At 35.2% G+C, this 134,474-nt stretch overlaps 21 protein-coding genes and 2 non-coding genes across 32 annotated transcripts; 10 read left to right on the top strand and 13 right to left on the bottom strand.

Annotated features, from left to right (window-relative positions):
- Nucleotides 1-21,826: 21,826 nt before the first annotated feature.
- On the top strand, nt 21,827-24,989 carry LOC116025660. Its single transcript, XM_031266978.1, has 2 exons — nt 21,827-22,519; nt 23,367-24,989. Exons 1-2 carry the CDS (start codon nt 22,424-22,426, stop codon nt 24,462-24,464), a joined length of 1,194 nt encoding a protein of 397 aa, XP_031122838.1. The 5' UTR covers nt 21,827-22,423; the 3' UTR covers nt 24,465-24,989.
- A 6,056-nt stretch (nt 24,990-31,045) lies between these two features.
- LOC116025925 (probable E3 ubiquitin-protein ligase XERICO) lies at nt 31,046-31,771 on the bottom strand. Its single transcript, XM_031267304.1, has one exon. It carries the CDS (start codon nt 31,727-31,729, stop codon nt 31,307-31,309), a length of 423 nt encoding a protein of 140 aa, XP_031123164.1. The 5' UTR covers nt 31,730-31,771; the 3' UTR covers nt 31,046-31,306.
- Nucleotides 31,772-32,930: 1,159 nt separating this feature from the next.
- On the bottom strand, nt 32,931-35,558 carry LOC116025439. The gene is made up of 14 exons (XM_031266668.1): nt 35,521-35,558; nt 35,321-35,432; nt 35,149-35,232; nt 34,953-35,057; nt 34,700-34,783; nt 34,504-34,619; nt 34,307-34,408; nt 34,097-34,213; nt 33,924-33,983; nt 33,765-33,831; nt 33,621-33,674; nt 33,296-33,379; nt 33,143-33,208; nt 32,931-33,062 (listed from the first exon to the last, which is right to left on the bottom strand). Exons 1-14 carry the CDS (start codon nt 35,556-35,558, stop codon nt 32,931-32,933), a joined length of 1,221 nt encoding a protein of 406 aa, XP_031122528.1.
- Nucleotides 35,559-38,897: 3,339 nt separating this feature from the next.
- On the bottom strand, nt 38,898-42,158 carry LOC116026283. Of its 2 annotated transcripts, none has more exons than XM_031267764.1 (14): nt 41,957-42,158; nt 41,750-41,867; nt 41,483-41,569; nt 41,290-41,394; nt 41,024-41,107; nt 40,823-40,938; nt 40,653-40,754; nt 40,455-40,574; nt 40,174-40,230; nt 39,951-40,017; nt 39,749-39,802; nt 39,463-39,537; nt 39,303-39,338; nt 38,898-39,065 (listed from the first exon to the last, which is right to left on the bottom strand). In XM_031267764.1, the coding sequence occupies exons 1-14, from the start codon at nt 41,974-41,976 to the stop codon at nt 38,949-38,951; spliced, it is 1,158 nt and encodes a 385-aa protein (XP_031123624.1). In that variant the 5' UTR covers nt 41,977-42,158; the 3' UTR covers nt 38,898-38,948. The 2 variants fall into 2 exon arrangements, with proteins under 2 accessions (XP_031123624.1, XP_031123623.1); XM_031267763.1 differs by having other exon boundaries at nt 41,483-41,593; nt 41,957-42,157.
- Nucleotides 42,159-44,442: 2,284 nt separating this feature from the next.
- On the bottom strand, nt 44,443-48,755 carry LOC116026284. Its single transcript, XM_031267766.1, has 15 exons — nt 48,458-48,755; nt 47,532-47,639; nt 47,330-47,429; nt 47,096-47,200; nt 46,540-46,644; nt 46,330-46,413; nt 46,124-46,239; nt 45,943-46,044; nt 45,739-45,852; nt 45,582-45,638; nt 45,421-45,487; nt 45,289-45,342; nt 45,122-45,196; nt 45,009-45,044; nt 44,443-44,885 (listed from the first exon to the last, which is right to left on the bottom strand). Exons 2-15 carry the CDS (start codon nt 47,573-47,575, stop codon nt 44,772-44,774), a joined length of 1,173 nt encoding a protein of 390 aa, XP_031123626.1. The 5' UTR covers nt 47,576-47,639; nt 48,458-48,755; the 3' UTR covers nt 44,443-44,771.
- A 2,026-nt stretch (nt 48,756-50,781) lies between these two features.
- Nucleotides 50,782-57,401, bottom strand: LOC116026281 (chloroplast sensor kinase, chloroplastic). Of its 7 annotated transcripts, none has more exons than XR_004099812.1 (12): nt 56,899-57,401; nt 56,555-56,716; nt 56,153-56,449; nt 55,942-56,007; nt 55,763-55,831; nt 55,550-55,642; nt 54,990-55,168; nt 54,196-54,469; nt 53,387-53,630; nt 52,872-52,920; nt 51,914-52,494; nt 50,782-51,783 (listed from the first exon to the last, which is right to left on the bottom strand). XR_004099812.1 is itself a non-coding variant. In XM_031267761.1 (9 exons), the coding sequence occupies exons 1-9, from the start codon at nt 57,379-57,381 to the stop codon at nt 53,412-53,414; spliced, it is 1,842 nt and encodes a 613-aa protein (XP_031123621.1). In that variant the 5' UTR covers nt 57,382-57,401; the 3' UTR covers nt 53,046-53,411. The 7 variants fall into 7 exon arrangements, 2 of the variants coding, with proteins under 2 accessions (XP_031123621.1, XP_031123622.1); XR_004099811.1 differs by having other exon boundaries at nt 50,796-51,783; nt 51,914-51,947; XR_004099810.1 differs by having other exon boundaries at nt 50,782-52,494.
- Nucleotides 51,078-52,376, bottom strand: LOC116025438 (protein CANDIDATE G-PROTEIN COUPLED RECEPTOR 7-like). Its single transcript, XM_031266667.1, has one exon. The coding sequence runs from the start codon at nt 52,374-52,376 to the stop codon at nt 51,078-51,080; it is 1,299 nt and encodes a 432-aa protein (XP_031122527.1).
- Nucleotides 57,402-59,250: 1,849 nt separating the features above from the next.
- Nucleotides 59,251-61,889, top strand: LOC116024546 (probable protein phosphatase 2C 14). Its single transcript, XM_031265459.1, has 5 exons — nt 59,251-59,592; nt 59,749-59,919; nt 60,548-60,718; nt 60,807-60,986; nt 61,111-61,889. The coding sequence occupies exons 1-5, from the start codon at nt 59,371-59,373 to the stop codon at nt 61,774-61,776; spliced, it is 1,410 nt and encodes a 469-aa protein (XP_031121319.1). The 5' UTR covers nt 59,251-59,370; the 3' UTR covers nt 61,777-61,889.
- On the bottom strand, nt 61,152-64,557 carry LOC116024547 (GDSL esterase/lipase At3g27950-like). Of its 2 annotated transcripts, XR_004099497.1 has the most exons (6): nt 64,232-64,557; nt 63,325-63,534; nt 62,896-63,071; nt 62,545-62,815; nt 62,145-62,475; nt 61,152-61,511 (listed from the first exon to the last, which is right to left on the bottom strand). XR_004099497.1 is itself a non-coding variant. In XM_031265460.1 (5 exons), the coding sequence occupies exons 1-5, from the start codon at nt 64,500-64,502 to the stop codon at nt 62,210-62,212; spliced, it is 1,194 nt and encodes a 397-aa protein (XP_031121320.1). In that variant the 5' UTR covers nt 64,503-64,557; the 3' UTR covers nt 62,077-62,209. The 2 variants fall into 2 exon arrangements, 1 of the variants encoding a protein (XP_031121320.1); XM_031265460.1 differs by lacking the exon at nt 61,152-61,511 and having other exon boundaries at nt 62,077-62,475.
- Nucleotides 61,898-61,970, top strand: TRNAR-ACG. Its single transcript has one exon. It is a non-coding gene; the product is annotated as a tRNA-Arg (tRNA).
- A 5,239-nt stretch (nt 64,558-69,796) lies between the features above and the next one.
- On the bottom strand, nt 69,797-71,894 carry LOC116025828 (GDSL esterase/lipase At5g14450-like). The gene is made up of 5 exons (XM_031267185.1): nt 71,389-71,894; nt 70,860-71,069; nt 70,599-70,774; nt 70,257-70,524; nt 69,797-70,163 (listed from the first exon to the last, which is right to left on the bottom strand). The coding sequence occupies exons 1-5, from the start codon at nt 71,720-71,722 to the stop codon at nt 69,904-69,906; spliced, it is 1,248 nt and encodes a 415-aa protein (XP_031123045.1). The 5' UTR covers nt 71,723-71,894; the 3' UTR covers nt 69,797-69,903.
- Nucleotides 69,806-69,878, top strand: TRNAR-ACG. Its single transcript has one exon. It is a non-coding gene; the product is annotated as a tRNA-Arg (tRNA).
- A 122-nt stretch (nt 71,895-72,016) lies between the features above and the next one.
- Nucleotides 72,017-74,630, bottom strand: LOC116025829 (sufE-like protein 2, chloroplastic). Its single transcript, XM_031267186.1, has 2 exons — nt 73,688-74,630; nt 72,017-72,440 (listed from the first exon to the last, which is right to left on the bottom strand). Exons 1-2 carry the CDS (start codon nt 74,435-74,437, stop codon nt 72,414-72,416), a joined length of 777 nt encoding a protein of 258 aa, XP_031123046.1. The 5' UTR covers nt 74,438-74,630; the 3' UTR covers nt 72,017-72,413.
- A 2,251-nt stretch (nt 74,631-76,881) lies between these two features.
- On the bottom strand, nt 76,882-81,825 carry LOC116025593 (probable alpha-galactosidase B). Its single transcript, XM_031266864.1, has 14 exons — nt 81,613-81,825; nt 80,942-81,101; nt 80,522-80,779; nt 80,178-80,352; nt 79,820-79,881; nt 79,442-79,605; nt 79,179-79,276; nt 78,879-78,937; nt 78,659-78,793; nt 78,332-78,585; nt 78,071-78,230; nt 77,480-77,555; nt 77,338-77,382; nt 76,882-77,251 (listed from the first exon to the last, which is right to left on the bottom strand). Exons 1-14 carry the CDS (start codon nt 81,687-81,689, stop codon nt 77,034-77,036), a joined length of 1,941 nt encoding a protein of 646 aa, XP_031122724.1. The 5' UTR covers nt 81,690-81,825; the 3' UTR covers nt 76,882-77,033.
- Nucleotides 81,826-85,930: 4,105 nt separating this feature from the next.
- Nucleotides 85,931-89,914, top strand: LOC116025904 (protein PECTIC ARABINOGALACTAN SYNTHESIS-RELATED-like). Its single transcript, XM_031267279.1, has 11 exons — nt 85,931-86,167; nt 87,035-87,088; nt 87,171-87,261; nt 87,537-87,613; nt 87,767-87,855; nt 87,972-88,091; nt 88,427-88,543; nt 88,636-88,779; nt 88,940-89,063; nt 89,155-89,346; nt 89,426-89,914. Exons 1-11 carry the CDS (start codon nt 85,946-85,948, stop codon nt 89,783-89,785), a joined length of 1,590 nt encoding a protein of 529 aa, XP_031123139.1. The 5' UTR covers nt 85,931-85,945; the 3' UTR covers nt 89,786-89,914.
- A 1,418-nt stretch (nt 89,915-91,332) lies between these two features.
- LOC116025240 (NDR1/HIN1-like protein 13) lies at nt 91,333-92,572 on the top strand. The gene has a single exon (XM_031266399.1). It carries the CDS (start codon nt 91,453-91,455, stop codon nt 92,359-92,361), a length of 909 nt encoding a protein of 302 aa, XP_031122259.1. The 5' UTR covers nt 91,333-91,452; the 3' UTR covers nt 92,362-92,572.
- Nucleotides 92,573-92,754: 182 nt separating this feature from the next.
- LOC116025239 (rootletin) lies at nt 92,755-97,389 on the bottom strand. The gene is made up of 5 exons (XM_031266398.1): nt 95,607-97,389; nt 95,459-95,535; nt 94,760-94,871; nt 94,492-94,608; nt 92,755-93,396 (listed from the first exon to the last, which is right to left on the bottom strand). The coding sequence occupies exons 1-5, from the start codon at nt 97,023-97,025 to the stop codon at nt 93,040-93,042; spliced, it is 2,082 nt and encodes a 693-aa protein (XP_031122258.1). The 5' UTR covers nt 97,026-97,389; the 3' UTR covers nt 92,755-93,039.
- Nucleotides 97,390-104,016: 6,627 nt separating this feature from the next.
- LOC116025263 (glycosyl hydrolase 5 family protein-like) lies at nt 104,017-106,490 on the top strand. The gene is made up of 4 exons (XM_031266430.1): nt 104,017-104,442; nt 104,891-105,138; nt 105,228-105,748; nt 105,869-106,490. Exons 1-4 carry the CDS (start codon nt 104,041-104,043, stop codon nt 106,363-106,365), a joined length of 1,668 nt encoding a protein of 555 aa, XP_031122290.1. The 5' UTR covers nt 104,017-104,040; the 3' UTR covers nt 106,366-106,490.
- On the bottom strand, nt 106,305-108,812 carry LOC116025264 (proteasome subunit beta type-7-B-like). 2 transcript variants are annotated; one of them, XM_031266431.1, is made up of 9 exons: nt 108,725-108,812; nt 108,390-108,556; nt 107,724-107,865; nt 107,502-107,598; nt 107,327-107,396; nt 107,143-107,247; nt 106,963-107,061; nt 106,690-106,774; nt 106,305-106,571 (listed from the first exon to the last, which is right to left on the bottom strand). In XM_031266431.1, the coding sequence occupies exons 2-9, from the start codon at nt 108,531-108,533 to the stop codon at nt 106,495-106,497; spliced, it is 819 nt and encodes a 272-aa protein (XP_031122291.1). In that variant the 5' UTR covers nt 108,534-108,556; nt 108,725-108,812; the 3' UTR covers nt 106,305-106,494. The 2 variants fall into 2 exon arrangements, with proteins under 2 accessions (XP_031122291.1, XP_031122292.1); XM_031266432.1 differs by having other exon boundaries at nt 108,673-108,775.
- Nucleotides 108,813-111,091: 2,279 nt separating this feature from the next.
- Nucleotides 111,092-115,658, top strand: LOC116025570 (protein SIEVE ELEMENT OCCLUSION B-like). The gene is made up of 7 exons (XM_031266836.1): nt 111,092-111,649; nt 111,750-111,869; nt 112,354-112,856; nt 113,314-113,423; nt 113,499-113,647; nt 113,772-114,263; nt 114,754-115,658. The coding sequence occupies exons 1-7, from the start codon at nt 111,155-111,157 to the stop codon at nt 115,420-115,422; spliced, it is 2,538 nt and encodes an 845-aa protein (XP_031122696.1). The 5' UTR covers nt 111,092-111,154; the 3' UTR covers nt 115,423-115,658.
- Nucleotides 115,659-118,735: 3,077 nt separating this feature from the next.
- Nucleotides 118,736-122,106, top strand: LOC116026183 (protein SIEVE ELEMENT OCCLUSION B-like). Its single transcript, XM_031267650.1, has 7 exons — nt 118,736-119,249; nt 119,330-119,446; nt 119,567-120,069; nt 120,167-120,276; nt 120,374-120,522; nt 120,619-121,110; nt 121,240-122,106. Exons 1-7 carry the CDS (start codon nt 118,782-118,784, stop codon nt 121,906-121,908), a joined length of 2,508 nt encoding a protein of 835 aa, XP_031123510.1. The 5' UTR covers nt 118,736-118,781; the 3' UTR covers nt 121,909-122,106.
- A 1,628-nt stretch (nt 122,107-123,734) lies between these two features.
- On the bottom strand, nt 123,735-127,192 carry LOC116024798 (protein SIEVE ELEMENT OCCLUSION B-like). Its single transcript, XM_031265798.1, has 7 exons — nt 126,668-127,192; nt 126,449-126,571; nt 125,827-126,329; nt 125,619-125,728; nt 125,374-125,522; nt 124,777-125,268; nt 123,735-124,659 (listed from the first exon to the last, which is right to left on the bottom strand). Exons 1-7 carry the CDS (start codon nt 127,130-127,132, stop codon nt 123,991-123,993), a joined length of 2,511 nt encoding a protein of 836 aa, XP_031121658.1. The 5' UTR covers nt 127,133-127,192; the 3' UTR covers nt 123,735-123,990.
- Nucleotides 127,193-130,275: 3,083 nt separating this feature from the next.
- On the top strand, nt 130,276-133,974 carry LOC116024625 (protein SIEVE ELEMENT OCCLUSION B-like). The gene is made up of 7 exons (XM_031265568.1): nt 130,276-130,791; nt 131,096-131,194; nt 131,275-131,777; nt 131,933-132,042; nt 132,117-132,265; nt 132,364-132,855; nt 133,062-133,974. Exons 1-7 carry the CDS (start codon nt 130,324-130,326, stop codon nt 133,728-133,730), a joined length of 2,490 nt encoding a protein of 829 aa, XP_031121428.1. The 5' UTR covers nt 130,276-130,323; the 3' UTR covers nt 133,731-133,974.
- The last annotated feature ends 500 nt before the right edge of the window (nt 133,975-134,474 follow it).

Here is a 134,474-nt window from a genome sequence, read left to right as displayed (position 1 = left end):
ATATATATATATATATATATATATATATATATATATATATATATATATATATATATATATATATATACATCATTAAAAGATTAATTAATTGATAAAAGATGAACCAATTTGTCATGGCTGGTGAGAGTAATTGATATTTGTGGGGTCCGGTTATTGATGGATGAACAAACCTGGGAGTGATAAAAAATGTTTGTGTGTACATACATATGTGTGGTTCCTAAGTTTTTCTTATCCTACCAAGATAATATATATTGAGGAAAATCCTTAATTAATTTCTTCTTTTATTAAGACAAGTTCCACTCTTTGCTCCAACATATATAACAAGATTCAGATTAATTAAGACATTCTACAATACAAAATTAATTACTACATTAATAAAAATAAAAATATTAATATTATATGACATTCATTGTAATTTTAATACATGTAATTTAGTGATATTTGTTTGTGATTCTACGTAAGAGACCACAATTTAGTCACCAATCCCTTTAATTATACAAAAAAAAAAACTAAATATATATAATACATTAATAAAGTAGGACTTAATACCATTAAAAGAAAACATAAATGAAACTTCAATTTAATTAATTTTAAAATCGGGTCGAAGAATTTATATCTATCCACTAATTTAAGTGATGATTGGCCACTCACTTGAGGTACATACCTAGACACAAAAAAGTTGTAGAACATGTTATGTTGATACTAATTCCACTTTGTTAATGTTGTCTATGGAAATAAAGTTGTCTATACATTTTCATCTCCAAATCTTACATGTTGCATGCTAGAATCTTCTATATAGTCAGTCCAACTTTCAATCATAAAATGCATGGCCAAATACCATTACCTATTCTCTAGAATGTATTTTTAATTAATTTTTATTTCTGATTTTCAGTTTTAAAACTAGCCATCATTTCCTCAGCTTAGCTTCCACTTCACAAAATTATTTATTTATTTATCATTTGATAAGCCCTTGTGAGCATAAATATAATATGTGCAGTCCAACTATCAGCTTAGGCTTTTAGTTGGATGGAGCACATGCTTTAATTTGATATCAGAGCAATGCACCACATAAAGAGACTTCCACGTGTTGCGCTCGGAAATCCACCGCACATGTTGAGGGGGCGTGTGAGCATAAATATAATATGTGCAGTCCAACTATCAGCTTAGGCTTTTAGTTGAGATGCTGATGGAGCACATGCTTTAATTGCCCTAACCAAGTTGGTCGAACAGTTGTGGAAAAGATTTGAACCAATCAGTTATGGATAATTTAAGTTGGTTAAAGATTTGAACCAATCAGTTATGGATAATTTAAGTTGGTTACCTAACCAAGTTGGTCGAACAGTTGTGGGAAAGATTTGAACCAATCAGTTATGGATAATTTAAGTTGGTTACCTCTTTACAATTTTGTTGGTTAAGATCACAAGATGAGTTTCACTCTGAATACGATGCACCTTCAAATAACGGTTATGTGCTTTTTCACAAATAAAAAAATTATTATGGTAGTCTACTAGGTGCAATTATTGTAGTGTACGCACCATGCTTTTGTATAGTGTATTTATTATATCTTCCGACCACACTACCTATTCTATGATCATAATCATTTGACAAAAAATGTACCCCTGACGAAAATGGAATACAATTATTCATAATCTCCTATTAATTATGATTTTTTTTTTGTTGAAATTAAAAACATTTTCTTGTTTTTTTAATGCATGTATTGGATATCCCAATCTTAAATTCATATAATAATTAATATAGATATATGTCAAATCCCATTCAACAAATGTTTAGATGCATAAATCAACAACCCATAGTAAATGGCGTCTAACTTTTTTTTTTTTTTTTTCATATTGCATTGATATTTTCATTCCATTAAATAAGATTAATCTAGCTTACAAGACTCGATTAATCCAGTGGATCTACGAACATACTGATATGTTTGTAAATTGAATTTCATTGAATAGTAAGATACTAACTAGACTGTTATTAAAAAAAAAAAAAATACTAACTAGACTTGATTCTCTATGCTTTAGTACAACAACTTACAACATTGAATTGATTTTACCTCGTATATAGACGCTACGAAGAACTAATAGCATTGCTATTATTATATGCAAATATCAACGTTTCATTACAACATTAACATTTACACAAGTCACATGGGCATAACCCCTTGAAATATGGAACTATAATTAAGTTGGTTTTATTTGCAAAGTCGTGTTGATTTTAAGTTAGTTTTCATTTTATTTACTAAGGCGTTCAATAAATATGAACATTAAATCTATAATCTTTTACATCGAATTATATTTAAATTTAGACATAAACCAACCAATTCACATGTATTATAGATGTGATGTAATACAAATATTCTAATTAACCTTATAGAAGATGTGATAGGATTAAGGATACCTCCAACCATAATTGATTATATTACCATTGTTATATTGCTCAAAGAATTTTGTGTAATGCATGGAAAGATGACTGTGCTTAAATACCATATGTACGATCATATAATTTTTTATAATGAAAACTGTTATTTCCATTACAAACTTAATTTACCACTTAATAAGCATAAAGGCCCCAATTACTTGTGACACATTAATTTGCATGTCTTTATGGAAAGTGTTACAAAATTTACCCTAGGTACGACGAGTTGATTAGTGAGGACCCATTGAGTTCATGTTGAGCATAAATAATATATAAACATAAATATGCAATCCAAATATTAACTTAAGCTTTTAGTTGAGATGGAGCACATGCTTCAATTTGGTATCAGGAACAAAAAAACTATGGTCCACACACATGAGGGGCGTGTTGAGCATAAATAATATATAAAAATAAATGTGCAGTCCAACTATCAACAACCGATTAGTCTTTCAGTTAGGACTTGTTTAGGCTGATTTATATCATCAAAAAATGTAATAGGTACCCTTAGATTACGGTGACATATTTTCCTATAAAACAAAAAAATGTGGGTTTCATTGGAGTGGACCTAAGTGTGGCATGCTAGCCAACAATGGTGTGACCCAACCCTCGTCTTGGCTCAATCAATATCGTCCAAAACACAACAAAACTAAAGCTGTATTGGTCCAATCAATGTCCGGCAGGGATGAGGACCCAGCCAAGGCCATGAGCTGGCTCAATCTTCCACCAACTTTCAGTGGCAATCTCGGGATTTCCCCCCCAAGCCAAGGGCAATCCGGTGAAGAAGTGGGATAAAGGGCTGTGGTGGTGTGTAAGCATTGCGTCGCCGTCCACTATCCGCCACCGTGTGCGGTGTCGCCATCCCTGTTACCCAATGGGGTTACCACCCGACATGTGGGCCCTGTTATCGTTACCCATTTTTCCTAGGTTGGCCCCCTCGTACGTGGTGGTGCTACCCACACTACGCTTCTTGTGAAAATGGGAATCGAATTAATGCCCTCGATGTAATGACACCTTTCTTTTTTGGATGAAATAATTCATCCAAATTTTGTTTAGACAGTAACGTTATTTCACGTTTTCATAGTCTTAAATATTGCTCTTATGGATAACTCAGTTAGTCACAAGAATGAATTTTAGAAAATATATTAGACATTGAGTCTCACTAACAATAATGTGAGAGGAACCTTTCAAAGTGAGGAATTCCTTGTGGACAGTAAACAATATGAGTGACCGGACTGATTTATTGCTATATAGGATGGAGATGAACAAAAAGGTGGATGCATGTGTCATTCATGTAAGACTTGACCAAGCCCTATATACCTAAGGGATCAAGTGAGACCCAAATTAATTAACATCCATGCATGTGTCATTCATGTGCTATGCATTCTGGTGATATAACATACATTTATATGGTTTTTGTCATATAAATGTGAATTATTGAAAATCATATACCTTATAAAGATACAATGATTTATTTTGACTAACTTACACTTAAATGACTCAAACGCGTTCCACTTAAGTCGACGCCTTTTGATTGCTTAAATTAAATAAATTCATCAATAAATGATGATTCAATGATAAGTCATTAATTATGTCAGGATCAAATGCTTATCACTAATAGGATGCTAGACTCGTCTCTCCAAATCGTTGCCCAAAACATTATTGGCAAGATGCATATGGAAATAATGTAGTTAAAGACACTGAACTAAGCCAAGTTAAAGGTCTGCCTTATCTGAATAGCTAGCACGGAAACTTTGAGGTCAGAACTCGTTGGTTGTGGCCTGCCTTGTGGGTTTGAAATAGAACAATCAGTAGTAACCGACAATAGACATATAAATATATATTATTTAGAATTTATTTGAACATGCATGTATGTATAACTTTATGCCTTAAAGTTTTGTACGCATTAGTGGCAGAAGCAGATGAGAAAGAGAGATGTGATTGTGATGATGCTAAGGTTGTGCTGTGGTTATCGTTCTACTGGAAAAGAGTTATATATGGACCAGTAATATTCACTCATCCATATATATATATATATATATGTTTATATCTTCACTACCTGCCGCTCAAACTGGCTTTCCAGATGAAACAAAAACCATGCAAAAGTCATTCTCAACTTTTTGGCAAATAAAGCTGAATTGAAGAAGGCAAAGGGGCCGGGTATATGGTGGGGTGCATGCACTGAATGCACTGCATTAATCTGCTCCATTCCTTCAATTCACTCGATCTGTCCTCTCCTGCATGCATGAATGTAATGGGAATGAATGCCCAAACTTGCCAAGCCACACACCTGGCAAGTTCGATAGGGTCTGGAATTTATCACTAAGTCAAAAGTTTGAGCTAGTAACTAGCCAATTAGAACATCTGTGACAGAACGTGAAGCTAGTTGTCCAGCCTTAGCTTTCTCACTCCCGATTGTCCTTTCTCAATATCAAAAGCTTATCATTATACACCAAAAGTTATAGCTAGTAATAACACTGGTGCAGATATATTTCCTTATACTTATAACATCTAACATAGGACTCCGCTCTAATAATAACCGTCGTCTAATAATATATGTTTGAGCATGAGATATACAAATAATAAATGTATACTCACTATCAATGTGTTAGGATTAAGCGCTTATAATATAATAAAATCAAAAGTCATAACTAGTACTGAATACATAACTATATTTCATTACACTTGCTAACAGCTAATGTCGCATCCCCTCTGAGTACTAATACTGGTCAAACACTTACCATTATGCTAATTATTATAACTACTACTGTGTATGCAACTATATATGGAGTATATTTTTTTTTATTCTTACATAGTAATTAATATCGTTCACGTTTCGATAATAAGATACTATACTAAACTCAGTCCTCTCAACCGATCCTCTCAACCGCTCCCAATAGTGTGTGAGCATGAGATGATATACCTACTTTAATTATATTTAGTATATAGAGTGGGATGAGTGATACGTAATCTTATACAATGCCACTATATGAATTGGTGTGCCAAAGTGATAAGTATTGCCTTTGGTTCCAAGCTTTACAATGGGATAACGCCCGCCGGATTGGTAATATAATCATATCCCATCATGATTTTGGTGGAGATCAGATTAAGATTGTAATTATCCAGAATTATTTGCTATTTTTCTTCTGCCTGTAATGGAGTGCAGTTAACGATAGATGAACATTAGTAGATGTACTATAATGAATTTCTTTCGCCACTCAAATGGAGAGCATTAAATTGAGCGTTGATTTTTTTTGTCCGATAGGACAAACATCATTTTCCATATTTAATTCTCTAATTTTTCTCTGTCATGAAAATTCTTGTTATTTTTTAATCCTAACCCTCGTACACTAATTACAGACCATATATTATTTTTCTCCGATAAAGTGGAAGGAAATTACGCAATAAAAACACTAGTGAATAGTGATGACAAACAACTCTCGACTTGGTTGCACCTATACAATCCTCTAACCTAAAACTCTGTAGAGAGACTTGAAGACAATTAGCGATGACCCACAAATTTTAATCTAAGTATGACAAAAAAAGGTAGTCTTGACAAAGAATATGTGCAATCTTAATTTCTCATACCTGCTTAATTTAAATCTTACACACTTTAATTTTTTTTTTTTTTTACTTGACATGATGATTACAGTTACTAATTGCATATACCATGAATAATTTCAAATATAACATATAATTATATGAAGTAATAACTTTTTAAACAATGAGGAATAGATCACTTACAAATAATGCAACTAATTATGATACTTTCAAAAAGAAATTCTCAAAGAAGCTCCTAGATGGCTAGATGGTACTTCCAATCTTTTGGACACCTAGCTAAGCTACTAGAGTATTTTAAATATTATTCTACAGGCCAGTTGTTATTTGGTTATTATGCATACAACTTTCCAAGACACCAAGACACAACATATTGTGCAGAACTAAAGATAATTTTGGAGCTTATATGGAGCTTTTGGGCATTTGATATTTCATATTATAGTTCATAGAATAAAAAGGAAAAGAAACAATTTTAAAGACAAGAAATGATTGTGGGCTCTGACAATTGCAAAGGATTCAACTCTCAAGTCAATCAATGGCCTAAAAAACTTGAAATTCACAGTTGTGGCTGTAGGGGAGCAGTTGGCTGGTAGATGATGATGATGAGATGGAGATTGACAACTCCTTAATTAATTATTTTTTAATTTAGTTTCAAACCTAATTACCAAATTAATCCACCCCCTCCATTATTTCACAAAACTCTGCATAAAATCAATTCACGTTACAGTTGTAATACTTTATTTTTTATTATATAAATTCATAAAAATTAGGGTGGATGAAATATGACTCTAATCTCGTACTTAAAAGTTATGAGTTATATTCTTATCGACACTTTTTCAGTCGAGCCCGTCACACATGGGGCATTTCTATAACGGTTTATCTCTTATGTGTAATTTGCTGGTTATTAAAAAAAAGCGGGACTTACTCAATTTACACTCTTGAATAGTGATTGTGGGTTTGTCTAGTCATTGAAGTTTGACAAATACAAATGAATTATATTATTCGAGAAAAACATATACGTACCATACATGTATCCAATCAATAATAAAAGTTAACTAATCACATCGATATTCTTGTTTATAATCAAAGGTTGGCGTGATGCGCATGGAGCGACTAGATGAGTGTTGCATCACCAAATTTCCTATTCGCTTTCATTTCTTTTTTGACCATAAAATATCAAAGTTGAGTCTACCATACATCTAGTGGGAAGTTGGGATCGATTCCAAAAATCACAGTAACGTACATATTTTGGGTGAGTAAATAGTACTACAAATCATATCAAATAGGTAAATGTATTACTTTGTATGTTTTGATTAATTGATTATCAAATTAAATAGAAGAGTTTCGTGATAATATAGAAAATTCTATGATGAAAAAAAAAATTATGACGGCTGGTATGAATTAATTAACCCGAAATAGAAATTGAAAATGAATCATGGTAAAGAAAGGTTTAAATTCGTTATTAATTGTGTTGTAATAATTGTGTGTTTCGTTAGAGATAAGGAGTGTCCTTTTTCGGACAAGGCTTCGACTATTTATACAAGACTTCCTAACAACATCTCTGTGTGATTCATCAGGCACCTCCAATGTGTGGCCATGGACATGGTCAAGCCCGACTAGTCGTGCTCATGATGTCACCGACCTCAAGGTCGGCCCTCAAGCTCGTCTTCGATCGCTCCCTTGACCTTCATTTTGGGCTTCTCTTGTTGGACTTTCCTCCTTCGACTAGGTCCCTTCAATACTATTATTACATTTTTTTTTGGTTTGATAGGCCAACTGAAATCTCACATATTGTTTTATGTTAGAGCCATAGCGTTCACATTTACACTAACACCCATCTAAACATGCAAATATAGAGAATTCATATCCTTATTTGGAAGAATCTAAATCCACCCAAATTGGACTAAAATCATATCATTAATAAACCCCACTCATAAATCATACGTAAAATAAAAATAACTACTCAAAACACAATTTTATCAAAACTTTCAATAATTAATTAAAACACACTATATATATTTCAAACGAAATTTGTCTCGTCGGGACTTGGAAATATTGCGAACATTTTTCGTGTTAGATTATGCTTGCCATTATTTAATCTATCATCATTAGGTTGGTTTGACGTGAATAGATAATCATTTTTATTCTGGTAATTACTACAACATCAATATGATTTTACACTCCTCCTACTTCTTCTTCTTCTTTTTGTTTTTACTTTTTTATCCGCAAAAAAAAAAAAAAAATCCTTTCTTTTACTATTTTGGTTGGCCGAAAGTAAAAAATTATACCCAAAAAAATCTAGTACCGATGTTCTTTTGTCCCCATCCAGCATGTAGATTCTCCTCGTGCTAATCTTATTCATAATCAGGGCTTAATGGCCCCTTCTTAATTAAACTTTAAAGGAGATAGATTATGCTAATCAAAGTCCAATATAGGATTTAATGGCTTTGTCGGGTTGTTGGAGGAAAAAACATATGTACATCGACAACATTAGATTTTCCAATTCTCAGATTCTGCCGTGCTAACTTTTTATTAGTGATGAAGATAATATTTGTACCGAATTTTGTATTATTTATATAAATTAAATTGTGATGTATATCGTTACTTTTTTTGTATTTATTGAATTAAAATTATAATTTAGTTTATTTAATAAAAAATTAGTCAAAAGGAAATCTTATTAGATGGTGTGCAAGTAGTGCAATCCATTGTAAAAAATATTTAGTTTCCAAGAGCAGCAACACTAATGCAAGTATATCAAATATGAAGAATCAATAGAGTGATGTGACAAACACACAATTTTTTTAAAATATATTATAATAAAGCTTAAATAAGTCATTGACCTATACATAAAATGGCAATTGAGTTTTGTTGAGAGCCATCCAACTCAAAAAATTATAATTAAGTCTAATAAAATCATACAACTAAATTGAAAGTGACATGTTGTCCCGATCGTGCTAATGTGGCGATTAAATCAATTAAAAGATTAATTTGATAATAAATTTATTTTAATAATTTTAAATAAATTAATTTTTTAAAAAGAAAAAAACTCACCCCTTGCTTTCATATATGGGCAAAAACGATGGGAGGTGGGGTTCTTTTCTCTTTTAAAAAAAATCTTATTTTATTTAATCATTGTTAGCAAGAACCTAGACAATAAGTCATTTAATTTTTTGTTCAATTGCATAATCTTGATATTGTAATTTTGGATTTGATTCTCCAATTGCAGTTTCGCGTATAATTTAATGACCTATGTATGTGATCTTTATTCCAAATAGATTTCCTTCCCTCCTTAATGTGTCACTTGCCAGTTGCCACACGCTAGAAAAGGCGATCAAGTAGATTGAACATGACTTTGTACCTATATAGTCATGAGATCAATTTTTATCAATATCTTCTAAGTTGAGTCTGTCATACAATGTATTCGTTGGAAAGTCTGAATTTTCAAATTATGATGAATTCCAACCACGAGTAAATTTTATCACTTTGATTTCGATTAAAAGTCGTGTATTAAATTTAAAATTCCTATTCAAATCCACTCTTTCCACAATGGGATTTCCATAAGGTGCATTATAGATTCCAAAAGTGTGAAGTTAAAGCTCAGGATACTATACACTTATCATCACATATGTTCGGGATATATATCCAAAGTGAAATGTGAGAAATATTCCATGCAAGTCTAATACCCAAAAAAAAAATAATAATAATAATAAAGTAACTGTAATTTTACTCTAGTACAGTATAGCCATTATTCCCAAGCAATAAATTAAATAGAGAAGCTAAGCTAAGCTAGCAAACCGATCGAGCTGATATTGATGACTCTTGTTTTAGAATATAATTGGGACAACATCCTACCATCTTTATTAAAGCTAAAACATAAAGTTATTCCCTAATAGTACTATGTTAAGATAAGACTAAACTATGCTAATCCCATCTTAGGAACCCCAGAAAAATCCTACTTAAATACTGCGTGTCGTGTGAGTGGCATGGCCTTGGCTTTTGGGTTTCAAACCCGCCCTGTTCTCAATCATTATTCTGTTGATTTGTTTTTGATTTGGAAAGTTAATTGAGGAATGAACACAAGGAATTACCAGTCAAAAGCTTTTGTGTTTTCACATTAGAATTGGGGGATGGATTATTTGATGAGAATGACAAATTCTCTTTATAGGAGAATGAAGGCGGCTGAGGTTCTGTCTTTCATTGACAATGAGATAAACGTTAGAATATAGTATTTAGTAATCTCCGACTTTGGTCTGTCATCAAAGTTTTGAAGGCCAAATTAAAGCCAACAATGTGGATTTTGTAAAAGTTCTAAGATTCAATCATCCAGATAAGATTTTGTGATCATTGAGCTATAAGCACAGAATAGTCTGTAAATTACACATGTAAAATATTATGTGACAAGTTTAATTAATAGAATGTTCATTGATACCGTGATATCCACCTGACATGTCATGTTACTCCGGTTTCAAAGAAATATTTGGGATAATTGAAAAAAAAATAAGAGATTGTTCACTTTGCATTTTTTTTAACATTTATAAACGTTGGGTTGAATTAAAAGATTTACTTATTTCTATTATCAATGTCTGATTGAGATTGACAAAGAAGGAATGCATATAATTACTTAAGAGTATATACAATTTCAACCATGATAATCGTCTCTTCGTATAATGATGATTTGAATATTTGATTAAGAGTTTATTCATTGGTTTTAAGCACCAAAGAAAACCAAAATTGTGCACTTCTTGCATACCCATCACAAGTTTAAGGTTTATACGGCCAAAACAAAAAAAAAAATCTAAGGTTGTAATGCAATCAAGAATTAGTAGAAAGGAATAATTACTTGAAACACAAATAATTGCAGATGAAGATGATGGAGTACGTGTATGGAAAATGGAAATCTCCATTTTGCTTTACATAGTGGACTTGGCCAACTAGGCTTATATGTGGGCCATTCTTTAATTATTACTTTGGAGATTTTTTATTATATTCCATTCTCTTTTATTTTATTTTCTTTTTCTTTTTCTTCCTACACTAACCTTTTTCGCCCACTTTTGTTTTTTTTTTTTTTAAAGAAAATTTACATTCCATTGATGATATATATTAACAGATTATTAGTGTTTTATTTTTGTTTAAAGGAGAGACAAAAAGAGAAAAGGCAATAGTAAAAATAATGATTTTTCCACCAAATTAAATTTCTTTGCATTTAAAGTTTAACCCCACAATTATTTCGATGGACCAACTACTCAAAACTTTTTTTTTTAAACTTAATTAAACGTCTATTTGGGTAATTAAAATAGAATAGATTATGCTTGCATAGGGAGTTTATTTGGGAAGAAAGACCATAGATCGAGTCTTACTAGCGGCAGTGAGAAGGCTCCTTTTGCACAGTAAACATATGTCTAAATTTTATATGATAATTAAGGACATAGCGTCTAGCTAGACTCATATTATAGCAGTTTGACGGTCTATTGACTTTCTTAATTTGAACAGGTCAGCTAGGGTCACAAGGTGGGTTCGGTTTACCTTGTACACACTCTCAGATAGTGGATACAGATTTCTCTCGTCACCACTAAAAAAAAAAAAAATTTTTATAGATGACTCTTCAATTCATATACATACAGAGAGATAGCTAGCAAATGGGATAAATATAACAGAGAACACATGAGCACCAAATTGTGCCCAAAAAGGTGGAGTCACCATAGCCTTCATTCATTCATTGCTATTAGTGGCTTTGGGCGTTGGCGGTTCTACATCTACCCTGCAGCTTGCTGTGCACAGACAAGACTCCAGGAAAGGACATGTCTTAAAACATGCATTTTCCCTTCAACCTCATCACCTTAATTAGGGTTTCCCATGGAGAAATTAAAAAAAAAAAAAAAAAAAAAAAAAAGAAGAAGAACAAACACAACATAAGACATGTGAGTGTGTACATTAGTTGGGATTAAGGAAGGAGCCAAGGCGCCGGTTGGTAAGGGAACATTGGATCAAATCATATCTTATATGCCTATCTATCGTATTTATTTTGTTGTGAGAGGTCGCACGTGCGCCACTTTTACTTGCTTATGAACCACTGATCAGAATATATAGCTTGTAGGACTGGCACCTGCCATGTCAGCTGCCACATGTACACACAGCAGCATGTGTGTGGCATGCATGCACGCACACTAACAAACGACCAAGCACATATATCTGATCTGATTGAACATTAGGGTCCATGGTTATTGAATTAAGTCGTTATTATGTGGTATAAATATATGTGAGGTCCACTTCTGATTTTGGTCAAGTCAAAATAGATTTGGGTTCTTCGTAGTGAGATTCAATTTAGGGTTAACGATGATTATCGGTCGAATCAACTGAGCTAGCTTTGCGGGTAAACATATTTCTATTCCTACTAAAAGCTTACCATTATTGTCTATTATATAATTTTTAGATTTATATTAACATTAATTTGAAAAAAAAAAATCTCTTAAAATGTGTTTTTAAAGTTAAAGACTCACAAATATATAGGTAGAACTTAAAACTTTTTAATTGGGCCAGTGATAGTTCATAGTTGGTCCATGCTAACTTGAACAAATACATGTAGTTTAATTTTAATTGGATTGGATCAAAAGGCCCATAATCCTAACAAGTAGGCTAAAAGAGTAAAAGGGACCAATGATGGTTCCTTTTTGTAGGAGTGAATTCTGATTACAAAAGCCCACAATTTTGTACTAGTCCTGTTAGATAGGCCTTATTGTTTTAGGCCCATAACACTAACCCACAACAGAAATAGGCCTGATATGATTTCATTCCGGCCCATTTAGTTTGGTTTCGCTTTCAGCTTTTTACTCGTGGCCACAAATCCTTCGGTGGACTAACGTTAATATTGACTTTTTGTCTTTTGAGTATTGTGGAGAGGAATGGCTGTTGGGAGGATTCTTTTTATTGTTATGTCATTTTTGTTCTTTGAAGATGACACCTCTGAGGATCTTTATTTTTTTAAAATAATAATACGTTAATTTTTTTTTTAAATTACTCCGTAATAATGTCATTTCATATAATTAATTTATGATAAAATCGATTAATTCATAGATATTATAACAAGTCTAACTAATTTGTTTTTATCTCAAATTTTTTTATTAATTGTACAAGATTTTGATGTTGAATCAAGATGATATTATTTAAAAGTTAGTTTTTGTAAAATCAATTAATGTGACATATGTAAAGTCCATTTACTAATAGGAAAATTTCTCGAGTTCACTAAAAAGTATTACATATTTAAGATATGTTTGGTTATGAGTTTACACAGTTTTCTTTGTATATTTAATGGGTGGTTTGTTTCTGTAAATGTTGAATTTGGCAATGCAATAGAAAAGGTTGGTTGGCAAGCTGTTCAACACTTCAACGTTGGGTCTAAACAAACTACCTTCTTAATTTATTGTCAGTACAAGAAATAAATAAAATAACGTTGACGTGAGTCAAAAATCCAAATTTCAAGTCCACCATACAAATAAGAACACAAATAGGTTTCAAAAAAAAAAAAAGAACACAAATAATTTTATATATTCTTTACAAATAATAAGAAATGGGTCACACTTGTGTCTACCCACGTTCACTCCTGGAGGCACGGGAGCTGGCCGAGGGGGAATTGAACCCGGGTTCTCCCGAAATTCCTCCCCACAAAAAGAGCTCACTTGCCACTTGAGCTACCCCACTGGATTCAATCTCATGCTTATATGCTCAAATATAACACTAATCAAAAATACAATTTTTGTTACTTATAAGAGAAAAAGTAATACATTTTTCATAATAAGTAATGTTGACAAGTGTCTCTCACTTATAAGGGCAAATATAATACTTTTGAGAAAAAATGTAATACTTTTAAATCGAAATGTAAAAAGTATTGTATTTTCCCTTAAAAGTATTACATTTATCCTAATAAGTAACAAAAATTTTATTCCTGATTATTATTACATTTGAGCATATATAAGTATGACATTTGTGCCTATAAATGTTACATTTGCATATTGACCCGACCCGACCCGTCCCATGGTGAGACGGTCTCACACAAGTTTTTGCCATAATAAATATATATTCACATACGGTATTGTAATTAGTAATTAAAGGAATGTAAAATAATTAGAGAAATCATGAAATTCGTAAAATTTAAGTGAATAAACGTATAAGAGTCATCCGTATTTTAGAATTTTTCATATGTATAATATAATTTTATCTTTTATTCGTTCATTTTTTGTGGATGTCTTTTAAAGTTGTGAGATGACAAATGGTGAGCACGACTTTGAAGTCAAGCATTTGCTTACTTTTCCCACCCTATCAATCTTCCATTAAAATTGACTAGCATTTTCATTTTTGTGCATAAAAAATGACTACCATGATGGAGATATGTGTATGGAAGTTACACAGAAATTTGCATTGAACATTCCAAAATACACTAATTATAATATGTCAAACATGATAGATAAGTTGATTGTAATTGTATGTATCTTTTCATCTTATCTCACCCAATAATTCGTATACATATGTTGATGTCATTATATATGAACGGTGATATTTTATCAAGATTTTTTTTCTAAAGATAATGAATTTATGGTATACAATTTATTATAACTTCACCCAATACAGATTCCTAATCTCATGGCAACAAAAACCATATCTTTATTTATTTATTTATTCATATACATAATAAGGAGAGAGGCTAAATAAGCCCCCCAAATTATTTAGCAAAAATCATTTACACAATCGAAATGCAAAAATCATTTACGTGTTATTGCATGTTATGTTAACATGACTTTCACGTTTAATTTTCTTTGTATACATAGATGCCACATGGAAGTCACGCCAATCTAACTAGTATTTTTTTTTAAATTTTATTTTAAAAAAAGCACAATATTATTATTATTAGTGAATTAAAGTATCATAGTTTTATATCTTTCTTTTCCAACTATTTTCTAAGAATATATTTTAATTTCTTAAATTCTTTACTGCATAAGAGAGTTATAACGTAATTATATATATTGGCATGAAAAACTCCCTTCACCATTCCACTTATTTTCAGGTCAAAAGCAATTTAAATCGGAAGATCAAGCTTCCTATTGAAATTCAAGTTTAAAAAATATTATATAATTGACAAGATAGAAATTAAATGAGAATTACCATAATTTCATTCCATCATACATATCAACAAAATTGACTTTTACAAGGACAATACTCGCAAAATCCAAAACCAATAATTGAATGTTTGGTACACTTATGAGGTTTGAAATCATATACATATAATAACCTATTAACGGCTAATTGGTAGAAAATTTTATCTTAATTAAAATAATGCAATTAACTGCGGATAAAAAAAATTATTTTGTGTGGTGACAACGGCAAAGTAGTTGTCACTCGGATAATATGATAAACTTCAACCGAATCCAAACATGACTTCTCATATTTTGTGTGATGACAACGGCACAAAGAGCTAACGCATGTTTGATAAGATTAACTGTACTTTGTTTGAATTGTACAAAAATTGAATCGTCTAAATCTAAATTACGCTAAATGTTGATAAATAATTATTTAAATTGAGTCAAATATAATTGCCTCGCACTATTATAATAAAATCTTAATCAAAGTACACCAAACACCACCAATATTTCATCCTTTTTAAGTCCTATAACTATAATTTGCCAAACAAGATAGATAAGTTGATTGTAAGTGTATGCATCTTCTCATCTTATCTCACTCAATAATCTGTATACATATGTTGATGTCATTTTATATGAACAGTGATATTTTACCAAGTGACTGTTTTTTTTTTAATTAATGAATATATAGTATGCAATTTAATGATTTATTATACCTTCCCACAATACAGATTTCCTAAAACAATAAAACATATATTCTATTTTTTTTTTAAATACATAGTCATATAGTAGGGAGCAAGATATGCCACATTTGAACTATTTATTATAAAAGTCATTTGTACTATCGAATTATAAAAAGTTTCATATTAGCCATCGAACTCTTAAAAAAAGAGCAATTAAAACCTTTTTACCTATAAGTTACCTGTTATTGCATGTTATGTTGATGTGACTTCCACGTTTAATTTTTTTTTTTTTTTGTATACATAAATACCATGTGGAAGTCACTTTAACACAAATAGTATTTTTCTTTAATTTTGTTTAAATAAAAAAATGTATTTTCAAAATTAAAACGGTCTACAATATGTGGCATCGTGAATATATTCAAATAAAATTACATATGGAAGCCACATCAATTGAACCTACAATAGCATGTAATTTACATGTAAAATGGTTCTAATTAATTGCAATTTTTTTGGTAATATAAGATCGAGTTCGAGGGTTCATATGAATCCTTTTGTTATTCGAAGATATAACTAACTTTTTTCTAAATAACTAACAACGCAGAATAAATACCCTCTTCAAACACTTGCATACTCGTAGTATACTAAAGAGACATATATAGCAGCAAGACAAAAGTGTAAGGAAAGAAGAATGAAATTGTGTAGCATTTTGGCAATGCAAATTGCACTTAGGAAGCTGTTCTTTTCAACGCGTGCATGTAAGAAGCAAGATAACATGTAGAAAAGACAATATATATGGTTATTGATAGTGAACCTTATGGATGGGAATCAAAGTATCCTAGTTTTCATGTCTTTCTTTCCAATCATTTTTAAGAATATCTTAATTTCTTCAATACTTTACTGCATAAGAGAGTTAGTCGAACATTATAAAGGAATCATATTGGCATGAAGAACTCCCTCACCATTCCATTTCCCCTATTTTCCGGTCAAAAGAAATTTGAATCAAATTCGGACGAAAACAATCAAGAGATTGAGCTTTAATTTCTATAATGAGTTTGAAGAATATATATTATTATAGTTGAAGTGGAAAAAATTAAATTAATGAGAATAACCCTAATTTCTCCATCATACAAAGCAAAAAAAAAAAAAATTACTTTTTTGAAAAATGTTGGGTACCTCCACCCAAATCAAATATATGTTTACTAATACGTCAAAAGAAAGCACAACTTTCTTTTCTTATACTTGCAGCAATCATGTCATGTTTCAATTGTGAGATGTTAGACTTGATGTTTTAAGCTTCCATCCAACCGAATAAAATTATGAAGTTTGAAATGAGATGCAATTCACTCTAACTTTGAATTCTAGTGATGGATATATTGGAAGTGAAATCGAGACAAACAGACCCGGGAAGGCGAGCAAAGTGACCCGGGCCAAGCCCGTAGTTAGCCCCGGGACCTTAAGGCTACTCGGAGCCAGACCAAAGCTAGGCCTCGAGGTCGACCCCAGCACCCAGCCTTGACCTCGACGCCCGGGCTCGGGCTCGGGCTCGACCTTGACGCCCAGGCTCGCCCTCGACCTCGACACCTGGCCTCGCCCTGGTGACGCGGTCAAACCTTAGCCGCCCACCCTCTTCGCGTGGGGCAATTACATGGGAGCTTTTTGGTATAAATACTTTCGTTTGGCATGTTATTGGGGGATTATGTTGTCTTGGCATTACATATCATGTATTCTCACAAATCATTAATACAAAGCTTTGTTTTTCCTACTCAATATATTGTCCTATTTATTTATCTCTTTAATTATTGGTTTAATTAATTCAGGCCACCCAAATTAATTTATTCAATCATCTGGTAACTTTCTCTCATATGAAATTTTACTTCGTAAATATTAAAAGAAAAAAAAAAGAATAAAATCATGTGAACAATTAAACACTATAATTGCAGAACGATAATATATAAAGAGAATTGAAATGAAATTTCACAATGATTGAAATTTAGAAGGTATTAAAAAGCAATAGAATATATTTTTTGGATTACATAAGAAAGAATATAAGAATAATATTTTATATTGAAATTTCATTATTTTTATTTTTATTTTTAGTTTTGGGACAAAGAATGATATTTTTGGGGTCAATTCCTAAGGGATTGCAATTTCAAAAGTGTGGTCCAAATTAAATTTGCGATTCTTGTTTTGGAGACATTTGGCAATTTTACAGATTTTAAAATGAATTCATTTATAAATTTGGAAATTTTCATGTTATTAAAAAATCCATAAAATATTTGCATATTATATTCCTCTAGTACATTATTATTAAAATTATTATTATTATTATCATTATTATCATCATCATCATCTTCGAAATGAAGTTGTAGAATGTGATAAAAAAATTGTGATTCTTATTAATGTAGTATTTGACACAAAGTTAGATTCCTACTCCTATTACTCTATTTGGATAATTTTTATATTACACAGTCTTTTAGTAAATAAGAAGATTCAGCAAAATATACAAAAATAATAGCAATTGTCGTCGGACTTACCAACAACAAGGTATTACGTAATAATTTTAGTATTATTCAATATTTAAAAGAGGGGTAACAAGGTTATTATTATTATTTTAAAGAGTTTGGGAAGTTTGGGTGTAATTTCATGAATACAAAATACAGAGTAATGACTAATTGATAGAAACTTTAATCCTAAAATAGTAACAAGAAACTACTATTTATATCAAAAAAATCATAAAAATGTAATTGTCACGTATAATTAATTTCAACAGAGTCAAAGTGTGACTTCTCAAATTTCTTGTGACACCAACTAACGATCCTCGGGATATGTTCGATAACATTAACTTTGTTTAAATTGTCCAAAAATTAGATTGTCTGAATTGTGCTGAATGTTGACGAATAATTATTTACATTGGGCTAGATATAATTAGCGTTATAGTAATAAAATCTCAATCAACAGACAACAAACAACACTAAAAGTGTTTTTTTTTGGGGTTCGGCCAATTAAAAAAAGAGAGGGAAAATTTAAAAATAACTGTGCAATAGTTATCACGTGCCCTTTGGGCGTGCCGTTCGTGCGCTAAACGTGACTTTTGGTGAGTTTTTCTTAAAATATTTTTAAATTTCAAAAATCATGCATGAACTCAAATTTTGGGAAGATGTTGATTTTTTTCCCTCTAATCTTTCATGCCTTCTCTCTTTCACATTAAATGACTTTTTTTTTCTTCAAAAACTAGGCAAAAAACTCACTGATAAAAATGCCCTAAGGAATTGCAATTTCAAAAGTGTGGTCCAAATTAGAGATTCTTGTTTTGGAGAGATTTGAAGTTACGCAGAATTCATTTATGCAAAATGAAGTTGTAGAATGTGATAGACAATTGAGATTCTAAGTAGTGTATTTGACACAAAGTAACATTCCTATTCCTATTAGAATAATTTTTCATATTATATTATTTTTAAAAATTTCTTTTTTAGTACATGAAGATTCAACAAAATAAACAAAAATAATAGCAATTGATGAACTTATCAACCCCAAGGTACTAATTTTAGTATGTACGAAGTAATAATATTTCAAAATAATATTATTTTTTAAAAGTGTTCGGGGAGTTTGGGTATATTTTCCTACATAAAAAATAACAAAGTAGTTGATAGAGAATAAGATCGTAAAATAGTACACTAAACTACTATTTATACAAAAAAATCATAGAAAATGTAGTCGTCACTTGGATAGTATGATTAATTTCAACATATTCAAAGTGGGACTTCTTGTGTTTCGTGTAATGGTAATGTCACAATGCGCTAACACATGTTCGATAATATTAACTTTATCTGGATAATTGTCTAAAAATATGTCTATCTGAGTGTAAAATGTGCTAAATGTTTATGAATAATTATTTAAATTGATCTAGATATAATTATCGCTATAGTAATAAAATCTCAATCAAATGACACCAAACATCACTAACACTTCATCGATCCTTTAAGTCTTAACCCTTGCAACATCCAAAACCAATAAGAAAAATACTCATAAGTCTTAACCCTTGCAACATCCAAAACCAATAAGAAAAATACTCATAATATGTAATATAGTATGATTTAATAAAACTTAATTGAGATTAAAATAAATCATATGTAAATATTTATTTATCAAAATTTATAATTGTTGTTGAGAAAGTAGTACTTTTATCATTCAATTATATATGTTGTTAGGTTTCGTCAATTGATTGCAAAGTGATTTTTCTTATTCATGAGATCTACTAGGGCATCCAAAATAGTGAATTGTAAGTGATTTTTGCATGCCTAAAAACTTGAAGATGGGGTTCTTTGGTGGTATTTCATTAGATAATAAGTACATGATTTTTGTTTCCATAGTGGGGCCCACCGATAAAAAAAAAAAAAGATAGCCAATGTCGTGTGAGGCGCAAAACTAGCGCCCAGTCGAACGCGTTTAACTGAAGTTTTTTATTTTCTCTTTTAAATTTTTTTTTCCAATTTCTTTTTTTCACATTTTGTTTTGGTTGTTTTCTTTTATTTTTTCCCTTCTCTCTCACCCTCTCTTTTCTAGTCACACTTGTAAAAACTCCTCAAAATCTATGCCTATTGGGGATGCTCTAGCATCCTTAATAGTGAAATTTTTTTAATGGTTTTTTTGAAGTTTTTGTAAGTGTAATTAGAAAAGAAAATATGAGAGGGGGAGGAAAAAAATTGATTTAAAAAAATACAATTGCAGCACATGTAACACGCCCCGAGGGTGCATCAATGGCTCTCACGCGAGAGAAGGCAACTAACATTTATTGTTGGTGGGTCCCACTTTCTATATAAAAAAAAACTCAAATTTGCAGGAGTAATTTTATCTTCTCTCACTTGCCTCTCTATCTTCTAACATGACATAAATTTTCTTTAAAACTGTGAAAAGACCATTAGTGTAGATGCTCTTAAGGTTGGGTTAAAATAACCACTTCGTATATGATTATGGGACGAGAAGTGATCATGGTATATAGGCTGTGTTTGGCAGAGCTTATTTAGGAGCTTATAGCTTATTTTAAGCTACTAATAAGCTATAAGCTTTGTTTGGTAATGCTCTCAAAATAAGCTAGTTGCTTAAAATAAGAGCTTATTTTGAAACGCTACTTCAGGTAGCTTTTCAAAAATAAGCTAGTAGCTTCTTAATTTTTTTCCATCTTTATCTTTATTATTTTAAATAAATGACATCATTTATCCCTCCCAATTAAAACTCTTTTGGCATTTTTTCTTCAATATGTTTCGTTGTAATTTTAATTTGATATTTGTGTTTGAACAATAATTTTTGTATGAACTAATTTTATAAATTATAAACATTTTGTTTTACTTTATATTTTATTAAATTATATTGATTTCATTATTTTATATTTTAATATGTAAACAAACCTATTTAAATTTAAAATTATTTAACTTTTTTGTAGATGTCCTTTTTAGTCGTTTTACATTTATCAACTTATCAAAAAGTTAATTTTACCAAACACTTTTAAGCATAACAACTCTTCAAATTTCAGCTTCGAGCTTATAGCTTTTCAGCTTTCAGCTACCATTTCAGCTAGGTTTCCAAACATAGCCATAATTAAGAAACAAAAAAAGTTAAATCTCTATAATTTAGAGATAAACATGTATTTTTTCTCAAAAATTTAAAAGTAAAATTTTTGTTTTGTTTTTTATTTTTATTTTTATTTTTTGTTTCTACAAACTTGAAATCCTTAATTCGGAGAGGGGAAAAAAATTGTAAGGGCCACAAGTGAGAGAGAAATGCTCAAATGTCCCCACAAACTCAGAGTCGGATGTTCAATGTGTTTATCTTTTTTATTAAATGATCTAAAAATTGGGTTACCTATATGTTGGCTAGGGAGTTCGTTTCTATGTTAGGTTGCGAGTACCGGAGTGGCTTATATGTCCTCATCCTTTCCTTTATATTGTTGGTTTGGATGATCTGAATTAATAGATGTGGTTGGTTGTTTTTGAAAAATTGAGAAAATCACTTTATCTCAGGGGCAAAACCGTCAATTACAAAAGCATATTATTCCCCCCAAAAAACAAATAATTAAATCGGACAAATTATTATAAAAAGCATATTTGTAGCCTGCAGAAGTGGGGCTTGAAGGAGAGTGAAACGGCTTCCTTGTAATCATCACCGGCAAACGTTGTTGTAAACACACAACACCTCTCTCTCTCTCTCTCTCTCTCTCTCTCTCTCTCTATCTATCTGTCATTTTTCTTTTCTCTTCATTCTTTGCGAACTTTTCTCTTCGTTTTTCTCTTTTCATTTCTTTACCGTTTTCCCCTTCCTTCTTTTTTGATTTTTTGATATAATTTTTGGTTCTGGGCCGTGTTTAAATTTGAAGGCTTGGAATTTCATCCTCGTTGAAGCTTGATTTCTTCCTCTCTCTCTCTCTCTCTCTCTCACACGCGAACACTGGTTTCTATGAGTCTTGGGTGCCTTTTCTTGAAGTGGGCTGTCTCCATTTTCGCCGATTGATTTGTGCATTTGATTACAACTGAGATCCCTTGTAATTCTTTCCTCCTTCTGCTTTGATCTGTGAAATCAACCCAGGGTCGCAAAAGTATCTATACATTACGTATAGAGAGAGAGGGAGAGAGAAAGATGTGGAGTGTGGCGAAGTTTTGGGAGAAAGCTTACAATATGGCAGAAGGGGGATCTCGCTACTGCTCCAAGAAGAAGGATGATGTCTGTTATGAGGTAAAGTTTTGATTTTTTTTAATTAAGGATTTTGTGATGTCTGTTTCTTGAACCAAAAACTTAAAAAGCATATAACTTTTTGTTTGGTTTTGTTTATTTTTTTGAATTTAGTATAGCATTTGTTGGGCAATGAGCAGAGGATTGTTACTTTTGTTGTTTGATATCTGCTCTGTTGGTTTCTTGGTTGGTGAACTTTTGAGTTTTGACAGCAAATGAAGCAGTAAAAGGTGGAAATTATAGTTCTGGATTTGAATTTCTAGGTTCCCTGTTCAAAATATAATTATTGTTTTTTTTTTTTGTGTGGTGAAAGAATCCACACAACCATTCTTGCCTGATTAAAAGAATCCACTTTTGGTAGCTCTGTTGTTTTCAGTTGAAGGCAAAAAACCATCTTGCTTTATTTAATTTGTTCTCAGAACCTAAGGGGGGAATTAATTGCTGAATTAGTTATCTTTACATCTAAGTAGTATAAGTCCAAAGGTTGGCTCTTTATCTTGTCCCTTTTAAGTGTAGCTTTTCAGCCAATAGCACTTTCCAGTTTAGCTTCACAATGAAGTATTGTATTGATATATGCCTACCATCAATAATTGGCAGATGTCAATTGCTATCCACATTTCCCAGTCTGTATGGATGCGTTGTTTAGAAAGGGCATAAAGTGTTAAGCTAATTAGATTTGTTCGGTCATCTTTATATAAGATTTTATTGGCATATTTGTTTCCTCCTTTTGGTTCTAGAGGTAGGTATGTAGTTCCAAGAGTGATTAATCGAGGTCTCCATGTGCTTATGCTGAATTCATAGTCTTTGTTTGGGGTTGAGATTTAACGCATTTTGTTATTATTATGTGCAGGACTCTAATCGAGCATTAAGCATGTCGAGATTAAAATGTATTCTGAGAGGGCTGGACTTTAAAGTTTATGTCTTTCTTTTTGTTCTGGTACCAACTTGTGTGTTTGGTATCTATGTTCATGGGCAGAAAATCACTTACTTTCTGCGACCTTTATGGGAAAAGCCACCGAAGCCCTTTCATGAGATCCCTCACTATTATCATGAAAATGTGTCGATGGAGAATCTCTGTAAACTTCATGGCTGGAAAATTCGGGAGTTCCCAAGGCGTGTCTATGATGCGGTGTTGTTCAGTAATGAGGTGGAGATTCTTACGATAAGATGGAAGGAGTTGCACCCGTATGTGACGGAGTTTGTTTTGCTTGAATCGAATTCGACTTTCACTGGATTGCCGAAGCCCCTGCATTTTGCTATCAATAGGAAGGGTTTTGATTTTGTTGAATCGCGGTTAACTTATGGGCAAGCTCCGGGGAGATTCCGAAGGGGAGAGAATCCGTTCATCGAGGAGGCTTATCAGCGATTGGCGTTGGACTATCTTCTCAAACAAGCTGGCATTCAAGATGACGACTTGTTGATAATGTCGGATATTGATGAGATACCGAGTAGACACACGATAAATCTCTTGAGGTGGTGCGAGGACATCCCGCCAGTTCTGCATCTTAGGTTGAAGAACTACCTCTATTCGTTCGAGTTCCTCGTTGATAATAATAGCTGGAGAGCTTCAGTCCATAGATATAAATCCGGTAAAACGAGGTATGCACATTACCGACAATCGGACGACATCTTGGCCGATGCGGGATGGCATTGCAGCTTTTGCTTCCGCCACATCAGCGAGTTCATATTCAAGATGAAAGCCTACAGCCACTTTGACCGAGTGAGATTTTCTCATTTTCTGAACCCGAAAAGAGTCCAAAGAGTAATATGCAAAGGGGCTGATTTATTCGATATGCTACCTGAGGAGTACACGTTCAAGGAAATCATCGGGAAGATGGGACCGATTCCCCACTCCTACTCGGCCGTTCATCTTCCGGCCTATCTTTTGGAGAACGCTGACAACTATAAATTTCTCTTGCCCGGGAACTGTTTGAGAGAGAGTGGCTGATCCGAGTGAGTGGACTATAATTTATTTATTTTTCTTTCTAAAAAGATCCCTAGGTGCCCCTGCTTGCTGGTCTTCGTGAAACTTCTCCATGCCATGATGACTGTGAGTCACGTCTGTCACTGTTATATGATTCTTTAGAAACGAGTCTGAAAGATTGTTCGGATGAATTAAGAATATGTGTATATAACTCAGAGCATTGACATGATCAAGCATGATAATCGAACAAGTAGGGGAGTTTACCATGGCCGAACTGCTCTTTAGGTTCACGGATAGCTTTTGCATATTACTGTATCTCACTAGTCTTAGCGACTCCATATTCTGTGCCAAGAATACCGTTTAGTTTCTCTAGCTTGCGGCTTGGGCTTTCCTCATGTGACGAAATTTTGGTCGTTACTAATGTATTTCTGTTATTTCTCTTTTAGCATCATCTTTGGGTTGTTGCGGTTCTCATCATCTCTAATGACATTACTTTTCTTGATCTTATTATTGAATTGGCTAGTAAAATTTCAATCTTTTTCTTGTGAATCCCTTTTCTCTCTTTATTTAGTGACTTATGGTCCATGAATTTGAATTTTGAAACTTGTTGAGTTGTCATGGATGTCACCTACTTTGAGCAAATGTTGGCAAGTTCTATTGTCAATGTTTGGAGGGTGAATGATAAGTATTCTCAATTATTGTATGGTGTTTGTTTGAGTTATCTGTCTGGCAATGTCTTCTTTAATTTGCTATATTCTTTGAGCAAGTTGCAGGATGCAGCACATTATATAGCCTCAAATATTCCTTCACCCAATCACTACTTAGATTTTTAGGAAATCTATAACCAATGCCTCGATTGGGATAAATCATGTTTTTGAATAATAGCTCACGAAGTACAACGGATTCAGATAAATCATGTTTTTGAATAATAGCTCATGAAGTGCAACGGATTCAATTGTAGGTGTTGACAAGAATTGAAATCATAATATTCTAATATGAAATTCATGTTTCAATTGAGAGAAGAATTGAAAACAACTTGTGTATACACTTTAGATTATAAAATCTTTAATCATTAAACAACAAACCTCTACTTTTCCAGTTTTGGATGAGTCCCCAAAACTTAAACCATTCTTTTTATCCTTTCTCAAAATATCTAAGAGATATATACAAACATGACTTTTTTAAAATAATAAATTTTAATATATTTAAACAACTTTCATGCCAAGCACATTGTGTTTATATGACATGTAGTGACTCGGTCATGAGATTGAGTATCGGTGGAGGTGATATTACTACAATGTAATAGAATCAATTGTATTAAAAAAAAAACAACTTTCATAAAATCTTTTAAAACATTTGTAAATTTTGCAAAAGTTTATAAAAATCTTATATCTTTTTATATCACAAATATTTATAAACTTTAATTAACTTTTATAAATTTATTTTTAATTTTAAAAAGTCTACAAAAGCCATTAAAATTTTAAATTGAGTAATTTTTACTGACTTATATTATTACTTACTATTTATAATTTTATCACAAACATATATAGTATATCACTGACCTTAAATAAATTTATGTATTGTAATTCAAAATTAAATAAATAATAAAATTTAATAGCCACAAAAATAGAGTATATTATAAATTTAAAGACAATAAAAATAATTTTAGAGTACAAATTAAAACGTAACATTCCTTGATTGGTAGGCATTACTCCATAAGTGTTTATTATCCTAGACTATAGATCAGGGCATAAATCTATGTTTGTGTTACATCATGATTATCATGAGGACTGAATGTATAGTAGTGAGAGAAAATGCTTGAATCCTTGGCCACGTGGGTTGCCTACTTACCTATGAATGAATTCTATATCTATGGATAAAAAGTTTAGATCCTTTTAGATTTCATTTCTACTAGCTAGCTTGTATTTATACGTGAAGAGGGCATCTATTTTATAGTTCTGTTTGGATGAGAATTTAAGGGAGTTGTAACAGATTGCCTAAGTACTGACCAACAATGATAATTGTTTGGCTTGTCCTCTATCAAACTCATTCGAAAAATGGCATAGATTCTGAATGAGTTATCATGGTTGAACATGTATATTTTAAATTATGATATGATTATCATGAGGATAAAATGGAGTGAGAGAAAGTGCTTGAAACTTTGACTTCTCACGGTGACCTGAGAATGAATTTAAAGTTCAAATTTTTTTCCTGTCCTTTTACATTATATTTGTATGTGAAGAGGACATCTATTTAGTTATACTCTAGCAAATACAATATAAACATGTGCATAAGAGTCCCAATTTGGGCTGGCCTACAAAACTCCTATACGAAATTTCTTTAGCCCTTAGTCTGATATTTTCTTTCTTGTAGATATATGTCACAAACTATGAACCAAAAATACCCTAAATCGTGAGTTTTTCATATGATACCTAAAGACCAAAAACGTTACTTCCACGTCTAAGACCAAACGCGGAGACGCCAAGATTGAGTCAATATACCATATACCAAATACCATATCCCATATCCCATATCCCATATGGAGCGATGACAATGAAGCAAAATAAAGACTAAACTCTATTACTCTAACCAAAATAGAACCATCTGCCAGCAAAAAAAACCCATTACCCACGTGCCACAAAATCGAATATATGTACCTTTTGACATTCAAAAACATTACGTGAAAATCTTCGAACAAAAAAGCTAATAACCTAAGACTTCTTCGCAATTGTTAGGCCAACGCAATGCGTCGTCAAAAGTTAACAAGAATCAGATTCCATCTTATCGTTAACTCCGGTAGAATCTAAGACAACTAACCCCTTCTCTACACCTATATATATTCACTTCAGGAAGCCACATTACATTCAAACATCTCAAACTACATACATACATTCCTTAACCTAGAAAAGAGGGAAAAAGATGAAGCACAAAACCTCATCATCAGACATGAACAACAATCCCCACCATCGTTATCAATATCCGAATGATTTTGAGCTTACTGTGACGGAGAGGAAGGCGATACACAAGCTCATAGATGTTCCTCCATATCCCAGCATTCGCTTCACGCCTCGCGGTTTCGAGGCCTTTAGATCCAAAGATGAGGAGGAAGAAGAACATGCCGCAGGTACGAGGATGATGATGAAGAAGTATCCTTTGCCACATCCTAGTCGTGGTGAAGAGGATGTGGATTCTGAAGCCGAGCAGTTCATAAGAAAGGAGCACAGCAAGTTTGAACGTGCGAAATCCAGTTTTATAAAGTACTAGGCTAGCTGGTTAAGAGAAGAGCTACGTACTAAGATAATAAGCATGCATGTTCATCATGCATTGTATGAATAATTGTAGTGTGTTGAAAATATTTGATTTTTGCATTATATGTATATGTTGATTGGTAATCTTGCTAGCTTGTAAGATCACTCGTTTTTATGTGTATTGTTATTTGATGAAATTAATTACATATTATACTAGCTTTACAAGTCCGACTCTTTGAGGAAGTAAGCTATGGTCTTTGTTTAGTTTGAACTGGTTAGCTATTGGTAACCTAGTTTATCTCGTAGTGTTTTGTTATTGTTGGGCAGAGGTGGTAAAGGGCTCAGTTCAACAATTGGTGGCTCAATCCTTATACCATGGACGGACCAGGGGTAACACTGCACTACGAACCCTAGTTCATGGTATGAATTTTGTACCTAAATCAATTTAATAATTGTGTCTTATGTTATTATGAATTTTTGTGTCTTGTGTTGAGAAATTTTTTGTCTATGAATACTAATTATATAATACCTAAATCAAATTTGATCAAAATAAACAATTATATAACATGTGTATGTGTCTTGTTATGAAATTATGTACCTTACGAGTATGGATTCTGTACATTGTCTTTTCAATCCAATTAGGTCCATAATGCTATGCTATGTGTCTTGTGTTGCGATTTTTTGTGTTTTATGTTATGAAATTCTGTACCTTAAGAGATGAATTTTGTACATTGTTGTTTCAATTCAGGGTCCATAATGTTATGTGGGCTCTGGTCCTTGATATAAAATTATAAATTACCTTGGTGGCTAGGGGATTGTTGTGCGGAGGCCGGTAAAGGACCAAATTAAGTCTAGTACTTACCTCTCGAAAGTGTGGTGGCAATATATAAGGAAATAAAGTTGCACTTTCGCTTTCATATATAACTCTTGGCAACTAATTATAGGGTCATAATGTATGATTTTCTCAGTACAAACCTTCGAATAACAGTTGTGAATTTTTCTCATCAAAAAAAAAAAAAAATGTAACACTATAATATACTGCATCTATGTTATATATAACTTATAAGTGCACATTCATGATGATTTATACCGCTGAGGCGCTGACAGGTTATAAGTCCCCTTATAGTCTTTAATGATTACGTCGGTTGTACTCTTTTTCCCTTAGCTAGGTTTTTTCCCATAGGGTTTTTCTTAGTCTAAGGTTTTTAACGAGACAACCAGCGTAAATCACGCCTCTCATGCTCAACTCAGACTTGAGGGGTTCATCACAGACTATTAAGGCATTCAGATCGGGGAGACTTTGCTTATAACAAGTTGGTCGCCCGGAGCACATTTTACTTCTCGAACCTGACGACTTTCGCAGATTCAAGAAGTGGGGGACTTGTGATGGGTAAATACCCTCAGGGACTACTGTAGAAATACAATGTGTATAGTCCGTGTATTATTGTACCCCTAAAAGGTCGAGTGTCCTTAGAAATTATTAAGGGGCAAGTGACCTTTGGGGAATATTATATTCCTGAAGGGTCAGGTCCTATTCCTATATAAAGGACCTGACCCCTGTTGTAAAGGGGAGACTCTCTCATCCCTTGCCTCTGGGGATCCTGAATCCATTCATTCTTTCGCCCCTTCTCGGAAGGAAGCCATGGCTTCCTTTCCCTTTCTTCTTACATTCATGTATACACACGCTATACACTAAAAACACACAATCAAACACAAGTGGTGTAAATCCGTACCCCCGTTTACATTTACACCATCACCTATATATATATTAATGTGATCGAATCACATGCATCTACAAACTCATTTCTAATCAACTTTCAAACTTTCTCGTTCAAAGACTATTTTAATCCTCTCTCCCTTATGTTCTTCCCTATATCATATATTTATATGTAAATCTTGAATGGTTATATCACACGTAGGATGAGCAATGGATGGTTTAAGAGGAAACAAGAATCTTCCCGAGGCTTCGTTCCTAGGTAATGGACAAGATTGAATATTGAAATATCTATGGTCGTGACCAGACATTATTATAAATATATGAATCCGCATACCGTACCAAATCCTTTCTTTCATATTTCACATGTTGTACTATACGCAAATTGTTAAGAAACTAAAATGGGGAGAAAAGCTTAATGTGGGCAGTAGCTAAAATATATTTCTGTGTTTTCTGTTTTTTCTTCACTGCATAAACTGATACACATATATAGGAGAGAAGGAGAGACAAGACTCCCTAAATCCTGCCCTAATACATGCTAGTGCTCCACTAGCCTTAATATAAGGATTCCACTACTAATAGTTTATACACTATACTTTAACACAAATTGATTAAGATGAATTCGAGGTCATTTTCTCAATATTTATCGACAAATAAATTTTTATACTGATTGGTTAGGGTTGGCTATGTTGATCCTATTATCTACTTTGTTTGCTCTAAATTTTCGTTGAGAAATAAATATTTATACTGCTTGGTTGGGGTTGGTTATGTTGATACTATGTTATCCACTTTGCTGGTTCTAAATTTCCTGTACTTGTGTAATAATTTATAAATCACACATAACAAATTAAAAAGATATTATGTAAAGTAAAGATTCAATTTTTGAGATTTCTTGTGGTTGTAATAGTTACACCTATCTTATAATGTTGGTACAAGCGATAACACCATTTATTGATTGTTGTAACTTGCTTCACTTTATCCTTTGTTAGTTGTTACTTGTTCCTTTTTGGTGCATTTGGTCATTTTAACAAGTTTGCAACTTTTATATTATTTAAACTTTTATTATCATTATACAACTAAATAGCACTTTCTACCTATAAAATTACAAATATATATATCTAAATTTTATTCTAAAACTTAAATTAATTAATTAACAATTAATTTTTAAAAACATAAATATTACAAACTTACAATTATTACCCAAATTAATGGTAATATATACAAGAATTGAACTCTTAAAATTATACCTTCAATCTCCTAATCATGTTGGCCAGCTACACCTTGTTTTTCCATATTGAATCTTGAATTAGAATCTATTTAATTTGCATATTGAAATGGATGCATGGAAGAAATATATACCTTTCTTGGTAAATTTAAGAAATTTTAAGCGCTGATTACTATATCAAATATTACTATTTATAGTATGATTAATTGCATAAGATAGAGTATTCGTTAATTGTTATGATTCTAATAACATAGAAATTTTAGTCAATCAAAACCTTTTAAAAAGATTCAAAATAGAGACAATATGATCCCAAACAAATTGGTTAAACTGTATTGACTTGATAACTAAAAATTTACAAGTTCGACTTTCAATAAGAACTAACTTATTGTCTAAAGTTTACCTGAATAATAACTACAGATTTTCATTACCGCTTAAAGAAGCTAGATAGACAAAAATGCTATATAAATATATAAGTAGATTTAAATTAAATCGTGTTACTCGTGTCACACCACATGTAAATTTGGTTGATATGATGCATGCAGTCTGTTTTGAGCAAAGCACAACTACATATATATTATACAGCTAAACTATCATATCCTAGGATTTTTCCGGTTCTCTATCATATCCGACAAGCTAAGATTGCGACGAAAATGGGAAGAAACAAAAACCCTAAAAATCTTCACAACATTGAACGACAGAGAGGGCAGGTGGCGTGGTGATTGTCGAACCACTTGTCCAAACACCGAGTGTGGAAGAAATGCTTGCAAGAAAGCTCGCTCACCTTCTCCTTCGCTTCAAATCTACACAAGCACACGCAGCAGCACTCCGTTGCAGTGCCGCCGCTAGTTTCCGACCGGTTTCTGCACAGGGAATCGTACCTGGTGATCGAAACTCTCCGCGGCCTGGCGGCGCCGCCGAGACCCGCCGCCGGGAGATCTTCGTCTTCTTGGGAGGCAGCGGCGGCGGAGTAAAAACCGGTGGCCCCCACCACTTGCAGAATCGATCTGACGGTGTTCTTGATCCCCGCCACGGAGGTGACGGTGTTCATAACTAGCACCGGCAGCACTCCTTCGGCGGGGCCGGGGAAATTGGATAACCCCATTCTTAAATTATTGGGATACGACTATAAATCTATAATCCTCTCTTCTAGTCTTGAAAGGTTAGTTATAAATATGGGGACGGATGGGATAGTTTTAACCGGGAATGGGGTTAGCCCGGGTTTAGGATGCTAACCATTCCGGGTTAAAGTGGACGCGTGGAAACACGTGTAAGGTTTGTGTTAGTTGATATTGATTGATTTAAGGTACAGTTAAATTAGAGGGTTGGAACTTGCATGGTTTTGAAGGAAAAGGAGGCACGTGTCCTTTCTGCTTTAGGGAAGCCAGTAGTATACTGCCTCATGGCAGGGTTCATCGCCCTTCAGTTTCAGGGCAACACAAACGAAGATTCTTGATCCCATATCTCATCTCAATATCCGTTGTCTTGATATAGTTCAGCTAGTTCATCACGTGTATTTTTGGTGTTTTATATGTTTAATGTACAATCACTTTAACATTCAAAATAAAGTTGATAGTATACTTTATTAGTATTTTATATATTGATGTACAAGTATTTTAAAAAATCTAAGATAATGTGTATTAGTTGAAACGTTGCTATTTTGATTTCTGATTACCTTCTCGTCTTCTTTTGATTGTTACTGGCTATTTTTTTTTTTTTTATATCTTTATCCGACCGGCTCTCGTTGTTTTACCAGTTTTGCCGTTGTAAGCATGGTCAACTGACAATTGGTACTTGCCCAATCAAACTCGTCGTTTGAAAGCTCAATCCTTACGAGTCTTAACTAGAGCACGAGTTTGAAAGCTCAATCCTTACGAGTCTTAACTAGAGCTAACACTTGACAGGACTGTGCTGGTGGGCGAGTGCGTTGACAGCGTATGCATCATGTCAAATTACCGACATGTGTCTCCTTCTATTCCTATATAATACACTTGCAAAGAGCATAGGATGGACATTTGACATTTTCACATGTACTAATGAGAGGATTCCGACCCCAAGTATAAGCTAGCCATTAGACTGATACCAATTGAACTATATATCCGTATTTGCTACATCACTAGTAGTATACGAAGTATTTTGAAAAACATGGGATAGTGTATTCCGGATTTGCGCAAACATGTAACAGTGCACAGTTGAATAATCATTCAAGAAAAACTGAAAAAGAGATATTTTGATTCCAGGAATGTATTGTATTCTGCAGCTGATATGTATAGGAATACAGAAGTATAGGCATATCCAATACTGGCTTAAATGCTACTTTCTAAAGAGGTTTGAGATTGGAAGGGAGAATCCCTGCCTATTGACTTATAGTAGGCTTCATCTGCATCTGCAAACCTATTCTCAAACATTCCCCACTCTAGAAAACCCCTTTTGTGAACCTGCAAGTGCGTAGAAAGAATCTATCGTAATGCACATGAGTCAAATCAACGCTAAAAGGTTAAGAGAAACGTTAACTAACCTCGTTTCTCTGTAATGATATGGCATCATTACTTTCCTGGAGAGGCACTCCATTCTTTGGTGTTCCCTACAGAAAGGATGCCAAAGTTAAACAACCTGGTGAATATGCAAAGATATATATGATTGCTGCATTGTGCTTTGATAAACCAATTACATTTATCTCATCATCCTTGAGTGTAGGTATCCTTTTATGAAGGACCGGTTGAGCATCGACCACTCCAATCTTCTCATGTGCAGGCTGCAGAGGACGACAAGTTGTTAGGATCAAGCGTTTACCACTGTTCCTTAGTGGAAGCGCAACTTTATTTCCTTATATATATACCGCCTCATTTTCGAGGGCAGGGGCCTTCACTGCGACCTCTGCCTGACAATCCCTTTAGCCACCAATTGCTGGAAGACCCTTCACCAGCCTCTGCCCAACACGAGTGCTATTCGTGTGCCAGAAAAAGTACAAAATGACTAGAAGGGAAGAAACTAACCTCAACACATCTCTGAAATTTTAAATCCAAACCCCAACCATGAACCAGATCATTCTGCAGAAACCAAAATGGCCATTTAAGTCAGAAACAGCAGGAGTTTTGCTAAGTGATTCTGTTGTTTCGTGTTTCGGGTTCTAAGTTCACCTGAAGCATACGCCACACGCAGCGCCATGCATCCCGGGAGAAGACAGGAACCATGACCTCCACGAATCTGTAATCACAACACAGGCATTATTAAAGATTGCCCTCCATATGTACACATCATTTAACACCAGTAAAAGTAAATCACAGTGTTATTCATACGCTGCACACGGTGGCAAATGAGGATCAGTACACGAGTCCGGCTTCTCTATCACTACTTCCCTGGTGCAAGAAGAGATAAAAATCGAGAATCCTCAAAAGATATCCAACTCTAGTTAAAGCAAGCCCGGGAACAGCTAAACGATTATTTGTTTGATGTATTCATATGTTCTAACTTGTGAACTTCGCGATCACTTTGTCTCTTAGTCAATTCCCACGATATCCAAGACCCGTTCACTTCCAGAGCTGGCTGCGAAATTTCCAATCCGTGTTTCTTCACGAGCTTAATATATCTGAATTGGATGGACAAACAAAAGCAAGCCATCTTAAACACTGGTTCAAAATGGTCACAGGTTAAGAATCTGATAATCAAATACAATACTTACTCCTCTGCATTAAAATTCTCGAGTCCCAGGTCTTCATCCCAGATAAATATATATTCATATGCAGCCACAATGTCGGGATGCAGAAACCTTTTCGCATACCACCTTACAGAAATTTGCAAAGTTCGATTTATTGCGGTGGTTTAAATAAGTAATTGCAGCAAGAAATAAATAGTCTCACTTGTTCTGTAACTTCTTACCATTTTGTCTGTTTAGCAACACTCACATGGATAGCCCGCTTGGACCACTCGAACTCATCCCATTCAGTCGTTCGACCATCATAGTGAAACAGAAGAATTGTAAAATTGTCCGAAAACTGAAAAGGAGAAAGATACACTGTCAGAGAGATCAAATACCAGGACATGGAGTTGCAGAGAAACGAATAAAAGACACCACCTTTTTGACAGCAGCATCAATGTTGTCTTTCTGGTTATAACCAACCGTGAATGCTACCAAATACTTGGGTCGACTAGTTAGGTCCTGCAGAATAAAAACCAGACAAGATTATCTCAATCAAGAATCCACTAAAGCAGAACAAATAACCTGTTAATGATAATTCAAGAATCCACTAAACCAGAACTGAGAAATCGATATTATGAAGCTAAGCCAAGAAGCACCGCAATGCAGAGAGTGAATAAAAGCTACATGCCTCATTGGGATCACCCCATAATCGACGGAGAAAGAAGTCTGACTCAGAAACAACGATTTCTCGGGGTAATCTTTCTGCCCCTCTGGGGTTCGATGAATCCCAAATCTGATAAAGGGCAGCACAACAATAGTACAATACGAATTAAAGTTTGTTCCTTTTACAGAAAATTTCTTCAAACTAGCAAGAACAGATGAACCTTTGGAGGATCCATGACATTCTGATTTGCTGTAAGGTCGATATTCTCATTGGAACCCACATCGAGACTTCCATTAATATTAAGCTGCAAAGTTGGATATGAGAACCAGTATTACAGTAATTCATCTCAGCACAGAATCTCGATTAACGAGAGAGGTGAAACATGTTCTTACCTTGGTTAATGACAGCCAAGGAGATGAAGCTCCAATCAGGAAGCCAAAAATGATTCCAACAATCATACCAAGTAAAGTTCCCCTTGGCTCCTTTGGTTGTTTACCATTTGAACTATGAAACAAACATGAAAAAGATGAGACTACTGACTCAAACACTGCAACAGGAATCTAATTTAAGGATGTCAGAATCACGACAAAACCTGTTCACAATAATGTAGCTGCGCCCACATCTCCTCATTGTATATGATTCTGCAATACAAAAAAAAACATCTATCTTTTCAGAAAAAAAAACATCTATAAAAGCCACTCTGCATCACTGCTTCAAGCAGTCTTGTTGTACCAAGAGACAAGAACCTATGACACAAAGGAGAACCCAAATTTTGCACCATAACAATTGCTTGATCAGGCACATTTCTACCACAAGTGCAAATACTTGCTTGCCCACAACAAATGATGAACAAAGTTCATATCTTTATCTCCATTTATTACCACTTCTCTGATCTTCATCCCATCATTGGGCAGGTTAAATGTTAACTCATCACTAGAGCAAGCCAAACAAAACATACTTCACCTTTTTTGACCCATTTATTATAATTCTATCAACTTGTTCAACTCGTTTTAAGAAACATTAATTGTACTTCCAAAAGTATATATCCCCACCGATAACTTTGACCACAAAAGACGGAAATTCCCTCAGATCCCAAAAGGTAAATTATGGTGACTCAGAGATCTATTAATTGGGACTTGGGAGGACCAGGTATCCACAAAAGTTCATCACATTGGGTATAACTCCTACATTACAGGAGGGGTGACAGAGCTCAATCATGCATTATATTCTTACTCACAAATTAAAAGAACCAACTCAGCTGCATATGTGGGCGCCATAGATAACCTAAATTGTTAAAATCAATGATCAATCAACACTTAAAATGGAAGTTCATATATTTAACCTGCCCAAAAACATTAACCAGCAGACATCAAGCATTCATAGACAGGTTGAATACAAGAGACAGCATGCAGCAGGATGATAAAAAACTAAAAAGTTGTGGCGAAGGGCCGCCGCGAAGATTCAAGAAGTACGAGGAAAAGGAATTTAACGTGGGAAAACAAACGTGGGATCAGCAGCATAAAGTGATGCATATCATATAAGCGAATATATAAGGTGCAGATGTACGTATATGTGTATGTATATACCTGCAATAAGATCAGAAAGAGGAAGTGAATGAATCAGAGTTGAAGCAAAAAAACTTGTTTCGACTGTGGAGAGAGACACGGAGATGGAGAAGCGGGAGCAGCAGAAGAAAATGGTTTTACGCAAGTAAATTTAAGAAGAAAATAGGTTTTTTCATAATTTAAGGTAAAAAACCCATTTTGTGTAATTTAATTTTGGAAAATATTGTTTTCGAATTTTAATTTAATAGATTTTTTAAAATGCATTTCACTATCATATTTTAAGAAAATTTCCTTCCTTATAATAATATAAAGAGCTTTTTTTACTTTTTTTTTTTTTTTTTTACTTAGTGCCACTAAATGAGTAATACTACATTACTACCAATGAAATATAATCAGAATTGTTTTAGTAATCTCATTAAGAAGATTGGGGACAATAATTAAATGCTGACTCAAATAAATATGACGTACAATATTTATTTTAAAAGAATCTCTTTAAAAAGATTAGAATATACATCCCTTTCTATATATTTTAACAAACGACTAACGTAAAACTAATTTGAACTTAAATCAGAATAACTAAGGCTAACTTTGAAATATAAAATTTATGAAAAATATTATAATGCCAATTGTAACAAATGATGAACACAAAATAATAATAATAATAATAATAATAATAATAATAATAATAATAATGGATGAGATATTTGTCAAGATTAAAAAGGATTAGAATGAGATATATTTTTATAATTTGACAAAATTAAATGAGTGAATTTAACTTTATTAGTTTATAAAATATATCAGGTTCCTTATTATTTTCATTATTCAACTTTATGTATAAAAAGCTTTAAGTAATAAGGTGAAATTAAAATATCCTCATATTTATGAAAAGTGATAATCTTTTACAATCCCAGAAGATCTTATACAAAATAAATTAAACTCAAGAAAGGAAAATTCTACCGTAAAATCGGTAGGGTCGGATTTTAAAATATTGTCATATAATGAACAATGATGTCTAGTTTCAATGTAACTCTGGTTGATATGGAGTATCAAATTGTTAAAAAAAAAAAATGAAACATGCAATATTTAATTAATAATTTTAATTGGTTTAGAAATTTTTAAATTTATTTAGAATTTTAATTTTAATAAATTAGTATTCTCTCTAAATTAACTTTTTCTAAACTTAAAATTTAATTTACTTTTCTTTGTGTACAAATAAAATTAACATATAATAAACATATTATTAAAAAGCATTAATTGGGATCTTTTAAATGAAACTCATATTGATTTTTTAAATATTTTTAATTAACATTCAACTAAATTAAATAATGAACCCGTAATTGACTAATACTTAATGTAATTGTAGCTTAATTTAAAAAATTGAAAAAATATTAATATTTGTGTTATTTAAAATATCTTATTTAAATTTTTTAGTGATAAGAGAAATTCGCATTATCCACTAAATGAGGGTGTGCCTCATTTAGATTTTTTAATAATATATTTGTTATACATTAATTTTATTTGTACAAAAAGAAATAAAAGTAAATTTAAGTTAAGAATGAATTTATGGAGAAAAATATTAATTTATTTAAATTAAAAATCTATATAAATTTAAAATCTCTCAACTAATCTAAGCTCGCTCATTGTTAAACCATCAATTAAATACTACACATTTAAAGAAAAAAAATACTTACAATACAATCTTTCATTACCAAATAATTTTAGTTAATTAAACCAAAATTTAATTTGATTATTAACCAAATTTTGTTGATTCAATGAATAGTTAAATGTTTTGCGAATTTTGATTAACAGTTAATTTGGTTTGAAAATTCAAAATTGACTGAATGTTTATATATTGTGTATTATATACAAGACTTTAGTGATTTAGTCCAACCCATATACCCATTTTCTGTCCATCCAATATCCAATTTGAGACCTTGAATCAAACATTGAAACCATTAACTATCCGAACTTTTAATGTTCAACCAATATTCTTGTTGGACGGAAATGTTAATTTGGTTTAGTTAATTTGATATTAAAAAAAAAAATTAGTTCGATTAACAGTTTTCTAAATATGCTGTGAAACTAGAGGTACAAAAGCATTAAATTGGATATGACTATCAAATAGCTTCTAGCTCAATGACACCTTTGTCACTCTTCCAAATGGGAAGTCACAGGTCGAAAAACAATTTTCAAGAACTCGGCCGAGAGGGTTCAACTGTGTGTGATTCCCTTTATAGTAAGATGATGAATTTTTTTTAAAGTGAGAATATTTTAAGAAAAATAAACTTTATCATATTAATAAACTCATCGTTGTCATTTTTTGACGTACCAGAAAATAATATCAAAATCTTATAAGCTAAGAGAAATGGTTTCTTTAAAAAAAAAAATTATTTATTTCTGAATTGCACATACTAGTCTATATGTAATTGTATATATGCTCACTATATGCAACTCCCTAATGAGATGTGGGATCAGAAAACTTGATTCCAATCGAGTTATTGTAGTAGTCTTTCTCTGCATTAGCTAACCTAGTTCGAAACATTACCCATTCTGCATTGCATCTCTCATTCACCTGCAATCAAATGTGTAGGTTACGTGAGAACGTGTGAACTTTACTTTTGAGTTACACTTGTAAATATCATCATAAAATGCACTTTTCTAGTTTTGTGTTGTACACTTTAGAATTTGCACATTTGAACCTATGCACGAGTTCGCATATAAACCTACCTTATAAGTGCATCTAAGAATTTACTTTCTTCAGGAGAGAAAAACGGTGAAAAATCTTTTAGGAAGTGATTTCATTACTTACCGCTTTCCAACTAGGCTTCCCATTTTCTGACTTTCCCTAGGGAAAGAATAGTGAAGTTAAGAATATTCAAATATGTAATTAAGTAATACTATAAGTATTCTGTTAGTAAAAATCTCATTTGACATGACATGTTGGCACTTGACTTGTTTAGAGTTGTTACCTCATCGCCAAGAGTAGTCATTCTTTGATGAAAAACTGGTTGAGCATCAACGACTCCGATCTTCTCATGTGCAGGCTACAATGAAAGAAAAATATTTTTATTGCACCGAATAAATTTTTCAGTTCCTTTGAGACTATAAATTACCTAACAACAACACACTTGGAGAGCTACCACTCATTTGGGCTTGACCCAAGCTTGAATTATTAAATTAATCTTATCTCACCGTAAGATGCAAATATACTCAAAAAAAAAAAAAAAAAAATCTTAGGAGGAGTAAATGACTAACCTCAACACATCTTTGAAGGGCAAGATCTAGACCCCAACCATGGACCAAGTCATTCTATAATAACAATAGGAAGACAAATTAATTAGGCTTGAACATAGTAAAACACGGTTGTGTATATTAATCATAAAAATTCTTCATTTTCTGAAAAATAAACAACTTAAGAACTAAAATAAATTTAGCCCACTAAGGTTCAAAAGCATACCTGAATCATATACCACACACAACGCCATGAATCGCGAGAAAAGACAGGAACCATGATCTCCACGAATCTAAAATTAAAAAAAAAGTTTAATAAATTCTACTATATTCACCCTTGAGCATATAATATATAGTATCGTCACTAGCTTAAACTACTTTTAGTTAATGAAATATATTCTTCAATTTTCATGCCTCTATCGGAATGCAGAGAAGTATTTAAAACATACCCTGCACATGGAGGCAAATGAGGGTCAGTACACCAGCCTGGTTTCTCCTCTGTTACTCTATTGACAGAAGAAGAGACACAAAACAGAACATCCTCAGATGAAACACCCAAACATTATATGACTTTGAACTGATCAATTATGAACAACCTAGGCTGATTTACTTCCTTGTAACATTTACTGGCTAAGGTTACAAGACAAGTTTCACCTTAGCACTTTCAAATAAGGACTGCGGGCTTTTTCATAAATCGGTATGCGTTTTGATATAATTCAAATGATCTTACTTGTGAACTTCATGGCCATTTTTTCTCTTAGTCATCTCCCAAGCTATCCAAAACCCCTCCACAGGCTCCAAAGCTGGCTGTGAAATTTCCAGTCCATGTTTCTTCACAAGCTTAATATACCTGAATTGGATGAACATACAAATTCATTAATAAGCCATCTTCAACACTGCTTCAACAATCTGAAAATCAAACACTTACTCCTCTGCATTAAAATTCTCAACTCCCAGGTCTTCATCCCACATGAATATATATTCATATGCTGCAACAATGTCAGGATGCAGAAACCTTTTCGCGTACCACCTTACACAAATTTAGAGATTTAGAAATTGCAGACACAAAACCCTTTCAGCTGTTCTGTAACTTCTTACCATTTTGTCTGCTTAGGAACACTGACATGGATAGCCCGTTTAGACCACTCGAATTCGTTCCATTCGGTGGTTTTACCATCATAGTGGAACAGAAGAATTGTAAAATTCTCTGAAAACTGCAGGAGAAAGGTAATAAGAAATCTCCAGTCTCATTGTCAGTTTAAACTTTTAGCTGAAATAAAACACGTCTTTCAGTGTCACCTTTTTGACAGCAGCATCAATGATGTTCTTCTGGTTATAACCAACAGTGAATGTTACCAAATACTTTGGTGTAAAAGGCAGATCCTGCAGAATAGAAACTGGATCAGATCAGATTCCAAAACTTATTGTTGTCTGCATATGTCTCATAGGTTACTGAAAGATAACAGATGAACTCCCGGGGACGTAGGCTCTGGACCGAACCATGCTGTGCATACAATTTTGAAACAACAAAGTGGATAATATCTTTTCATGAAATTGATACTTGCCTCACTGGGTAAGCCCCATAATCGATGGGGAAAGAAGTCTGTCTCAGAAACAACAAGTTTTGGAGGTATTAACTCTGCCCCTCTGGGATTTGATGAAACCCAAATCTGCAGGTAGAGGACAGTACTATTCAAAGTTCATTCCTTTTACAGAAAACTTCTTCATGCTCAAGATTATTAGCAAGAACAGACCAACCTTTGTAGGATCCATGGCAGTTTTATTTGGTGTCTTGTCCCTAGTCTCAGTGGTGGAATTCACATTCAGACTTTTATTAACATTTAGCTGCAAAGTTGGAGCAGGGATGACCTATGAGAACAAGTAAATTAAATCATCTCAGCAATCAGCACAAATCGAGTCATGGTTAACGAGTGATACGATCTCACATCGACTCCTGGCCTTCATGAACGGAGAGGGGTCGATGTGGGATTGTATCAATTCGAGAAAAACTCAGCTCGTTCTTACCCGTGTTGTTAACAGTGAAGGAAATGAAGATGCCCCAATATGGTAACCAAACATGGTTCCAAAAACAACGGCGAGTAAAATCCTCTTTGTTTCACTGGGCTGTTTATCATCATATGCACTGTGAAACAAATTTGGAAGAGATTAGACAGTTTAGTCACATACAAGAATGGTGATCATGGCAAAACCAGTTTAATGTAACTTGATTACCGGCGCCTAGGATTCTTCATTGTATGTTTCAGTAGTTACAAGAAGAATTTGTGTGAGAGCTTTTCTGCAGTGGCAATTTGCTTTCATTTACTGTGCCTACCTGTTCTCTTTTACAAGCCTGCTCTACAATTTGGTTTTCTGGTTTTTGTCGGAAATATTGTTGTGCATGTCTTATATGTTACTAAATATGACAGGCATTATATTGACCATATTGCAGTTTAGAAATATACGATTAGGGTTATCTATAAATATGATGATTATAACTATAGATGTTTTATTATCACAATTAATAAAAGATCACTTTTGCTCCTGTGGATGTAAGCTCTCAACCAAACCATGTTAACTTCAATCGTTATACCCTGCACCACGGTGCACATAGCAATGTGCACCACGTACGTAAAACGACGTCGTTTTGAGCATTGTAAACTAATCGTCCGTTTTTCTCAACAAATACACCATTTTTTTTTACAAGAGGACCATCCGTCACTACTTGAGAACAAGGATCAGTAAGAATTGTTTATAACAAAGTATGAAACAACATTAATTAGATAAAACGGGTATGAATACAAAATATATTATAAATCAAAATACAATGTTCATGACAAGCTAGAGATAATACTCATATATGTTATATTTTGAAATTATTGTAAGATTGTGTCATTTGAAATACGATCACAAATATTTTTTAAAAAAATATATAACACTAAAGAATCATTTCATATCATGAATTACACGATTTTAAAACTTATTACTATACATCACACATTATAAATCATAAATTACCTTACATTATAAATCTATCAATCCCTAATACACAAATTATAAATTTATCAAATGCACAATTTAGTAGTATTAATATGTTATACCTAACCCCTTAGACCACCATGCACTATAATCCTAAAACTATGGACCAAATTGAGATAGAAAGGAAGGTTAATAGGGTAGTCCCTCCAAGTTGCTATAATGAATTAACGAAATCTTCAAATAAATTAAATGGATCATTTATTGAAGAAAATATTAGTCAAATTACTACTCCCAACTGGCCAAAACTGTCCGACCACATTAATCTGAAAATAAAAGCTACATTAGTACATTCTAATATTTGATTCAATCTTCTATATTTGATTAATAAAGATTTGTTTTTAACAACCACCTTGTTAATTATTGATAACTATGAATAAAAAAATAATTATTGTTATATTAGGAGGTAAAATTATGAGAGAATAATATTGTTCATGATTGAAAACAAAATATTCTGTTTTTTAGGAAAAAAAATATAATCATCATTTTGACAATGAAAAATACTACTCCTTTTTCTGTTTAGGGGAAAACTTGTATGAAATCATTACATTTTTTAAAAATGAAAATGTAATAATTTTCATGTGATAGTCCCACATATTACAATCCTCGTTACATGTAATATGTCGTCTCTCGATTACATGTAGTATCTTGCCTCTACTAAGGTTCAAGCGCATGACCTCACATTTGGAAGAATCACTTCATGCCACTTGATCACAATGTCTTTTAACTATTTTTATACTATTTTTTAGTGATGTGGCATGGCATGCAGGCCACCATTGACCACCACATACCACTGTTGATTGCCTTCATTTACAAAAATGGGCAACCGCCAATCATCTTGTCTACAACCGAAGCGACCCACACCTTGTCCAATAGAAAAAGTCCACTAGTAGGTCGTCTTCTTGAAGAAGAAAACAACCAAACTGGGTGCCTTCTCCGACAAACGAAGAAGGTAACCAACCAGTCACCTTCTTGAAGGAACACCTTCTCTAGTAGAGGAGGTGACCACTAATCACCTTCTTCACTAACAATGGAGACCAACGACTGTTTGCCAATTATCAAAACCTAATGACCAATTATTTTAGGTGAATAATCAATTAATGGATCCAAATGCACTAAAATGACATGTTTGAAGGTTTAATTGTCTTTTAAAAAAAAAAATTGGAAAAAGTGTCAAATAGGCCACTGAACTTATCGCTTTTGTGCAATTGGGCCATTGAACTTAAAAAGTGTGCAATTCAGCCATCAAACAAGTAGAATTTGTGCAATTGGACTATTTTTACAAAAAATTTCTGGTAAAATCCAATTATATTACTAACATATATGTATTAAGAGTAGTATTTTCCTCTACCATACTAGTTGGAAGTCAATATTGAAATGTTTTTAACTCAAATTGAATTAAAAATTTTTTGTAAAAATGGTCCAATTGCACAAATTTTGCTTGTTTGATGGTTGAATTACACACTTTTTAAGTTCAATGGCCCATTGTACAAAAGCGATAAGTTCAATAGCCTATTTGACACTTTTTCCAAAAAAATTCAAGGACTTAATTACATTTTTGTATAATTTCTTTATTTCATAATACACCCCATTCAGCGCAATCCTCTCAACTCATAAGTTCAAGCCCGATGCCTGTAAATTGGCAAATTATTCTATATAAGGTGACCCGAGATCAAAATACACAATTTACATACTAAATGTTCACAATTTATATATCGAATGGTGAATATTCAATATGTAAATGGACACGAATCCACCTGCAAGGTGAACTCAGCTCCATGGTATAACTATTGCTGTCAACTATAATGAAATACACAGAGGAATGTGATTGGATCATTATTGTATTACTTGCATATACACTTGCATTTGCCAATCTCAAAAACTTGGGAGCTAAGACAAGATTTTATTTCAGAAATGTAAGTAATACTACTGTTATGTGTATATATATGGAAATGCCAGAAAAATGAGTGGATATGATTCTGTATATGCACATTCAACCATTCCATGCCACTGACTAATGATCTGTAGAATTGGAAGGCTCAAATCCAATGGACTTATAGTAAGCTTTCTCAGCATCAGCTACCCTTCTTCTAAACATTGCCCACTCTTTTCTACACCTATCATTCACCTGCAAAGATACACAAATCCATCGCAGAATTTAGTTCCCGCTTTGTCAAGGAGGGGAGGGGATAGCGGGGGGATGGGATGTTAGAGGGGGAGAGTTCTTTTGGGTAGTGAAGTCGTTGCTTACCCCTCGCCAGTTTGGCTTCCCGTTTTCTGCTATTCCCTATAGAAAGGTTAAATGCTGTCAGGAAAATCAGAATATGTGTATACGGGGTTGAGTTGCACTCGAGTCATTATTACCTCGTTGCCAAGTGAAGGTATCCTTTTATGGACAACTGGTTGAGCATCAACAACTCCAATCTTCTCGTGAGCGGGCTGCAAAGGAGGTTGGACGAATGTTTTTACTGCACGGGGTGGTTTGCGGATTTTGGACTTAAGATGAAAGAGCACGGGAGAGAATAACTAACCACAACGCATCTTTGAAGGGCTAGATCGAGACCCCAACCATGGACCAAGTCATTCTAGAATAATAGTGCGAAGGGGGTGTTAAATATTGATGTGGTTTGAACGTGTTAGAAAAAGTTGGGTTCCGAGTGTACCTGAATCATATGCCACACGCAACGCCATGAATCTCGAGAGAAGACAGGAGCCATGATCTCTACGAATCTAAAATCGAAAGAAATTCTGGTAATTTTACTCTGTTCGCATACCAATTTACAGATATATAAACATAAATCAGAATGCAGAGAACTATTCATACGCTGCACATGGAGGCAAATGAGGGTCAGAACACCAGCCTGGCTTCTCTTCCGTTTCTCTAATGAGAGAAGCATTAGATACATAAAATCGTTAGAAAATGCATCCAAATAATTCAACTCTAGTAAAAAATGGGACTATGGATGAAAGCACGTTCTTACTTGTGAACTTCACGATCAGGTTTTCTCCTAGTCATCTGCCAAGATACCCCAGAACTAGCTTCCAACGCTGGCTGTGAAATTTCCAATCCATGTTTTTTAACAAGCTTTATATACCTGAAAATGGATAGACAAACAAAGGCAAGTCAACTTTAGACACTGATCGAAAAAAATCAGAGATAAAAAATCTCATAATCAAATACTTACTCTTCAGCATTAAAGTTCTCGACTCCTAGGTCTTCATCCCAGATAAATATATATTCATATGGGGCAACAATGTCGGGGTGCAGAAACCTCTTCGCATACCACCTAAGACAAATTCATAGAGTTCAACTTATCATGATGATCTAGAGATATGGTTTAGTAATCCTATTGTGTATCCGCTTACCATTTTGTCTGTTTATGAGCACTCACATGAATGGCCCGCTTAGACCACTCGAATTCATCCCATTCAGTTGTTCTACCATCATAATGAAATAGAAGAATGGTAAAATTGTCTGAAAACTGCAGGAGAGAGATGCACTGTCAGAGAAGATAAATGGGAAGCGAACTAGATGGGGCGAGCTGGAACTGCAGAGAAACAGAAAACCATACTTTTTTCACGGCAGCATCGATGTTATTCCTCTGGTTATAACCAACGGTGAATGTTACCAAATACTTCGGCGTACTGGTTAGGTCCTGCAGTTAAGAATTGAATAATAAGCCAAACCAGTATACAATATCGAAAATTCGATTGATGTAATATTATTAAGTCAAGAATCTTTTAAGATACAGGAAATGAATTGAACTGTGTAGAATACTTGCCTCACTGGGTTTACCCCATAACCTCCGGGGAAAGAAGTCTGACTCAGAGACGATAATTTGTGGAGGTAACCTTTCTGCTCCTCTTGGGTTTGATGAAACCCAAATCTGATCAAGAAAGCAAAATTAAGGGCAAAGTTCATTCGTTTTTCAGTATTTTCTTCAAATTCCCAAACATAATGAAGAGAGAACCACATAAACAAGGTAATCTTATTATGTTAGTAGCATTTTAACAGAACAAATCAAAGTTGAAGCGTTACCTTATATTTGGATTCTTTCTGATTGTTTGTATTTTTAATTCTGAACCATGTAGCATGTTTATTTTACTACATTTTAGTGGATGCACAATTGTTGCAACATAAATCAATTAACTTTGCAGATTTACTTTTCGATCTAAAAGGCATTATTAAGTTATCTAAAATTGTCACTTCCAGACAGATTTAAGAAAAATAAAATTCAAAAACTGTTGTTTAATAGCTGAATCATATCACTAGGCCAAATAGAATTTGAGAAAACTTCAAGAAAATTATGCATGCTCATATTGGCAAAAAGGACGAACCTTTGTATGGTCCGTGACATTATGATTTACTGTCGAGTTGCTAGTCTCACTAGAAGAATTCACACCCTTTTTGGTTATGTTAACAAGACTTTCTGCAACATTTAGCTGCAAAATTGGAACCAAAAAAAAAGAAAAAAGAAAAAAGCAGGTTAACAGAACTAATAAATCATGTTAAAATTAAGAAGCAAACCACCATAGGTACAGAATGGGTTGAAGGGGGTAACACAACCTTACCTTGAATGTAGGAGGCGAATGTGACAATCCAATCAAGAACCCAAAAATGAATCCAAGAATAACTGTGAGTATAATCCTCTTTGTTTCATTCGGTTTTGCACTAAAAAAAAAAATCCGCACAGGTTAAAACACATTAGTCACATACAGCAACAACAACCTAGGGATGGTGATATGATTACAAACCCAGCTCACAATAACATACCAACGTCCAAAATTCTTCATTTTATTCGTAGTATCTAACTCCATAATTACAAGAAAAATATCTTCAACAGCTGCTCTGTATCCCGTAACAAAGGCAAATCACCAATGACTGGAAGGATACCACCAAAACAAGAGCTTGATCAGGCACAGTTTTTATGAGAACTAAGAACACTTATAGCTGAAGCAACAAACTCAAAGAAATAGAAAAGAACTTAGCTATTCCTTCTACAGAAAAAGGCAAATTAACGAATTCCAGTTCTTTTCATTACTTTAAAAAATCACAAAATCCACTCTCCATTTACAAGAAAACACTTTAACTATTAACCTTAAACAGAACAATCTTACTGAAATAAACTTGGAAGCAAGAAAATACAGGAAACTATCATGTAAAAAAACATCATCTAAAACCTTAGTCCTTGGACTATCAATATCTTTGCTTGATATTATACTGCACCAAAGATCAAATCCAGAAATTCAATATGATAAAAAAAACACAGCCAAAACACACACACGTGCCTATCCTTCCTATATTAATACCACAACCAAAAGCAGAAAGCAAGCAATTATGTGTTCATCTTTGGCAATATAACCATTATTATAAATCCCAATCAAGTCAATTACTTCCTAATCTGTAACTCCCAAAACAAGCTACTTCAAGAAATTATATTATATTATATTAAACCCTTCCCCTACCCCTACCCCTACCCCCACCACCCCACCACCCACCCAAAACCCCGCCACCTGAACATAATACAGCACAATCTAGAGAAATCTCCATTGTCAAAATCAAGCAAACACCTTTATTGAATTAAAGTGAGAAACCCATACCAAACGTATAAAGCTCTAGATCATTCACATAAGCCCAAAGGAAGTTAAGAACAGTCCATATAAATACACACACTCAAAGATTGAGTATAAAAAAAATACCCAGAATGAAAGAACGTTATAAAACCAGGAAAAAACGAGAAAAAAGAACGAGTTCCGGCCTCCGGGCAAAATTTAAGGGGGGAAAACAAATGTGGGTTCGGCAGCTTTAACCTCCTATTCCTAATCAACTGTGATTACTGGCGTGTGTGTATGGGCACTTAAACGCCTCTATACTGTATGAAGATCGAAGGGGGAGGGGGGATGAAGGAAAGCGTGAGGCATTGGGCCAAAAAGCGAAGCTTGTGTTAATGGCGGTGAACAGTGGAAGCCGTGGCAATTTTTAACTTTAGTAGTTGTTTTCCTTTTAAAAGTCGGCTTTTGGTGGTTTGCTTTGACCCGTAGGATCTCTTCTGCTCATTTTTATATAATTAAGGAATCATTAGATTAGGGTAATAAATTAAGGTATAAAATTAAGGATTGGATTAAAAGGAATTTGGTGACGCCCAGTAAATAAATATATTCCCTGCAATTATTTAATTCTTTAACTTCCTAATTACCCTTTAGTGTGATGGTAAATTATACCATGAATCATGGTCTACCTTACATTGTAGACCTAATCCAAAAATAATTTTTAAATTCTATACATGTAGTTGACTGTTTCTGTATATGAAGTTATCATATTATGTGTCAGCATTTATCAAGTTATTTATTTACATGTACAAAAACGATTAATTATAGATACATGATATGTTAACTGAAGATACATCATTTTTGTATCAACATTCGCAATGCAATATGAACCCTGGTCCATGATATAATAAGTCGTAGTTATCATTTCAAGTGGAAAATTTGGCAGTTCTCCCACACCTTGTGCTTAAATGGCATGTAGTGATTCTTCCATATGGGAGATCATGAGATCAAGTTTCAGTGGGGGCAAATTGACTCCTTGTGTTTCAATAGGTTGAGAAAGTATGTATGAACTTGAAAAAAATTCTTTTGTAAAACGAATTGAAAATTTGGCAGTTCTCCTCCTTAATTATAATGAAATAATAGTTATCATTTATTTTTTGAGTAATACACGTGTAACATGATTATTTTAATTATATTTTACGAAGGTTTAAAATTGGGATTTTGCGTTACGCCGAAGGTTTTAAACGTAAGGGAGGGAGGAAACAATGTTAGATGCATATAATTTTCACACAAATTTTTTTATTGACAATACAAACTTTCAAGTTAAACTTGAGGATGTACACTGATAAATTGCATTCTTATATACTAGTTTATATATATAAGTGTCACAAGAAAGATAAATTTTACTAGAAGGATCATATAAAACAAATTTTACTGAAAACGTGTTGGTAAGTATTAATTAGTAACCCATAACGAAATCATTTTTTACACAAATTTCTTTATTGACTTACAAGTTACAAACCTATAATCACTACTTAAAAATGTGCAGGGGGTGAACACAATCTTGTAATCCTAATTAGCAAAGAATCACAATAAAATAAGTCAACTTAAATTACTCATAGTTGATTGACTCAACAATAATTTCAATAAGACGCTTCCACTTAAAACCTTATAACTAGAACGAAAACCAACTTTTACACATATTTTTAAATGTACATCTTGTTTTTCATTTTTGAAATATATATATGATTTGTTACATTTTTAGTCATTTACTCTTTGACATTTTCAGTCCACGTCTATCAATCATTCCATACTTCCATGACATTTCCTATCTACATCCAGATTATAGAGTCAATGTCTAAATAGTATTCAACCCAAATTGGTTTAAAGAATAGTTGACAAAAGTCAAAGTAAGATGTTATGGTCAAAGATTAAGAATGCAATATCGTAAATTAAATACACAGCATTACAACACAATTTAGAATTCATATTTACAAGTGTATAATTGTGAGAAAAAACAACTCATCATACGCAAAATATGATGATTAAAGTGCAATTTTTCTTAATTATGCTCATTGCACGGGTGCAAATTTCTCTACATTCAGATTTTGTATATACAATTGACACATTTTATACATGCAGTTGACAGTTTCTGCACCTATAGCTATCATATTATGTGTCAGCGATTATCAAATTATTTGTTTACATAATGTGTTAAATGAAGGTACATAATTTTTGTATCAGGATTTACAATGCAATATGAACTCTCTTGGTCCATGGTATAACAATTGTTATTGATGAAAGCCAAGTTTCCTTGTTTTGTGGCTCTTGCAACCTGTCATTCAAATACAGGATGAAGATTTTGGGGTTGGACGAGGCCTCAACTCTTAGCCAACTATTCAACAAAATGGAATGGTTCCTACACCACACTAATCACGGCATTACGACTGGTAAACGCACTACAATCACGGCAATGAGACTGATTTCTTCTTTTACATTTCCAAATCTTCACCGTTTCAACCAGAATATTTGCATGCACTTAAAAGGCATATTATAAGTTAAATTTAACTGTACATGAATTGGTTAAAAAAAAAAGACGTATATACAGGACAAATGTTAAAATTAATGTTAGCTTATTGCTAAACTAAAGCCCCACATATTGGACTGCAATCACTTCATGTCTTCATATTGCATAACTCTCTGCAAGCAATGCAATCTGACAAGCACTTAGCACGAAGAATTAACCTCAAAGGCTCGAAGATGATGTTCTTCAGGCAACTGGGGTAGGCATAGAAGAAACAGGAGCAAGCTCTTCTCCATTTCCCTCTTCAAGGACGTAGTAATCGTTCGTTTCGTTAGGCCGGAACGTGTAAAAGGCCACCATGTAAACACCACCTTCAATGGCTTGCTCCAATATAACACTAACCCACCAGAAATTGTAACTCAGGAAAGTTCTGAGTATGAATATCCCTAATTTTTCGATGTACACATAGGCTTGGAGACAGATATAGATAGAACAGAAGAGCGTCAACTGAAAAGAGCTTATTTCCTCTTTTCCTTCTGTCTTGGAAGTTTCTCTAAGGTTGTCGATGGTGTGGGAGACGGGGAAGACAATCAACATGGAACATGTGAAATCTACGGCATAGAATGTGACAACCCAGTAGCTGTAGTTCTCGATCAACGGCCCCATCCCTTGCAGTACGATGAAGCAAATGTTAACTACCAATTGCATAAGAACTGATAATGCCAGCACAAGTTTTTGTATGTCTGGTAGACATGGTGTTAGTAGTGACCAGCCGCTTCCCATTAGCACGAAGACAATATCGAACAACAGGGTCCTGATGAAGGTTAGAGCTAACCATAAAATGTCCCAGCCATGGGGAGTGCCGGTGAACCTGACAAAGCGTTGAGTTTCATCTCTGAAAAAGAGTTCCAAGGATTTTACGAGAAGCAGGGCCATCATGAGGATGTGGATTCTGTGAACAAACCGCGAGTTTTTGTAGCATGCATATATCCATAACATCAAGAAGATGAAATAAACAGCTGATAAACTGAAACCGATTGCTGGGGAGACAATGAAGTGTTCATCAATGAAGTCTTTATTACCTTTAGGGTTGAGGTTATAGGTTTCGAGATCTACCTGCATGGAAATGAAGGTTTCAGGGGCACAGTTTAGGAAGAAAACATAATATAGGTCTGGGCTGGTGATGGGAATGGTTCTGTTGATGGATGTTAGAGAAGAATTGGAGAGTTCATTGAAGGTGACAATTGGGAAAATGAAGGGTTTTCCCAAGATACATGAATGATTGAATAATGCATCTTCTAGGGCATTAAAAGCTGGGGAGGGTGCATAAAAGAAACCCATGAGGGAGGAGTTGGTAGGGTTCGTGGATTTTGACGAGATAGAAACAGAGGAAAGGGAAATAGAGATACAACCACCTTTGGAAAACCCGAAATCTTCAAACATGATGACATTTCGTGATTCGGAGAATACATCTAAATTCTGGATTTCACCATTCATTAAGGGAATATGGAAGATGAGGAGAAGGCACACCACAATCACCTCCATTAAGAGTTAAGGCAAAATGAATTGAAGGGCGGGCTTTCAGTAAGGAAGGTAGAAGGAGATGAAGGAATTATGTTGCACATTAATATTGGAATGGATACAACCTTGAGGAATTTAAACCCTGGAAGAAAACATATATTTAGTAAATTGGAAATATGCTTTGACTAAAGTAGATTACAATCCCTGTTATTCCTTTGGATGTTTGGCTGTCGGAAAGAAAATGGTCAAAATTAGGGTTCTCCATTCCAATGAGAGAGAGAAAGAAAGGGCATATTTTTGGAACGGAGAAGGAAAAGGTTTATCTTTGTTGAAAGAGAAGAATTCCAATATAAATCACATGGACTAATATTATGGTGCTTCGGGTGCAATTTGGTGGTAAGCTACACTTCTTTCTAGACAATAAACCTGAATTCGAACCCCACCACCCTCATCCCCCATCAGATGTACCAACAAATATAGATTATTATATTATATGATATAATATGCTTGAGGACTCACCTTATCTTGCGCCAAAGGTTGAGCCATCATTCATCAATCTAGCTAAGTCCTATTTAAACAACATAATGATCAAACAAAGTGATCAAATAGAGATTGAGAAAACCAAAAGAAAAGTATAACTTAATCTATACATTATAACTCATCATAGTAGTGTTGCTAATATACACATCCATAGATAAAATAACATAACCATAAAGGCACATTCATATTTATACAACCATAAGAACTACATGTACATAATATGTAATCCCATCTTTATTATATATTCTGAGTTTCATTCACACTATAGCTGGATATTGACAGCCAAAGGGATGGAATAATATGTACACTAATGAATTTTGATGTTCAAATAGCATTCTAGTAGTACGTAAGTTTCCTCAGGCAGTTTTAGATTTAGTTCTATCCTCCAAAGTATAGCTACATTCCAACATAATGATCTAGAGTACATAACACCAGTGTAACCCCCTGCCTTATTACAGTGAAAACCCCCCAAGGAAGGTGGAAGACGTCAATACCTTGATATACTGCATGTGGAGCCACTTAAGACAGAGAAGGAAACCAAATTTCCACACGGGTTCCCCCAGCCCCAAAAGCAATATCTGTTGTTCTAGGTGATATGACACGGACAACACATCCATAAGTCTCTAGTATTTCTTGAGCAACAGTTAGCCCAGCAACAAAATTCCATGTCATGCTGTCCTCCACTTTGCCTTCAGATAAAAGATCCGCCCCAAATGGTGCAAGAGAATGCATCTGTGTCTGCATACAATGAAGATAACACTTCAGTTGTATATTCAATTGAAAACCAAATTCATTATTTTAAAAAGCTCCTGAAGAACAGAGTGGCTGTGAGGGGGAGAGGAATTGAAAAACCAATCTCTTCCTTTTCATCTTTTTTCTTTTTAAAATTCAGAAAACGGCATGAATTTCTTATATATTACCTTCACTGATAATATTTTACTTGTATTCTCTCGACTGCAGAGCATGTCAACTTTGAGAACTGATTCATTATGTGCACTATTTTATGCTAATCATGGCATAGCAATCCAATTTGCGACAATCAAATATTCCATAATTTAAAAAACTTTACCATGCATGAGACACTCAATTAAAATAATCTTGTTTCTCTTCCCTTTTCTTTCATTAGACATTCCTTCCTTCCAACTTCTTGATATTCCATGGGATTTATCCATAGACATTAAGGGAACAAGAAAACTTCATGACCCATCACTCTTATATAGTTAGATTAGAAGACTGACAGGAACTCAAAATCAATGCACTTTCTCAACAGCCCATTACAAATAAATGTTTTCAAGATACATACCATATAGTGCATATCAAGCCCATCATCATCAATTACAACAAGAGCACCACCTGCAGGGGCTACAGTAGACAGAACTTCAACCTTTCCCCCAACTTGAGTACGCAATAAAGCACCTTCAATCAAATTGCCCAAAGCTTGCCGTAAAGCAGGTTCTTCAACAGCTACATGTAAGGATCCTGTTTGTTCACACAGTTCCACAGCTCTCTGCTGATTATGTGCTATAGGTTCCATTGCCTCAACCAATTCTGTTAGTACATTTGACATGTTGCACGGTCTTTTGAACCCCAAATGTCATATGAAGTTTTTAATAAAAAAAGAAAGCATGTTAGTGGTGCAATATGTAAAATAGCCAGAAAAGCTACTGCATGCATGTATGTGCAGGAATGAGAATTCATGCAATCATGCAAGAAGTGGATGAATCACAATCTTAAAAGAGGGACAGGAGAAGGGGAAGAATAAGGGAGAGGGAAGAGGGAACACATAAAGTAATAAGGTTAGTCTGCTTTGGAAATGAGGGGATTTATTTACAAAATACTACAAGGAAAATAGGAAGGTAGCATCACAAAATCTGGACCACCAAAGAAAGAGAGAACTTTGAAACTACTTAGTCTTTCATTACATTCCACTTTATTAGAATCAATACACTTAGGAGGATCAAATAGAGTGTGTGTTTTAATGGCTGTCCTGCTATGCCCATAAACTCCAAATGTCTTTCAGCAAAAGCAAAAATAAAGTTGATCCAATAACACACTAAAAGTCAGGCATGAAACACCTTAAGAGTAACAGAAGCCTACCTGATTCCTTCTCGATGTAAAGGTGCAAGAGCAAGAGGTGGCATTGGCAACTCTTGATCCGTAGATCTCAAATTTAGAGAAAATTGTCCTCTAGACTCCTGTTGCTTATAAGAATTATCAGCAAAAATTGGCTGGTGCATCTTCTTCAGTTTGTCTTCATTAAAGCGGGTAATATTAGCCTGAATGAAAATAAAAGCTCATAATCAATACCCTTTACCATCAGTTTTTAAATGACACCTGAACTCCACTTCTTATCATGATGAATAATAGCACTTTATGTCATATTAGCAATTGCCAATTAACAAAGCCCTTCCTGCTAACCCTCCTGGAACAGGAGTAGCACACAGGAAATTTGTTTATCTCATTATTAGACCACATAAATGTGTCCATATATGCATAAATTCTTTAACTTGTACTTCAACAATAGCAACCCTCGATCTTATATTTTCAAAATTAAACAGGTTCTGCTAGTAAAACTTCAGTGCTTCCCATGAGCTCTACAAATGAAAAAGAAAAGGATGGAAAGAGATTCAAATAGAGAGAGGGAGGAGGTAGAGGACCTTTGTGAGGTGAACAGCATCCTGCATCTGTTGAAGAGTATCTCTCATTGAATCACCTTGCTCCAAAATGTCCTCCACAATATCATATGATACCTGCACAAGCTCATCACTACCACCCATCTCTTTGCAGGAAACAAAAGCTTTCTTGGGCAGAAAAAGTGGGGGGGAAAACATTATGAAAAATAATGAGTATCCTGTTGTAAAGGTACAAACCTCATTTTTCTTTGTGTGGACAGATAACATTTTGCTCAAAGTTTGCATGCTGGAAAGGGAACTCCGAATCTGTGATTATAGATTATAGTTAAAAGATCTTCAACATCATATCCAGTTGACAGGTACTAAAATTTTAATGAATCATACAGTTACTGTACTATATTATCAAAGAATCTTACTTGTTCAACCAAATTACTCATCCTCACATTATTTTGCCAGGAGGACTGCTGGAGCAGGATTGCTTTCTGAAAAAGAACACAAGTAACTGAAGTAAGTTTTTATGCAGAACTAATGTCAATTTAGTGTAATTACAAAGTTAAGAAAATTTGTAACAAATAAAGAACATCAAATATCATATTAAATTAAATGTACCATTTGTCATAAAGTTACCTGGTCCATTACATAAGCCATTGCTATTGAGCGAGAAATGTGAAGAGCATTAAGTCTTTGCTCAGCACTGAAATTGAACATCCCCATTAAGTTGGCTTCGCTTGTTTGGAGTGCGAATGATTTGGGCTCCACACCGTGGGGCAAAGAATATAGCTCCCCTTTGCCAGACCAAGCTTCTGGATCATGTAATCCTTTATCAATAGAAGTAGTTGGAAGCTCAGCAACTAAGAAGCCAACAACAAAGGGGTGTTTCACCATAGGAAACACCACAGCTCCAAGCTCAGGAAGTAATTCTGCCTACCAATAAAAGAAGCATTCATCCAATATCCATGAAACAATTTAGAGACATTAAAGTGCTCAATTTCAATTGAAAAGACAAATATGAGAAGTGAATTACCACACCTCTAGGTTGGAAAGAGCAGCTTCTGCAGCTCTTAAACCCGTGGCAACGCTAAAGGTTCCAATGAGAATTACAATATCAGCGGTATTAAGACCTGGATATAAAGTGATACGGCGCAACTCTAGACGGTCCATAACGTAGCTACCAGCTGGTCTCACATAAACCTGCATTTCGCTTGATCAGAGAACAGATCATTACAAACATCAGAAATCATAAGATCGTGATAAACTAGCGGGGATAATATAATAATCTAATATAGGCATATAGCCAAGCTGAGTAATCTATTAGGTGATCGTATGAAAATAAAAAGTGGAAATAAGTGAAATTAGTGTTTCCGATTTCTCACCGAAAATATAGCTTCGGGATGGACAATGCGACGAAAGAGGTCCAACTGTTCAAGGCAAAGACTCTGGAAGTCGGGGCTAGGGAGGACCAAGTTTCTGTTATTGTCGCCGTCTTTCTCTACTACCTGCACGAATTCCACAGGCGAAGAGGAGGAATTTCGAATTGCCGCCGCAACGGCCGAGGCGGAAGACACCATTGCCGGCTCGTCTCCTCCAGCTTGAGCGGGATCATCGCCGGCACAAGTGTCGCTCACTTGACGGAGATAGTCAGGGGTAGCAGTAGAAGGAGAAGGCGAGAAGGAGGAGGCGGTGTGAGTGAGTAGGGTTGGCCTTTGCGGGGAGGCATGAGCGGCTGCTCTGCAGAGAACGGTGTATTTGGTGGCGACGGCGGTTACGGCGGTAGGGCAGAAGAGTAAGCAGCAGTTATGGTGGTGGTTGGCGGGACTGGATAGAGGAGTTTGCGGTGGAAATAGAGAGAGTAGCATTTTCTGTGCCGGCCAGTCGGAGTTTGGTTTGGACCGTTTGTTGGTTCATTTTGTTACACCAGCTCGGGAAGTCCACTGACTGGAGTCTATACTATGGGTCCCACTTCGGAATACGGCAGCGTTTAACAACCAGTAGTTCGTCTTTTTCTTTTTCTTTTTCTTTATGAATTTGATATAGCATAAAGTTATTAATTATTGAAATGAAAATTATTGATTTTAGTCATTAATCATTTTTTGACTAATTAAGTTCCTTAAATTAAAAAATTTGACTAATTTGATCATTCGTTTGTTTTGCCGGTAAACATCCGTTAATTCAGGACCAAATTGATAATTTTGCTATGAGCAAATTGTCATTTTGGTCCACTGACTATAGGGGTCATCTTACACGACTTTCAAAAGTGTTAATTGCATACCATAACTATTCAAATCTTGTCAATTTTGTTCACTCCAGCCAAATTCGCGGGAAAAATCCTAAACCCTAAAATAATAAGGGGTATTTTAGTAATTTCACATGTTTGTTCTTCTTCTCCGGCCAAATTTCATTATGTTGCGGTGGTGGCGGTCACATTGGCGAGACGACGGTTGACTTCCTAAGTCATTAACTATCGCACCGTCGGATTATCAATTTTTCCCGTATCGACGTTGCCAAAGTCGTCTACATTTTGACGAAGTGCGAGGTCCATTGCTAAGATCACTACGACAATAATGTCGATGAATGCAGAGAATGACGGCGACATCTTCCGCCGCCACGGCATTTCCGCCTTTGCTCCGCTTAGCGTTGATAAACTCAAACCTATCCATGTTTCCACACTACCGCCACCGTTGCGCATTGCGCAGCTCATCTCCGGTTTCGCTGTCGACAACGACATGCTCCGGCGAACGGCCTTCACCGCCGCCTTAGCTTTCCTCCCCTTTTGTTGTTGTTGGTTCACGTTGACAAGGAGGCCATGCCGAAATTTGGGCATTCCTTTCAAAACCTCTCTTGACGAGGAAGCCACGCCGGTATTGAGTTGTAGTGTTGATGGCGAAAAAGAAGAGCTTTATTATTGTCTTCTTTGTTGTTAATTTGAGAAGCCATAAATCTGAACATTCCGGTTGCTCTCAGCCTGGTAGCTCGCCAAAGAAGAAGAACAGACATGTGAAATTACTAAAATACCCCTCATTATTTTAGGGTTTAGAAAATTTCGGTAAATTTGGTCGGCAATTTGACCGGAGTGACCAAAATTGACAAAAATTAAATAGTCAGGATATGCAATTAATACTTTTGAAAGTTGATGGCTAAAATTGCCTATAGTCAGTGGACCAAAATGGCAATTTGCTCTTTTGCTATAGTCAATGGACTATTTTAGCCATCACCATTATAGTCATCACATGCATCACTCTTTGAAAAGTTAATTACTAAAATAGTCCATTAACTATAACGAAATTATCAATTTGGTCCTGAGTTAACGGATTTCTAACAGCAAAACAAACAGAGAACAAAATTAGTTAAGATTTTTTAAAGTTGAGGGACTTAATTGGTCAATAAGAATAGTTAATGACTAAATTGATAATTTCACTATAGTTAAGGGACCATTTCGATAATTAACTCTTTTAAGCTTGCCAACGGAAGACTTTCAAGTATAAATTCAGTCTTAGTGATCTTACAGAGAAATAATTATAATGAAATCATTTGCTTCCCACAATAATATTGCTCATACTCTAAATACAGACAATGTATTTCTATAACTCAAGAGAAATAAAAAAGCAACTAAAGTTGTCAACTTTAGAACCTTGACTCCTCCGCCCCCACCAATCTCTAACGGCACACAAACAACGATCAATTAAATCCAAGATTGTAGCCGTTAAATCCCTCCCTCCACTCTGCACTTGAACCAGAAAACTAAGCACTCTGTCAAATTTCTGCAGCAAGAAAGCACTTTCAAGATCAAGAGAGGTGACCCGAGACGCAGTTTCCAAATTTTTCAGAGAGCCAACACAGATCCCGACATGGATTCTGTTTCTCTGAAGAGGAAGAGACCTCCCATGATTGAGATTCCCAATGTCCTCCGTGAAATCAGTGCGGCCGAGGAGCCGAGAGCCTGCGCCACCGCCGCCCAGGACGACGCCGTGTGGTTCAGTGCTAAGGGGGTGGGCGTTTTCTCCCTCAAAGGCCGCAAGAAGTTCATGGAGGATACCCACAAGATTGTTTCTTGCCCGCATGCCAAAAAGGTCCCATTTCTTGAACTCATATACTGTTAGGAATAATGTAGAATGAATTCTTTTTTTGTGTGTGTGTGTGTGTGTGAAAAATGGGCAAAGTTTCTTTCTTTATTAACTTTTAATGGATTTGGGTTTGATGATTCTCAATTTGATTTTGAATTGTAGGGATTTTTTGGAGTGTATGATGGGCATGGAGGGAGCAAAGCTGCTGAATTTGTAGCAGAGAATTTGCATTCTAATATTCTGGACATGCTGAAGAATTCACCTGGCAGTGCAGCCAAAGAAGATGCCATTAAGGCTGGGTATTTGAAAACTGACTCTGAATTCTTGAAAAAGGTATGAGAATCTACAACTGGTCTTTACACAACATTTGAAAATGGCTGTATTTGAGTGTTCCATTGGGCACTGCATATTGGTAACTTTTTTTAGGTTCATATTGCTTAACCAGCAGTTCTGATTGCTCTCAGTTCATTATGGTTACAAAGAAAACAATCATATATGCATATTTATTTGACTAATGAGAGCCACTATCCGAAGATACGTAAACTCTGTCTTGTGACCCTAGTCGGCAAAGACCACTAAGAAGTAAACTAATCTAGGTTGTTCATAGCTGACCGGCTCAAATCAAAGAGGCCAATAGGTTGCTCCCGTTGGGAGTCGAACTTGTAATCTTGTGGTTACCCAGTCAACGGCCTGACCAGCTTGGTTGGGGTTGCCCACATATTTATTTCTTTGTGCAAACCATTCTGTGATATTTGAAACTCTATGAAGTTTATTTATCTTATGAATACACAAGAGTATTAGGCAATTTGTTGTTTTCTTCATCATTCATCCTGTGTTAACCATCTAGATGAAATGCTGCAAGATCAGCCATGTATACCCACCATGTTTATGCAATAAATTGCAATCTCAGTTTAACTCTTGGATCATTTAAAAGGCTCTTATTTTAACTGGAGTTTTACAGGGAATATGCAGTGGTGCCTGCTGCGTCACTGCTTTGATTGAAGGAGAGGAGATCATAGTTTCCAATTTAGGGGACTGCAGAGCAGTTCTTTGTAGGAGTGGAGTAGCTGAAGTCCTTACGCGAGATCATAGAGCTGGACAAGAGGATGAGCGGAGAAGGATCGAGGATAAGGTACCTCTTTTCTTGCATCAAAACTGTTCTTTGAACTAGAAGGAGAGCAGTGTTTGCTGATCACAACTTCTTTGAGCTTCTGGTATAGGGAGGCTATGTTGAGATTCACCGAGGAGCTTGGAGAGTTCATGGTGTCCTCTCGGTTTCCAGAAGCATTGGAGATGCTCATTTGAAGGACTGGGTAGTGGCCGAGCCTGACACAAAGAGAATGTGCCTTACTGCAGATATGCAATATCTTGTTTTAGCTTCAGATGGACTTTGGGACAAGGTTGGTAGAAAATAGAAATTCTGCTGTGAACAAGCCAATCTTTTTTTCCCAAAAAATAAAAAATAAAATTACGATATCACAGGTAGCAGCAATCCTTTCAACTTTTAGTATTCTGTTGATGTAGGTCGAGAACCAGGAAGCCATAGATATGGTGATGCAATCATGTCAACCGGAACCAAAAGATGCTGATTTAAAAGAAAGTGTGTTTGAATTTGATTGTATAAGCACCAGTCCCTCTTCAAAGTTAAAGAGAATTTCTCTAGTGAAGTCAAACAAAGGAAACGAATCCGATTTTGGCACTGAAAATGGAAGTCCTGCACAGAAGTCTCTGAGGATTTCATTGGCCAAGTCAAGTAGTAGAGCAGGCTACTCTCCATGCTCTAACAGAAGTGCTGATATCTGGAAAGAAACAGATGATGAATTCAGCAGAGAAACCGAAACTCCATTGAAGGCTCGACGAATTTCACTGGCCCATTCAAGTATAAGGGCAGGCTGCTCTCCATGCTCTACTAAAAGTGCTGATGCCTGGAAAGAAACAGACGATGAATTCAGCAGAGAAAACGAAAGTCCATTGAAGGCTCGACGAATTTCGCTGGCACATTCAAGTATAAGGGCAGGCTGTTCTCCATGTTCTAAGAGAAGTGTTGTTGATAGCTGGAAAGAAAATGAAGAAAAGAGTGGACTTGTGGATGCCTGCAAGAAACTTGCAAGCCTTGCTGTGACAAAGGGTAGTTTGGATGATGTAACTGTGATGATCATTGATCTTGCTCATTTCAAAGACTTGTCATGAATTTTTCAAATAGTTTTGTTTGCAATCCAATGCAATTCAGATTTTAATTTTTTTTTAAAAAAAAATAAATAAACATTTATTGGAATTGTCAAAAACTATATTCTGTAATATGATTTCAAGTGACTCTGTGGCCCAAAGGATAAGGCGCTGGTCTACGGAACCAGAGATTCTGGGTTCGATCCCCAGCAGAGTCGGTTTTTTGGGTCTGTTTACCCCCTTTACTCCTGCATGCTATACCCTATCTGCTTTGGGTTTAAAGTTTTTCCTGTTCTTTCACTGAATGAAGGTACTATGAAGTTGTAGATAACAAGAAGGAAGCCAAAAATTTGCATCTCAACCAAAGTCCAAACATTTATTTTTACACTTACACTGGGTTTCAAAGTTGAGTGTTACACGTTGATTTGATTCGTTTACACCCCGGTCTCCTCCTCGATCAAGTGCTTGTCACAGACATGTAACGTCGGTTGGGATGGGCTTCAGTAACACGAGTTTGAGGAGGGTCAGAGTAGAGGCCATCAGCAATACGGTCAGCGACCCATCTATTTGCAGCCTCACTGTAATGTATGCCATCCCAGCTGATATACTCTGAAGGATTATTGCAGCTGCTTGCATAAACATCAGTACCGTTTACTGTAACGTCTTGCCAACAAGGCAAGTCGTGACTTTGCCCACAGCAATACCCCAACGGATTCGAAAAACCTGCAAGCAAATCTCAGATGTGATCAACCCCTTCACTGTTTTAATTTAAGGCTGGCTGGACTTACTTACCATAGGCTGCAGCGTTGCTTATCAGATCGTATTTAGCAGAGTAGATGTCAACGTAGGTGATTCTTGAGCTCTGGAGCTGATCGCGCAGTTTGTAGACTCGCTCTTTAAGTTGCGTGTTGAACTCCTGGGCCACCTCATTGTACGCCTCCACGCACCCGTTTTGGTCAGTGGTTTCTGGTTTTTCTGGATCATCAACAGCAAAGAATGGCAAACACCCTATGGGGCCTGTGTTGTGGATCCAAAACGCCCCCGCGTCTAGCTGGTGGAGTTTCTGAGATACAGACAACAAAAGGTTAGAATAATTAATTGATCCATTTCAGTCTGCCAACATACAAAACATTACTTGTTTACCTCTAAAACCATTGCAAATTGATCAATAACAGAACTTATGGACTCTTTTGCTTGTTCTTCTGTCATGGATATCAAGAAATAATGGAGGTCATTCTGTCCCATGTCCATTGTGTACAGACCCCTTGAAAACTCATCTTCTTCAGGCAGCACATTGCATTTACCATCTTCATCCTTGGCTGAGCAGAAATTGGTAACAATATGTTATAACTACAATTATCCCAAGTTCCCAACACACTTTTTTTTTTAATTGACGAGGAAAACCCACAGTCACTACCCCAGAGTGTGCACTGTGTAAACCAATCTAGGTTGCCCTTTCCAGACCGGCTTAAACCAAGGCAGGCGACTTGTAACCCTGTAGTTACTAAGTCAACACCTGATCAACTTGGCAACACAGTCTTCACTACAAATGAATGCACAATCAGGTCTAACCTTGTTCATAAAACTCTGCAGTGCGAGCTTTCAATTGTTTAAACTGGGAGAGCTGTATGGCAAGTGACAAAGGATTGAAGTCTGCATCATACATCTTTCCATTGCTCTGCTGAATAGTTGCTCCACTCACTGCAAAATTCGCCCCCTGCCTGTAATTGCTTCCTATAGAGTTCAGAAATGCACTCAAGTATGGCAATCCCAGTTTTTCAGCTGCATAGAAATGTCAACAACACATGGAACCAAAACACAAAAAGAAACAACTTTCAGGTGCAAAATTTAACCTTAAACCACTACAATAGCTAAATCTCAAACAGAAACAATAAATCTTGATTTCACATGATGAAATGGTGGTTTATCTGGACAGTAACAACTAAGGGTGGGTTTGGTTGACAGGTCTAGCTATCAGGAATGAGTATCAAAGGCATTGTTATTGTCTGGTTGACAAGTTTTTAGAACGTTACAGGTTTTGATTACCCCATTAGTTGCAAAACTCATTCTCTAATAAAATAAGAGTTTCATATCCCTTCTTCATCCGTTTCACCAACTATTAATAATCATTCCCATTCCACCTTACTACCAAACATGCAAAATACTTTCACCAAAACCCATTACCATTACCAAATATTTGATACTCATTCCAATTCTGATTCCCATGTGCGAACCAAACACACCCTAAATTGGTCAAGTCGGCAACTTGGTAACCAGGTTAACTCAATTGGCCTATTGACCTTCTTAATTTCAGCCTATTGGCTGATATACTTTCTTGTGGTCATTTACTAATAAATCACAAAACAAAATTTATCTCATGCACACCCTCGGGATAGTGTACTCCAATTTTCTTGGTCAACTCATTTTTTTCAACATTCTATCTGTAATATGTCCAAGAAGTTTGTGAAAACAGAATTACCTAAGAAGTCGATGATGAGGCGGCCATCGGAGGCTCGGCCGGAAGGTTTGCCAAAGAAAGTGATACCGTTTGGAGGGAGAAATGGGCCAAAAGCTGCAGACCAACTACCAGTATCGGAATTTGAGTCTCCGAAGTTGAAAATCGCCGGAATATGAGAGCTGTTTCCGGTGGACAGACCAAGAGGAGAATACCCAATCTTCTGGCTCCCACAAATTTGAAGAAAAGACAGTGCCATGGCAGCTGCTAGAACAACACCGACAATGGGTTTCATCTTCCAATGCAATTATGGAGTGAAAGTCTGCAACTTTGATGCTTTCATCACTTTCTCCGCCACACCATAGCTAATGAATTATTGCTGTTCAATTCTTTATTAGTATTAATTTAAAATTATAATTATAATATTTGTAAATGATTTTTTATATATATATACTAGTATTTTCGCTCGTGCGTTGCACGGAATGGATTTGTTATAATATTTAAAGAATATTTGGATCAATATACAATTATATATATTATAACATCGAATATTATATAGCGCAATTGATGAAATTGATTGGATCGATTATGTTTTCTGATGTTTTCCTTTGAATTAGAACAAATAATTGTCCACTTACCCGGGCGTGGATAAATTTTTTTTATTATATATTGAGATAATAAAAATAAAGATGAAATTATAAAAAATTCTAATATTAAACGTGTACATTTATTTGATTATAAGATTAGTACAAAAATATTACTCAATTAATTGAATAATATATGACTTGTTTGTCTAAAATTATCTTAAAAAGATCTATAAGTAATATGACTTATATAATTATATTATTACTAAAATAAATAAGAGAAAATGAGAAATAAATTAATTGTAATTATTATAAAAATAAATTCAACGACCAATGCTTAACTTAATTATCATAATAATTATTAGGCAATTATTATTAGTCAATTACACTAATATATGTGTAATTATACTTTTATACTTTAAGTATATTCATTTTCCCCATATTGCATTTAGTTTTATCTTCCTCCTCCATATTTGAATGAATTAATTTTGATTATTATAAAAATCTAACAACCCATGTTCAATTAATTTTTTTAAAGTTTAAATAACTTAGAGTTTTCAAAAGGAAAGTATAATTAACTATTAAAGTTTTTAAATAATCTTCAGTCAATTAGTAATATTCTTTTCTTTTCTCGATAAATGATTTTACTTTTATTAATAGTGTTGATACGTGAGTATACATATTATCAATTTATAAATATTAGTTAATTTCTATTTTATATTTTCTTAACAAATAAGCTTTATTAATTATTTGACCAATAAAATATTTCATTAATTGACTACAAAAGTTTAGGCGGGGAATGAAATAGGAGGATTTTACTTTTATATATAGTATAGAAAATAGATTACGATCTTTTTATATTTTAAATCAATTAGTAATATCATTTTTCTCGGAATAATGGTCAAATAAACCACTGAACTCCACACAAAACTGCAATTAGGCCATCGAACTCAAAAAGAATGCAATTGGATTCCTGAACTATATAAACTCATGCAATTAAGTACAAATTGACATGTTAAAAAAAAAAAAGTCCAAATTGACCTGTTTACCTACAATTGTGATGACATGGTGGTTACTAATTTTAAAATAAACTTTTTAAATACTTTTAATTAAAATAATTAAATAATAATAATAATAATAATAAAATTTAAAAAAAAAACAGACGTCTCCGGCAGTTATTCTATTTTTTTTAAATTTTTTTTAATTATTAGTGCCGATTGTTATGTGTAAATTAATATCAGGCAACCTTATCTAGGAAAAATGAAAAGAATTACATAGTAATATTTACCTAATTTTCGTTCCATTTTTAATTGATGATGTAGAATATTATTATTGAAATATTTCCGTTTCATTTTTAATTTCCGTTCCTTTCTTAATTTATCTTTAATATTGTTTATAATATGTCTTTATTATTTATGATGTAGAATGTTTTCCTTTTTTAATTAAATTGCAATGATATGACCATTTCCTTTTTCATTTTAGTTAATTATGAATTTTTTTTTATTTACAGTCAATTATTAATATTCATTTCCTTTTATATATTCAATCAATTAGTAACATCAGATTCATTTTTAGTCAATTTTTTTTTTATTTTCAGTTAATTAGTCAATTAGAATAATAGATCCACTGGTATTTTTACCTAATTTCTGTTCTATTTTTAATTAATGATGTAGAATATTATTATTGAAATATTTTCATTCTATTTTTAATTTACCTTTACTATTGTTTAAAATTTAAAATATGCCTTTACTATTCTTATGTTTTTATATATAGTATAGATTAATATTATGCTAATTATGACGTCCATGTATTATGAATAAGTATGGTAATTAAGGAGTATATATTATAATTAAAAAATAATGTATATTTTAATTTCGTTTAATTATGGACGTAATATGTGTATGTTTAATTTTCTTTAATTTTATCCGTAATATATATGTGTATGTTTAATTTTCTTTAATTATGTCCGTAATATGTGTACCATTAATTTCTTTAATTGATTAGATAAAATTACGGCAAGTATAAAAAACCGTTTAATAAAAGTATAATGTTTGAACTAATTTCTCAATGACCATAATTATTAAGATTTTATTCCAAAGTAACCATTAGCATAATTTTATATGTGTAATAATCTGTGAATTGAAATAATTTACATAATTGTATGGACGTAATAATATGTGAATTAGCATAATAATACGTGAATTGAAATAATTATCATAATTTTGTTAATCTCCTCTAATTATGGATGTAATATGTGTATTATCAATTTCGTTAACTGATTTGATAAAATTTATATTACGAACAACAATATTAATTCATTAGTTGTCATAATTTTTAAGATTTTATTCAAAAGTAATCAAATGAAATGCACGGGTAATTGTCATTATCTGAAGTAAAAATATATAAAATTATCGTAAGAATGAAATCTCTATGTTTAATGACCATAATAAATTTAGATGTTAAATATAGTGTAATTACCACGGATTATTTAGGTGGTAAATAATATATGGTAATTACCTATATAGATTAGCATATTAAAGGATTAACATATGGAACAATGTTATAAAAAAGGAAGGAAGCCTTTTAGATAAAATATATTAGGAATAATATCAATTAAATCAAATATCATAGGAATTTATCAATTCTATATTTATAATTACCTTTATAAACAGATTTAATAGGAAAATTTAGTTACAAACTTATATTAAGAGTTATGGATTATTATTATTATTATTATTTGGAAAATTATATTAAGAATTTTAGATTATTATTACTACGGAGTATTATATTATTATTATTATTATTATTATTATTATTATTATATTAACATAATAGATTTTAAATCGAGGCTACAAAATTTAATATTATTATTTCATTTATTCAAGTATAGTAATCACCATTTTTTAATTAATAAGTGTGAATTAGTATTGTGCAATTAATGATAAAGATTAATAATAATTGGAATCAACAATCAATGATACAATGACCCATGTTTAGCTTCCAATGCACCATTTTTTATAAAATGAAGAATTATAATGGTAAAACGAACAATTGGAATGAATAATTGAGGATTTATTCAAGTATAGTAACCACCATTTTTACCAAATTACATAAGCATCCGTAAATGGGGAAGATCAAGATTGCAAATTCTACAATATATAGATGAGCATCCGTAGATTGCTAGTTATTTTGCACAGTACAACTAAAAAGATGGATAGTTAAATAAGGTATTATCACTCAAAATCTTGTAATACAAAGTTACAATACAATGTTTTTCCATTAGAAATTACCAATCAAAGTAATGTGATTAAAATATATAATTATAGAAAACATTTGATTGTTCACTACAATCACTCTGAAAATTGTAATTTTACATACGTGATACGCCAATGGCAAAATTGGCCTAGCTACTTGAGACCTTATCAGCAAAAATCAAAGCATATTGAGCTGTTAAAATCAAACTAAATCACAGTACTACAAAATACTCTATGGAATGCAGACTACACCATAAGGATCTCCAACATGCAGAATGAATCAACTAAAAATTAAATCATACCGCATACTATAACAATTCTACGCGTGTTAAAGTTCGATCTTCGACTTCGTAGAATTACAGATTATAGATCTCTAACTAATAGTGAGAGCACAGATATTGGTACGTTGTGAGAGAAGAGTCATTTCTCATCATTATATAGTGGAGGATAAACATAATATGGAAGATTTTTCAAAAGGAAAGTATAATTAATTTTAATTTTATGTAAATATAGATGATTGACATGTAAAAATTTTACTACAATATTATATAATTTTTTCATTCTAATATAGTTAATTACATGTCAATTATATAAATATATATAGATATATAGATATAGATATAGATTATCATATCACTAATCACCAATCACCAATTAATTAATTAATATCAATATCAATCTATATAAATATAAATATTAATATATAACAATATTACCATATCACTAATCACCAATCACCAATTAATTATTCTTTTTTAAATAATCACCAATTAATTAATTAATATTAGTATATGTTAATATATTATATATTAATATATTAATATTAAGAATAATACCATATACCATATTATCAATTATCAATTATATATCACCAATCACCCATCACCCATTAATATTAACAATATTATCATATTATCATATTATCATTATCATATATTACCATAATAATATTATAGGATGGATAATTAATAAAATAATAAAATAATAAATAAATAAAATAAATGATTTTACCAAAATACCCTAAGTTTTGGGGGGAAAATTTGGGAGGAGGAAATTGTTTTTATATATAGTATAGATTTATTCTGAAAGAAAGAGGCATAGTGGAAAGAAGAAGAATCTGAGAAAATAAGAGAATGATTCCATATTTGCTGCAAAAATAAGTTTTTTTTTCCCTTTCATTTTAGAGTTTGATTTTCTTTGTTATTGTCTTGCTAAAAGTCTGCTTTTCTTTGTTCTTATCGTGTTGAACTTTCGATTTTTATTTATTTATTTTTTTTTTGAGTTCTTGACTTCGTTGATTTTCTTTGTTGTAAAGTTTGATTTTATTTGTTTCCACCACAAACAGTGAGACTGTAGTGATATAGGGCAATTTTCATAGTTAATTTTGTCTTTAAAAAATGAATAAGTTGATAAAAAATGATACTAAATATAGTGTTTTCTATTTCAATTGATTGAGACCAATCATTTAATAAAAAAGTCAATTACCAAATATACTTTGAACGATTTGATTAAGTTAATCAGCTGAATTAGGTCAAACAAAATAAAAAAAATGACTCGTGATTCATTTTCCAAACACCATATTTATATGTCCTTTTAAATGTTAAACATTAATAATAAATAACTAATTTTATTAAACAACTATTTACATACCGCTAGTACAATTTATCAGTCAAAATCGCAAATACAATCCATTAATTCCCAAACAATGGCAAAATATTAAGATAAATACAATTCATTAATTACCAAATAACTTTGCACATGACTCTGTGGCCCAATGGATAAGGCGCTGGTCTACGGAACCAGAGATTCTGGGTTCGATCCCCAGCAGAGTCGGTGTTCATGTTTTCCCACCCTTGGCTTATGTTTTATTTTGAGAGTTATAAGACAGATCACAAGCTCCAATAATACTAATTTGAGGGTCAGAGTACAGGCCATCAGCAATATGGTTAGCCACCCATTTATTTGCAGCTTCAGTGTAATGAATGCCATCCCAGCTAATATACTCTGAAGGGTTATTGCAACTATCTGCAAAAACTTTAGTGCCATTCACTGTCATATCTGCCCAACATGTTAACACATTAATTTTTCCACAGCAATACCCCAATGGATTTCGAAAGCCTGTGACCAAATCCCAAATACCATCATTCATCAGCCCTTTCTGGTTCAAAACAACGATGTTATCTCACTATATTTAAGGTTGATCGAGCTTACCATAGTCTGTGGCGTTGCTTATCAGGTCGTATTTAGCAGAGTAGATGTCGATGTAGGTGATTGTCGAGTTCTGGAGGTGATGGCGGAGTTTGTAGACTCGTTCTTTAAGTTGTCTGTTGAACTCCTGAGCCATGTTGTTGTAAGCCTTCACGCACCCGTTTTGATCTTTTGGTTTTGCTGGAGATTCGACGAGAGCTAAGAAAGGCAGGCAGCCAATGGGGCCTGTGTTGTGGATCCAAAACGCCCTCGCGCCTAGCTCGTGGAGTTTCTGAGATAGAGAGAACAAAAAGTTAAAGAATTGTGTAATCCAATTATCCAAACCAATCCATTTCAGCCTTTTACCTCTACAGCCACTGCAAATTGATCGATGACAGAACTTATGGATTTTTTCGCTTCTTCTTCTGTCATGGATGTCAACAAATAATGCAGGTCATTCTGTCCCATATCCATCGTATACAGACCCCTCGAAAACTCATCTTCTTCGGGCAGCAACTTACATTTAACATCTTTGTCCTTGGCTGAACAGACAAACGCTATAACTACAACTTTCACAACGCGTTTTACTTACTACAGATGGTTGTATAATCGGTTCTAAGTTCTAACCTTGTTCAGAAAATTCTGCAGAGCGCATTCTCAGTTGTTCAAACTGGGAAAGCTGTTTGTCAAGAGACAAAGGACTGAAGCCTACACCAAACATCTTTGCATTGCTTTGCTGAATAGTTGCTCCGCCCACTGCAAAGTTTGCACCGTGTGTGAAATTGGTTCCTATGGAATCCAGAAATGCACTCAAGTATGGCAATCCCAGTTTCTCAGCTGCACAAGAATGTCGAGAACACATCAAAAACAAAAACAAAAAAAGTCAAAGACCAAGATTTCCTGATATTGCTAAACACATCCTAGAACATAAACCAACCCTTCGAGACAGAATATGAAGGTTTTGAATCAGTTTCATGTCCATTTCCTTTTGTGTGCAAAAGTCTGACCTTTTTCTTGATAAAAAACTTCATGGTTCCAAGGATTCCCTATGAACTCAACCTTAAAATACTACAGCTGAATCTCAAATAGAAACGAGATAATCTTTGATTTAAGATGATGGTACAATGATTTAACCATGAAGTCAATGGATAGTTACCTATGAAGTCAATGATGAGGCGGCCATCAGAGACTCGGCCTGAAGGTTTTCCAAAGAAAGTCATGCCATTTGGAGGGCGAACTCGAGCAAAAGCTGCAGATGAGCTACCAGTATCAGAATTTGAATCTCCAAAGTTGAAAATTGCAGGAATATGGCAACTGCTTCTGGTGGATTGAACTCGAGGAGATCTGATCTTCTGGCTCCTAGAAAACTGAAAGAAAGACAGTGTAGCTGTAGCAGCAACAGCTAGAACAATGCCAACTATGAGAATCATATTCCTATGATAGAATGAAAATTGAGATGTGAAAATCGATCTCACTCTGCGACGATCCATATCTCTTCAGTCACATCTGACAGGTTGGGAGAGGGGAAGAATTGGAGATTTGGAGATGGGATTTCTTTAGCAGTTGGCATCTTTTGACTTACAGTTGGATTAACAATATTACTAACTGCCCAAACTGCTCAGGTTAACCATATTTTTCTTTTAAAAGATGAAAAAGAAAAACATAAAACAATAAACAAAGTTGCTTGTTGGGATTCTGAGAACAAGGTGTGCATGTTCTGGAAAGAGAAGAAAAGCATATTTTAATGGGAAAACAAACACAAAAACAAACAAAGGCCTGTCAGATTGTCACAATATATTAATGTTCATAACAGGATTTGCCTTAAATGTTGGCTAAAATTTTCATGTTTTACATAGTGATACAATAACATCTGTCTCTGCACAAGATCATATGCTCAAGCCAGATGACAATTATCGGAAAAGGCTAAATCTGGGCTTGTTCCTACCCAGCAGTATTCATGGGGTTATTTGGGATGCCTTTCTAGACCATCTTGATCAAGATTCTTCAACTTTCAAAATAAACCATCCCATCCGCAAAGAAACGAACCCAGATCAGTAAAAGGCCAACACAATGTTGGAATTAAGAGTTTGAACCTGAGGCTGCAACTATTCAGCCGCCTCTAATGCCCACTGGAATTCTGGATTTTCTTAGAAGAAGTTATGTACAAGGGCCCTCGACTTCTCAGGATCTAGGAGCCAAAACCCTCGACTGCAATTAAAGATTTAGAATAAATTCAGTATTGTCCATTTAGAGGAGCATCAGCAAAGGATTATTACATTCAGTAAGGACACAAGAACTCAAAGTGACTATTCTTGATACTTTCCTAGCATAAATTTCAAGTCTGCATATTCCTGTCAACTTTCCTTATTCTTTGGAAGGTTAATAGGTTATTCAAGTATATAAATGGAGCATGGCATGCTTAATACAAAACTTACCTGTCAAGATTAATTTGGTATGAAATTAGCATAAATACAGGCATAAAATTACCAAGAATTCTCTACCTACTTTGAGTGACTGAATGCAAAAAATCTATAATCTTCTGCGTTTACAAGAAGATTTACTTCTAACTTACAACTTTGTTAAACACTCTAGTCAATCCAGTCCACTAATTTCTATGTTTAAACTAAAATCCATGACCTTTTGCCTGCCTCAAAAGGATGTGTTTCGTCTAAGCTGATTGATCTCTACCTTTTAATGGTTCAGATTTGTCCACATGGACTCATGAGAAAGGGTGGATTCACTTGAACAGTGATCTCTATATATATAGGTCGAGGTATTTAAGTGGTAGATTATGAACAAAGACATAAGAGACACTAGAAACTGCTAAGTTGCCGTGACTTACCACTCCATTCTATGCAAAGGATGATGGTTTTGTTTTGAAAAGATGTTTTTATAGAAAAGTCCAAAACCAACCAACTCCACAAGTCCAGGATAACCTAAATAAAAAAAATCTTGATTCTTGACAGTGATATCATATCTGATTTTGTGGAAAAACAACATCAATTATTGTCCTTGTAGTGGACTTCTCAACCTCAATTGGCACATCCCAGGCTCTCCCTGAATATTCTATGAATTAAAATAAAATAAAATAAAATGAAAGGAGCAAAGCCCCTCCCCAGTCTCCACCTACTTTCTCTAACCTATAAAACAAAGAGCAATACCCAAGAATCCAAGATCCCCATAGATTCCACAGCATAATCCAATATCCAGTAAAGTAACTACAGGATCATAATATAATGAGCCATAAGAAAAATAAAAAATTACATTTTTATCCTTCAATTATACCATAATATAAACATAGCCCCGAGTTATATATGTAGCCATTTTAACCGTGCAAAGTAGGGATTTTAATCTCAGGACTAAATATGTACTACTGTATAACTGGACGACTAAAACTGCAATTTTCCCTAAGAAAAATACAAATAATTTAATAAAAAATTCAAGTTTGTGCACACCTTATCTTCCTTGTAACTTCCATTTGAGGGGAAATGGAGATCAGGCCTAACAAGCAGGGATTGAAACTCATCCAAAGACTGCAAATTTTCCCTATTCTGAACACAATCTCTGGTCCTATTCTGCATGCTGGTCAACACATTATGCCAAGTATTCACTCTTGAACGCCCGGTACTGGGCAATCCCACATTCATTTCTGCTAAGTCATCTGCTCCCACACTCAGAACCTCCATTGGAGTAGCCCCATCCAGCAGCCATAGCAGGCAAGAAGAGAACCCTTTAGTGATCTCTGAATCACTATCCACCCTGAACCTCATCGACCCTTCATTATCCATCATAGCCTCTAACCAAACCTGGGCCGTGCAACCCGCGACCCGGTTTTCCCTGACCCGAATCGACCCATCGAAGGGCGGCAGAAGCGTCGCGTAGTGCAACAATCTTTTCACCTTATCTATCGGCTCCAGCAAAGACTTGAACTCCGAAGCCAAGAACCGAACTTTATCCCCCACATTGAGGATTTCGAGAGGGGTTTCGTTCGAGGCAAAACTGGGTATAAATAAAGGGTTTGAATCCGGGTTTCTTGACTTGAATTTACCGGGTCTTTTCCCACTTTCCAGGCGAGATGCCAAAAAGGCCGGAGCTTTCCCATGGAAACGACGACGTTCCGGCTTCAAATCAACGGGCTCTGGCGAAATTCTCAGGAAAGACGAGAAAAATGAATGTGAAGTAGGTTTCAAGGCGAGACAGTACATGTTTGGAGGGAGAGGGCGGGTAATTCAAGCTAAAAAGGGGGAGAGAGAAAATTTTGGGGGGTTAGGTGACCGTTGGGAGGCGGGAGAGTTAGTTGGCGACGCGTGTGCGGATGAGTCGTCGAACGGCGTGGCGAGTCCGCCGGAAAAAGAGAGGGAGATAATGCGCAGCAAAGAGGGGTGAAGTAGGTGAGCCTTTTATAGTTACCTAAGCGGTTGAGAATATTAACCAACAATACTAAGGCGCCAAAGTGGAAGATTCTAACTATATTTGGTGGAATATCAATAATTTTTGGTATCACATTTGGATTTGGTGTACAATTTTGTTAATTATTTATTTTACCATATTAGTGGTTTTGACCAAATTTTTTATTAATTAAGAAATAAAATAAAATACGTCACATTTTTAGTTCATAATAAATACATTAACTCTTAGGTGATGAAAACATATAGTTTTGAATTACAAATGTAACACACTTTTATAGTTTTTCATAAAAAAATGTTGGTGAAAGAGACAAATGAGATACAACGATTAAAATCATATATTGATTTACATGAAAGTTTACCATTGTTACTCGAAGGGGTGTTCTAGGAAAACTTACTTTTTTGTGGCCTTTGTTTGGTTCATGAAGTTCATATTTCAATAAAATTTCTGAAAGTTGAGGAAATTAAATTATGAGCAAAGGGGTGGTATTTTATCTTCTCCAACACTTGGAAAAATAACATGGCATACCTATTTTACCCTCATAAAAGTTTTTTAATTATATAGGTAATTTATTATCATTATTATTGTTAGAGGCATATTGATCTTTATATTCATTACTTTTTACAATTTCAAACATAACCAATCAATGAAATCCATATTTTCGGTATTTTCTTCCACCAACTAAACAAGGAAACCAATCTTCCTAAAAATATATTAATGAAATTTCAATTTTATTTTTCTTCAAATATTTTTTTCGAATTAAACGGTGTAAATTTGATTAGCTATTTGGTAGGTGGCACTTGGCAGCACAAGGCCGACGCTCCACGACAAAGATGGATTGGAAACACTCGTATGTTTCACTACTAATTATATACAATTATTTAACGTCTCCAATAATGATTCATCCTACGAGTGGTCAATATTTTTTTATTTTTTATTTTTGCAAAGACGAGTGGTCAATATTGGTGTTGTAAATCACAATCCAAATTGTTCGTGTCGTGCAATCAAAAACCTTAAATTGCGTCACTGCATACAATATCAAGGCGGTTTAATCAAATTGGGATAGTGACCTAGCAACTCAACTGGTGTCACTGTGTGAAGTTTGATAAGAGAATATTTTCATATTTTTTTATGACAATTTTTTTGTTACAATCATTATTTAATATAATGAAATAAGGGTCAAATAAGCTATTGAACTACACACAATAATGCAATTAGATCACTGAACCTAAAAAATTACAACTGAGTCTCTAAACTAATTCATTTCATGCAATTTGTCCAATTTGTAAGTTTCTAACCGATCACCCAAAATGTAAAATAATTTAAAAAAAAAAAAACAGAACTTCGTCACTGGCCATGGAGACAAGCTTTTTTTTTTTTTTAATAAAAAAAATTAATAATTTTTTTTTAAAAGAAATTAAATTTGGAGTGACTTGTTAGAAACTTACAAATTGGACAAATTGCATGAAATAAGTTAGTTTAAGGACTCAATTATAATTTTTTTTTAAAGTTCAGTGACCTTGCATTATCGTGTGCAGTTTGATAATCTATTTGACCCTTATTCTTTTAAAAATAATAATCATTAGATAAACTATATTTTTATCTAATAATTTACAAATTACAATGAAAAAGTAAACCATACTATAAAGATGATGTATAACATAATCGACTAAAGGAGGTGTTAACAATAATTAAATTCATAATTTTGTACTACAAAAATCATACGCTACTAGTTCACCAACTTAGCCATCGTTTTCGATGCAATATTTTCATGATTTTGGTGTTGCGTGTCAGAACTCCAGAAGCCAATTTCTCAAAAAACCATTTGGTTCTGGTAGAGTGCTACTGTAATAATGGTACTAAATGTCAATGTTCTCCCCTTGGTTTTTGACTAAAATATTGAGATTTTCACATGGGTATAGGATAAAATAAAATTAAAATAGACAAAACAACTTTTCTTAATGTGTTTCAATCAAATTTTTCTTCTCCAAAATGTGTTTCATTAGTTGTTCTATTGATTGAAATGCATTAATTATGCTCAGGACTCCACTATTTTGAGATTTTGTTTCAATTAGATAAATCAAACTCCCACCTTAAAGTTACCAGCATTACTCAAACTTATTGCCTTACTCTAACCTTTGCACCGAAAGAAATGATTGCATTTGAGTTATAGCCATACATCACCCAACAAGACAAAGCAGACAATATCCAAAATATAAGAAACCATACATCATACCAAAGGGACAGTGAAGAAATCTATAATGTCAGATGTAAAAAATTTCTTATTATTTCAATTCTTGAGACAGCTCTTAGTATACAAAATCCATACTGCAATCATCACATTTCCAACACATGCAACCCTCTTGTAGGTTGCAGGGTTTATCTTGTTCATCATCAATGGCAGTTTAGTACAAACAAAGCAGATCCATGTGCTTGTACAGTTATGGATAATACCTTTACTGGTCCAAAGCTTTTCCCAGACCATAATTCTCTTCCTGAGCACGTTGAATCGCGCGAGTTTCTTTCAGGGAGCGCCTTGGCTACATCTGAAGCGGTTGTTGAGATCACGGATGTCTCTTTGTTCAGATTGAAGAAGGCGAGATATATCTCTCCTGGATAACCAAGCCATGCTACTTGTTAGGTTATTCCCGGGTGGAGTTTAGAGGTCTGTGTAGAAAAATGGGTTCAGAGATCAAACCTTGCCTCCCGCTTGCAATCCAAGCACGACTTCCTACGGGTGTAGCTGCACAGGAAGATCAATTGGCGAATGCGTTTGTGAGGAACAATATAGAGCGGTTAAGAGAGTAGGATGTGAGTAGTAATGGAGCCAAAGATGTCACCTTTAGCTGAATCCAATGAAGCACATAGACCGGAGTAATTGTTTATGAGGGTTCCGTTGCGTTTCAATTCCCACATCTGTTTGTGGTAAGACAATTCAGATATCGAATGCGAATATGGGAATAAACAATGCAGACGAGGATACCTTTCTGAGTGCAATGTATACATTTCATTACCAGTTTACAGAAACTAAATTGTTTGTCTGTCAAGATAAAATGTTCAATTTTGCTTATTCATTAAGAGAATGCACTAAGACATCTTTTTTTGGATGACATAAGAAACCCGCAACCACTATCTGGGGTGTGCACTGGGTAAATCCCGCTTTGTCACCCTAGCCAATAAAGAACAACAAGGAGGTAAACAAGCTTAGGTTGCCCATTGCTGACCGGCTCAAACCAAGAAGGCCAATAGGCCCACTCTCGCTAGAAGTGGAACTTGTAACCCTATAGTTACTAAGTCAACAGCCTGATCAACTTGGTTGGGGTTGCCCCCGCACTAAGGCTTCTTCACATCATGAATGATTGTTTTTATAAATTTATCACGCATCTGAAAATTCAAATTATAAATAATTGCGTAAAATCTTTAGTCTGTACCTGGTAGGCTTCCCATCTGCAGTTTGAGAATGAACCTTTGCTAACTTCAGCAGAAGTAAGCTTTCGATTTGGAGCAGCTATAAGGCAAGAATCTTTAGTCTCCGCCTCCAGTAAATGCAGTTTCCCATTAATTTGGCTCTTATTTCTCGTTTCTTGATGCCTATGTTAATATCCTTTGTAAGTTACTAAAAGGATTCACCGAAACAAAAGAAGGCCAAGGACAACAGATCATGGGAAGGTTTAGTGTACTTATGGACTTACAGTTCAAAAAATGGTCTTCTCTTGTAGAGACAAAATGGTGCCTGATGTTTGGTTGTTTTCCCTTTCCAACAAATTTGCTCGAGATCATCCTCAAGAAGTTTATGAGACCAACCTTTTGCTTTTGTGTCTTTGCAACTTCTGAGAGCTAAAACCTGGGCATCCAAGGTAGTACCCGCACATTTTTCACTTTCGTGGTTGTGGGATAGTGTATGCCTTCTGAGTCGAGAACATTGTGTGCCAGTTACGTGTGGGAACTGCATTAAATTTTAGAGTCTTCGTCTCAATATCTATTCCTGAGTACTCGAAACAAATTCACTTTTGACTTGCCTCTTTATTGTTTGAGCTAAACCAGTTTATCTCCAGTAAAGTAGGATTTGTAATGAGAGCAAGGTCGCGAACACTAATCCTTCTCATGTCACCTCCATACATGATGGGAGACTTGGCCATGGACCACAAAGTCATCTGCAAAGACAACATAGGCCCATTGAGTACAAAACGGTTAAATTGTCTACATTATGTCCAAAACCATTTGCAGTACGCTAATTACCTGCGTTTCTTTTTCAGTCCGAGTTAGATTACTGTGTCTGTGTGGACCTTCATTTGATCCTGTATAATATTCTCTTTCTAATTAGTTTACCCGAACCGATAAACAAACAAGCATAATTTGGCAGTTTGGCTGTTAAATTTGCATATCAGAACTTTTTAACTATCAGTACAACATCATTGAATAGCGAAACGGTGCAGAAGTTAGTAAAATTAAAATTGGCTGGAAATTAGAGAATTGTGATAAAAATTCCTGGGAGAAGTCCTAGTTGAGATTGCAATTGAAATGGTGAATTATCCTCACCGGGATCTGTGAGCCAGCCGAAAGGTAGCATATCTAAGTCGGGCCATGACTTCCCTTGCAGGCCCCCGGTTCCTATCAAACCAGCAGCAGCCATGTCCCTGAGGCAGACAAACGGGAGAAAGTAAGATGTGTGAAAGTTCCAAAACAGAAGTTGCAAAACAAACTTGAGTCGCTATGTTTATCAAGTAATTTAAACATGGAGCCCGGAGGACAAAGTATTTTTACAGCAAATTTAGGGCTAATAAGAGATTTAAGCACCCAACCTTGCAACATTAAAGTGTGAAGCAACATCTTCCCAGGTATCCCAGTCATCCCCGGTTACCCTGTACATGTTGACTAGACCACTGACTTCCTTTGCCAATGCTGGTGTCGCGTCAACTCCGGGAGACAGAGAATATGTTATGGGATGATTAAGCTCCTTCAGTACCTGCATATGTGGACTCCATACGTTATCTTTGGTTCAGTGCTCCCATAACTGAATACATGGAACTTTGAGTCAGTATGTAAATTTATTTTTTTTTTCGGTTTTTAGGTAAAGATCATTTTATGCCCGAGTACTGTTGAAAGTTCACTTATTTCACATTTTCATTTCTTCGTTGTTAGACTTGGGGGTAAGGGAGGGAAGTTTAAGGTTTACCTACCTCTGAAACTACAGTTATCTCATCCAAATCCAAATCAGAGCCGAAAACACAGTCATGTTTCACTGCAAAGAAGACCAAAACACTGGAAAATTACCAAGAGTGAGCCATTACCGGAGGGCGTGCAGTGGGTAAACCCCGCCTTGTGACCCTAGCCAGCAAAGGACCACAAGAAGGTAAACCAACTTAGGTTGTCCATATCTGACCGGCTCAAACCAAGAAAGCCAATAGATTGCTCCCGTTGGGAGTCAAACTTGTAACCGTGTGATTCACCAGTCTGACCAACTTGGCTGGGGTTGTCCCAACAAATGATTAATTTGATGCCTAAGATGCTGTTTTAGAATATAACATATTCCTTTACCAAAATCGACACCCCAGTCAGCATACTGTTGATAGAGCGACCTAAGAAATGCTCTTCCGGCTCCAGTTTTGGTATTCACGCTCATGAAACCGTTCTTCATCCACACACAGGCCCTCTCCTTAATTCCTACATCACTCGCATACCACTGCCTGCCGCCTTCTTCATAAGCTTTGCCCTGTTGAACAAATCCATAAAAGAATTACAGAAACGTCAGCAAGTCTTCAATAGCCCCCTTCCTATAATATCATGTTAAATACCATTCACCTTTCAATTTCAATTTCATATAATCCATCGATGTTTATATCATATTAAAACTTATTGCACTAATGAGTAAGGAGCAATACCGTTTTAACATCCAGGATTGGAGTATGACCATTGACTGCCTGTGTACTAACACCTCTCATAACGTGAATCCCAAATTTCAAACCCATACTATGAACTTTAGCAGCAATGTCAGTGAATCCTCTACCACCCGCAGACGAAGGCCATCTTCCCGGGTCTGGTTGCATTCTTCCCCATTCATCGATTACGTCAAATCCAAGAGAATCAGTGTAGGCACCCTCTACTTTTTTTCTATACCACAGAAAATCCACCACAACATACTGCATAGATTCACAAAGTAGAAGGAATTTAAAAGGTAAAATACAGGGCATCATCAACAAATACATACGAAATCCGGGTGCTCACAATGAACAATAAAAGACATTAAAATCAATACATTGGATCTAATAACCGGGGCCATCATAAACAAATGTTCTTAGTACCTCATAACCTTTAGATTTTAACCGCTGAGCAACAAGTTCTACATTTTGAAGGAACTGTTTCTCGGTGATGACCCAAGAAAACGAGTCATAGGAATTCCAACCCCTTGGTGGTAAGTTAGCATGTCCTGATTCATCTTCAGGCTGAGCTTCTGAATTTATCCTGAAATTGTGATCTAAAAATCTTACCAATTCGTGGCAATAACAAAGCTTAAAGCAAATAATTTTGAACAATTAATCCAACATATCAGATAAACCATATAACAACACCAATAAGTACTAGAAATTAAGTAAAACAGCAAAACATCATATCCAGCATTCCATCTCATATCAGCTAAGGTTTGTTTCAATCGAGATTGCAGATTTTAAAGAGAAATGATATTCTCCATAAATTACAAATTTCTTGCTTAAACAACCACTGATATGACAGTCAAGAGAAGCCAATGCAAATCAATGCCCTAAGCTTAAAAAATTAAACTTTTTACCAAATTAAAGCAAGAAAGAACAAAACTACACAATAAACAATAAAGAACAAAATAACAATACAAATTATGAAACTTTACAAACTGGGTATCCATTATCATCCATAACTAATCAACAAGAATACAGTATTCCCAATTCAAGAAATCAAATAACATAAACAATAATACAGCATTTCAGAGGATGAAGAGTACCCATGAAGCCCAGAAAGACTGAAGAAGAAGACGAAGAGGCAGCTAATCGAGCTCAAAACAACACCTTTCATAGTCATTCAAGAGAATGAAGCAAGGAAAGCTCAGTGGGTGTGGTAATATATATACATAGGAGTAGTAGTACAGTGACTCAGTGAGTATCTGGAAGATTAGGACAATATTTGGGAGGTTTATCTTGAATTTGTCGATATCTACGCATTACGCGGCGTATTAAGATTGTTTTTGGGAAGAAAGAAAGATTGCTTTTATTGTTTTCAAAAAAAAAGATTGCTTTTATTAATTACTCCGACTAAGATAAGATCGGGAGTTAGCTATATGATGTCGGCAAATGTAATGTTTCCTGTTTTATCTGTGTACCGAATATCGATAAATAAATGAGTCGTTAATTTTTCTAAATTAGCAGTTCAACTCAGCAACTCTGGTATCTATTATTCTATATTAGTTAATTTTTCTTTGAAATACTCGTGCTAATTTTTCAAATTTACTCATTTAGAATGTTAATTAGGATGTAAACAGGCTACATCTATTTGACACTCTGTACTAATTATATATATCGTGAATAAAATCTATACTACATATAAAATAAAACCATCATATTTTATTTTCTCGCTCAAACTTTTGTAGTTAGTTAACTAAATATTTTATTGGTCAAATAATTGATAAATTTTAGTTGGTAAAAAAATGTAAAATAGAAATTAACTAATATCTATTAATTTGTAATATTATTTATATATTGTTTAGAAAAAACATTAATTAGGTAATAACATGATAGCATAATTGGTAATATTAATATTATGTATATGGTATTCTATAATATAATTGGTAATATTATTATTTGCAAATTCTGTATTTTTTTTTTTACATTTTTACAATATGCTTTCTGGAAACATGAATGGATATAAATAAACATATATTATCTTCTACAAATAAGTAAATTTTACGTAAAAATTCAAGATAATATCTATTAAATAACTTATAAGTAATATATCTACTCAATGAATTTACAATTTAGTATTTTAGAATATTTAGTTTAGTCAAGTTTTACTATATAAATTTTAAATATTTGTAAACTAAATCAAAAATATTATTAGATATAAAAATTTAAATTAAAAGTTATACAAACTATTAAAAAAAAACAAATTAAAGTTATGTTAAGTACGGTAGGAATATGTTTACTAAATATTATTAGGAATATATTGAATATTTATCAGTTGTTTAGAAAAGTTTTTTTTTTAAACTATTTATTGTATACGGTAAGAATATATTTACTAATATACTACAATATTTATATTACGTAATATTTATCCTCTATTTTAACCTACTTTCATATAGATGGTACATATTTTATTTACATTTTTTTTGTTTCCATATATATGATAGAAAACAATAATGAAAATCAAGAGTATTTGGATGCTTATTATATTTTCAGTCATTATTCAATTGATATATATGGTAGGGCTCATGGTCATTAACCAAAATTGAAATTGATGTAATATTTAATAATCTTATAATTGATTAATTATATTCATAAATACTAATATTTAATATATAATAATAATATAATAATTTTAGTATATACGAATTGATATTCATGTTAAAGAAAAATAATTAATTTTCACAATGAAGAGTAAACAATACAAGTAAAATGTATTTTTAAAAATAAAAGTGTAAATAAAATGGGATAGAGAATGTAATAATAAGTACATTAAATGACATAACTTTATTTTTTTGTAATGAAACGAACAATAAATATAGAATATATTTGTTCTTAAATGGTGTCTAATAAAAATATTAATATATAAAATAGGATAAGGAATGAAAATCAATTTTGAGAAAATATATTTAATATTTAATAATTCTATAATATTTATTATTTAATAAATTTAGTATATATTAATAAAATAATTAATCTATCTATTCTATGAATATTAATTATATTATCTTATTATTAATTATTAATATATCTATTCTCATCTTTTTCATTATTATTATTATTATTATTATTATTATTATTATTATTATTATTATTATTATTATCTTTGCTGTAAAAATGTACAAATACTATATGAAGAATTGTAGTTATTGAGATTTTGTGTATTTTATTTGTAATCAAACATTTTCTTATTACAAAAAAAAGTATTTAATTATAATTTATTTAGTAATATATTTTTATTTTTATTTTTTACTTTTTAAATATTCAGTATTAGTGTATTGAATTTATTCTATTTTAAAGTTGAATTTGATACATGGAACCAAAAATTGAAAAAATGGATAATGAAAATTAAAAAAATTGAGAAATGTTTTCAACAAAAATTGAGAAATGAAAAATTGGAATACAGCCTGGAGGTGGGTCCCCCACTCTGATGCATCTATTTAGATTTGCGTGCCTTTGACATTGATGTCACATCTAATTATGTTTTTCGATGTATTTACTTTTGGATGACAATAATAAGATTTATTTAAATGTGTATTTTTTGTTGTAATTTGTAGGGATGTCAACGGGTGGAGTGGGGGCAGGGAATAGAGTTTTAGCGTGAGGATTTTTAAATCTTACTCCATTAATTATACTTTTTTGATGTGATAAATATAAATATGATATTTTTATTTTATAGATTTAAGAAAAATTGTCTACATCTAATATTTATGAGATGAAGTAAAAATGAGAATATAATTTGAAAGAGTAAAAATAGTATTTTCTTGAAAAATATATCCACATCCTCGTTTATGAAACTCTATCCTGATCTTAGTCTCCATCTCCATTCTCGTTGTGAAAGATAAAATCTTTTCCCATCTCCATCCCTGCGGGAGAATGTTTAGGATGGGAAATAAATCCTCATTCCCGGTCAAAAGTTTAATTAAATCATTTTTTGTTTTGTTTAAATAATAGTCAAACTAGTATACAACAACCATTAACCATACAAGAACAATTTTTGTTTCCAAGACCACACGGACCATGTATCATAAACTCTTCAACAACTCGGTAATATTTTAAATCACCATCCTTACTAGGAATATATGTACAATGGTAGGTCCACAATGCAATATATCCATTAGAGTATCTTTAAGATTTTATTTTTTATAATTTGTTCCGTGTCAAGTAGGATATAGAGAGTGAAGAGAAAAGAGGAAAGGCGGGGGGAGGGGGGAAGCACAAAAACAAAAGAGTCATTACCGTTTTTTGTCCTATTGTTATTGGGGTATTGCCAATTTTAGTCCACATCATTAATTTTTGCCACAATGCGGCCAGTCTTATTTAGTGCTTGCCACTTTTAGTCCACCGTTAAAATTTTCTTCAAATGACCATCCAAAATAGGGGTATTTTTGGTCTTTTCATGTTTTGGTCATCTCCTTGACCCTTTGCAGTGGTTTTCCTTACACATTTTCATCCAATGAAAAGGTTCGGCGAAAGCCATGTGAGCCACATTACAAACCCATGGCTTTCGCCGGACCTCTTCATTGGATGAAAATGTTTAAGGAAAACCACTGCAAAGGGTAAAGGAGATGATCAAAGCATGAAAAAACCAAAATATCCCTGTTTTGGACGATTATTTGACAAAAAATTTAACGGTGGACTAAAAGTGACAAAAACTAAATAAGACTGGTCGCAATGTGGCAAAAATTAATGAAGTGGACTAAAATTGGCAATGCCTCAATAACAGTAGGACCAAAAATGGAAATGACTCAATAACATAAAAAAGTCACATTTATTACTATTGCACGCACCTGCTGGGCACGGTGGTGCACCCAACGCACAGATGGCACGATTTTTTTTTCTTTTTTGTCATTCAATGAGTCTCACAAAAATATTGTATTTGCAGGATAAAAAGTCTCACTCAATTTTTGCTTTTGAAAAAATCACCTAAAAATATTTCTTGGGATTGCTCTTAAAAAACTTGCATTTGCAAAATTATATTATTAACTATTTTTAAAAAAAAAAACTATTTTACTGTGTCTCTTATTTTCTTAGTCCGTCATTGCTAAACAAAAAAATTGACAAATATTATTTAACTATTGGTGATGCTCTTATTAACCTTAAGTAGTAATTACAATTATTTTTTTTTGAAGATACAATTATATTTGTTTATTTTCTTATTTTTAATTATGTACACACAAATCACGTGGATTGATTGTTAGGAAGAGACAAGAAAATCTTGGAGAAAAATTATGGTCATTGTACCTTTATCTTAATGGATAACAGAAGTCTTCATCGGATATTCTGACAGCGACTAAAGAAACGTCACCGGACACTCAGACCGCCGACACGCACACTATAACCCCTACAGGATACGTAACGGATTTCTGCACGCACGTACTCATGCCGCCGGACCTCCGCCACTGTAGCTCTGTGGGAAACCGAGCTGCGGCGAACAGCTTCTCCGCCGTCGTCGATGGCTACCGTGGCCGCCACCGAGAACGCCTCCGTTGCTTCTGTATCGCCGACGAATCGGGGTCTCATCACCTTCGGAAATACAAGATGATTGTGTCGTTTTTACTCCTTTTCGTAATGGTTTCAGCGGTTTCAGTTTTCAACCGATTTGTAAGCTCTCCTTTGAGGTTATATTTATTTTCCTAGTAATGCGGCTTATTTTCTTTTGTGGTTTGAACCTTATTATTTAAGGTAGACTTTATCGAATATGCATTTTTGTCGGTCGTTATACCGTGACCATGGGTAATAGCTGATACTGCTGTTGTGTTTAACTCATGAACGACTTCTGTTCTGCGCAACTGCAGTTCCCTTTCAACACAACTGCAGTATCTGTTCAACACAACTGTAATATCAACCATGACCATGGTCCACAAAATAATTTGCGCATTTTTGGATAGTGACTGTGGGTGTTCCACAACTCGTAAAAAGTTTTCTTATGAGCAACTTCAGTCAAGTTGGCCAGATCAGACGAGTGACTTAATAAGTGCAATTTTACAAGCTCGACTTCCTGCAAACTGCAATTTTACAAGCTCGACTTCCTGCAGGACGACCAGTCATTATATCGTGACTTAATAACTGCAACCAGTCATTATATCGTGGACTGATACTGCAATTGTGTTGAAAGGAAACTGCAGTTGCACAGAACACGGATGAACGACCTCTGTTCCGTGCACTGTAGTTTCCTTTCAACACAACTGCAGTATCAACTATGATCATGGTCCACCATGCATTGTGGACCATGGTCCACAATATAATTTGCCTAGGACAACCTATTGACTTTCTTAATTTGAGCCAAGTCACTTATGAGCTAATTCTTTGTTGACTATGATTACAAGGTGGAATTTACCCCATAAACACCCGAGTAGTGATTGAGTTTCTACCTCACTCAAAAAAAGAGAGTTTTATAAAGTGGTAATTTGTTAATTGTAACAGTATATGCATGCATGTAATTATTTTGTTGTTTTTCCTGGCCTGTAGAATAATACACCCTATTTATGCAACAAGGAAGGCATGACTCTTCATTGTCCACGGGTAACTTCTTTCTCAAACTCAATACATTAAAGTATTAATAAACAACCATTTTTACTATGTTAAGTACTCTTTCACATACTAGGTTAAGGAGCCTCCTTCATTATGGGAGAATCCTTATTCTGCCACAACTTCATGGAAGGCTTGTGCTGAACGACGTGAGGGCATAACTTCAGGTACTATACATATATATGTGTGTGTGTGTGAGATAATTATATAAAACTGAAAATTAACAACTTAGAAAAAACAAATAATTAATACAAAATATAAGTAACAAGGTATAAATTTTAAACTAATACATAAAAAATCGTGTAATTCAACAATATAAGTGTAAGGCTCTCTATGAGTGGTATTGAGATTAATTATATTCTCCTTGTATGTAATAATAAAATAAATTATATAAATAAATAAACCATATTACATTCATTATATTATTCTTGATTATTTGCAGATCTTCCTTCCGAAAATGAAACAAATGGATACATATATATAGTTGCTGAGGGTGGTTTAAACCAGCAGAGAATTGCTGTATGTTGTTCCTTTTTGGTTCTTCTTAATGACTGTTTGAAGATGAACGTGTGCTATTTGTTTTATTTTTATTTTTGTGACGAGAAAAACTCGCAATCATTATAAGGGCAAACAGGTGTGACCTTGCTACTTTTATTCTTACTTGGCATGCAGATATGCAATGCTGTTGCAGTGGCAAAGCTAATGAATACTACCCTTATTTTGCCAGTGTTAAAACAAGATCGGATATGGCAAGACCCAACGTAAGTCAATTTTGGCTGTGCTCACCTTAATTATATTAACCTTAAAATATATGGTTTCGAATAATATAATGCATGTCTGCATGTTTTTCTGATCTGGGTTTTTGAAATGGTTGCAGTGAGTTTGAGGACATATTTGATGTTGATCATTTTATTGACTATTTAAAGGACGACGTGCGAATTGTTCGTGATATACCCAGTTGGTTTATTGACATACCAGAATTGTTAGGAGACATAAGGTTTGGTTTCTTTCCTGATGAGCTTTTGTGGTATAATTAAGGACTGGGTTTGGGTTTAAGGGTATTCAAAGATTTTGATCATGTTTGGTAACCTTAGGTTAATTTTGATTTAGAGTGTTTTATTAATTAACTTTTTGTAACAATTTATTGCTTCAAAATGTTAAAATTCATAAAACTGTTCAAAACAACAAGTCATTTTACACGTAATCAACTATCAACTAATACTAATTTACCAAATACGTTTCTACAATAAGCTACTATCAACTAGTAAAACTTACTAACATAATCTTAGCTAACATTATTTACCAAACACCCCCTTGTGTCATGCATGGCAGGCGTACAGTAAAGAACATTCCCAAATATGCTTCAGCACAGTTTTATCTGGATAATGTTTTGCCAAGAATAAAGGAGAAGAAGATAATGATGTTGAAACCGTTTGTTGATCGACTTGGGTAACTGTTTTTAATGGATCCTTAATTTCCTTTCATGATGACGATGACTATTCGACATGAACAACCGACCATTGTGTGTGTGTATGGTTCAGGTACAATAATGTTCGTCCTGAGATAAACAGGTTGAGGTGCAGGGTGAACTATCATGCTCTGAAATTTCTTCCAGAGATTGAGCAAATGGCTGATCAATTGGTCTCAAGGATGAGAAACCGCAACGGCAGCTCAAATCCTTTCATGTAATGTGTATATATATGTTCGGGTTAATTCCATATTTAATCTTCCTACTATTGCTCATTTATAATTTTAGTTATTGATTTTTAAAGTTGGGTACCAAATTTAGCCCTTAAGCTAAGTATTAATGAATGATTTGTAATTGTAATCCGTGGTTGATTGCAGGGCACTACATTTAAGGTTTGAGAAGGGGATGGTGGGCTTATCATTCTGTGATTTCGGGGGAACAAGGGTGGAGAAGACTCTCATGGCTGAATATAGAAAGAATGAATGGCCTGAACGATTCAAGGTTAGGCCAGGTTGCATATTGAGTTTAGATTTTTAATCGAGATAAAATATATCCTTCAATTCTTTATAATCAGAATAACTTGCACCTGCAGGATGGCTCACATTTGTGGCAATTGGCACTGCAGAAGAGGAAGGAGGGGTGGTGCCCTCTCGAGCCGGGTGAAGTTGCACTTTTGCTTCGAGCAATGGGGTATCCTAAAGAAACTCAAATATATGTTGCTTCTGGCGAGGTGTATGGGGGAGAAAACAGCATGGCGCCACTCAAAAACATGTTCCCCAATCTTGTAAGTTGAGACAAAACGCACTCTTAAATTCTTCAACTGTGATCGTTACTGAACGCTATTGCACTATATTGTAACACAGGTTAGAAAGGAGGAATTAGCAACAAAAGAGGAGTTGGATGGTTTGAGGAAACATATGACAATGTTGGCAGCCCTAGACTTCCTGGTTTGCCTGAAATCAGATGTTTTTGTGATGACACATGGAGGGAACTTTGCGAAACTGGTAATTGGGTATAGAAGGTACATGGGTCACACCCAGAAATCTATTAAACCAGACAAGAATCTCATGTCCAAATTCTTAGGTGACCCATACATGGGATGGGCTACCCTAAAAGATGATGTTGTGATTAGTCACAGGACAAGGACTGGATTGCCTGAACAAACCTTCCCAAACTATGATATATGGGAGAACCCTTTGACTCCTTGCATGTGCAAAGCCTGATTCCACAACTTCATCAACATCATACAAACAAACGAGGATACCACAATTTGAAAGTGTAAATATAAAAATCATAGTTAGATAGTGTTTGGTTTGCAATTTTTTAAAATACAATTATGGAATTTGATTACTCTTTCAATTAAAAATTTCATTCCCTAATTAAATATCATTCCATTTTATTGGTAATCTAACTTTTAAGTTTGGATTTGTGCTTTTAGATTTTTGTTTTGATTGCCAAGACCTTGCGGTCTAGTGGCACCCGGTTGCACTCTTATATGGAAGGGGTGGGTCTTAGTGGAGGCAATATAAATATATAATGAAATAACTACTCCAGTACATAGACAAATTATTTGGTGGATCCGAGTCTAAAATACACAATTTATATATATACTAAATGTTCACAATTTACAATATGAATCAAGTTTATTTATTTTGTGATGGTAGGTGTAATGTGTCAGATTGGATGCATGTTTTATATACAAAACCTTCTTAGAGCACCACTCGATCCACTATGTTAGGATTATTAAAAATTGATGGGCCAACCTATTTGATAGGGAATATCCCTCAGGGAACGGGACTAGTACAAGCGGTCAGACCGAATACGCGCCATGATCGCTATCCAGGCCGACCTGTTCTGACTACAAGTAGTACACTTCTTGACCATCCCTGATGAGCCGACCTCGTGAGCCCTCCCCTGGATCTCCCTACATCAATGTCTCACCACCGACCTTACGGGCTCGACCCGATCATGATGTTTTTTACTTTGACCCATTGCACCTAAAAGGCGCGAAGGGCATCTCACCCCACGTGTACGGTCACAATTCTACTCGACTAGGGCCGGTGCATGCGCTCCACGTGCCTAGCATGCTGAGAGCTAGAAACTTGTCTCCTAGCTATAATATAAATACCGCATTAATTAAATGTATGAGAGAGGGACTTTTGACTGTTTCTTGTAGATGTTAGAGAGCTCGGAGACCTCTGACCCACATTTATGCCACTCGAGCCTAATATTGCATTCAACAGGTTTTTAGCGTAAGTATTATAGCCCAACTGTAACTTGTGTTGTATAAGGTTGATATTTACTATATCACTACCCATTTGACACCTTTCAGAAAGAGAAGTAAGTGCGGGAAAAGAATACAAAAAATATCTTTCATAATTTTGAAGACATTTTTTTAACAAAACAATGATTAGAATCTATATTTTTGTTGGACTTTATTTTCCTTTAATAGCTAAACACTACAAAATTCAAATATATGTATAACTTTCAAAAATCATTTTTCTAACACGTAGCAGTCTAGTAAAGTTAGTTTGAAGAAAGTGTGGAGTGGACGGTGTATGGTTAAGGTTAGGCGTTGAAAGGTGAGGTTTCATGTCAAGACATTTATACTGTTACACCGGATCTGCAGATACTCAACTTGGTAAAGCGGAGAATAGCAGAGAGCTTTTAGCTTAGCATGGAAAATATTGCTATAGTTAAAAAAAGATTATACTATACTAAAAGAAGAAAACCAAGATTGCTTGCCTTCCATGCTTAACTCAAATCTGATTCTTTGCCTTCCCATCAATCATACCATTACCACTCCCCCCAACATGTTCTCATTAACCTCCTCCTTCTTCTCCTCCTTCCCTCTCAGCAAATCTCCATTTCCAATCCCCACAAATCAACCATGCGTGACAACAATCCCCATTTTCTCCCGCCGCAGCTCCCCGAACAGCCGGAGCCGCCGCGGCCCGGGCCCACATTCTACCCGCCGCCGTCCGATCACCGTCCGGGCACATCAGCGGCGGCGCCGCCGCCGTCCGATCACCGTCCGGGAACATCAGCAGCGCCGCCGCCGCTCCCGGCAAATTTTGTTCCCCGGACAAAGCCGCCGGAAGATGATTACATTGACTTAACTCCTCCTCCTCCACCACAGCGCCACAAAGCGCCGCCGCCGCGACGCGGCGGCGGCAGCGGCCAGGCGCCCCACCACCACCACCCTCACCTGAGGGTGCCATCAAGAACCAAAACCAATCCCCTAGCATGGCTCATCGCCGCCTGCTGCACCCTCTTCTGGATCCTAGTCATCTTCGCCCTCCTCGCCATCCTCGTCATCTACCTAGTTTTCCGGCCAAGAAACCCCAAATTCGACATCTCAAGCGCCACCCTCAACGCCGCCTACCTCGACATGGGCTACCTCCTCAACGCCGATCTCACCCTCCTCGCAAACTTCACAAACCCAAACAAGAAAGGCAAAGTGGAGTTCCATTACGCCGTTGTGGATCTCTACCACGACAAATCCCCCATAGCTTCCACTTACATCCAACAATTCTCCATGATGAACCATGAATACAAGTTCCAAGATGTGCACTTGGTGACCAGCCAGGTTGGGCTCTCTGCAGATCACAGTCAGAAGCTGAGAACTCAGATTGAGAATGGGAAAGTTAGGTTTGAAGTGAAGGGTCTGTTCAGAGTGAGGTCTGATCTTGGGGGGATTCTCAAGTACTCTTATTGGCTCTATAGCCATTGCACAATCATGGTTTCTAGTCCTCCCACTGGGATCTTGATTGCAAAAAGGTGCAGCACAAAGCGTTGAGATTGGAGATCAGATGAAAATAACGTTAGAACGAGGTTAATTTTGTTTATAATGTTTATTAATTGGTTAAGTAGTTTATTGTAACTTTAAACTTCATTGATGAATGGTGCTATTGCATTTGTTTTTTCCTAGAAAATGTATTTATCCCATTCTGAGGATGGACTATTGTGTAGCGTACCTGAGATGAATAACAAAGATGATTTAAACTCTTTGCGCCACAAAATGCAAAATTCCCTCGCCTTCGGACTCATTAGGTGAGATGACCAATATCTAGTACTTACAAGGAGCCCACCACATTAGGTACGACATTCAGTGCTCGGTCTTGAATGCTTGCCCATAACTATCACTCAAGAATCAACTAAGCTGTGTTGGAGATAATTTAAACTCTTCACAGACAGAAAAATGTAGTTTTGTTAACCAAATTTGAGTCATAACAAAAGCCAGGAATTGGAATTTTAAAAAAGTGGAAAACTGGTCATTATTAAGGCAGGCAAAAGTGCAAAACTAATCTCTCTCCTGTGTAGCATAAACAGTTGATGAAACTCCAATTACCTGGATAAGGGTTGGGAAATGTATTCTCTATTTTTGTCACACAGCTTTCATTCTCTAAAAGGTTCACACTTAAGAATAGATATACAGAGGGGTAAGGAGGATGGGGTAAGTATGGGGAAAAAGAATTCAGATAAGGGGTTCAGAAAGCTCCATTTCGTTTGAACCGTCGCGTTGCGTTTCGGTTGGCCTGTTAGTACCTACAAAATCTATGCCTAGCCATTGCCAAGGCCAGCATATGTATCTGGGTCTGGTTAGGCCTGGTCTGGAGGTTTCCCTGGAATCCAACTCTTCGAGCTGATGAGTGAGCTCTTCCAATCTCTCTCTCAACCTAGTTGCCCTTGAATCTGCCAGTCGCAATGATTTCTCAGCTGCATCTCTCGCGGCCATGGCTGCAGCTGCAGTTTCTTCTTTGAATTTGAGCTTCTTCTCTGACTCTATCACACTCCGTTTTGCTTCTTCAAGCTCCTGGCGTATGGCAGACAACTGCAGGAGTCATAGAACACATTGTTATAAGTAATGGAGCACATTGGTGCATACCCACTGAGATTGTGTAACTGAAAGGTCCATGTATTGATTAAGTTCTATGTAGCAGATGTCACATGTGTTGAGAGGTTCATCATTCATTCGCAAGTAACAAATTAGACGATGTGTCAATGACATAAGAGAGAGTACAGCTTATTTACATAAAACATGATATCTCCAATCTATGCAGAAAGGTCTCAATACTCAACAGTTCAAAGCCAGAAGAAGGAACTCCGGCTCATGTTGGCAAAAATATCTTCCATATTTTGAACACCTAATTTTACAGTGAGAACTTAGAATTGCTTAATGCCACCAAATTCTATTGCTGATTCTTGTTGTTGCATATGTGAAGAAATCTTGTTCTATGTTCATTCATAATATCCATGCAAAGCCAAGAAAAAAGGGGGCGAAGAAAATTAAAAGGACAAACACTGTTGGACCAGTTATCAGTCAATCACGAAATTTAGTTTAAAAAAAAAGTGGTATTTGTCTTTAAAAAAAAAAAGTGGTATTTAATTCTTATTTCAGTTTCCATTTAATCCAAACCTTCATTACTAAGAATTAGGTTGAAATAATAATGCTATCCTGTATTTAATTCTGAGGTCAAGCAGAATTTTACAACAGCAATGACCACTTAAATTTTGATTATGATAAATTTAAGAAACAGAGTGTTTTTCTATCAAGTAATAATAGTTCAATACCAGAAGGGCCAGAAGGCAGTGCAAGATAAAATAAAAATCCTCAATAAATATTCTCCTTCCAGTCTAGCTCTTTCAAACAACATATCATGAGGAACTCTAAAGACCATGTTGACAAATCTATTAGTTTCCAAATTCCAATGCAATGAATTCAATCAACTATTGATTGCTAAGAATTCATTCAAAAGACTGTTAACAAAATTTAGGACAGTTCATGCTCATGCTTGCGTTAAGAGTACCTAAAGCTTACGAAATTGTCGATCTTGGGCTTAAGTTACCAGAGATACAATTTATTTAAAATTTGATATCAAAGGTCAAATGCAAAAAGAGGAGGGGTTCAAGAAAGCATCAAGCATACCTGCGCCAGATATTCTTGTTCAACAGATTTCCCAGCTGCAGCTTCCTGCTGAGCTGCTACTTTCCACCTTCTGATTTCTTCTTCAGCAGCAGCAATGTCCAGCATAAGCCCTTCAACCTAGATTACAGCACAAACATAAGAATATGAACTGGCATCAAGATAATACTATTACTAATGCATTTTCTCAATCTAACATATATAAAAGAAGTCTCCCTATACCACTAACAGCATTGCATGTTAAAGATACATACAGTGAAGGTAAACTTACATTTTCTTTTGCGACCCTCTCTTTCTCCTCAAGCTCCTCTACCTGTTGCTTCCACTGGCTCAGTTCCTTTGCTTGAGCATCCACATGTTCCTTAAGTAAACTTGACTCCGCCCTTGATTTAGCAAAGCAAAATGAAAAACAATAACCTTCAGTTGGCCTTGGTCTAAGAAAAAATACACATAGATTTGATGCTCCCAAGTCGAGAAGAATGTACAAACAAGTTCAAATAAGCATTAGAGAAATATTACTTAGCTAAAGCAGTAACCATATCTATAGGCAAGCAAAGAAAACACATTTTGATGAAATTTGCCAACGTTACCAGAATTCCCATCTGTCATTGTCATAACATTTTATTCACAGAACCCGAGAAAAGGGGTAACAGGGCATGGCAAAAGATATAGTGTGGCTCAGATATGCATTTAATGCAAAAATGCTCAAGGTCATATTCCTTATCTCTTGGACAAAGCAAATACCAGTAACATCAGACTTTCTGATAGTCTTATTAGAATGATATAATTAGCCTATATCTTGGTCCTTAATTTCTTACTACTGCAATCCTTTACATTATTTGAAGTTAGAAAGATTTCTGGAGAGTGGAGATATTCATGATCGAATCCACACAGACCTCACAGCACTATGGGGTTTACTCTTTAATCATATAGCATCAGGCCAATACAACCAAAGATGAACAGAAGGTACCTTTGCTCTTCCAGTGAATGTTTAAGCTCAATGATCTCAAGCTGAGACTGCTTGATAATGTTCTCTAATGTGCCAGCCTGTCATGAAAAATGATGAATGAGAAACAGAGTGAGGATTTTCCCTTTAAATAAGACCAGCAATAACTTACCAAAGCATATACTTCATCTTCTTCTATGTCGGAAGCCTGCAATTTATCATCCAAAGCTGGAGATTTATGCTCCCCAAGGTTATTATTGAACCTATAATTTATCCCAGCCTCTTTCAATCCATTTTCTGCTATTTTAAACAGCTCATTTGTTTTGGATGACAAATCCACTGATGCCCTTCTTGATAAAGCACTTCGTAATAAAGACCCAATTTGTTCTTTCTCCTGCATCAGCTGTGAAACCAATTCTTTAAGGCTTTTCAGTTCACGATTCTTCTCCTCCATCAGATCCCTTGTTTTTTCAAAACCAATTTGACTTAAATCATATATGGACTCCAATCCTGCCAAAGATGCTCTCATATTCTCCTCAACGTCCATTTCTCGAGCAAGAAACAAGGAATCTGATAATTCAGATGACTTTGTAACATCCACAACCTTTATTACATTGCAAACCTGTTTGTGTATTTGCGATACATAATTCAATTGGTCAGTCAATAAAGATCTTAGTGACTCCAACTTCAACTCCAAACTGCTAATTTTACCTTCAGACTCACTCAGCATCTGCCTCAACCCTATCAATTCACTTTCCATGGCATTTTGCTTATCAAGCATCTCCTTTTCGTACTCTGAAAAGCTCTTATCTTTATCAGCCAGAGACTTCCGCAGATCCTCAACAAGGGCATCTTTCTTAGAAATCTCCTCTCTCAAACCACTCATTGTTGCTTCAAGTTGTGAAATCTCAATAGCAATCTGGTAATTCCTCTGATCCATCTGTTCCCGAGCCTCGTTCCTAGACTTGGTTGTTGAGTCAATCTGCCTCAACATTTCTTCCACTATATCATTTGTCCTTTTGATCACCCCATAAGCCACTGCTGGCAAGCCTGTATATTTCTGAGACCTAGGCAATCCACCGGCGGTAAAATTCTTAAAATGACTCACTTTTCCGGATATTTTATCAATCCCACTCACCAACATCGAAGCTGCAGTCTCGACTTCCACCCTCTTCGATTCTTTCGCTTTCATCACTTCTTCAAATTCCTTTTGCAACTCCTCTTTCTGCTTCAAAACTTCATCTCTCTCCTTAACCGCCCCACTAAGCTCCGTTGATACCTTATCAACCTTCACCAACGTCTCTTCCTTCTCGCGCAAGGCCTGATCCCGCTGCTTCGACGACTCATCGCGCTTCCTAATAGCCTCGTGAGCTAGGACTTTCAATCGGTTGAGCGAGACTTCCAATTGCGATTTGGAATTCTCCGCGGCGATGCGCGCTTGCCTCTCGCGATCGAGCTCGGCGAGGACCTCCCGGAATTTCTCCAGGGATACGTCTTCCGGGGACGGAGTCTTGACATCGATCTCCACAGGCTCGTCGGCCTCGACATCGCTCAGAACGGCGTCGTTTTCCTCTTCCCCGGCGTTCGCCATTCATGCATATCAATTATATATCCAAACAATACACAATTTTTTCTATAAACTAATCAGTCGTAGTGTGCTTCATTAATCATTAAACGTAAAAAGAATCACGAATTAAAAGCGTGCTGAAGAAGCAAGCAAACAAGCGAATTCCTGAACCCTAAGATTTGGTATGGGATTGCCGGCCGAAACCCTAAGATTTGGTATGGGGGAGGACTTGAGTCAACCGATGACGGTGTTGACGACTTTAATTTCGTCTCAAACGGAGGGATTTTATGGTAATTTAGTCAATCTCATGAACACCACGGGGGGAGAGAGAGAGTGGAGGGAAGAAGACGAAAGATTGCCGGAAACTGCAATTTCGTCCGCCGGAAGGAAAATTATAAACTATATAATGTGAATTTTGGTGCGTTTCGCCGTTACGGCGTTATATTCCCAATTTTTTAAAAATTAGTTTTGGGATAATAATTAATAATCTTCAGAATCATAAAATTGACCTATTCACGTTCTAGTTTGAACACTAGTTATGCACCAAAAAATTTTGTTATTATGAAATTAAATAAAAACATTAGATAAATGAAAATAATATAATAATATGGTCAAATTTTCATATATTTGATTAAATATCTATTTTCATGGCATACAAATTTAAAATTAAAATTTTGTATAGTTAATAAAATCTATACTCAGGTGCATATTTAAATAAATTTAGAAAAAAATATACATTATTAAATTGATTTATTTATAATTGTATTTCAAATATATTATAGTTCTAACAATATGAATAACAACTAAGAAAATTATACATTGATTTTTTTTTTAAAAAAAATATAAATTTTAAATTTTGTATGAGTAAATTTAACTCTTATCGAACGCATTTTCTTATTATATGGTTGTGTAATACGTTGTATGTACAAATAAATTTATTAATATGTATGTATGTAAATTCTATAATATAATTTTCATAATTATAATTTATATTGATATATTTATAATTAAAATAATTATATTTAAAATGTATGTCTACATAAATAGATAAAAATAGACATTGATAATAATTTTGTTATTATATAAAAACAAATTTGGTGTACATATTTTTAAAAGAAAAAAAAAAGATTCAGAGTGGCAACCAGCTGGCGGCCACCTTGAAGCGCCTGTTGGGTAAAGTAAACGCTATAAGCGAGCATCTCTTTCTTTGTTTTTTTATTTTTTATTTTTTTTGAGAAAAAATTTAGCAAAAAATGATCTCTGATTCCCATCAGTCAAGATCTACCTGCCCAATTTTTTTACTATAAAGCCAATCAAAAATTTTGTTGAGGTTGTTCTAACACTTATTCAAAAGTACAATATTTTATTTGAATGTACAATGTTTCTGAGCTGCCTACAGGCTACAGCCTAGGTATAGTATTCATGCCCGCAATTAACGATCCCAGTATCTGGCATAGGTTATTGTCCCTTGTGGTTTGGGTACGGTCTGTATTCATGAAACATTGTTTATACACTCAACATCCTAGCATTTATTGATATGTTTGATATATTTATCATTGAGAAAAAAAAAAAAAAAACCAAATCTTTATGCATTGTAATAATTGCATGCAACTCTTTAAGAAGTGTTTGGTTGGATGGAAAATATTTTTTATGAAAAATGTTTTCTTAAAAGGGAAGGAAAATGTTACAGTATTTTATATTGTATGGTTGGAATGTTGGATTGAAAATATTTTCCATTGAAAAATGAATTTCTCAAAGTTGAAGAAAATGAATTCCTTAAGAAAAGCTGGAATTTTGTTTTCCACAAGACTTGAGAAAAAAAACATGTTTAGACTATTTTACCCTTATAAAAGTTTCTTAATTACATAGACACATATTTATTTATTCATCTTTTTAGAGACATGATCTTTATATTCTTTTTTTTTTTAAAAACAAAATACCAACTTTCATTAAATCAAATGACGAATGCACGAAGGAATATCAAAAAACCATCTTTATATTCTTAATTCCTTACAATTCCAAAAATATTATATGTTTGCAAATAAATTGAAGACACCTAATATATTAACTACACATAAATAATATGTTAACTGCATGCATATAATATTCAGTTATATTATGTGTGTTAATAAATTATGTGCAATTAATTTATTTATAGATAAAATACATTATTTCATAGTACATAATTTTTTATATATTATTAAATAATATACATTCAATACACACATAATATATTTTTAATATATTAAAAATATATATATTTCATCCCTGATTCACACAGATATGTAAACTATGATCCAAACAATAATTTATCTCCTATCACATACTCGATCACATGACAACGTTACGTATGTGTTATTGCACATTGGGCTTTGGCCTCATATGACAACGTTCCGGATTGGGATAGCTTATATATATATATAAGTATTCCACTCGAGCCCATCTTTACTAGACAGTACGCACTTGTTTTTTGTGTGACATTTTAGTCCCATTTTTTTAAGGAACTGTTAGAATATTTCATTTATCGTAACGTAAGCTAACACTCAACTATAAAGAATATCGTTTATAATATAATATATCTCTAAACAATTACAAAGTTTAAAGTTTAATTCTCTATGCGACTATATGCATGTAAGTTGTTTATCATTCTTTTTGGGTTGAGTCGATAAATTATGAGTGACCTAGATTGATTTATCTCTTTGTGATTTTTTGTTATTTAAAATCACAAGATGAGTTTTGTCTAGAGAGGGCACCTTTTGAAAGCGGATGCAAACTTTCAGTAAATCAAAGAATGTTGTGTATAATATAATATATAGATTTTCTCCCCACTAGAAATATATTAAGTAAATACTGTATTAATTAAATTAAGATAAGCATCAATCACTTTTAATTAATAACCATCCTCAATTATGAATCAATGAATCATATGTACATTTTTTCGACACTTCTCCTAAGAACATTTTGACAAAGTTGTTTCCAGACTTTGTTAGCATTGCTTGATTTAAATTTGTTTAGTTATTACTTAAAAAAAAAAAAAAACCGCCCCATCACGAATGTCCTCATCACTTGACTTTTCAACGATTATTACTCTTTTGTTCTTTCTATATTTGAAAAGAGGAGTAAGATAATACGGGAAAAGAAATGATTAAAAAGACTCGTAGCTTACAAGTAAAAGAAAGAAATACGGATCTAAATTTATGTATGGTAGTCGATCCTTACTCTTTTATTTTTTTTTTCTAATATGTATAAAGAAAAGCAAGTAATACGGAATAATTAAATAATTAAAAAGCTTAGAGACTTGTGGTTATGTAATAGACTATATAAACTATATTTTAATCAACCATGACTTTTATTCTAGTTGGAATAAGAGTACCTTAAGTAGAAGGACTATATTGCACATTTGCACCGCAATTGTAACAAAATATTCATCGCCTCCACCTACTATCAACTTTATTCTCTCTTTCTCATAAATTCAGTGGATCAACAAATAATACTTTGTATTTTCTTATATATTTATGTACAATTAAAATTTTTAAAAATATCATTTTAAACAATTGCTTTCTCACCTATTGTATAGACCAAGACTTGTCATCCCAACAAAAAAAAAATTATGAGATAAAATCGTGTAAATTAAGATATGATTTGGTGTATCTTGTTTAGAACGTCATGGAAGGCATTACATTAACATTATTACATAGAAACAAACAACCCACATGGACACTACGTATATCCAACCCACCAAAATCGGAAAAAAGGTGACAAAAGGAATAAAAAGTTGCCGGTATTCATACCAATTAACATTGATTTGGATAATATCAATATGTCAATATGATATATATATAGTAAAGTTTTGTGGTCGCGCCTTCCTGTGCAGTTGGTGCGGTTTACACTACTAGTGTTAATAAGATACACCACTCAATGTTAGAAAATGCACAATACAAATAAACACAAATATGCACCATTAACTACGCATCACCAGCCAAAGACCTTGTGGTCAAGCGGCACCCGGTGTACACTCTCATGTGGAAGGGAGTGGGTTTGAGCCTCAGTGGAGGCATCTGTAAAAAAACTACGCATCACCAAAGAGGCAGATGAGTTATGTGGGTGTTTTTGGTATATTTTGTTAACACTAGTGATAATGGTGTATACCGCACCGATCACACAGAAAGACGTGACCACATTTGAGTAGATTTCTATATATATATATATATATATATATATATTGGTGCAAACCCACCCCAAATCAATGTGGAGTCTAAGTACTTTTACAAAGCTTTTTCATCCTATATTCCAACTCATTTAGCTTTTTCATGCTCATATTCTAACTCAAATGAGTCTACATTGAAAATTAATTTCTCATTCAATTATTATCTATTTTGAGCATACAATATATCAATCTCATTGCCTCACTACGAATAACTTAAATTCACTTTAGTCCGGCTCAAATCAAAAGTGAACCCTAAAAATGCCACCTCCAATATTTGAATATTCATTGGGGTTAACTACATATTCACGTAACAGGCTAGAAAACGGTATGTATGCAAAGCACTTGAATCGGTAATCCTCAAACTCATCATCAAACTCTTCGTCATATAGTCTGCTAATAACACGATTTGTTTGCATAGCTTCATTTGCATATATTATGGTAAAAAAGTGTAAATTTAGTTCTTAAATTATGTAGAGTAGTTTGCGACTTTTATTTCTAATTATTAAGTGTGAATAAGAATAGTTCTTAAATGTTTAAACACGTTGAGGTTTTGGTCATTTGCACCATGTTTTGAAAATTAAAACCACTACTTAACCATAACTTAAAGACAACGTCTAAGATTCTAACATAATTATAAACTCAAGAACTATACATGTTCAGGGTAAATCATTAAAAACTAAAACATTATTCAATAAAAAATTATGGTCACAATCGTATTTAATTGCAGTCACTACTTGAGAGTTTGTATTGGATAAATCTCGCTTCAATGTAATAGTCCGCAAATCATATAGGAGAAAGAGAGGTAAACCACATATGAAAGCCTGGTGCGACCGCACTATGCATGAAGACCATGTGAACCCATAACTTTCGTGAACGAGAATCATGTTTCACCCACTCGATCATCACCATTTTCTGAACAATTTTTTTTAAGGGTATTATAAGTGGCAGCGTACGTCAAGCTATGTTGTTTGGCTTGTAAGTCTGTCCAACCAGAAACATATATATTTTATAAGACTTTACTCTAAAACTAGCTAGGAATTGAAGTGAAAAACTTGGCACATAGGACGGTAGTGCATGCATCAGTGGACCACGTACCCACCGGCAGCCACCATCTTCATCTTTCTTAGCGTGTGGTGAACACCAACCATACTCCTCACAGCTCTTGTACTCGAAAGGGAAGCTAAGGAAGCAAAAGGCCGGAATAAGCAAATGTACATTTCAGGCATGCACCACTTTTCCACTCATCATGAATCTCGTACGGGCTTAACTCACTAGTTTAGTAGACAGTATCTAGGAGAAGAGACCAATGTTCGAACTTCGACAGCCAGTATGGAGATTATGCTTAAAGTGGGCAAATCCCTTGTGCGCACTGGCATTTGACCCTATCTGCTAAGCCAGTAGTAAGTCATCGTGATTTATATCTTCTCAAATACTCTGTCTGATAGGAGTGTGTGGGGTCTTTGGAGTTGGGGATTCAATATTTTAGAAGAAAGAATTTCGCACATATATGTTAGAAGCAAGTCTTAAATGAGACTTTTAATTCACTAAACCAATGCCTTAAAAGTGATAATTCAATTATTACCTCTCCTATTATATTTGTTTCTTAGAGCAAGGCTAATGGTTTGAGGTATTTTTGTAAATTTAATGTTTTTTTTTTTAGAGTAATAATGTCAATAGTTTGAAGTTTTTTTTTTTGGCCATGTAGTCATTTAAAGATTCAAAACAAATAAAAAGTTCCGTACATACAGGCTTGAGATTGGATGGAGGACATTCTTGGCTTCTTGCTATCAAATTTTAGTCTCTTAAGATAGGAAACTACTCCGTAGGGGTTTCCCTTGTAATAAAAGGAACAAAGAAGAAGGACAAAACAATTAGCTTTCAAAAATAAATAAATAATAATAATAACAATTAGGATTGAGATTCTTTTTGACACTCTAATAGTGACCTTTTAAAAAAATCTTAAAATCTTTGCCAACTTATATTATACAAGTGGAGCCTACAAGTTATTTTCAAGGGGTAAAAGTTGTAATATATTTTATTAGATATTGATGTTGAGATATTAAATTGTGAGCTGAGTAAACATATTACCTAAAAATTTGAAAGATTAAAATTCTAGAAAATATTACAAAAGAGCAAAAAACTTGAATCAAACCTAGTGTCACGCACGATTTGCGTGACAGTGTTAGACCTAATGAATGAAAGAGCCAACTGGCTAGCTTGTCCTAAATGAGTAGGGGGTGACAATAGCATCAAGAGTTGTTCTGCCTAAGATGATAAAGTCTTGTTGAGTTAGGCATGCCACCCCGATTATGTTTGGAGAGTTTGTTGGCTTGGACTTGCCCATGGCAGGATGAAACCAATTTAGGACGTATGAGGGGTAAGATTTATCCACAGGGTAAGTAGGGCCCTGGAATAGTTGATCCCCTCGAGCTAAGAAGACCAATAAATAGCTCCCACAAAGAGTCAAACCAACTGCTCAACTAACTTTCTACCAGCAACTAGGATTTGAACGTTATTTGAAACCTAGGATTACGAACCATAGCTCGGGTTGAACAATCCGACAAAGCTAGAAAACTTGATCTTAGTTAAATGAATATTTTTTTAAAAAAAAAGTCAACCCAATTTACCAAAACCTATTTGAAGCTCAACTAATTTTTAAAAATTTTTAGATGTAACTATATAAGTAAAAATAAATTAAAAAAATACAAAAGTTTGAGGGGTGAGGCCCCACAGCCCACCGTCACACACTACCCCTGCAGGCTGCAGGTGCACTATAAAACAAGGCAAAGAATAGTCATCATCCTGCAATAACGCCCGCTAAAAATATCAAACATGGAGAAGTCGTATTCCTTTCTACTATGCATCATTATTATCTCTCATTTGGCTCCTCCGCCCACGGTGGTGGCTCAGCCGCTGTCCACCAATTCCCGGTGGATCGTGAACGAGTCGGGGCGGCGGGTGAAGCTGGCGTGCGTGAACTGGGTCACCCATCTGGAAGTGGCGGTGGCTGAAGGGCTGAGCAAGCAGCCGGTGGATGTGATCTCAAAGAAAATAGTGGATATGGGTTTCAACTGTGTCAGGCTTACTTGGCCTCTCTTCTTGTTCACCAATGACTCCTTGGCCTCCCTCACCGTCAGACAGTCCTTCAAGAACCTCGGACTACTCGAATCCATTGCTGGCCTTCAAGCTAACAACCCCTCCATTGTTGATCTCCCCCTCATCTCTGCTTACCAGGTAATGATTACTGGTTTTTAATAATATTCGATACAATGATGTATGGTACCAGTTTTTAATAAAATTGAGTTAAGAGAAAAAGCTTTGCAATTTTGACAAGGAGAATATAATTGATTTGAGAGCCCAGCAATGGATAAGATCTGTAGTGTTTGTGCAATTGTGTCCGTTGATGACTTGAAAGGATAAGATCAGTTGAAAAGAATGCAGTGTCATGGCTGATGGCACTCATCTTCAACCTTGTTTACTCTTTAATTAATGGTGACAAGACCTTTTGTGATGAGTAATGCACCATGATGGTGACAGCCAACTACAAATTTAAGGTCAATGAATCTGTCTTTACTACTAGACAAATCAAAAGGCAATTTTATTTTTTTTTTATAAAAAAAAAGAATTAAAAAAAACATACTTTGATCCCAATGATTTCAGTGCTATGATGTGGTCTTGGCAGGTTGTGGTTGGTAGTCTGGCAAAGTACAAAGTGATGATAATACTGGATAATCATATTAGCAAACCTGGGTGGTGCTGCAGCAGCTATGACGGCAATGGCTTCTTTGGCGACATCTACTTTGACCCGAAGCTATGGGTCATTGGCCTGACCAAGGTCGCCACCATGTTCAACGGCACTAGCAATGTGGTTGGGATGAGCTTGAGGAATGAACTTCGAGGGCCTAAACAAAACGTTAATGATTGGTACAGGTAGGATAAAGCACAGTTCCGTATATATGCCATCTCTAAACATTTATCCGTAACAAATAAAGAATTGCATATGTGTGAATCAATGATAGGTACATGCAGCAAGGAGCTGAGGCAGTGCATGCAGCAAACCCCGATCTTCTAGTTATCCTCTCTGGGCTAAGCTTCGATAAGGATCTCTCTTTCCTGCAGAAAACACCAGTGAACTTGACGTTCTCTGGGAAGTTAGTTTTTGAGGTGCACAGGTATGGATTCACTGATGGTGAGGACTGGGCATCGGGTAACCCAAACAAAGTGTGTGGGAGAATAACTAATGACATAATGAGCAGAGGAGGTTTCGTGTTGGATAAAGGGTACCCGTTGTTTGTCAGTGAGTTTGGGATTGATCTAAGGGGTACCAATGTGAATGACAATAGGTACTTCAACTGCTTCTTGGGTTTGGCAGCAGAGCTCGACTTTGACTGGGCACTGTGGACGCTGGCTGGAAGTTACTATCTGAGAGAAGGTTCAGTTGGACTAGAAGAGTTTTATGGGGTTCTGACCTGGAATTGGTGTGAACCGAGGAACTTGAGCTTCCTCCAAAGGATCTCTATCATGCAGTCACCCTTTCGAGGTATATATGAACAGAACCAACAAATAGACTACCATATCATTTCATTAAGAAACTTGAGGATAAATGATATAGACTGAAAGTATTGCATGATACGGAGCACTTATTTAATGTGAAATGCAGGACCAGGTTATACAGAGTCTCGACCACATAAACTAATTTTCCATCCAATGACTGGGCTCTGTGTTCGAAGAGTTTCACTCTTCCAGCCATTGGAGTTAGGTCCATGCTCAGAGTCAGATCCATGGGGCTACACTACAGGTAAAACATTAACAGTGGAAGGAACTTACTTTTGCCTTCAGGCAGAAAAGCTCGGGAAGCCAGCAAAGCTTGGTCTGTTTTGCACAGATGATAGCTCAAAATGGGAAATCATCTCAGATTCTAGGATGCATCTGTCATCGAAGCTTAAGGATGGCAGTAATGTCTGCCTTGATGTAGATTCCAACAATGTTATTATCACCAACACCTGCAAATGTTTGAATAATGACAGTTCATGTGACCCTGCAAGTCAGTGGTTCAAAATTACCGACAGCACTAGAGGAACAGCTACCAAAAGTGATTTTCAGAGCACCTCATTCTTGTATTTTCTGGCAAAAAAATTGTTTGCAAGCTACATATGATAATTCTGATGAAAAAGTTCATATAGAGTTTAGCCATACAAGTTCAAAACATGACATGTTCTTTTAGAAAATTGTCTATGTAAAAGTTTATTGAAATAAACTAAAATGTCTTCATTAGTGCAGCAGAACTCATTCTTCCATGGCTTCTCCACCTTCTATCACCTCCACCATATCTCTCAGTGGTGTAATCTTAGTCATAATAACCTCTGCAAGCACAATGAATATCCACAATTATAACAAGGGAAAGAAAGAAAAGCAGTCTGAAAACACAATTTCAAACAATTCCATTTAAAAGAGTAAAGTATTCAGAGTGAGAACTCTAACCAGTCTTTTTAGGGAAGGCATAACCCTTCTGAGGATAAGTTCGGGGATTCGGCAACTTATGGTTTCTAATATATTCTGCGTGGCCCTAAAGAACAGATGAAATGAGAGTCAGGAAATACTCAATAAAAAAAAAAAAAGAGAGTTACAAAATTCAGCTGCCAGATCTTTATTTATGTTTTAGAGTACTTTTTTTGGGTACAGGTCAGATTTAATAAGATTGAATATATAACAAGGTGGAAATTCTTCATCTAGCATCTGTTTTGGAAAACACACCTTGGTTATTACACAAACATCAACATTGCTTCCACTACCCAGATCATTGAATATTCCGGCCAATATGGCATCCGTCACCAATTGAATTCCTTCTTCCTTCTGCAATGAAGTTTACCCTCAATATATAAGACAGTGTCCTAATATAATCTGACTAAGTACACAAGTAAACAGCATACTTACGTTTAGTCCCTCACGGTATCGTGATTCAAAGACAGACATTGCTGCAAGGGAACCAGATCCCATTGTAGCAAACGGCAGTGTGTCAGTAGAGCCATGAGGGTAAATCTGTCAAAAGAAGTAGTTTTATACATTGTATAAAATAAATAGATACAGTACAAGATATCTCAATTCAACAGTTACTCACAGTATGCAAATGTGGGCCAGTGATATCAACTCCACCAAGAACCAAAGCAGCTGAAACATATCCTTGGTAACTGATTGAATGAAGAAACAGTTAGGAATTCCAGAGAAGCAATTTCAGTTACACATAGGAGCCACTAACTGTGCCAGGAAAAAAAAACACTAATAACTATGATCACCTGAAAAGATGAGATTTTAAAAGTGTAAGAGCAGTGACAACCCTGGATTCACGACCAGTGTGATATCTGTGGAGCTTCAGTTGGGAACTGACCATGTCTAGGAAATAACCACAATAAGAGGTAAGACAGACAAATGTAATGCAATGAAGCAAATATTACTAGTCAATAATTCAGGCCGCAATACAACAAACGAAAAAGTAAAATAGTAAAATAGCAAACTACCAGTAACAGCTTCAGTATCAGCAGCAGTCCCTGCTCCACAGCAATAAATATTAGGAGCCATGTAGTGAATTTTCTCACAATTCTTGTCGGCAACTATGGGTCCTTCAGTGGCACGAGTGTCTGCACCAAGGATGACACCATCCTGAGGACATAAGATAATTGTTAAAATCGCAAGCAAGCATAATTTGATTATGGGTGCAGGAACCATTTTATTCTCAATCATAGTGACAATGCCATTATGGCTGTAACAAAATCTATATCAACCATACAGATCTCCAACTATGAAACAAATGCCTTCCTTCCCCACCTTACTAAGTTCTATCTTTGCATTAGCGCAAAACACTTGCACAATCTGAAACATGCCTCAACCTCAAACAATTACACTTCACAATTGCGTTGTTAATTGTATACCCATCACTAATTCCACTCTTGTTCTGCAACCCTAGGAAAACGATAATTCCAAATCGGCTTACACTTCCCATCCTAGTCTCTCATTACACACACAATACTAAACCCTAAACTGACACAGTAATGGACTACCACTACCAAAACTATCAAATTAATCTTTGAAAATTCTAAAATTAAAACACACATGTTGCAGAAATTGAAAGCATTTTACTACAATATAATAAAATTGGAAGATCGAACATAAAGGAAGATAAAAACCTGAAAAATCAAGCCAACAATAGTAGTTCCAGTTTTGAGGAATGAAGGAGGGCGAAGCCCTTTGTTCGCCAGCATGTCATTCCTTCTGCACAAATCGAAGCTGAACCCACCCTTTGCGGGAATATCCATCGATGCATTCGCCATAGCTATTCCAATTCAACTAAACCCTAATATGAACACACACGCACATACATACATACATTAATAAGTACATGTATAATTACATATCAATTCAAACATTAAAACGAGACATAGAGAGAGGAAGAAGGTCGTAAGTAATTACAGCTGAGAAGGAAATTCGGAACGACGTCGTTTAGGATTTTCGGGAGACTTACCGGAGCTGAAACTTTGGGGACTGTAGGAAGTGCAGAAAGAGAGAGAGGAAGGCTTGGGAAAGAAGAAAAAATGTTAATTCCAAAAAAGTCCCTCGGTTTTGACCTTTAATTTTTTTTTTAAATATTTTATATAAATTTTAATTTAAAGAATTTATATTTTTATTTCTTCATGCTGGATAATCTTGTAATTTAAAATTTTGGCTAAATAAATACTCCGTAAGTGATATCATATGTAATTTTTAATTTAATAAATAAAATTTTTAATGTTGCAACATTAACATTTCTTCTAAGTATTATAGTCAATTATTATATTGTATGGAATAATTATTTTTTAATGCTTTAATCTTTAGCTAACACTCGAGGGTGTGTAGTTCTGTACAGTACAAACTCCGCCTAGTCTACAAATCACACATGACAGGTAAATTGTACTAGGCAAAATTTATCCAATGCGCATAATTGAGTAATGGTTACAAGTTTTTCCTATTACTTAAAAAAAGTGATAAATTTTAGTTTCAATAAAGTAAAGGTTAAACACTTCAATGTTTCAACCAAATTTAGTGACTTTAGTATGGGCTTTATATAGTTTCCACTATGAGTTTAAAACTTAATTATAATTGTTATTGGGTCTAAATTAAGACAACTTTGAATTAAATTGAAATCTCATATATAATTAATTAATTATTTCTAAATATAAATTCTTGATATCTAGAACTATGCCTTTAAATATGACTAGATGAATTTATATTCATGTGTAATTAGCAAATTATTGAGTTAAGAAGGATACACATATCACTAATAGCCGTTGATTGCTAAACAGAGCTCAAGTACCGTTGATTAATAATTTCCAACATTAATATGAACATTTCTTCAATTACAAAAATGTTATGATGTGGTCTTTATGCTCAACTCAACAATAACTTATTTAATAAAATACTGAATTAGTGAATATTCACTTTAAATCTTGAAAAACAATATAGTCTTAACCAACCGAAAACAACTTGGAATCATAAATTATATTCTTGGCCTCGCTCTTCATCTATTCGTTTGTTCTTGAGTAAAGCAGCCAAGAAATCTCACCAATATTCTCTATTCTTTGTTCATGAGTTATGGTTGGGTATCTAACCCTAATAGCATATTGTTTCTACTTTTACAACTTTTCATTTTGGTCCCACAAAATCCAACCTTAAACACGTAGTAGGGCAACTTCAATATATCTATAAATATATTTCCTTGTTAGCAGATCATTGTCTCTATGTGTACTTTACAACCTAACATGTGTTTCTTGTGATCATATTATATAATGAACTAATTAATTAATATTACATTAGTGAGAAATATATATCATACCCATGGGATGTGAATGAGATAGTGTAGGCTTCTTCCTACCGAGAGAGTGCTTGGCTACCATTTGAGGTCTTCTAACTACAAAACTCTTTATGTTCATTGATTACTTATTAATTTCTCAATTTCATCACGAGTTTAAAAAGTAATTCACTTAATAATTATATGCTAAAACAAGTCAATCAATTAAGTAAAGCCAAATGGAAGGATGAATATTAATATTATGAGGGGATAAAGTTCTGAAAATTAAAACTTATACTATTTTACATTTTTTTTGGTAGAAAATGAATAGATTTTACCAATGAAAGCAAGAAACCTTCTAAAGTAATTTTCCCAAACTAAAATTTCTTTCATAAGCTTTATTGGATTGCCTTTTATATCTTGTAGTATAATAATCCCAAGCATCAAGTAAACGAGTTCATCACTTTCTCAAAAGAAAATTCCAAATGTCAGATCTCACCAGTTCCTTAGCTTCTTCAATTCTCTGCATGCAGATTCCCATAATAGAATCATGTAATCCATCCAACTAAAAGCCTAACGTTTGCAGACCGATTGACTTTGATGGGCTCTAAGTAACACGTGGACCATAGACTTTTTTTACGGGTGGCGCAGAGTTCTTTTTGCATGACTCTGATATCAAATAGAATCTCCATCCAACTAAAAGCCTAAGCTAATAGTTGGACTGCACATTTATGTGTATATTATATTTATGCTCATGACTTATTAACTTATTAAATAATTGTTTTCGTTGTGTTAATTTATACATTGAACCAATGAACCATGCATATTAAGGTTTCATAAAAATAATTTATTGGACTGTCTCATTTCTTTTTGAGCTTTAAAGGGACAAGCATATATGTTTACTGCTAAAATAATGTACGATAGTGCAACATCATGGGGTCATTAATACAGCCGTTTCAATTCTATAGACCATTTTGGAAGCAAGGCATTTGATTCATTTCCCCTTTACTCCACCTAAGTATGCTATAAATACAACTCCTCAATCTCAACTAAACAACCACACCAATATCCATTTCTCTTTTCATCTCTTGATTGCTATCTAAACCTCTCTTCTCCACCCTCCAAAAAATGGCTCATCAAACCATCAACACTGATCTCCCGAGGGGCGAAAACATCCCTAGGGTTACCGACACCACTCCTATGGTCACTCCGATTGCTCCTGCTACCACCATTAACCCGGTCCACGAAGTCATCCCTAGGACCACCGGCCTCAACCCGAGGGGGTATACTGCTCCTCCCGCCTACCCGGTCCAAGGAGTTGTCGTGCCTGCAACCGCGGCCAACGTTAATACCATCGATCCACTGAGCGGTGGCCTTGTTGTCCCTGCACCCCTGCCCGTGGTGGCCCCGTTGAAGGCGAAAACCGTTAATCCCATTCCGGCTGGTCGGTATCTTAGGAACAGAAGGGGTGATCTTCTTGCTAGCTCCGAGGATACCACCATGATGGACCATGTTAGAGCAACTCACGACGTGGATGCAGTCCACTACAAAGTGAAACCTCTCGTGCACCTCATCGAGGATATAATGCCTCGTGCCAATGCTGCCATTCCCGGCCACATTCAGGTACACCTTATTAATTAATCACTCCATCCATGCATCATTTACCTAAAAGTTAAGTGACAATTCAACTAACATTCTTATATAAACAAATGATAATATATAGACCATTCAAAGTCATCCACCGGCACGGCTAGATGCAATCTTGGAAGAGAAGGTTTTGCACTCCGGTCTCTCTGAATTGGTTGAAGCATTGGCATATCCTGTTCACAGAACATCCTCAGAGGTTAGTTTATTAATTAATCATTAGTCTTCCAGTTATATCTCTGATACAAACCTAATCTTTGAGTTATATATATGATAATCTTTAACTCATGAGTTAAGTGCAAAATGAAGATTTTAGTCCCTAAAAGAGCAAATCACACTTTATTAGGTGTCATACATGTGTAATTCTAAAAGGACTAAAATCCCAACTTTAACTCAGGAATTGGTCATCATATAACTCAAAGATTAAATTTGTATCATGAGTATAATTGAAAGACAAAAATACAATTTTTTCCTAAATTCATTTAGGCAAAAATTTGTGGGTCTCAATTTATGAGACTGGTAGAATATTTGATTAATGAGGTCAAAGACTGAACCCATTAATGAAAGATCAGACCCATGGAATTGAGACCCATAGGACGGTATCAGACAACTGTTACCGATTAATTTGAGAGATTTTGTACTAAATTACAAGGATTAATTGATTGGAAATATATATGTTACAGATGATCTGTGGATACTCCAACCAAATAGATGCACACAACATCACCTTGTCAGTCCTGAAACTCCTAGCAAACTACTGGTGGGACGCAAAGGCGGTGATCACCTTCGCCGCCTTCGCCGAGCAATACGGCCAGTTCGGGCTGGTGGTCCGCCTCTACCCGACCGACCCACTGGCGAAGTCGGTGGCGACCATCAAGCAGATTCCGGACATCATGGAGAGCGCGGAATCACTGGGCGCCGTCAACTCCAAGTTCCGAGAACTCACCAAGCTGGTCAACAAAATGCTGGAGGTCACTAACCAGATTGTGGCGTTCAAGGAGATCGCCACCGAGGAGAAGCTGCTTAAGGTGAAGTACAAGGTGAACGTGTACAAGGAGCTTGCTGAATCCTTGTCGCCGGTCACGGCGGAGCAGGAGAATGTGATAGCGAAGGCTTCGTATTATGTGGTCAAAGCCGCCGTGACTTGTTCTCTGGTTATCTTCAACCTTTTGGCTGTGGGGCGAGAGTAAGTGCTCAAATCCTCAACCTATACATAGTGTTGCAAAAATCCCGCCTAAGCCCCGGCTAAGTGCCTAGGGCGTATCACTATAATGGGTGTTATAGGCTACCAGCAGGCTAGACAGTTGACTAGGCCACCTAAGCGCTGTTTAGGCACTGGCTGACTAGGTCTAGACTAGGCATCCTTGTCTAGACACGGATGGCTAGGCTGTCAAGTTGGTCGATTAACTATTATTTTTTTTTAAAATGAATTATTTCAATCAAAGGGACATTGTTTTGAACAAAATAAGCTAAATTGCTCAAATTAATTTGTGCCTAGGCGTTTTCCGAGGGCTCGAGGAGCATCTAGGGATTTTTTAAATCATGCTGGCTATACATACTAATGTCTACTATACATACAACATGGGTTTAATTATGTGTTTTGATCTTTAATTTGAATCTGTTTTGTGTGTAATATGTATCAGTTACTACTCCTCAACTGAAGAGGATTTGGAGATATCCACCTTGACTCACAAGCTCAGTTACATACTTGGTGATCTGCAAAAGGCCACACACATTGCTAACCAAGAAATAGGTACGTTATTATTAGTTTAATTTGCCATGCAAAATGCATCTTTATTGGTATTAATATTATATTGTTGTGATGCAGGCAAGATAAAGCACACAATCAAGCGAAAAATACTTGAAGAAGCCTTAGCAAGAATGCACCCTGATAACAAGTACTCGGCGGAGCTCATCATCTGCGGTGAAAATGACCCAACACCAATTATCCATGGAACAGGAATTGATATAAGAAAGGTTATAATTAGTTTCATTTAATAATGAGCAACCTAAGTTGATTACCCTGTTATAAGGTGAATTTATTCAGTGCACAATTTCGATCTGACCTTTAATATGATGTTTTGCAATGTTATATGATCAGCATGGACTTGAGATCTTGAGGAGGAAGTATGTGTTCCTATTGGTATCAGATTTGGACATCCCCAATGAAGTCATCACTATGCTCCGCCATATGTATTTGGAATCAAAGCAAGATCCAAGCAGGGCAGAAAGTCAATTTGAGATTGTTTGGCTTCCAATTGTGGACAGAAGAGCGCCATGGACTGAGGCTAAGGAGGAGCAATTCAAGCTAGTGAAAGATAGCATGCCATGGTATTCAGTGTCTCACCCTTCTAAGATTGACGAAGCAGTGTATGGGTATGTGAAGGAAGTATGGGGTTTCACCCACAAACCTCTTCTTGCTGTTGTGGATCCTCAAGGAAAGCTAACCAACGTTAATGCACTCCCCATGTTTTGGATATGGGGAAGTGTTGCGTTCCCCTTCAACAAACTTAAGGAAGAATCTCTTTGGAGTGAAACATCTTGGAGCATGGCACTCTTAGCTGACTCCATTGACCAAAACATCTTTAATTGGGTAAGTATAAAAAAAAAAAAAATCTTATTCCTTACAGCAAATTATTGTGTGGATAATAACAAAAATTATATTTTAATATACTAAATGTACATTATTTGTGTACTGAATATACATTATACACAAATATAATGTACATTCAGTACATAAATAATGTACATTTTTAATATACTACAAGTACATTATTTTTGTACTGAATGTACATTATTTGATAGTATGGTTGTAGGCCATTGATTCCTTAATGTAATCACAAAGGCCGCACTTCTATTTAGCGGCCCATTAGGTGGGAGAATCAGTATCTGATGTCTCATTCCTTTGGTTATGTTTTTTCTTCCAAAATGTTGAATCCCTAAGGGCTCCCACGTCTCATCCCAACGTAGCCCACTTTGAGTTTCTTCTTCCAAATAGTGTCTATTGAACCTGTGGGCTAAGCCAGTGTGGGCTTTTGTTATGTTTTCTTGATATGTAACAAACATTATTGTATATGATGCAGTTTAATGATGGCAAGTACATATGTTTATATGGAGGAGAAGACATGGATTGGATCCGAACCTTCACAAAGACAGCAAGGTACGTGGCACAACAAGCGCGGATCCCTCTAGAAATGCTGTACGTTGGGAAAATGAACGTGAAAGATAGGATCAAGAGGAACAATGCAACAATACAGGCAGAGGGGTTGAGCAGCATCCTTCAAGACCCAACCATGATTTGGTTCTTCTGGGAGAGGCTAGAGAGCATGTGGTTCCTCAAGGGAGAAAAGACCCCAGCAATGCACGATGAGAGTAGGACCTACATTATCCCTGAGGAGAGCAGGGACCCCATTCTGCAGCAAGTGAAAGCGATTCTCAGCTACGACGGCAGCAACCGAGGCTGGGCGGTGTTTAGCAGAGGGTTGGGTGAGATGACCAAAGGGGAAGGCAGTAATGTGGTCAAAGTGTTGAATAATTTTGATGGGTGGAGGCATGAAGTGACTGATGTGAATGCGTTTGTTCCTGCTCTGGATAAACAGCTCCGTGGGCTGTACACTAAGCACCACTGCACCCGCATGGTGGTGCCGGCCGCCGTGGGACACTACCCGGAGACGGTGGCTTGCGTCGAGTGTGGCCGTTCCATGGAGAAGTTCTTCATGTATAGCTGCTGCTTGGATGAGTATGATAGTTAAATGCAAACCGCCCACCTCTTTCCATAAGGTTTCCTATCTGCTACGATCTTATAGATCGTAACATTTGGCTGGTTATAATATGTTTTTTGTTGATCTATGTTCTGTAAAATAAAGAATGGATGAAAGATGCATTGGTGCATCTTGTCATGGGTTTAACATTATTGTTTACTATCTAGACTGTATCCGTGTTTACTTGAATAATATGTTAAATGCAAAGTTTTTTTGTTTCTTATTTATTATTATAATTAAAGTATGTGTTCCATCTCAACTAGAAACTTAATTAAGTTGATAGTTGGATACATATTTATGTATATATATATATATTATATGCTCAACAATTATCTAAAAAAAAATTAGCATTGAAAATTAAAATATCTAATATCTCCCATTCAAAAGTAACGTAACTTTCAAATAAGAAATTAAGTAGACATAATTTGGGTGTCTAAGAATGTTTGATCCCACATGGCACGGAACTATATAGAAATATAATTATGAAAAACCAGTCTTAAATTAATTGTTAGTTAATTTATTTGGGATTCCATGCTTTGCGCAGCCACTTTCTAGACAAAGTTTTGACAGTTATTTTATATTATTACTTCCAAGGAGGTTGTGATGGGGACATTGACAAAGGAGTTTTGTTTATGTTTTAAAAAATTGTATATTTGTGTGATTGTGTCTATTACAGCTAGAATTAGAATTTACGCCATGTTGTGATGGTATACTGGTACAGTAAAGCAAAGAGGGGAGATCTATGATTTCAATCCTAGCTAAAATATATGAGAAAATGTATAAAATTAAGTGATGTTGAAATAAAGTAAACGAACCTTTTTCCAAAAAAAAAGTAAACGAACCTATGCTCAAAGCTTATGAGGGAGGCCCAACAACAAGACCCTAAAAGGCTCCATGCCAAATTATTCTGTGGATTTGGATCCACCTTATAAGTATCAACGTTCAAAAAATACAATTTAAATATTAAATGTTTACGATTTATATAATGAATGTTCATAATTTACATACTAAATGGTTACAATTTACATACTGAATGGTCACAATTTGAATTGTGAACATTCAGTATGTAAATTGTAATGACTCCACGTACATTGCAAGGTAGACCCAGATCCATGGTATAACTATTGATCCATCAAACAAGCCTTAGAGTAAGATACTCGCAAATTATGCTGTGGACCCAGGTCCACCTTGCAAGGTGGACCTGGGTCCAAAACTACGTCGTTTTGTCTTTTTTTAAAAAAAAAATAAAAATTAGTAAACATATTGCTGAATATAGAGTTGTCCAAAAATGTGTGAATGTAGAGGTTTCAAAGTGTGAATGTAGAGTATAGAAATTGTGAATGTAGACTTATGATAGTGTGAATGTAGAGTTGCCCATAAATGTGTGAATATGGGGTATAGAAATCGTGAATTTAGAGTTATGCATGTGTGAATCTGTAATTGAGTTAAGAAGTTCTAGCAACTTGTAGCCCTGTAATGTGTGAATGTGGAGTTCTCAAATTGTGAATATGAAGTATAGGACCTGTGAATATAGAGTTTTTAATGTGTGAATGCATAACAGTGGTAATATAGATACTAAACATATAATCCTATAATGTGTGAATGTGGAGTTTACAAATTGTGAATATAGAGTATAGTGTACGTGAATGTAGAGTTTGTGTTCCACATTTCAGGCCAATATGTTTAGTAAAAAAAAAAAAAAAAAAAAAAAACGGCGTCGTTTTTGGACCCAGGTGGAGGGTCCACGGCATAACTACTGTAAGATACTCGCTAGATATGGGCTTAGCTCGAAACAAATGAACATTAGGCTCATCTCAAATTCATGAAAAATAAATTGCATTAGAAAAGTAATGTATGAAGAGCTTGACTATAGGCAAATATCTTACTGTGTGACATAACTTAAGAATCTAATTAAGGTTTCATAATAAGATTGTAATACATTGTAACATAAGTTTTTGAAAAACCGTAAAATAATAAAATGCGGGGATGTCATTTCTGTTAATTAGAGCCTAAGCAAAGTAAGCATAGGATGCATGATTCCGACATTATATGTCTTTGCCTACCGGTGAAGTATACAACATATTAATATATTTTTTTAGGGGAGGTTTAGAAAATCTAATCCAACATCTTGCCATCGAATGGTGTTGATTGTTACATTAATATAAAAAATAAAAAAATAAAGTTGCGACTTTGTAACTAGTTATAAATTTTAATATAGTAGTAAACACTTAATCCTGATAATATTATTAGTGAATTATTGAGAAAATATCACTATTATTGGTCTTAAGTTATACACCTCACATTATTTTCAACTTGAGGGATGCAGATGTTGAACACGCTTGGTACTTTTTACTAAATTATATTGAACACTCATAGAACCAAAAAAGACATTGGTCGAGTACGTCGCAGATATGTAAGAAGAAGATTGATGCTTAAGTGACAAAATTAACAATGCAAATTTAATATTTTCAAAAAGTTTCACAGAAGATGATCGAAATCTATCTATGGGAAACTAAAAATGTAGCAAAAAGAACCAAACTTGAGAGACAAAATCTACATCTCAAATGACCAAAAAATGGAGCGGCCAACCCTAGATTTATAATTCAGAAATAAAAAATGTCATTTTACTTGATTCATTATACGTGCGTGCCATTTTTACTATTTGGTTTAAAAATGTAATTAACATACTTGTCTATATTATTCACTTACAATTGTAAAATTTGGCATTTTATGCATAATAAAATATTACTTACTATTTATGGGTACGTGTGGATGAAATGACATGCATCTGTTTCTTCTAGCTTAACTGAGATCTCGGAGTGCTTGTATTTTGTCACCTTTTGAGGTTTTACTTACCACGAATATGATTAGTCTCGGTGTGTAGTCCTTGTTGCTTACTAATATTAAATTAATTAGTATAAAAAGTTAAGACATCAATCAATGTTTATTTTTTTGAGTACATCAATCAATGTTCTTTAATTGAACCAAAAACATGAAATGGAATGAGAATCTTAGGGAAAACTTCTTAACCTCTTTACGCAGAACAGCAATAGTAACAAAATCTACTTACATAACACAAAGATCATGGGAATCCAAACTGTTTTAGTTCTTTTTGAGCTTTGAAGAGACAAGGATATGTGTTGCAGAAATAACATTTGATATACAGTGCAAAATCATGGGGCCATTAATATAGCTCTTTCAATTCCATAGACCAGATTGGAGGCAAGGTACTTGATTCATTCCCCCTTTATGCACTTCATTAACCCTATAAATACAACCCCTCAATCTCAATGCAAATGCACCACAAACACACTAAATTTAACCTCTCTTCTCTTCTCAACCCAGCAAAAATGGCTCAAACCACCATCAATACTGGTCTCCCAATGCCCGAAAACACCACTAGGGCCACAGACACCACTCCTCTCGTGCCCAGAACCGGTCCTATCACCGCCCATAACCCTGTCCACGAAATCATCCCTAAGGCCACCAATCTCAACCCGAGGAGTCTTACTACTTATAATACCCCACCTACCGCCTACCCGGTCCAACAAGCATACGTGCCAGCAACCACAACTAATGTTAGTGCGATCGCTCCACCTAGCCAGGTGGTAACCCCATTGCAGGCGAAGATCATTCCGACAGGTCGGGGAATTAGGAAGAGGGGCGATTTTCTTGCCAGCTCTGAGGACACAGCCATGATGGACCATGTTAGAGGCACTCACGATGTGGATGCGGTCCATTACAAAGTCAAACCTCTCTTGCACTTGATCGAGGATATAATGCCTCGTGCCAATGCTACTATTCCAGGATATGTTCAGGTATATCATACCACTTAGCTTAGCTTCCTCATATTAAGATTTTTTTTAATGTTTTTTAAAAGCAAAACGTATATATATAGAGTGTCCAAACTCAACCGGCACGACTAGATGCAATCTTGGAAGAGAAGGTGGTCCATTCTGGTCTTAATGAAGTCATTGAAGCATTTGCCTATCCTGCGTATAGAACTTCTTTTGAGGTTGGTTAATTAATCAAATTGATTCACAAATTTTAATACTATTATCTGATCAAACCAGCTAACACAATTAGCTATCAGCTAATTTACAAACTTACAATGATTAATTGCTTGATATTGAAGATCATAGGTGGATATTCCACCAACAGAGATGCACACTCAATAACCTTATCAGTCCTCAAACTGCTAGCAAACTACTGGTGGGACGCAAAGGCGGCGATCGCCTTCGCCGCCTTTGCGCAGCAATACGGCGAGTTCGGCCTACTCGTCCGCCTCTACCCCACCGACCCACTGGCAAAGTCGGTGGCCGCAATCGTGCAGATTACGGAGCTCATGGAGAGCTCTGAATCGTCGAGAGCGGTGAGTTCTAAGTTCCGGGAAGTGGCCAAGCTGGCCGACAAAATGCTGGAGGTTACTCACAAGATTATTGCGTTCAAAGAGATTGCTTCCGAGGAGAAATCGCTGAAGGTGAAGTACAGGGTTAATTTGTACAAGGAGCTTGCTGAATCTTTGTCGCCGGTGACGGCGGAGCAGGAGAATATAATGGCAAAGGCTTCGTATTATGTGGTGAAAGCCGCCGTGACTTGTTCTCTGGTTATCCTCAACCTATTGGCGGTTGGACGAGAGTATGTTGTGTTTTACATTTTTTTTGCGAATATAATCACAGTTTCTCTAAGGCTTCATCAATTCATATATCATTTGTGATCTTTTAATGTTTTTTAGTTACTACTCCTCAACTGAAGAGGAGTTGGAGATTTCCACTTTGACTCACAAGCTCAGTTACATACTGGGTGATCTACAAAAGGCACTGCAAAAATCTACCCAAGAAATAGGTATTTGTGATTTGGCATGCATGCAAATTAAAATGCATCATATCTTTGCAGTTGGGTGTATCTTACTCTCTTGATCTTAATATTAATTTTGATGCAGGCAAAATAAAACACACAATCAAACGGAAAATTCTTGAAGAAACCTTGGCTAGGACGCATACTGATAACAAGTACTCGGCTGAGCTCATCACTTGTGGTGAAAATGACCCTACTCCAATTATCCACGGAGCAGGACTTGAAATGAAAAAGGTTCCATTTAATATATATATATATATATATTACTAAACTAGAGTAGGCAATGATCTTTAATATATAATGTTTTGTTTTGCAATGTTATATCATCAGCATGGACTTGATATCTTGAGGAGGAAGTATGTGTTCCTATTGGTATCAGATCTGGACATCCCTGATGAAGTCATCACTATGCTCCGCCATATGTATTTGGACTCAAAGCAAGATCCAAGCAGGGCAGAGAGTCAGTTCGAGATTGTGTGGCTTCCAATTGTGGACCGAAGATCGCCCTGGACTGAGGCTAAGGAAAACCAGTTCAAGCTCGTCAAAGCTAACATGCCATGGCATTCAGTCTCTCACCCTTCCAAGATCGACGAAGCAGTGTATGGGTATGTGAAGGAGGTATGGGGCTTCACCCACAAACCTCTGCTTGCTGTTGTGGATCCTCAAGGAAAGCTAACAAATGTCAATGCTCTCCCCATGTTTTGGATATGGGGAAGTGTTGCATTCCCCTTCAACAAACTTAAGGAAGAATCTCTCTGGGATGAAACATCTTGGAGCATGGCACTACTTGCTGACTCCATTGACCAAAACCTCTTTACCTGGGTAAGCATATTGTACTGTTGGTCAGGATTAAACGCTTACCATTACCCTAAAAATGTCAGTCAATGTCATGTTTTGATGGCAGAATGCTGGTTTTACGAACATTAATTAATGTTGTTGTGTATGATACAGTTGAATGAAGGGAAGTACATATGTTTATATGGAGGAGAGGACATGGATTGGATTAGGAACTTCACAAAGAGGACAAGATATGTGGCACAACAAGCACGGATCCCTCTAGAAATGCTGTATGTGGGAAAGATGAGCGTGAAAGAAAGGATCAAAAGGAACAGTGCGACAATACAGGAGGAGGGGTTGAGCAGCATCCTTCAAGACCCAACCATGATTTGGTTCTTCTGGGAGAGGCTAGAGAGCATGTGGTTCCTCAAGGGAGAAAAAACTCTTGCAATGCGCGGCGACGATAAAACTTACATTATCCCTGAAGAGAGCAGGGACCCCATTCTGCAGGAAGTGAAAGCGATTCTCAGCTACGACGGCAGCAACCGATGCTGGGCGGTGTTTAGCAGAGGGTTGGGTGAAATGACCAAAGGGGAAGGCAGCAATGTGGTCAAAGTGTTGAACAATTATGATAGCTGGAAGCATGAAGTGACTGATGTGAATGCGTTTATTCCTGCTTTGGATAAACAGCTTCGTGGGCTGTACACTAAGCACCACTGCACCCGCATGGTGGTGCCGGCGGCGGTGGGGCACTACCCGGAGACGGTGGCTTGTGTGGAGTGCGGGCGTACCATGGAGAAGTTCTTCATGTATAGCTGCTGCCTGGATGAGTATGAGAATTAATTAAGTTCTGGCATAAAGGCCAAACCGACCAGTTCCTCCGTTTCCTTCCAAATAAAGATCTTCGTGTGTAGTTTGGCTACTATATTTTTTGTTTATCGGTTTTAAACTTTTTAAATTTGTTTAATAAATTGACCTTGTGGTTTTCTGGAATAAAAATATTTGAAATAAAAGTGTCCCAGGGTGGGTGTTTGGGGTTTATATACTTATCCCTGTTAAATTGGAAACAAAGTAAAATTTAATAGAAAAGATATTTAAATTAGTCACTAAGTAATACATAAAAGTGTAATTGGAAAATATGTAATTGAATGAATTGATCTCTTAAATCTGAAAAAAAAAAAAAAAAAAAAAAAAAAAAAAAAAAAAAAAAAAAGAAAGAAAGAAAGAGAAGAAGTACAATTAGGTCAAAATTGACTGGGCCTTTAGGTTAATCGCTGACGAGGGGTCGGTCATATTCGCGGCATGTAAATTAACCTTCTGCAAATCCTGTCCCTAGCTTCATTATTGTCGTGGCCACAACAATATTCTTCTGTTGTTGCCAAATATGGACATTGCTTAGGAGCTTTCGATGGCCAAGCAAGCCACCTCGGGGCTCTTGTTGACGACTTCTCGTCGGGGAGGTCTAAATCAGTTTCGCCATCGAAGTGTGGAATATAATTTTTGGGACAGTGATGTCCTTGGCGTCGGACGGAAGCGTGAAGCACAGGTCCAGCCCCGTCAAACCGGAGGTGCCCGGCCACGGAAGATTCACCTGCTTTGCGAACTCCTCCTTCAATTCACCGCCTCGAACTCTTTCCCCTCTAGGTACATTAATGCTTGAGCGTCGACTCCGCGACCGATCGTTTGTAAAAATAAGGATTAGATATATATGTCATTTCACTGACAACTGAGGATTATGACACATAATTGTATAGTTATTTCACCACTAGGCATAACGAATTCGATCTTAAGAATCTAAACAATCATTGCAATAGATAAACTTGAACTCAAAACTATGAGATTAGAGGAAATGACAAAGGCAAAGGGGTCAAATTACTGTTATACAAGAATTCTCAATTTTTCAATCAATTAGAGCGAGAGTTGTCACTTTTGTGACGTATCAACTTTCAACCCTTTAAACACAAAACATGAAAATCTCCAGGTCTTCTTCTATTTTCGTAGAGAGAAATTGGGTCGCGAAGTAGGACACTTGAGTTCATTCCCCAACTTTTGTTGCAAGAAGAATCTCTAAGGGTAAGTTAGTTTCTATTGCGCACTCAATGAGAGCTGTATGTTAGTCTTCTTAATTTGAGCCCGTCAACGGTCTGATTTACCTCATCTTAGTATTTTACGGGCTACGGTCATAAGACAAAGTTTATCCCATTTACTCTTTCAGATCATAGTTAAGGGTTTCTGCTCAGTAAATAAAACGCAGCCTTTCAGATCATAGTTAGGGGTGTCTGCTCAGTAAATAAAATGCAGCATAAGCACAGTCATCCAAAAAAGCAATAAATTATATAAAAGAATGTTCACAAAAGAGAAACTTCATTTTACAGTTTGCTTTTATTCCAATATAATGGAAAGATTTAAATCCCGGCTCCCCATTTCTTGGGTTGGTGGGGCATGGGTTCATAGAAAGATTTAAACTTTGAAAAATTCAATGCCAATTCAATTTGAGATTAAAGTCAATACTATTCCACTAAGACTCAATCTTATGACCTCTCATGAGAAAGCCACTGCATGTCATGTATGAGTATTTTTAGAATACTGAGTGGATCTGCTAATTCAAGCCCAAATGGACATACTCAATTATTGAAGTGGCACTCATGTTTGTGCCCAGGAAAGAGGAATTAGCGGAACATAACTCATAATAGATTCATTGATCATATTATTATACTCCCAATACAACAATCTAAGTATTAATAATAGAGGAAAGCCAGTGAAATGATGCATCATATCATATCCTGCATCTTTCTTGCATTCTTTATTTTACATAACACACTGTAACAAAAAGTATGGTGGAGCAGACACTAATAATGGATCTGAAGATTCAAGATCTTTATTTGGATGCAATTGACCGGACCGGTCTGGCTTTTGCGGCAAAATTTAATTCTCATACTCGTCCAGGCAGCAACTATACATGAAGAACTTCTCCATAGTTCGCCCGCACTCCACACAAGCCACCGTCTCCGGGTAGTGCCCCACAGCCGCGGGCACAACCATGCGGGTGCAGTGGTGCTTAGTGTACAGCCCACGGAGCTGTTTATCCATCGCAGGAATAAACGCATTCACATCAGTCACTTCATGCTTCCAGCTATCAAAGTTATTCAACACTTTGACCACATTGCTGCCTTCCCCTTTGGTCATCTCACCCAACCCTCTGCTAAACACCGCCCAGCATCGGTTGCTGCCGTCGTAGCTGAGGATCGCTTTCACTTGCTGCAGAATGGGGTCCCTGCTCTCTTCAGGGATAATGTAAGTTTTATCGTCACCGCGCATTGCAAGAGTTTTTTCTCCCTTGAGGAACCACATGCTCTCTAGCCTCTCCCAGAAGAACCAAATCATGGTTGGGTCTTGAAGGATGCTGCTCAGCCCCTCCTCCTGTATTGTCGCACTGTTCCTTTTGATCCTTTCTTTCACGTTCATCTTTCCCACATACAGCATTTCTAGAGGGATCCGTGCTTGTTGTGCCACATATCTTGTCCTCTTTGTGAAGTTCCTAATCCAATCCATGTCCTCTCCTCCATATAAACATATGTACTTCCCTTCATTCAACTGCATCATACACAACAACATTTATTAATGTTCGTAAAACCAGCATTCTGCCATCAAAACATAACACTGACTACTATTTTTGGTATAATGGTAAACACACAGTATATATATGCTTACCCATGTAAAGAGGTTTTGGTCAATGGAGTCAGCTAGGAGTGCCATGCTCCAAGATGTTTCATCCCATAGAGATTCTTCCTTAAGTTTGTTGAAGGGGAATGCAACACTTCCCCATATCCAAAACATGGGGAGGGCATTGACGTTTGTTAACTTTCCTTGAGGATCCACAACGGCAAGCAGAGGTTTGTGGGTGAAACCCCATACCTCCTTCACATACCCATACACTGCTTCGTCAATCTTGGAAGGGTGAGATACTGAATACCATGGCATGCTACCTTTAACCAGCGTGAACTGGTCTTCCTTAGCCCCAGTCCAGGGCGATCTTCGGTCCACAATTGGAAGCCAAACAATCTCAAATTGACTTTCTGCCCTGCTTGGATCTTGCTTTGATTCCAGATACATATGGCGGAGCATAGTGATGACTTCATTAGGGATGTCCAAATCTGATACCAATAGGAACACATACTTTCTCCTCAAAATATCAAGTCCATGCTACACATCATTCATAATAAGCAAGGGTCAGAGATCTAGTTGTTTAGCTAAAAAACATAACCACTATATATAGTTTCGTAAATTAATTATTAAATGAAATGAAACCTTTTTCATTTCAAGTCCTGTTCCATGAATGATGGGTGTTGGATCATTTTCACCACATGTGATGAGTTCTGCCGAGTACTTGTTATCAGTGTGCGTTCTAGCCAAAGTTTCTTCAAGAATTTTCCGTTTGATTGTGTGCTTTATTTTGCCTGCATCACAACCAATATTAAGATCAAGAGAGTAAGATGCACCCAACTGCAAAGATATGATGCATTTTGCATGCATGTCAAATCACAATAAAATACCTATTTCTTGGGTGGATTTTTGCAGTGCCTTTTGTAGATCACCAAGTATGTAACCGAGCTTATGAGTCAAAGTGGATATCTCCAACTCCTCTTCAGTTGAGGAGTAGTAACTAAAAAACATTATTAAAAGAACACAAATTATATATGATTTGATGAAGCCTTAGAAACTGTAATTATATTCGCAAAAAAAATGTAAAACACAACATACTCTCGTCCAACAGCCAATAGGTTGAGGATAACCAGAGAACAAGTCACGGCGGCTTTCACCACATAATACGAAGCCTTTGCTATTATATTCTCCTGCTCCGCCGTCACCGGCGACAAAGATTCAGCAAGCTCCTTGTACAAACTAACCCTGTACTTCACCTTCAGCGATTTCTCCTCTGACCCAATCTCTTTCAACGCAATAATCTTGTGAGTAACCTCCAGCATTTTGTCGGCCAGCTTGGCGACTTCCCGGAACTTAGAACTCACCGCTCTCGACGATTCAGAGCTCTCCATCAGGTCCGGAATCTGCACGATGGTGGCCACCGACTTTGCCAGTGGGTCGGTGGGGTAGAGGCGGACCACTAGGCCGAACTCGCCGTATTGCTGCGCAAAGGCGGCGAAGGCGATCACAACCTTTGCGTCCCACCAGAAGTTTGCTAGCAGTTTGAGGACTGATAAGGTTATTGAGTGTGCATCTCTGTTGGTGGAATATCCACCAATGATCTTCAATATCAAGCAATTAATCATTGTAAGTTCGTAAATTAGCTGATAGCTGATTGTGTTAGCTGGTTTGATGGGATAATAGTATTAGAATTTGTGAATCAATTGATTAATTAACTAACCTCAAAAGAAGTTCTATAGACAGGATAGGAAAATGCTTCAATGACTTCATTAAGGCCAGAATGGAGAACCTGTTTCTCTTCCAAGATTGCATCTAGACGTGCTGATGATTGAGTCTGAACACTCTATATATATATATACCATTTGTTTTTTCAATATTTTTTTTTTAAAAAAAAGTGCATATATAAGAAAGTTTAAGATATGATGGAATAATATAATACCTGAACTCCTGGAATAGTAGCATTTGCACGGGGCATTATATCCTCAATCAAGTGCACGAGAGGTTTCACTTTGTAATGGACTGCATCCATATCATGAGTGGCTCTAACATGATCCATCATGGTTGTGTCCTCGGAGCTTGCAAGAAAATCTCCCCTCTTCCTAATTCCCCGGCCCGCAGGAATGATCTTGGCCTGCAACGGAGTTACCACCTGACTAGGTGGAGCGATGGCACTAACATTAGCCGCCACGGCTGCAGGCATGACTACTTGTTGGACCGGGTAGGCGGGGGATATGGATGGGGTAAGAGGAGTAAGACTCCTCGGGTTGAGATTGGTGGCCCTAGGGATGATTTCGTGGACTGGATTAGTGGTGGGAGCAATTTGGGTCATGAGAGGAGTGGTGTCTGTTGGCCTAGTGATGTTTTCGGACATTGGGAGACCAGTGTTGATGGTGGTTTGAGCCATTTTTGCTGGGTTGAGAAGAGAGGTTTAGATAGGAAGTGATGCTAAATGAAGATATATGATCTTTTGTGTTTTTGGTGCATTTGTATTGAGGTTGAGGGGTTGCATTTATAGGTTATAGAGATAGAATAAAGGGGGAACAAAATGAATCAAATGCCTTGCTTCCAAACTTGTTTATAGAATTGAAACAGCTGTATTATATTAATTGTCCCATGATCTTGCACTACCAAAGGAGAAGTAGTTATTTTTTCGAAAAATGTAACACAACCATTTTTTTCATTGACCGGGAGTCATTATCCGTTGACTTCTATTTTCCATGCTTTTTCAAAGAATGAGAAATCATTTTCCGTGTTTTCAAATATAGCCTAAATGAAGCTGGAGTGACTCAAATTATTTATTAAAAAAATAGTTAGATGATCCAGTTTTACTGAACTAATCGTAAGTCCATAGGACCACACTCCTAGAGCCCGTGTAGAGGTAAACTGCAAATCACAAAATCGGATCCAATCCCTAACCCCCTCTATAAGACCACACTCCTAGAGCCGGTACAAAGGTAAACTGCAAGTCACGAAATCGGATCTAATCCCTAACCCCCACACTATGCCACCTTCCCTTGTAACATTAAGTTAGTGATGACTCGAATTTATTACTAAGATTTTTCGCCATTTGATATGTAATAAAATTCTTTTTATTCTTTGATTACAATGAATTGAATGATCATATCCTATGTTAAAACAAATTTACTTATTAATCAAATACATACTAATTATAAATTATCACGCCATCCTTTTGAATTATTATAGCATCATATATCCTTGTCTCTTCAAAGCTCAAAAAGAATTGAGACAATTTGGAATGTCATGATCTTTGTATTATGTAAGTAGATTTTGTTACTATTGCTGTCTTGCGTAAAGTGATTTTCCTTAATATTCCTGTAAACACACATAATATGAATTAATCTGTTGTATACGTACTTCACCCTCTGATTTATTGAAAAGTTGACAAAAGATCACAAGAAAATAAATTAGACTTAGCTAGTTATCTATAGCTAATCGGCTAAAACTGAAAATAAAGGCAAAAACTTATGTGAGACCGTCTCACCATGAGACGGGTCGGGTTGTGTCGGGTCAAGATGCAAATGTAACACTTATATACACAAATGTCATACTTATATGCTCAAATGCAATACTAATCAGGAATAAAATTTTTGTTACTTATAAGGGTAAATGTAATACTTTTAAGGGAAAAATACAATACTTTTACATTTCGATTTAAAAGTATTACATTTTTCCTCAAAAGTATTATATTTGCCCTTATAAGTGAGGGGCACTTGTCAACATTACTTATTATGAAAAATATATTACTTTTTCTCTTATAAGTAACAAAAATTGTAATATTGATTAGTGTTATATTTGAGCATATAAGTATGACATTTGCACATATAAGTATGACATTTGCATGGTGCTTTGACCCGACCCGACCCGTCTCACGAATAAGGATCCGTGAGACAGTTTTACACAAGTGTGACCCGAAAATAAATTACTCTGTAGTTTATATAGGTTGTTTATAGTTGAATAGTTCAAACTGAGAAGTCCAACAAATAGCTTTTCGACTCAAACTTAAAACTTTATAATTGTTAAATCAAAATTTTCTACCAACTCGACTTAGGTTACCCTATGTTGTATACTTTACCCACAAACAAATTAAAGACACAGACATATAATGCGTGAATCATGCACGAATGCATCTTATACTTAGACTCTAATTAACCTTGACAATATTCTTCCTACATTCTAATCTTGGGTGTTTAGTGTCGGTGTGGTTGATTCTAATTTTACTCAATTTTCATCGTAATAATCTAGCATCAATTAACTTAAGGTGGTGTCTAGTGTTGGGTAAATTAAAACTAAAACCATTATGTTCCCATTTGGTAATTTTTTTTTGTGACTTAAACAAGTGTAAATTAATGAGGTGTTTAATAAGCATCCGTTATAAATGATGCTAAGGTAGCTAATAACAAAATTATAAGACAAACACCATGATGTTTGAATTTGAGACTTAGCCTAATTTACTAGTCATACAATCATTATTTGAGACGAGCTGAGGTTCATGATGAGATGCATTCATGAAAAGATTTTTATAAGATTTGAGACTTGAGAGTGTAAGAGTGTTGACAAGATTAAAGTCACAGGTTTAGACCCTAGTCATACAATTATTATTTGAGACTTGAGCGTGTTCGAGTGTTGGTAAATATCAAACTTGAAAGTATAAGAATCATATTTCATTTATTTGACCACTCCCCTCGAGCTAAAATAATTTTTTTAGGTTAACTACCAATGCTTACAAGTTACAACACCTCCTTACCCCATCAATAATGCCTCTCTTGTCCTTAAGGGGAAATATTATATTCTTAACTTTAATTAGTGTGTAAGCAAAACTTATGAGAGCATAAATGAAATAATGCGAGCTAGTCTTTTCAAATTTAACCAGAGTTTATGAAAGAATACTATACATATTACATAGGACGGAAGCGTGCATGATTCACGCATTATATATCTTCACTTTTTGATTTACTTTGCACATCTTTACGCAAAACACCAATAGTAAACTGGGATGGGGACATTAAGCCCTTTACACAAAACACCAATAGTAACAAAGTCTACTTACGTACATAATACAATGATCATGGGAATCCAAACTCTGTCCTTTTTGAGCTTTGAAGGGGCAAGAATATATGTTGCTAAAATAATGTTTTTTTTTTAAAAAAACTGAAGTTTCCTAGCTTCCTCGGAATATATTATGGACCTCATAAATTTGTTTTCAGTCTATGAAAAAATAAATCGAGTCCCACATCAAATTGTTCCCTTCTAGGCACAAGAAACTCAACCTCAATCTCGTGGATTCAAATCTCACACTTTCGTTGAAAAAGAATTTCAATTACAGTTACTCATTCACTATATCGCTGTTCAGGAAATCAGGGTAGCTAAAATAATGTTTCATAATCATGACCATCCATTCTACAATTTCAAGGCTATAAACCAAATTGGAAGCAAGGTACTTGATTCAAGTTTCCTTTATGGCTTTACTCCACCTTCGTAAGCTATAAATACAACCCCTCAATTCTCAATGCAAATGCACCAAAAACACACATACATAACCATCTTCTCTTTACCACTCTTCTCAACCCAGCAAAAATGGCTCAAACCACCATCAATGCTGGTCTTCCAATGTCTGAAAACATCACTAGGGCCACGGACACCACTCCTACCGTGGCCCCGACTACTCCTATCACCACCACCAATCCCGTCCACGAAATCATCCCTAGGGCCACCAATCTCAACCCGAGAAGCCTTACTACTTTTACCCCACCTCCTGCCTACCCAGTCCAACAAGCATATGTGCCTGCAACAACAACTAATGTTGGTGCGATCACTCCACCTACTCAGGTGGTAACCCCGTTGAAGGCAAAGATCATTCCTGCTGGCCGAGGTATTAGGAAGAGGGGCGATCTTTTTGCAAGCTCCGAGGACACCTCCATGATGGATCATGTAAGAGGCACTCACGATGTGGATGCAGTCCATTATAAACTCAAACCTCTCCTTCACTTGATCGAGGATATAATGCCCCGTGCCAATGCTGCTGCTATCCCCGGCTATGTTCAGGTATATATTATCAATTTCTCATTCACTCACCACATCAAATACATATTATTCTTTTAGGCCGGTAACCCTAACCAAGATAATCATGAATGTTAACTTGGTAACCACAAAATTACAAATTCAATATAATTTGAATCCCCACAAAAATGGCCTATTGACATTCTTGATTTGATTTGATCATCTATGGGCAATCTAGGCTGTGCTGTTTATCATTTTAGTCTTTTTGCTGCCTATAATCACAAGACATATTTATCTAGTATATACAGTTTATACACATTATCTAGTAGTGACTAAAGTTTCTCAACAGACCCGTCTAGATGCAACCATGGAAGAGAAGGCTCTCCATTCCGGTCTCTCCGAAGTCATTGAAGCATTGGCGTACCCTGTACACAGAACATCCTCCGAGGTGAGATTATATTATTAATCATTAACTGATCGGAAATGTTATATATATATTTTACGGTTAACTGACCGGAAAATTTATAGATGATCGTCGGATATTCCAATAATAGAGATGCCCACACGGCCACCTTATCAGTCCTCAAACTGCTAGCAAACTACTGGTGGGACGCAAAGGCGGTGATTGCCTTCGCCGCCTTCGCGCAGCAATACGGCGAGTTCGCCCTACTCGCCCGCCTCTACCCCACCGACCCACTCGCAAAGTCGGTGGCCACCATCGTCCAGATTCCGGAGCTCATGGAGAGCTCTGAATCGTCGAGAGCGGTGAGTTCTAAGTTCCGGGAAGTGGCCAAGCTGGCCGACAAAATGCTGGAGGTTACTCACAAGATTGTTGCGTTGAAAGAGATTGGGTCAGAGGAAAAATCGCTGAAGGTGAAGTATAGGGTTAATTTGTACAAGGAGCTTGCTGAATCTTTGTCGCCGGTGACGGCGGAGCAGGAGAATATAATGGCAAAGGCTTCGTATTATGTGGTGAAAGCCGCCGTGACTTGTTCTCTGGTCATCCTCAATGTGTTGGCTGTTGGACGAGAGTATGTCTAATTTATTATCTTAAATTTTCCATAAATCAGATCCAATAAGAATAAGCCTGATGTAAGACCGTCTAATGCAACAAGTTTTTATGAGACTGTCCCACAAGACTTTTTACACTGTTTAAGATTTTTATATCTTAAATCTTGTATTTCAGTTACTACTCCTCAACTGAAGAGGAGCTGGAGATATCTACCTTGACACACAGGCTCAGTTACCTTCTTGGTGATCTACAAAAGGCAATTCAGATTTCTAACCAAGAAATAGGTATGTAGTGTGAATTAAATATTTTACCTAAGCTATCTTGTTATTGGTTTTGATAATGTTGGGATATGATGCAGGCAAGATAAAGCACACAATCAAACGAAAAATCCTGGAAGAAACCTTGGCCAGGACGCACACGGATAACAAGTACTCGGCGGAGCTCATCACATGCGGTGAAAATGACCCAACCCCAATTATCCATGGAATAGGACTTCATATGAAAAAGGTTTCATTTATTTAATTAATTTAGAAAATTAGAAGGGTGATGTTTTAGTTTTAGTCATACATTACTACTTACTATGTTGTTTTGCAACGTGACATCAGCATGGACTTGAAATCTTGAGGAGGAAGTATGTGTTCTTATTGGTATCAGATTTGGACATCCCTAATGAAGTCATAAGTTTACTCCGGCATATGTACCAAGACTCGAAGCAAGATCCAAGCAGGGCGGAGAGTCAATTCGAGATTGTGTGGCTCCCTATTGTGGACCGGAGATCGCCATGGACTGAGGCTAAGGAGGAGCAATTCAAGCTAGTGAAAGACAGCATGCCATGGTATTCGGTGTCTCACCCTTCTAAGATTGATGAAGCAGTGTATGGGTATGTGAAGGAAGTATGGGGTTTCACCCACAAACCCCTGCTGGCTGTTGTGGATCCTCAAGGAAAGCTAACAAACATCAATGCATTGCCTATGTTTTGGATTTGGGGAAGCGTTGCATTCCCCTTCAGCAAACTTAAGGAAGAATCTCTTTGGAGTGAAACATCTTGGAGCATGGCACTACTGGCTGACTCCATTGACCAAAACCTCTTTTCTTGGGTAAGCAGAACTTTTAGCTTAACAGATTCAAGCTGATAGTTGGATTGCACATTTATGTTTATATATCTTTGATACTAAATTGAAGCATGTGCTTCACTGCTCCATCTCAACTAAAAATCTAAACTGATAGTTGGATTGCACATATATGTTTATATATTCTGTACTAGTGATGGACATTAACAAATTAAATGTTATTGTATATACAGCTGAATGATGGGAAGTACATATGTTTGTATGGAGGAGAAGACCTGGATTGGATTCGGGCCTTCACAAAGAGGACAAGGTACGTGGCACAGCAAGCGAGCATCCCTCTAGAAATGCTGTATGTGGGGAAGATGAACGTGAAAGAAAGGATCAAGAGGAACAGTGCGGCCATAGAGGCGGAGGGGCTAAGCAACGTCCTTCAAGACCCAACCATGATTTGGTTCTTCTGGGAGAGGCTAGAGAGCATGTGGTACCTCAAAGGAGAAAAAACGCTCGCAATGCACGATGACACTAAACCCTACATTGTTTCTGAAGAGAGCAGGGACCCCATTCTGCAGGAAGTGAAAGCCATCCTCAGCTACGACGGCAGCAACCGAGGCTGGGCGGTGTTTAGCAGAGGGCTGAGTGAAATGACCAAAGGGGAAGGCAGTAATGTGGTGAAAGTGTTGAATAATTTTGATGGCTGGAAGCATGAAGTGAGAGATGTGAATGCGTTTATTCCTGCTTTGGATAAACAGCTTCGTGGGCTGTACACTAAGCACCACTGCACCCGCATGGTGGTGCCGGCGGCGGTGGGGCACTACCCGGAGACGGTGGCTTGTGTGGAGTGCGGGCGAACCATGGAGAAGTTCTTCATGTATAGTTGCTGCCTGGATGAGTATGAGAACTAAATTAAATACACCCACAAAAGCCAGACCGATCTTCTAGCTATCTCAATTCCTTCCGGATAAAGATCTTGAAATCCATTATTATCTTCTCCGCCATACATTTTCTTGAGCTGTTTTTGTGTTAAATAAAAGAATGCCTGAAAGATGCATTATTGCATCTTTTCATGAGCTTAACTTCCTTTATTATGTACTATGTAGAATCTATTGAAGTATAATAAATTAATAATAACATGTGATTTATATATAACCATCAAGTTTTTTTTTAGGAAAACTTGTAGTGGCTATTTAAAGGTGTACACGGAGTAACCTCACTCCTATGTAATAATCTTACAAATCTCACAATAGTTCTTTTCATTTAACTGAATTTCAAAAATATATTAAATAAATGATTTCTAACTTGTAACTAATTATATAATAAAATAAATATATAAATTAACAAATATAATAATTCTTATCTAAAGAAATTCAAAGAAAAAAAATGGAATGTGACTGTATTAGACCAAGATTTTTATTCTCCGGTTCGGTCTGGCTCAACCAACTCAGAATATTCAAGAACATTAGATTAAAGAAATTATATTGACTTACAAAAAATTAGTTTTTTTTTCCGTGGCCCAAGACAAGATTTATATTGTTCGACTCAGTTCAATAAAACTCATGTTTTAATCGAATTAATTCAATCCACTTTCAATATCAATAATAATAAACGACAAATTTTACTGCGGATCGTGATCTACATGGACCATGATC

Source organism: Ipomoea triloba, chromosome 7, assembly GCF_003576645.1.
Source record: "Ipomoea triloba cultivar NCNSP0323 chromosome 7, ASM357664v1".
Taxonomy (NCBI): domain Eukaryota; kingdom Viridiplantae; phylum Streptophyta; class Magnoliopsida; order Solanales; family Convolvulaceae; genus Ipomoea; species Ipomoea triloba.
This window is presented reverse-complemented; position numbering and strand designations above follow the sequence as displayed.

Bases quoted from the DNA above. Each gene is read 5' to 3' on its own strand.
- LOC116025660 (XM_031266978.1), top strand. From the start codon at position 22,424: ATGTGGAGTGTGGCGAAGTTTTGGGAGAAAGCTTACAATATGGCAGAA. The intron at 22,520-23,366 runs GTAAAGTTTTGA...TATTATGTGCAG, and splicing joins AGGATGATGTCTGTTATGAG to GACTCTAATCGAGCATTAAG.
- LOC116025925 (XM_031267304.1), bottom strand. From the start codon at position 31,729: ATGGGGTTATCCAATTTCCCCGGCCCCGCCGAAGGAGTGCTGCCGGTG.
- LOC116025439 (XM_031266668.1), bottom strand. From the start codon at position 35,558: ATGAGGAGATGTGGGCGCAGCTACATTATTGTGAACAG. The intron at 34,620-34,699 runs GTGGTGTCTTTT...TCTCCTTTTCAG, and splicing joins TTGATGCTGCTGTCAAAAAG to TTTTCGGACAATTTTACAAT. The intron at 33,380-33,620 runs GTTAGTTTCTTC...CGTCCTCTGCAG, and splicing joins AATTTCAGAGATGTGTTGAG to CCTGCACATGAGAAGATTGG.
- LOC116026283 (XM_031267763.1), bottom strand. From the start codon at position 41,976: ATGAAGAATCCTAGGCGCCG. The intron at 41,594-41,749 runs GTAAGAACGAGC...TTGTTCTCATAG, and splicing joins CTTCACTGTTAACAACACGG to GTCATCCCTGCTCCAACTTT. The intron at 40,018-40,173 runs GTATGTTTTAAA...TTTTAATTTTAG, and splicing joins CATTTGCCTCCATGTGCAGG to ATTCGTGGAGATCATGGTTC.
- LOC116026284 (XM_031267766.1), bottom strand. From the start codon at position 47,575: ATGGAGTTAGATACTACGAATAAAATGAAGAATTTTGGACGTTG. The intron at 45,853-45,942 runs GTAAGTATTTGA...ATCCATTTTCAG, and splicing joins GAGAACTTTAATGCTGAAGA to GTATATAAAGCTTGTTAAAA. The intron at 45,488-45,581 runs GTATGAATAGTT...TTTCGATTTTAG, and splicing joins CATTTGCCTCCATGTGCAGC to ATTCGTAGAGATCATGGCTC.
- LOC116025438 (XM_031266667.1), bottom strand. From the start codon at position 52,376: ATGGAGGTGATTGTGGTGTGCCTTCTCCTCATCTTCCATATTCCCTTA.
- LOC116026281 (XM_031267761.1), bottom strand. From the start codon at position 57,381: ATGCTACTCTCTCTATTTCCACCGCAAACTCCTCTATCCAGTCCCGCC. The intron at 55,169-55,549 runs GTCCTCTACCTC...ATTTTCATTCAG, and splicing joins ATGCTGTTCACCTCACAAAG to GCTAATATTACCCGCTTTAA. The intron at 53,631-54,195 runs GTATGTATCTTG...CATTGTATGCAG, and splicing joins GGCTTGATATGCACTATATG to ACACAGATGCATTCTCTTGC.
- LOC116024546 (XM_031265459.1), top strand. From the start codon at position 59,371: ATGGATTCTGTTTCTCTGAAGAGGAAGAGACCTCCCATGATTGAGATT. The intron at 59,920-60,547 runs GTATGAGAATCT...GGAGTTTTACAG, and splicing joins ACTCTGAATTCTTGAAAAAG to GGAATATGCAGTGGTGCCTG. The intron at 60,719-60,806 runs GTACCTCTTTTC...CTTCTGGTATAG, and splicing joins GGAGAAGGATCGAGGATAAG to GGAGGCTATGTTGAGATTCA.
- LOC116024547 (XM_031265460.1), bottom strand. From the start codon at position 64,502: ATGAAACCCATTGTCGGTGTTGTTCTAGCAGCTGCCATGGCACTGTCT. The intron at 63,535-64,231 runs GTAATTCTGTTT...ATTTCTATGCAG, and splicing joins CCTCATCATCGACTTCTTAG to CTGAAAAACTGGGATTGCCA. The intron at 62,816-62,895 runs GTAAACAAGTAA...TCTGTATCTCAG, and splicing joins AATTTGCAATGGTTTTAGAG to AAACTCCACCAGCTAGACGC.
- LOC116025828 (XM_031267185.1), bottom strand. From the start codon at position 71,722: ATGGATCGTCGCAGAGTGAGATCGATTTTCACATCTCAATTTTCATTC. The intron at 70,775-70,859 runs GTTAGAACTTAG...TTGTCTGTTCAG, and splicing joins TGCAGAATTTTCTGAACAAG to CCAAGGACAAAGATGTTAAA. The intron at 70,164-70,256 runs GTAAGCTCGATC...ATTTGGTCACAG, and splicing joins AAGCAACGCCACAGACTATG to GCTTTCGAAATCCATTGGGG.
- LOC116025829 (XM_031267186.1), bottom strand. From the start codon at position 74,437: ATGTACTGTCTCGCCTTGAAACCTACTTCACATTCATTTTTCTCGTCT. The intron at 72,441-73,687 runs GTGTGCACAAAC...CTTTAATTGCAG, and splicing joins GAAGTTACAAGGAAGATAAG to TCGAGGGTTTTGGCTCCTAG.
- LOC116025593 (XM_031266864.1), bottom strand. From the start codon at position 81,689: ATGACTATGAAAGGTGTTGTTTTGAGCTCGATTAGCTGCCTCTTCGTC. The intron at 78,938-79,178 runs GTGAGGATAATT...AATATTATACAG, and splicing joins CGGCTGGCTCACAGATCCCG to GATCAAATGAAGGTCCACAC. The intron at 78,586-78,658 runs GCAAGTCAAAAG...AATTTAATGCAG, and splicing joins TTAGCTCAAACAATAAAGAG to TTCCCACACGTAACTGGCAC.
- LOC116025904 (XM_031267279.1), top strand. From the start codon at position 85,946: ATGCCGCCGGACCTCCGCCACTGTAGCTCTGTGGGAAACCGAGCTGCG. The intron at 87,089-87,170 runs GTAACTTCTTTC...TTCACATACTAG, and splicing joins TGACTCTTCATTGTCCACGG to GTTAAGGAGCCTCCTTCATT. The intron at 88,092-88,426 runs GTTTGGTTTCTT...CATGCATGGCAG, and splicing joins GAATTGTTAGGAGACATAAG to GCGTACAGTAAAGAACATTC.
- LOC116025240 (XM_031266399.1), top strand. From the start codon at position 91,453: ATGCGTGACAACAATCCCCATTTTCTCCCGCCGCAGCTCCCCGAACAG.
- LOC116025239 (XM_031266398.1), bottom strand. From the start codon at position 97,025: ATGGCGAACGCCGGGGAAGAGGAAAACGACGCCGTTCTGAGCGATGTC. The intron at 94,872-95,458 runs GTACCTTCTGTT...TGCTAAATCAAG, and splicing joins CATTCACTGGAAGAGCAAAG to GGCGGAGTCAAGTTTACTTA. The intron at 94,609-94,759 runs GTAAGTTTACCT...GCTGTAATCTAG, and splicing joins AGAGGGTCGCAAAAGAAAAT to GTTGAAGGGCTTATGCTGGA.
- LOC116025263 (XM_031266430.1), top strand. From the start codon at position 104,041: ATGGAGAAGTCGTATTCCTTTCTACTATGCATCATTATTATCTCTCAT. The intron at 104,443-104,890 runs GTAATGATTACT...TGGTCTTGGCAG, and splicing joins CCCTCATCTCTGCTTACCAG to GTTGTGGTTGGTAGTCTGGC. The intron at 105,139-105,227 runs GTAGGATAAAGC...AATCAATGATAG, and splicing joins AACGTTAATGATTGGTACAG to GTACATGCAGCAAGGAGCTG.
- LOC116025264 (XM_031266431.1), bottom strand. From the start codon at position 108,533: ATGGCGAATGCATCGATGGATATTCCCGCAAAGGGTGGGTTCAGCTTC. The intron at 107,866-108,389 runs GTTTTTATCTTC...TTATGTCCTCAG, and splicing joins TTGTTGGCTTGATTTTTCAG to GATGGTGTCATCCTTGGTGC. The intron at 107,248-107,326 runs GTGAGTAACTGT...TTCTTTTGACAG, and splicing joins CTGGCCCACATTTGCATACT to ATTTACCCTCATGGCTCTAC.
- LOC116025570 (XM_031266836.1), top strand. From the start codon at position 111,155: ATGGCTCATCAAACCATCAACACTGATCTCCCGAGGGGCGAAAACATC. The intron at 111,870-112,353 runs GTTAGTTTATTA...TATATGTTACAG, and splicing joins TTCACAGAACATCCTCAGAG to ATGATCTGTGGATACTCCAA. The intron at 113,424-113,498 runs GTACGTTATTAT...GTTGTGATGCAG, and splicing joins CATTGCTAACCAAGAAATAG to GCAAGATAAAGCACACAATC.
- LOC116026183 (XM_031267650.1), top strand. From the start codon at position 118,782: ATGGCTCAAACCACCATCAATACTGGTCTCCCAATGCCCGAAAACACC. The intron at 119,447-119,566 runs GTTGGTTAATTA...TTGATATTGAAG, and splicing joins CGTATAGAACTTCTTTTGAG to ATCATAGGTGGATATTCCAC. The intron at 120,070-120,166 runs GTATGTTGTGTT...AATGTTTTTTAG, and splicing joins CTATTGGCGGTTGGACGAGA to TTACTACTCCTCAACTGAAG.
- LOC116024798 (XM_031265798.1), bottom strand. From the start codon at position 127,132: ATGGCTCAAACCACCATCAACACTGGTCTCCCAATGTCCGAAAACATC. The intron at 125,729-125,826 runs GTATGTTGTGTT...AATGTTTTTTAG, and splicing joins CTATTGGCTGTTGGACGAGA to TTACTACTCCTCAACTGAAG. The intron at 125,269-125,373 runs GTTTCATTTCAT...AATGATGTGTAG, and splicing joins CAGGACTTGAAATGAAAAAG to CATGGACTTGATATTTTGAG.
- LOC116024625 (XM_031265568.1), top strand. From the start codon at position 130,324: ATGGCTCAAACCACCATCAATGCTGGTCTTCCAATGTCTGAAAACATC. The intron at 131,778-131,932 runs GTATGTCTAATT...CTTGTATTTCAG, and splicing joins GTGTTGGCTGTTGGACGAGA to TTACTACTCCTCAACTGAAG. The intron at 132,856-133,061 runs GTAAGCAGAACT...TTGTATATACAG, and splicing joins ACCAAAACCTCTTTTCTTGG to CTGAATGATGGGAAGTACAT.